Source organism: Pleurodeles waltl, chromosome 7 (genome assembly GCF_031143425.1).
Source record: "Pleurodeles waltl isolate 20211129_DDA chromosome 7, aPleWal1.hap1.20221129, whole genome shotgun sequence".
NCBI classification, from domain to species: Eukaryota; Metazoa; Chordata; class Amphibia; order Caudata; family Salamandridae; genus Pleurodeles; species Pleurodeles waltl.
In genome coordinates this window covers 1,003,659,255-1,003,803,433 of record NC_090446.1, presented here as the reverse complement: position 1 = coordinate 1,003,803,433, position 144,179 = coordinate 1,003,659,255, and positions in this window count along the sequence as shown.

Here is a 144,179-nt window from a genome sequence, read left to right as displayed (position 1 = left end):
GTTGGGCTGCAGAAGGCTCTCCAAGCAGGGTTTTGGATAATGATTATTTGGACTCACATTTGATAGGCATGGCTCTGGAGTTCTTTGAACTGTATGAAAAAATGTTTTGGACACATGTTTGCAAAAGGCAACAGTGAAGTGTTTCAGAATAGACTAGCCATGCTATACTCTGAGGTTGATGATCATGACATTTTACCAAGTAGTAATCGTTCCCATGCTTTCTATTAATGGTGTAGTGTGAAGGTGAATTGCAAAATGAATTAAAATATTCCTCAAGTCTTTGCATGGAAAGTGGGAGCTTGTCAAACATTCAGATGCATCAATCTGAAGAGGTACAACATTAATGCAAATGTTAGACTCCAGACTTGGTGAGAGGCAGTGCATGGTGGGGACATGTGAGAATAAAGGAATATCTAAAACAAACAAGAGAGGGCTAACGCATCGGGAGTGTTTAGAAAATAGCTGGTCCTGTGTATGGTACTCCCATCAAACTTCAAAAAGCCAAAGGTACACAGTTCCAAACAGTGGGTTCTGTACAGGTTCCAAGAATAAACAATGGATCCAGTGGATCTGCTTGTTTTTTTGTTTTTTGTTTTGCTGTTTCTCCATTTTCGTTCCAGTTTTCTTCAGGTGTGTTTAGACTCTTGGAGTTCTGTCCTGAACCAGCTTGGATTCTTGTGGTGCTGGCTTATGGTGCGTTTTCTGAGGGGGGCTATGCTGTTAGCGCATTCTGTGATCCAGCGGTGCAGTTTGCATGCTGTGTCATTTTCATTTGTGGCGTCCATTGGGGGGGAGTGACGGAGTGTGTTGATGAGCTGTGCTTTGGTGAGTTTGCCTTAGCTTCTGCCAGGGGGATGTGGGCATCATGGTATGTGGTGGTCTTCATGAAGGCAAAATGGACGCATCAGTGCGTGGTCGACTGGTATTTGGAGGTGTGAGAGATGGTGATGTTGTTTCCAGCCGAGAAAACGGGATTGAGGATGTGACCTGCTGCGTGAGTGAGGAGGTTGACTAGTTGCTTGAGACCAAGGGTTGAGAGGTTGTCTTAGAGGGTCATCACTTGAGTCAATGTGGTTGTCGAGGTGGAAGTTGAGGTCGCCGAGTAGGATGTAGTCGTGGAGGCAAGCACTTGGGGGGGTGAAGAGATCAGCCATTGTTTTGCTGAAATGGAGTCGGGGCCTAGGCAGTCTGTATGTGAGTGTGCCAGGGAGGAAGGTGTTCGGGTCAGTCTGGTTCTGTAAGTTTAGGTGTTCCAGAGTTGCTGGTAGGTTTTGTGTCTCAATGGTGGTTCCTGTATACTATGACAATGCCTCCTCATGGTCAAATAGCTCGACCAGGTCAAATAGTTCGGTCTCTGTGGGCGATTTTGTAGCTGTCGGGAATGGCAGTGGAGATATCTGGGGCTTAGGTGGGTGTGACCAAGGTCTCTGTGAGGAAGGAGATGTCAGGGGCAGTCGAGTCAAGGAGGTTCCAAACCTCTACTGCAGGTTTGACGAGAGAGCAGGCATTGAGGAGTATGCACTTGAGGTGTCTGTCTGGGCTTCGTGCAAGGTAGTGTGTCGGGTGGAGGCAGGTGCATGAGAGAAGTGGCAGGAGAATGGTCATGAGTGTTTTTTGGGTCAGCTAGGTGGCAGGCTGAGGATCTTCCAGGGTTGAGGGCGTGCAGAGTTTTGGCATTGTACCAACGGGTAGCGTGGGAACTAGGGTCTGTGGAGCTGGGTGTAGTCCAGGTGTGGACAGGCACAAACGGGCTTGCCTTAGGCATGCCATCGGTGAACAATCAGTGCACCCGCTAGACGCCCGTGCAGCGGTCACCATTAAGAAGGGGAGAGAGGGGCTGGTCAGCTGGGAGATGAGAGGTGAGAGGTTGGAAAAGCTCTTTGCAGAGGGTGCAGCAGTGCCACAGGGGCAGTAGCAGCAGAGAAGGAGCACTTGGAAAGGTGCAGCATGAGAGTGCAAAAGAGAGGGGAGAAAAAACAGACAAGCAGGCAAAAAGAGTGAAAAAGAGAAAAAAGCTGAAAAGTCAGAGACAGACAGAAGCAGATGGCCACTAGTTCACCAGGGATGAGGCACAGGTGGCTGCCTGCGGATGAAGGTGGGCCTCGATCTCAGAGTCGGCAGGCTCTTGAGAAGATTGAACCCAGAGGACGCAGCAGGTGGAGCTGGACAGGAAGGAGTGAACAGACACTAACCAGAAGGTCAGTGGAGCTTCCACTCACATTTGAAAAGCATGAATGCTCAAAATGTAGCATAGAAGTCAGGACAGACCACCAGAGGCTTCACAGAGCCTCTTAGAAGATCACACATGCTTGTTGCATACAAAGATCACAAGGAATTTCATGAGAGCAATATGTGTTCAGAAGGGCAGACCCATGTCCAATAACATAAAGGCATCACTCATTTGTTTTATTTGTTGGAGGCTGAAACTCCAAAGGGGTCATGGCCGATAGTCACACCAGGCTTCAATCAAGGAGGGCGTACAAGGTCGTCAGATCCGAGAGAGGCATCAGAAGGCTGGCATTCAGAAATCTTGGCATAAATAATCAGCTGCATAGCAGGGCACCTCCACTGATGACACATGAAGCAGAAAGTTGGATTACAGATGACTCTAGACCCTTTTTAACATTTTGGGGGCATTAAGACTGACAGGACACACAAGACTCAGCTGTCCAATGTGTTGGAATATGCTCATTCTGCTCCTTTGCCCTGGGGCTGGCACAACATGATCACACTAGGGAAGGGCAAAACAGTTTCTACAGCAGGTGAAGGCACAGGGTAGGTCCCAATGTAAATGAAAAATCTTTGGATCAAAAAGTGTTTGTACTGACCATTCACCTTTATTGTAACAAGGGTATTATCACACATTGTGATGCAAGTCAGATGAAAGAGGCAAGCTCTAAATCAGCCCCCACTATTGTTAGGCCCAGAAAAACTGACAGGAGACAAGAGAGATAAAGCTGAAGCAGACAGTTGGATGTGTATGCCTGATATGTCTACTAGGCAGTGGAAAGTCATTTTCCACAGCTGTGACACCATACAAATAAAATCAACATAGAAAAACCTGGCTAATGGGGGAGGACATGAGCAGTGCAGTGCCATACAGATGTTCAGCGGAGCCATCGGTCTCAACGTTTAACCTGCCCTCCAATATTTTAGGGCTGCACATATCTTGGATGCCTCCAGAGTGTTTACCAAACACATAATGCATGAAACAATATGCTACTCACCCACATCTCATATGCTGAAGGGTGGGAGGGCTCTTAGTTATCACAGATCATGCAGGTGCACCATGCAGAGGTAGAAGAAAACCTCTCCAACTTGTGGTGTCAGCAAAAATGCGTGCATCTTATAACTGTTAACAAGGTGCCACCTGCTATTAGCAGTATCTGGAAATGCACATGACAATGGTAGTCACTCATGTTAAATGATGGTCAACTTTGCATAAACCCTATCTCCAACATAGTCAAGTACTTCGCTGTTTTACACAGTTTTATTTATAAAGTTTCATTGAGCTTGGAAAGTAAAAAACCTTTAGAACAACAAAACAACAAACAAAGAACAAGAGCTTCGTCCTCCTCCTAAAGGCCCAGTTGTCCTCTAATTTCCTGTGCAGGGAGATTACCCCGCAGTTTGCTTGACAAGTAGCAGAAAGACTGCCCTTCACCCCTCACTCTGTTTCTTTTAGTGACAGCCAACCACAAATATGGAGAGAAGCATATGTGTTGCACAGGAGTGTAGTTTCAAAAGGTCTCTAAATGGTTTTATGACATAGGGATGTATTTAAAATGTAGCCTTTGTTCAATGCCCAACAGTCACCATTCTTGTAGGCTGCAGACACATGGTCAAATTCCTGAAAGTTACTACCTACTTCCATGGGAGAGTTTTCAACTGTTGGAGAGAGGGCAGAGAATAGCGTGTAAAACCCAGCTATAGATTATGATAGTACTAACTGGAGTTGATCTATTCAGCCGCATGAGAAGCAGGGTCTGCTTTAGGTAGAAAAGGCAGTGTATTAAGTAGCAAATGTAATAAATAATGACATGCACACAACAAATTGATGCTCAAAAAATTACATTATTTTCAATAACCAGTAGCCTGGTGTGTTGCCTCAAACAATGTCATTTAGACTACCACAGTGCTCTCAATTTGGAGTATCTTAAAAATGAGAGTCTAATTTGTGCTTAATATAGGATTGGGATACTCTATGGAGCCACCATTTCCTACAGCCATGCTACTTTTGTTTGCATCTGGTTTTCTAGAATTGTTGTAGAGTTGTGTTTACTTGGTTGCCAAAGCAATGTGCTACAACGTCATCTAAATCTAACTAGTGCAGGGCACTGAAAAGCTAAGTAGCAATCACATTTGGCATTGGGTGTTTTATCATTTTCTTTCATTGCAATCATTTGTTTGCCTTGAATACAAGCTGTGGAAAATATTCATATAGAAGGATGGTAATATTACCCAAGTTACTTTCAGAAACAAATACAGTTGCAACATTGGGGATTAGCTAGGATATGATGGAATTGGCATCTGCATTAAATTTGATCACCTTCCCGATTTGGATGTTAGATGTAGGGAAACTGCTGAGATTGGAAGAGTGGAGACTTAGTTAACTAAACCATCAGAAACCATTGACTGAGTGGCCTATCTGCCACATGGGCTCTGTGCTACCGGTGGACTCCTGCCACTGATGTTTAGGCATTGTGTACAGGCAGTATTTAGATGTCTGTTGTCAGAAGACTTACTGTATATTCAATAATGAAACTTAGAGATGGCCTCCCATGCTCATGATGGTTGACTTTCTTATCAATGTCCTTTCCTTGCTTCTCATTCAATGACTTTCCTTCCTCCTATTGTGTTTGTTCCTCCCTTGGAGCTTAGCTTCTTTATCATTCATTTGGATGACTTTTTTCTTTCCACTGTTTACATTTGTTGTTTTTTTTTCTTTCAGCACTCCATGCAGTGGTATGTGTTTTCTTCCTCTCTCATAGAGAAGCTGCTTCTCCATCTTATCCTCAATCTCCAAGTTGCTTTTCCTCCTCTGGCCTCAGACCATTGTTTCCCCCACCCCTCCTTATCTGACTAGGCTTTTTTATTGATTTTTATTTTTCAAAAGATTCCACTCCCATCAAGCTCCTTTATTTCTACCTCACACCCCCTGCTCAGTCATGCTGCTCCTCGCTACTTACAGATTTCTGATGCTCACTCAGACTTGCTCCTGCTTTACTGCCCCATCACTTCAAGTCATATTTTTAAATATATTTTTGTAACCTTGTTCTTTGAGGACTACAATGTGTTACTGGGCTACTAATTTTTTTGTATTGCACTTTTGCACAACTTTGCTTAAAAAAAAAAAGAGAGAATGGGTGCCATAGCATTATGTTATCTGTATATACATGCAAGGTAAATCATACACGTTCATACATCATCACACTGTGAGAGGCTCGCTCTTTGCTGTTGAACCTATTAGTTTTACCAAAACTTTTTTCTACCAGGGACAGCCATCTGGACATTTCCAGAAAAATAGAGAAACGTTGATGATCAGTGAGACTACTCCCTGCACATTATTAAAGATATCAATGTTTCATCTGTCTTTTCTATTTTTAAAACAACCCTTCTCCACAACAAAATGGCTGCCCACTTGGCATTCAGTTATTGCAACAAAGCATCCACTGTACTGGCAGATGTACATTTAGCAAAGAGAATCCCATGATGAAGATCGTTATCTCTAAATGTGGAAGGAGGAACTCCAACTGGGGCTATGGGGCAAGGCCTCCTACAACCCTGTCTGCTGGCAGCCTGCCACCCACCGGCTCTAAATGAGGCCCTTTGTTACTTGACGTTTGATAGTCGAAGGCTTATATGTTTCTGAGCTAGATATCTGGATCAATTTCCTAATCGAGATCAGCATAGTTTTCTGAATTTCAGGTGGTGAAGTACAATTTAACTCGGCAAGTTTGTGTTTCCTGAATACATTTTTGTTTGTTTGGCACAGCATACCACCGTCTAAGGGAGTCTGGAGTAACCCGACAGGCACCTATGTGTCACAAACACAACTGCTCACCGTGTCCAATTCCCCTGTACACAAAACAAGCTCTAAAATGTGTATTGCTTCAACATTCCATTAGTCATGCAGCTCTTTACAGACATTTGTAACCTGCCCCCATGACAACCATCATGTCCCAGAACTCCCACCAGGACTACAACGACAAGTTACACTGGTTATCTATCCATGGTGGTTAGAAAAGACTTGTGCAAACCCACATCGACTCACTGCCAAAGCAAGTATTTTTTTTTTATTTGCCTGCTTGGTGTCTTGTTTCAGACTTAGGTAATTATCAGACTAGGGACCAAAGTGCTGCAAAGTATCTTGCTCCAAAGGACCAATTTGCACATCTGTTTCTCTATTTCTGCTCATGATAACGTGATCATCAGGAAACGTGTGGCTTTCAGGAACTTGCTTTTAAGTGAAGAAGTTTTCATTCAATTCTGGTCCCTTTGATGTAATTTTTTCGGGCTGAAAACGACCTTTCCACTAAGAACATGAAAACTCCACGTTATGTAGTATAAGGAAACGGTATCAGAATCGGCTAAATACTTAGGAAAAGATTATACTGATTTTCAGTAGTTCATATAGCCATACAAAATGTATAATGGTTTGAACACTGGCTACAAGACTTTAATATTATTTACATTTTAAATTTAAACGTTTACTGTTTTTTTTTCTCAACTGCTGAACAACATTGATATTTCTCATTAAAGAGGTGACACAGCGACAAGCATACATGCAACAGAAGGGTTTGTTTCCAGTTCTGGGATGTCAACGCTAGCGTCTTGCCGAAAATACCTTTCCTGGGACTCAGCTCTTTCTTTTTCCCACTGAAGGCCTGGAGATTGGGGCCGAAGCCTACAGGACACAGGATACTGGAGGGCGGTGGCGGCGACGGTCAGAGGTGGCTGTCAGGCTACCAGAGCGGTGGTGGCAGAGGTGGTCGTCGGGTTGCCAGCAGCCGGAAACCGAGGTAGCCGGAGTGGGACAACGATGCAACGTGGAGGCAATGTGCAACATAGTGGTGAGCTTTAGATTCTCGGGTCCCTATGGAGCAGAGGTCTTCAAACTGGGGGGCGGGCCCCCCTAGGGGGGCCTGAAGTGATGTAATATTATACAGATAACAGGCCTTTGTTTTAAGCAGAAGCATGTTATTGCAGTTTTAAAAAGCTAACAGTACTTAACTGCAATGTTTAAATAGGTTTAGACATATTTAAACATTGCCATGTTTATAAAATAATTGTGAAAAATTCTAAGGGGGGGCCCAATGATTTTTATTTTTCAACTGGGGGGGCGCGCCATTAAAAAGTTTGGAGACCTCTGCTATAGAGTGTCGTGGAAGCAGCTGGCATCAGGCTAGTGCGGCTTGCTCCCTTGAAGGGCCCGTATTTTGCTCCTTCTGTCCTCCCTCGTCAGGCTAGCCAGGCTCTCTGCCTCCTTGTTGTAGACTTTGTCTAATGCTCCCTGGGGGAGGAACCACTCAGTTTCTATTCTTTTTCCATACTCTGCTGGATTCTGTGTATCTTGCAAATTCTGCTGGGAAACTGTCTCAACCATGTGACGCTACAGTCATTGTCGAAACCTAACTACCTGACTTGGATTTGTCATAGCTTACAGTGACACTGATTTTGGGGTTGATTGTTCGACACAGAGCACTGATGTGTTGTGCTGTGTACAATGTACCGTACTGTATTTGTGTGCTCGTGCCCACCCTTTCTTTTGAACATAGGAATAAGAGAGGAGAAATGAAATACAAGGAGCACACATAAGGGAATGTGGTGGCACATGAAGTGGAACTAAAGTGGAAAAAAATGAATTGTAATTGTTCTCTAGTTCTCTAGAAGTGGAAGTGATGTAGTGCATCTGTGAGTGGAGCATTTCGGAGTAGGGAAAGCAGGCGAAAGCCTCGGCCATGGCAGGATTTCATATGGCACACTGCACATCCTAGTCCGCACACTGGGGAAAGCTGCGGGAAAGGCGGGTTGCTGGACACGTTAGTAGAGGCGTAGTTGAGGCAGAATCGCAGCAGGACTGTGGACAGTGGAAAAGTCGGGTCAGCTGGTTGGAATCAGCTGAACGCTTCTATTGCTGGTGAGGCCCCCACCTCTTTCTCTTTCTTGGTGAAGTAGTGGTGGTTGTGTGAGTTAGGCAGGATGCTGGAGCTGCCTGAGGCCAGAGACCTGAGGCATGCAGCGGTAAACAGCAGACAACAGCAGCAGCATCAGGAGATGTGCTATGGTGAGAGCGAGTGATGTGAGCGAGTGGCACGGTTTAGAGCAGTGGATATAGGCGTGTTGAGTGGAGGCGGCCAGCAGTAGACTGGTGCGCTTTCTCCCTCGGCAGGCCCCGTTTGCCAACATCCCACTCTACCAGCTGAATCTCATCCTCTGGAGGTGAAATACTTAGCCTTCATCTAACTTTGGCATAACATTTTAGCACCCCGTATTTGAAGGTCTTAAACCAAACTTTTTTATTTCAGGAAGCGGCTCAAGACCTGGCTATTCGAGCAGTAGCAGCACCCCCGCAGCGCCTTGAGACCCTCGCGGGTGGTAGTGCACTTTACAAATACACAGATTGATTGATGGTCAAGAAAGCTTTGTTTTGAAGTGAATTTGGCTACCGTTCCCACCCCCCCACCCACATGCTGGACTGTCTCAAAATATCAAAGCCACAGAGGGAGTTTTGTCGATAGATGGGATAAGTCCACCTTCATGTATATTGCCTCCTGGGGCTTTGCCTATGTTATTGCCAAATGCACAAGAGGGGAATTGCCTTTTTGTAGTAGCTACTGGTCAGACAGATGTGATCTCTTCTTATGCTCTGAATCTTCAAGCTGACCTATTTGTTTCTAAAGTGAGAGATAATGCTACTTATGGTACAAATTAGAAGGGGTATGCAAGGGATGTTTCCCTTTGCTATCAGGCTCCAATTCCCAGGTCTTTAGAACTTTTGAATATTTTTAATTAGGAAACTCTGAATAGGTCATTCTTATTGGGTTGTTTGCTGATATCCCTGACCTAAAAAAGATACAAAGTAGTGCCCTCTCTCTGTTATAAATAATAAACCATGGTCGGTATGGAGGGGCAAAAGTTATTTTTAATTCAAAAATAATATTTAACTTAGTACTTTTGAATGGTGACAAGTTTTGTAGCTGTGGTATTTATGTTCTCCCTGACCGCTGAGGAAAAGGCGTTTGAAGCTTTTTCATATAACCCTCATAAACAGGTTGTTAATCTGATGGTCTTTCACCTTCCAGTTAGTCCCGCAGTTAGTTTGTCGCCTGAAAGGGAAAGCAAATTGCCAAAGAGAGGGATGAAGGAAGTTTTGTACTCATCCTGAGAGGAAGTTGAGAGTTGTAGTTGGGTGGCACCTGTGCTTAATTAGGGACATCCAACAGGCTTAAAGGTGAACAATCATTCCTAGTGATGGCCTTCAACTGATCTCATGGATTGCAGTTGGTTTAATGTCTGATAATAACAAACTACTATTTCTGAAAGGCTTAGATGACAATATACTATGTATACAAGGAACATGGTGTGTACATAATTGGTCAACAAAAGGTTATTTTGTGTTAAGCATGCCAGCTTGTCAAGTTAGGAGAGGTTACACAAAACAGGGTATAGCAATGCTGCTTAGTACCAATGTTAGTTGGGATTATAAATATTTCCTGCACACCTCTAATTTAATTCAGGTAGTTAAAATAGATTCAGATAGAGGTCAGAATAGTATGGATTCCATTTTTATTCTCATTATACCCCCTTATTGAAGGATATGTTTATTTTTATTAGCTCTTCAATTATGGTTGCAGAAGATTGTGAAATTCTAATTTATGGTAGGTGATCTTAATGCTAAAGTCTCCAACCATACTTTATGCATTTTTACAAATGATTCCAAAGAAGAAGCTTTTAAAATTACCAAATTACACCATGTTTGGATCAGGTGACAAGTTTAAATAGAGAAATAAACAAATTGGTAAGGGCTCAATTTCTACATAAATCTCTTGAGAAAAGTAAATTAGTTGCTCTCCTTTAGTGGAGAAGAAATAGGCTTAAATATGCCTTACGAAAGGAGAAGGAAGATAGCAATAGGGTCCAGTTAAAGGCGGCAGCCTCCAATAGAAATGTAAAAACATTCTGGGAAATTATAGCGGACTGTTGTGGCACTAGAATTATATCTTTGCCAGTTCGCATCCTGGAAAAGCTATGGCGATTGTATCTTGAGGATTTATATTCTGCCAACATCGATTCACACTGGGTGCCGCTCTCGTCTTTCATTGTCACTGATTCTCCAACTGTTGGTTATGCCCCCTCTAAGACTGAGATTGTAGGGTCCATTAAGAGAATGAGATCCTCAGGAGCTATGGGCCTTGATGAAATCCTGATGACGCTCCTTAATTTTATGGGCTACTTACTTATCTCCTCTTTTACCTATTGTTATCAACATAGGGTTACTCCCCTTTCTTGGTCTGGTAGTATATTAATCCCTCTTTATAAAAACGGTCCTGTACATCTTCCTCGTAACTACTGACAAATTGCTTTACCTGATGCGATTCAGAATGTCTTTGCTAGGAGTTTATTGGAGCATCTTACAGATTGTGGGGCGGAAGGAAGTATTCTCTCTATGAGCAGAAGGAAAATTTCTCTCCGTGGAGTAAGCCAGCTTTAGAGAAAGATATTGCACCTTGGATAATATCTGTATGTTGAAACTTATTGTGGAAAAGTAGATGGTGATTAGGGAGATCAATGTTTATGTGGCATTCATTGATTTCTCTACCACCTTCGATAAGGTGGACCGGCCATTGCTATGGAAAAAAAATGCAGAAAGTGTGCATTCCTGACACCCTTCTTTCATTAATAATTTCGCTGTATTCTGCTACTTGGTGTGGGGTGTTGTTAGGAGGTGACTGTGGTCTAGATGAGGTGGTTCCAAAACAAAATGGGTTGAAGCAAGGGTGCCTGCTGGCCCCATTACTTTTTTCCCTGTATGTTTCAGATATCCCTTGCTGTCAGGCAGCCGGTAGTGGAGATGCTCTTTGCCTTGTTTGATTTATGCTGATGATGTTATAATTATGGATTTAACACCTCTGGGGCTGAAGAAAAGATTGCTGTTCCCTCAACAGTATACGACTTTATACTTTATGAAAATTAATTTTTCAAAGGATAAGATTTTAATAATGAAAAGTAAGAAGTCTGGGAAGCTCTTCAATTTTGCATGGGGGCATAGACACAAAAAAAACAGAAATTGTAAAATCCTACTGCTTTTTACGGGAAGTGGTTTCAGGTAGCATACTGGATAAGGCCCATATTGATATTTGCTCATATAAGGCTTCCTCACATGCAATTGGTCTATGTGCTTTTTAAAAAGCAATAGGACAAAGGCATTTTTGCATTTGCTTGCCGTCTTTAAGGCGAAAGTCCCCCCAACCTTATTGTACTTTATATAATCCGTTAATCTGTTAGGATGGGGCTTTCTAGATCAAATGGAGTGGCAAATACTACATAAAATTTTTAGTTTTATTTCAGTAGTTCCGACATCAGCAATTAGGCTGGAATTCAGACTGACAAGCTCCTATGTACAATGCCTGATCAGGGTTAATCATTGGGGCTACCAGTTGAATAATAGTGAAAAGGATTCCACTAGAAGCCTCAGGAATCAAGAGATTTTTGGATTTGAGGTTGGGGAATATTTGTTCTCTCAAGATTTTGTCCGGGCCTTGAGTTATTTATGCCTGCAGGAAGAAACTACGTCCTCTCTTTCCTTTTCAGAAATGAAATCTTTATTAAAAAGCATTACAAGGTCTGTCAGTCCCCAGAGAGATATTATGGCCCTCATTATGACATTGGCAGTAAATCCCACTTACCACCATGCCGACTGCCGCCAACATAACGTCACTGTGGCAGACAACTGCCAACCATATTATGACACACACACACCAATCCGTCACTATACAGACACCCACATAAGTCTGCCAGCCCAAAGGTCAGTGATGAACTTGCAGTATCCAAACCCACACTGTTATGCAAACAGAACTATGCCCACAGCATTATGACTGACGAATCACCTCTGCGAATATTCAATGGCGGTAAACCATTGGCGCTACATACCGCAGCGCTCAAAATACACACACTCAAACAAAACAACACCACATTGGACAATTCAAACTACACAGACCTGACACACATACACACACCACACCCACACACCCACACCACTATAAAACAAACACCCACAGTACCCACAACCCTTTACGACTAGAAATAATTGACACCAGAGAGAGATACAGCAAGAGCACCCACACATCCAGAGCCACAAAACATCATCACCTTACATCACACACCCCAACACATCACCCCACACACCCTCACCCACACCACTCACACTACACCCATGGCACCACAACGACACCCCAGATTCTCTGAGGAGGAGCTAAGGGTCATGCTAGAGGAAATCATCCGGGTAGAGCCACAGCTATTTGGATCACAGGTGCAGCAGACATCCATTGCTTGGAAGATGGAGCTATGGTGGAGAATCGTGGAAACGGTCAATGCCATGGGATAGCACCCAAGAACCAGGGATGTCATCAGTAAGAGGTGGAACGACCTACGGGGGAAGGTGCATTCCACAGCAGCAAGACACCAACTAGCTGTACAGAGGACTGGTGGTGGACTCCCACCTCCTACCCCACAAATAACAACATAGGAGGAGCAAGTCTTAGCATTCATGCATCCTGAGGGCCTGGCAGGAGTAGGAGGACTGGATTCTGGTAAGTCAAATCTCTATTACTATCAACCCCCCACCTGCATGCCATCACAAACCCCCACCCGTACCCTCACTTCCATCACTTCACCACCTCCCACATACCCCTCCAGAACAACCCACTCATCCCAATATCAAGCCCTGCATTGAACACTAATGCATGGACAGCCCTCACAAACCTGCATGGACACCTATCACCACTTCATGCACACTGGAGAGAATCACCAGACCCCACCAAATAGCAACTCACACAAAGGCAAATCTGCCAGGGCAACAACAACCATAGAGGGCAACCCACCCATACATGTGATGTCACACACAGAAACAGTAACACTGCATTTACATCCCCACAGGTCCCCCAGCCAATGTCACCGGAGAAGAGGTGCCAGCAAAAACCAGTCCCCCCACAGAAGAGGCCCACAGTGATGACAGCAGCTCTGCTCGCCTGGATCTGGATGACCAGCCTGGCCCATCAGGGATCGCCGAACAGTCAGTTCCCCTGCACACTCTCACACCACCACAGAGCGTCCCCCCTCAGGAAACACCACCACAGCACCCACCCAGTGGGCCTATACCTCTATCACCAGGACACGTCAATCAGCAGTGTGTCCAACACTACAAGGACCCCAGGCCACCCCACAAACACAGGACAATCAGGGACCTGGCATCAGTGGCAGTGGGCACACAGTTCAGGGGACAGAGACCCAGGACAAGAGGGAAGCTGGGAGGACTGCTGTGCGACAGGGGGAGGACAGGCCCACGGAACCAACTCTCCAGGAGGCACTCTCCGTGATCCTGGGAGCATACCAACATTCCCAGGATACACTGGGCCAGATGCTGGACAAGTTGCAGGAGAACATGCGGCTGAAGGAGGGACAATACCTGGGGATCAGGGAGGACTTAAAGGACATCAACACCACCCTGGTCTCCTTTGCAGGGGTGCTGGCAGACATGGCCAACACTATGAGGGAGGTAGTGGCACACCAGCTGGGCCCCTGACACTAGCCAAACCAATGAACAGCCCTTCACCTCCCCTGCCGCTAGTGGACAGGAGGCCCCGCCACAGGACTTACAGCCACCAGTACCCCTCCCCTGCAGAAGGAGAACCACCCCACAGTCCAGGCAGAAGCCAGAAACTATTGCCAAGACCCCCACAAGGAAATTAGACTCTCCTGTTTGCCATCCTTGTGTCCAACTCTGTCACCCTGTCCACCTTGAACTGCCATTGCTCCCCTTCCTATGCCCCCTTGGACAATGCACCTGTGATACAAATAGACTGGACTCTATCCTCGACTTTCCTCCACCATCACCCCAGCCCATTGCACATCCCCCACTACCTCTTAGCACTAAAATAAACACCCTTTGAAAAAATACAATTATGGAGTATGTCAAATGATTTATATATTTGTTTAACAAGGTTTAAACATTAAAAATCAGCTATACAGAAATGTATACATAGGAATGACCTGTAGTTGGCTGCAATCAACACACCAGGAGCAATAGTGGGGCACAAATATCGGCAAATAGTGATGCCAAAGTCTACGATGAGTGGCGATAGAAGTGGGAAAATCAGCCTGCCAGTGACAATGTCAAACACAAAACTGTCAATTAAATGTGAAGTTACACTGTCTTACCTTTGTGTCATTGGAAGTATTGACACATTATTGCACTTCTGTTGTCCTCATTCTCATCACCTGCCTCCTCATCTTCACTGTCCACAGGGTCCACTGCTGCTACACGGCCATCTCTAGCCTCATCCTCCTGCAGAAAAGGCACCTGGTGACGTAAGGCAAGGATGTGCAATATACAAAATGCCACGATGATCTGGCAGACCTTCTTGGGTGAGTAGTACAGGGATCCACCTGTTAGATGGAGGCAACGAAACCTGGCCTTCAGGAGGCCAAAGATCATCTCTATAATTCTTCTTGCTTGCCTATGTGCCTCATTGTAACGTTCCTCTGCCCTCGTCCTGGGATTCCTCACAGGGGTCAGTAGCCATGGGAGGTTGGGATAACCAGTCACCTGGAAATATTGAGGCACAACTGTTAGCCACACACCAACCCTTAGGGCCCACACCATACCCACACACCAACATATACTGGGTGTGAACCAGGGCTCACCTATTAGCCACACCCTCTGCCTCTGGAGTTAAGGCATCACATATGGATGCTGCTATTCCTCAGGATAAAGGTATCATGCACAGACACAGAATATTTTACATTGATGTGGGAGATGTACTGGTCCGCCAGGCACACCATCTGCACATTCATGGAGTGAGAGCTCTTTCGATTTCTGAACACCTGCTCATTTCACCCAGGGGGGGACAAATGCAATGTGTGTACCGTTAATCGCCCCAATAATTTTGGGTATTTTTCCCATTGCATAGTGTGGTATTCTAGGTTAGAATGGGGTTTAGAATGTGAAGGTCTCCCAGGAGACAACGACAGTTGGTGGACTAGAGAAGGAGAAAGAGAACAGGGAGAGAAACTGTCTGTGGGCCGTGGTGTTTCTGTATTACGAATATCTTCTAAAATAAACGTACTTTACCTTAAGAAAGATCCGTGTACTGACGAATCTTTCACTGGCGACGACGTGGGATCAATTCGTTTTGAGACGTGCTCGAAGAAACATGAAGAAACACCTCAACCAGGACTACGTAATCGCTTGCGTCTTTGGCTTCATTGCTTTTGGGCACTTGGAGCGGCTCAGCGCACCTCCGGAGCTGCTGTATTTGAAGTCCCTGGGTACTTTTGTTGTTTTCTGTTGTGGGTGTGCCGCGAGCGTGTGGAGCAGACAAACAGACTCTCGTGCCATGCTCAGGTAACGAGCGCACGCGCTGTTTTTTTTTTCTCCCTTCTACTTTCTGTTTTAACGCACAAAGCGTGTCAAGCCTCGCTTTCACCCAGACATTGTGGCAGCCATCTGTTTCGAGTGGTTTCAAAGCTTACAATTGCATTTAAGTAATCATCCTGGCAGACATATTAGAACGATTTTTTTTAGGATCAGTTTCACAATTACTGTGACTGTTTCTTCTATTTTATAGAGTTTTTTACATCTAACTCTGTAAAGATTTTACAAAATGCAGAATGTTACCTGCCCACCGTTTTTTTTGTCTTCACCTGGTGAACCACTGATTCCATGGAGAAAATGGAAAAGTGTTTTTGCACACTATGCTCGAGTTTGTGGCACATCCTTAAGTGCAGAAAGAAAAATGTCTCTTCTGATGCATTGCTTAGGTCCTGAAGGACAGGAAGTTTTTGAAAATCTACCTGAACTTACAATTGACGTTGCTGGTGACCTCAATGATTTCGAAATTTGCATAAAAAAGCTTGACTTACACTACCTACCCAAAATTTCAACAGTCTTAGAGAGATATCATTTTGGGAAAAGACTGCAAAGATCTGGAGAATCTGTTGAAGAGTACATTACAGTACTCAGAAAACTAGCTTCCACATGTGGTTTTGGCAGTAGTAAGGATGAGCGTCTGAGAGATCAATTCATGTTGGGCTGTAACATCGACAAAGCAAAAGAATCCTTTTGGACTAAAGACAATCCGTCACTTCATGAAGTTGTATCTATTGCAAAAACACATGAACATAGTTTAGCTTGCCTTGATGAAATCAAGAAGACAAATTCTCAAACAAGGGATGATGAAGTCCATTATGTCAGTCAAGGATGTAGTCTACGAGATAAAATGGGCTCTCAAAAAGGAGTAAAAGATAATTTTAGTGACCCAAGAGTTAAGAAAAATGTACAGGGAAAATGTTATAGGTGTGGGGAGTTTGGTCACTATGCCAATTTCAAAGGTTGTTTAGGTTGGAAGGTTGTCTGTAAAATTTGTGGCAAAAAGGGTCATTTTGCTTCATGTTGTAAGAATATTAATTTAAAAAAGAAAAATGTTCAAGAAATAACTTTGGAAGATGAAGATTCTCCAAAAGAGTTTGTTTTACAAATAAAAAATGGAATTAGTGGGCCAGTAGAAGTTGTGTATATTGAGGGAGTTTCTATACCTATGATGTTTGATTCTGGAGCTAAGATCACTCTAATTCCTTTGAGTATTTTTGAAAAACATTTGAGAACTGGTGTTAAGTTGTTCAGACCAGATATGTCTCCAAAAGGATATGGGGGTGAACCCATTAAGCTGTTGGGTTATTTCATAGGTTCCATTCAGTACATGGATAGATTCACAGCTGGTAAAATTTACATCTCAGTAAGAGGAGATTCTCTTATTAGTTGGTCTCATCAGAGAGATTTAAGGGTTTATCTTGATCCAAATGAGTCTCCTTCAGTTAGGTTGAAAGATTTAAACTGCATTAATACTGTGGATAAAGGTAGACCATTTTATGAACAAGAATTCTCTGGTCTTTTTCATCCTGAACTAGGCTGTTTGAAGGGATATGTTCATGAGATCAAGTTGAGGAAGGGTGTAATTCCAGTTGTTAGCAAAGTGAGAGGTGTTCCCTTGATGGTGAGAGAGAAGATGAAAAAAGAATTAGAAAAACTGGAACAAGAGGGAATAATTGAATAAGTGGAAGCCACTGAGTGGTTGGCTCCAGTGGTGATGGCAGTAAAGGCTAATGGTGAGCCAAGACTATGTATTGACTTGAGGGAGCTGAATAAATGTGTGATAACAGATCACTATCCCTTACCTAATATTAACGAAATGTTAGCTCTTCTTAGTAGTGCTAAATGTTTTTCATCCATTGACTTGACCTCCGCGTACCATCAGATTAAACTTCATCAGGATTCTCAAGACTTGACTGCTTTCATAACGCCTTTTGGTACTTACAAGTTTCTTCGGATGCCTTTTGGTTTAGTTTCTGCGGCTGCAGTTTTTCAACGAGCTATGGAGAAAGTTCTTGAAGGAATCCAAGGAGTCAAAATATATCAAGATGACATATTAGTGTATGGTGAGAACATTTCTGAACACAACATGCGAGTTCGCCAAGTTCTTCTGCGATTAAGGGAAAGTGGCCTAACGTTGAAAGCAGAGAAATGCAAGTTTAATCTGGAAGAAATTGATTATTTAGGTCACAAGATCTCTGCTCTTGGTATTGAACCAAGAAAGGGTTTAGTGGATACAATTGAGAATCTTGCAAGTCCTACGTCAAAAGAGGTAGTAATGAAGTTCTTAGGGATGGCCGAATTCTACAGTAAATTTGTAGACATCTTTGCGGAAAAGACCAAAACCATTAGGGAATTAGTAAGGAAGGGTGTTACGTTTCAGTGGGATAAAACATGTGAAGATGAATTTAAGAATGTGAAACATCTCTTGAGGTGTGCTCCGTGCTTGCAAAGCTTTGATCCAAGTCATCAAACCATCATCATGGCTGATGCTAGTGCAAAAGGTCTTGGTGCTGTGTTACTTCAAACCCATAATGGTGTAGAAAAAACCATATTGTTCATCTCAAGGTGTTTAAGGGGAGCAGAATCAAATTATTCGGTAATTGAGAGGGAAGCGCTGGCTGTATTTTGGGCTGTGAACAAACTAAGGAAGTTTGTTTGGGGTAACAAATTTCTTGTGAAAACTGACCACAAACCACTGAAGGAAATTTTTGAGAAAAAAGGGCTAGATATCATTTCGGGTAGGATCAGGAACTGGGTAGTGGCTCTTCAGGAATTTTCTTTTGAGGTACAATATATACCAGGTGCGCAGAATCTTGTTGCTGATTGTTTTTCTAGACTTGTGAATGAAGTCTCAGAATCTGAGGATCAATATGTTGAGAATCTTGATGAATTTGATGTTTGTCTGATTAGGGAAGGAATAATTAGAGAGAGTGAATGGAGGAGTAATTTATGTAATGATGCAGTGGTACAAAAGGTTCTTAAAAAAATCAAATATGGTTGGGATGGCACTGAAAAACAAGATCAGCATTTATGCGGTTTTTGGAGGGTCAAAGACGAGTTGTCCTCTCAAGAAGGTTTATTACTGAGAGGTACTAAACTTATTCCTCCAGAGAAATTAAGGGATGAGCTAATATCCTTAGCACATGAGAGTCATCCAGGGATCTCGAAGACAAAGGAAAGATTGAGACTTGCATATTGGTGGCCGGGTATGGATGTTCAAATTGAGCGGTGTGTTAGGAAGTGTGTGGAATGTTCCAAGGCTGACAAAACCTTGATGTGTAGAGTTCAACCCATGGTGGTGAGGGAGCTACCCAGTAAACCGTGGCAGGAGGTTTCTTTAGACATCCTGGGACCTATTAGATATTCCAGCGTTGACAAGTATGTTTTGGTGTTGATAGACATGTATTCTAGATGGCCTGAGATTGGGATCACCTCTTCAGTAGAAACTCAGGTTGTCATAGACTTTCTAAATCAGATCTTTGATAGGGAGGGGATTCCTTCTTCCATTCTCACTGACAATGGTGTGCAACTTGTTTCTCAAAACATGGAGAGATTCCTTAGTAACAAGGGAATTATACATAAGAAGGCTTCTCTCTATCATCCTGAGACTAATGGCATGGTGGAGAGATTTAACAGGGTGTTAAAGGAAACCATTCAATTGGCCCTGGCTAATAACAAATGTTGGAGAGAGGAGATTTTAAACAAAATCAAGAATTACAGACTAACTCCACATACAAGTAAAGGTCTTACACCTTTTGAATTGTTTAGACACAGAAAACCTAATACGCAGATGTGTCCATCTTGGGTTAACGACAAGGTGGGGTTAGAGCAAAACCTGGGGTGTAGCTTAGAACATAAAATAGACAGGGAAATTAGGAAAACTCTTGAAAGAAAGGCGGACTTTGACAGACGGAAGGCGGTAAAGAAAATTGTGATTTCAGTTGGTGATGTTGTTAAAGTGAGAAGTCCGCGATTTGGTTTATCTAACACTCATTCTAAATTCTCTTCTCCTCTCAAAGTGATAAAAGTCATGAAGAATGCTGTAAAGACAGAGGATCATAGGATTTGGAACATTGGGAGAATTGTAAAAATCTCTGGGGATGGTGATGGAAAATCTGGGAAAGTGAATGAAGAGAAATGTGAGCAAGGGGATAGCCATACTGCACTAAGAAGAAGCTCAAGGGTCTCTAGACATCCTAAAGCTCTAGATGATTTTGTTTTCTCAATGTAAATAATATGTGCAAAAGAGTTATTTCATTACTCTAGGGAGAGTTGCATTTATTCTTTTCTTACTTTATATGTGTTCTAATGAATGCACTGTATTTAGTATTATTTAATGTTTCTATTTTCAATTTCAATTTCTATAATTGTACTGTATGTTGCGGGTTTTTGTAGCATTGTGTTAAGAATACATATTTGATTTTTTTTTAATTTTGTTAATGAGGGGAAGATGTGTGGTATTCTAGGTTAGAATGGGGTTTAGAATGTGAAGGTCTCCCAGGAGACAACGACAGTTGGTGGACTAGAGAAGGAGAAAGAGAACAGGGAGAGAAACTGTCTGTGGGCTGTGGTGTTTCTGTATTATGAATATCTTCTAAAATAAACGTACTTTACCTTAAGAAAGATCCGTGTACTGACGAATCTTTCACATAGAAATCAGCTTTCACTGTGGCTTAATCCTCTACCTGGGGGAAAACGATATAGCTGCGCATGTGTTTAATCAGGGCATACAACACTCTGGTCAGCACTACTGAGAACATTGGTTGGGACATTCCTGCTGCCAAGCCCACTGTCCCATGTAAGGAGTCAGTTGCAGGAAATGGATCACTGATAGCGCTTGCACAAGAGGGGGAATCCCGGTGGGGTGACGGATAGCAGAGATTAGGTCAGGCTCCAATTGGGCACACAGCTCTGTGATTGTGGCACTGTCCAGTCTATAGGTGAGGATAATGTGCCTGTCCTCCATTGTTGCCAAGTCCACCAGGGGTCTGTACACAGGGGCATGTCTCCATCTCCTATTCATCCATAGTGGTTGCAATCTATGGGGTAAAATGGTGAGCAGCTGGTCAGTATCCCTTATTTCCTACCACTCCACTTCAATGCATGTTGTGGTTGTAACAGTATTTTGTTGGAGAAGTCCAAATGGTGCATATGTGTACTGTGACACAGTTAGGAGCCATGACCTGTCTCCCTTCCCCGAAAAGGCGTCTGCCTGTCCTGTTTGGAGGGACAGGAGGAAATGAGGTAATTCCGCTGACATTGTGCGGTGTTGCGGGAGGCGGTCGAAAACCTATGTGCAACTCCTCATTGGTTACCATAGGGCCCGATAGGTACAGTGGCCAATGGTGATGTATGCCAGTGGTGACGGTAGGCACCGCCGTAGACGTGACTGCCATTTTCTATCTGTTCACTCGCTTGGTACCTGACCTTCAACAGGAGAGGACCTACACTGTATGTGCTGCTGTGACCTGTGTCTGGAACTGCCCATGGCTCGTCTCACTGGGGAAAGGGCCCCTGCCTTCACCTCGGTGGAGTTGGAGAGACTGGTGGATGGGGTCCTAACCCAGTACTGAATGCTGTATGGGCCTCCAGACCAACAGGGGAGTACACCGTGAGCATGATGCATGGGGTGTGAACACATGGAGTGCTATGTGTGAGGGCCTCGTGCAGGGGATGGGTGGTGGATGGGCCCTGGGCAATGTGCTGCATGTATGGCGGGCCATGTATTTGCTAATGGGGATTGGAAGGGGCATGGTGGGCCATGAGTGTAACAGGCAGGACAGTAAGACTAATATCTTTCCATTTCCCTACAGGTCAGTGCCCATCAGAAAAAGGGTATATGGCGTACCATTGCCAAGGACATATGGACTCTGGGGGTCTACGGCAGGAAGAGCACCCACTGTTGCAAACAGTGGGAGGACCTGAGACGCTGCAAACTGAAGTCAGCGGAGGCCCATCTAGGGATTGCCTCCAAACGAGGAAGGGGTACCCGTCGAACCCTGATGCCCCGATAGCCCACGTACTGGCGGGGGCCTATCCAGAGCTGGATGGGCGCTTGGGGGCATCACAACAGCCACAAGGGGGTGAGTACAGTACCCCAATATACAATTTGCGCCTGGTGAGGTGGTATCAGGGTGGGGGATGTGGGCCTGTGGGTGCCCATAGGCCAGACCTGACATTGCGGATGGTTGGGCAGGGTTCTGATGTAAAATACCTTCAACCAGGATAGTAGGCATCCACTACTGGGCAGGGGTCTGTGGGTCTCAGGTATGCTGCAATTGGTGTTAGGTGTCCCTATCCATGGGCTGGTGACTAGCATTGTGACTTGGAGTGCATTGCTTAGTGCGTAGGGCTGTTCCCTGTGTGTTGTGTACACCAACGGTGGTGTTGGTGGCGCCACTGACCAAGTGTATTCTTTGTCTCTTCCCCCATCTTTTTTTTTGTCACCTTGTCCTTATGTGCAATAGCATCATCTGGCGGAGGAGCTGAGGCACTGGCGAGGGAGGGAGCTGCATCCCACAGGGCTTAGGAGGCCGAATCCACCGACGGTGAGGGCACCAGTGGGACGGAGAGCGAGGGGATCACCACGGCAGAGACAGGAGGGGAGAGTTCACACATGGATTCCTCCTCCGATGGAAGCTCCCTGGTGGTCGCAGACACCTTTTTGCCCACCCCAGCTACAGGTACAGCCGGCACCCCTGTACCAGCACCACCCTCCCAGCAGCCCCTCAGCGAGTTTTCCATGCCCGCCCACCCAGGAGGGTGGGCATCTCCTTCGCCCCAGGCACCTCCGGCCCTGCCCCATTGAGCCCTGCTGCTCTGAGTGAGGAGGCTATTGACCTCCTGCAAATCCCTCTCTGTTGGGCAGACAACCATTGTGAATGGCATCCAGGGGCTGACAGCCCAAATTCAACAGACAAATGCATTCCTGGAGGGTATTCACACTGGCATGGCAGCCCAACATAGATCAATCCAGGCTCTGACCTCCTCACTGATGGCAGCCAATGTCCCTGTTTCTAGCCTCTCCGCTCCAACTTCCTCTACCCAATCCCATTCCCCTCAGCCCCAACCTATCCCAAGCACACAGTCAGACAAGCATGCACCCAGGACAACACACAAGAGTGGACATGGCAACGCAAGCACCACACTACATCCCACAGGCACTCACACAAACACCATCCATATGCAGACATACCAACATCCACTGCCTCTACGGAGGTCCCCTCCTCCTCGTCCTCCACCACCCTCCCAGTTGTGTATACACTCACACCTGCATGCACTACATCCTCATCCACAACCCCCATCACCAGCACGCCTATCAGCACACGCCCCTCACTGGCAGTCACCACCCCCACTTCTATGCACACGTCCCTTGTGTCCTCTCCTACTGTGTCTGTGCCCCCTCCTCCCAAAGTAAACAAACGCCAGCACTCAGACACCCAACAGCCATCCACCTCACAACAGCATCCAGCCCATGCACCTGCACCCAAACACAGCAGACTGACACCTCCTACAACTCTCCCTTTTCGTCCACTCCCAAACCATCTCTCTCTTCCTGCCCCAATATCCCTAAGAAGCTTTTCCTCGCCAACATTGACCTCTTCCCTAGCCCACCATCCATCACGTCAGGCCAGGGTGGTCAAAACCCAGCCAAGGACCTCAGCCACCCAGTTCGGGGACACCGTAGTGTCCACAGCTACACCAGGTGGGAGAGGATCCCGGGCACCAGGCAGCCACACTGATAGGGTCCCTGCACCAAGTGCTGCAAGAAAGGGCAAGGAGGCACCCCCGGCTGCAAAAAGTAAGGGCATGGAGGCACCCTCAGCTGGTTAAATGAAGGGCAAGGGGCAATCCCCGGTTGCTGAGAGGAAGGGCAAGGAGCAGTCCCCAGCTGCTGCCAAAAGGAGCAATGAGCCATCCCCAGCTGCTGGCAGTAAGGGCAAGGGGCCTGCACCAACAGGCAAAAAGGACATGAGGCCTTGTGCTGGGACTCAGTCAGAGCCCCCACCACCAACCATGGTGGTTCAGCTGTCGGAGGCTGCAGGGGAAGGGCTGGAGCCTCCCCCCACCACTACTAGCACCTACACCAGCACCGCCACCTGCACCGCCACCAGCACCACTGCCAGCACTGCCACCAGCACCACTGCCAGCAGCAGCAGCCCCAGTGGGCACCCATTTGAGGCTGTGGGGGAATGGCTGGAGCCTCTCCCCACCACTGCTAGCACTGCCACCAGAACTGCCACCAGCACCGCTACCTGCACCGCCACCAGCACCACTGCCAGCAGCAGCAGCCCCAGTGGGCAGCCATCCGAGGCTGCAGGGGAAGGGCTGGAGCCTCCCCCCACCATTGCCAGCACCACCGCTGCCACCACTGAGCAGTCATCACCACCAGCGGACAATGTGTAGTCCTGCGTCCATGGGCTGTTGTGCGGCCTGGCCCCAGCAAATCCTGTGGGACTGACACCCAGGTGAGAGACTGTGACCTTGCACTCCCCAAGATCTGCATCACAGGGCATGTTGCCCCCTCCAGAACCAGTGGAGAAGCCATCCACTCACCCCATCCTTCCCAGGATGAATCTCACTGGGCACAATGCCCCCTCCAGAACCAGTGGAGAAGCCATCCACTCACCCCACCCTGCCCAGGATGAAGCTCACTGGGCACAATGCCCCCTCCAGAATCAGTGGGCAAATCACCCACTTGAGAGACTGTTGTGGCCTTGAAACCCCAGGACCAAGCAGTGGGCAAATCACCCACTTGAGAGACTGTGGCCTTGCACTCCCTAGGACCAAGCACAGGGCATGTTACCCCCTCCAGGACCAGTGGCGTTGTACCATCTTCCGGGTGAGGTGCCCCCCATTCCCCGTCCCCTGAGGTGCCTGTCTATTTTTGACCGGATGCCCCTGCAGTGTTCTCTCCATGTTGTTGCAGGAGTGAGGTTGGGCCTTGGACTTTGTGATGTTACCCTGTGGTCCACGGGCATTGAGGACTGGGCAGGGTCCCTTGCATTGTAAATATGTATATACTTTTTGATTTGGATGCACAAATGTCACCTATATTTTTCTTATTACAGCCTTTTTACACTATAGTAGTTGTCCTTGCATTATTCCTGAGGGTTACGGGGTGTATATGTAATGTTAGTGCATATGGATGCGTGTGTGGTGTTTGGGGTGGGGGTGTTTTGTGTTGCGTGTGTGTTTCACTCTCTTTCCCCCCCCTCCCCTGTGTGCTAGGCGGCAGTACTCACCGTGGTCGTCTTCGCCAGCGTTGGTGTTCCTAATAGAGCAGAAGGTAGAAGATCATGGGACATGCAACTCGGGCTCCATGGCGGTGTGGTTCTTCCCTGAGTCTCCAGAGGTGAGTCGTTTCACTTCTGTGCAGTGTTTCCGCCAGGCTTTTGATGTCGTTGGTACCGGCCCGAAAAAGGTTGCGGATAGGTGTGTCACATTACTGTGGGCGGTACATTGTCTTCCTCCTGGCTGTTGGCGGTTACCGCCGTGGTGCCTGTTGGTTTCGCCCTGGTGGTCGGTGTGTTTTAAGTGGCTGTCTGTCTGAGCCGTTGCCGCCGTGGTCATAATTTCATATTTATTACCACCAGCCTGTTGGCGGTATTACCGCTGCTTTATCACCGACCACCAGTGTTGTAATGAGGGCCTATGTACCCAAAGAGTAAACAAACATTACAGTTCATAACCAGGGATAGTGGTCCAATGGTAGCCCAGAAGTATCTGTGTTGGAATTTGGACCATGGCATTCACTGCTTTATGGCCTGATTTCAAATGAATTTTCTTCCATTTAATGATTTATTTGCAAATTGGTCTTCTTCTAGAGAAATGGGAAAAGAATGTCATTTCTGTGATTGGTGGTGTCAAGATCTTAATCATGTACTCTTTGTCTGTTCTAGTCTATTGCCTTTATGAGGTTGTTATTTGCTTCCAGTGTTTTTACAGAATAGGATAACATCTGTTGTGATGGCATGAGAGCTTCTCCTTTTTCCCAAGAATGCTTTAATTTGCGCAAGAACTTTTAAAAACTTTAAGGGATTTATGAATTTATATTAATGGATTTTTGATTTCTGTTAGAAGGGATGTTTTTCTATGTTTATAGCTATGGTGTGTTGCCAGTTTAGGGAAAGTTTTTTACGGGAAGATCATCAGAGAGTGTATAGTATATATTATCTACTATGTTGCTCTTTAATTGTTTTATGTCCCATGTTCTTATTTTATCTAGGACATGGATTGCTCTAATGTTTAGTTAGGAATTTAAAAATGGCAGATAGTTATGGGATACTGGATAATTAATGGGTGATTGATTTTATGAAATATTATTATGATGTTTTATAGTGGGGGTTGGTGAATTTTATGAGTATGATTATGATAGTGAGAATTAAATTGTTTGGATCATGTGGACCTTATTCAGTTCTAAATCATGGATAAAGGATGAATTTAATTGAATTGAACTGAATTATTAAACAGATGACTCCAATGTTGCCTGAAGTGAAATAGTTAAAATTGACCTAATTTCTCCATTCTGTTCTGATGTCCTTCTCAGATGCGTCACTGGACACCACAGCTCACTTGGCACAAAAGGCCCCAGGTTGTCCCACCCAAAAGGTGGCATGTCACCCCTCCACTCGTCTCTGCAGAATGCTTGCTGTTACAGTTAAATGTGCAGAAAATAGTGCAGTATTTTAAAAGGCACCATGCACAAAAAAAGGAAAGAGAGATAGGGAGAGGGAGAAAGGGAGAGGAAAAGGGAGGGGGAGAACCTACTCGAGCAGCAGCAAAATCAAGTAAAAATGTTGTGCCCTCTGGCACACCACATGGTGCAGTTTGAGCCCGATTCTTCAGCATGGAACGAGTTCCCGGCGCTAAACCACAGAGTGAGCAGCATGACATGCCTATTTCCCCTGTCAGTTGAATTCCCCAATCAGAGCCGTTATGGCCATAGAGGGCTCAGGCATTTTCCCAGTAGGCTGGAAGGGTGGGGGTGGGGGTTTTGAGCATTGGTAACGAAAGAATAAAAGTACCAGTGCTTCATTCCCCAACCACCTCCACCACTTACCCCTTCACCTCCAGACCAGGGGCTGGTCTATCAAAATTGCCAGGGCTGCTTTTGGTTCCCAGACCATCTCTGTCCGCGATGTAATACTCTGCACGTCCTGCCGAAGCCTAGTGTAGAGCTGAGTCATGGGTTTAACAAACACCCTGCAGACCCAGATGGGAGGTGGGCACTAGCTCTTTACTGGGTCCTAGGTTGTAAAGCACATTTTAAAAGAATGCAGCACTTAAGCAGCTTGGAGGAGCCTATCAAGGAGTCAGGGCTGGAGGGTGCCCTTCACAGCTGCTTGTAACTTATCATGGGAACTAAGAGCCTGGAGGTAGGGCGGTGTCCAGTACCTACCAGCAGGAATACCCTCTGCAGAATTACTGCAGTTTGTATCTTGTTTGCATATGTTCATTTAGAGCCTCATTCCTGAAGACTGATGGAGAATAGGGGAAACCAGAGACGGAGTGCCTGTTCCAGGGTGACAGAGTGCTAGTGACCCTAAACCCTCCAACAAGTGACCCTGTAGCTCCTAGCGATCTCATTCCGATAGTAGTGTCTATGCTTTAAAAAGGATATATTTACAGTTTCCTTCAGTTTAATACTGTGGCCGCCTGGAGAGAGATGTTACAACAGCTTTCCTTTTGGAGTTACACAGTTCCTGCTCACACTTCGATGTTAGTTGAAAGCTTATGTTGTACTGTAATATTTGCTCAGCTGGTTCCTAACTTTGAAAAGACATTCACGAATTTTAATGAAAAAAAATAAAAGCATAGTGTTAGACCTGACATGCATAGGGTGGTCACCCCTAACTTTTTGCCTGCCTCCCTCCATTTTTTGGACTCTGTTTTTGCTGGCTTTTAGACTCTGCGCACTTTACCACTGCTAACCAGTGCTAAAGTGCATATGCTGTCTCCCTTTAAACATGGTAACTTTGGATCATACCCAATTGGACTATTTAATCTACTTATAAATTCCTAGTAATGTGCACTGTATGTGCCTAGGGCCTGTAGATTAAATGCTACTAGTGGGCGTGCAGCACTGGTTGTGCCACTCACTCAAGTAGCCCCTTTACTTTGTCCCAGGCCTGCCATTGCAAGGCCTGGGTGTGCAGTTTCACTGCCAATTCGACTTGGCATTTAAAAGTAATTGCCAAGCATAAAACTCCCCTTTTTCTACACATAAGTCACCTCTAATGTGTGCCCTAGGTAACCCTTAGAGCAGGGTGCTGTGTGGGTAAAAGGCAGGACATGTACCTGTGTAGTTTACATGTCCTGGTAGTGTAAAACTCCTAAATTCGTTTTTACACTACTATGAGGCCTGCTCCCTTCACAGGCTAACATTGGGGCTGCCCTCACACATTATTGAAGTGGTAGCTGCTGATCTGAAAGGAGCAGGGAGGTCATATTTAGTATGGCCAGAATGGTAATACAAAATCCTGCTGACTGGTGAGGTTGGATTTAATATTACTATTCTAGAAATGCCACTTTTAGAAAGTGAGCATTTCTTTGCACTTAAATCTTTCTGTGCCTTACAACCCACGTGTGGCTGGGTTTAGTTGACAGCTCCTTGTGCATTCACTCAGACACACCCCAAACACAGGGTACTCAACCTCACTTGCATACATCTGCATTTTGAATGGGTCTTTCTGGGCTGGGAGGGTGGAGGGCCTGCTCTGACACAAAGGACTGCCACACCCCCTACTGGGACCCTGGCAGTCAGGATTGAACTGAAAGGGGACCTGGTGCACTTCTAAGCCACTCTTTGAAGTATCCCCCACTTCAAAGGCACATTTGGGTATAAAACAGGGCCTATGCCCTACCACCTCAGACACTTGCTGGAGAAGAAACCTGAACCAGAACCTGCATCGTGCCAAGAAGAACTGCCTGGCTGCTCAAAGGACTCACCTGACTGCTTTCTACAAAGGACTGCTGCCTTGCTGTTGGCCTGCGGCCTTGCTGAACTCTTGCCTTGCTGCAGAAGTGCTCTCCAAGGGCTTAGATAAAGCTTGTCTCCTGTTTTCTGAAGTCTCAGGACCAAAAAGACTTCTTTGTTTCAACTGGACTCCTCGTGTGCCAAGAAATTCGATGCACTGCTTGCTCCGCGGTGAAAATTCACCACACGCCGATCCGGAAAGACGCCTCTCGACCCTGCAAGGAAAAGATCGATGCGACGCCTGCGGTGCAACCGGAACTTCGACGCACAGTCCGCCTGGACAATGCTGCCCGACTTCCAGAGAGGAAATCGACGCAACACCTGCCGTGAGGGAGAAAATTCCACGCACAGCCCACCGGAAAAACGCGCAGCCGGATTACAAGCCCAGGATCCCACGCACAGACCCAGGGACATCTGGTAATCCCACGACCCACAGAAGGAGACTGTCCACACGCCAGAAAACTGGACCGCGCAAGTCCGTATGTGAAGGGGCGAAACCGACACACACACCATTTTTCCACGCATCTTCTCCTCTGCGGCCCTTTGCGGAGATTTTCCACTCCAAACCAGGTACTTTGTGCTTGAAAGAGACTTTGTTTTCTTTGCAAAGACTTAAGACACTTCATATCACTTTTCAGTGATTTCTCTACAATTTCCTATTGCATCTTTTATCGTTTTGACCTGCAAATACCCAGATAAATATTATATATTTTTCTAAACACTGTGCGGTGTATTTTTGTGGTGCTATATTTTGTTATTGTATGATTAATTGCACAAATACTTTACACACTTTTCCTTTTAATTTAAGCCTCACTGCTCAGTGCCAAGCTATCAGAGGGTGGGCACAGGATAATTTGGATTGTGTGTGACTTACCCTGACTAGAATGAGGGTCCTTGCTTGGACAGGGGGTAACCTGACTGCCAACCTAAGACCCCATTTCTAACACATAGGATTTTTTAAGTGCATACAATCATGTTTATTGTTGTGAAATCAATATTTAAATATCTCAAAAGCCACCACCCAGGTTTTAAAATCATGTAAGGAATCCACGTGCATCTGGTTCAATTTTGACACTTACTGGACCCATGATTGCAGGTCAATGAGCACATTGAAGGATGACTGCCTAGAAGGTATTGACAGAATTTCGTGAATATACACATATTTGTTAAATGGTGCAGTGCCACATGCAAAAACACATTTTATAAAAAAAATGTTCATGCAGCACATTGAACACTCATACAGCCAGATTTACAAGGCCCTAGCGTCTCTTAGTGCCACATTAGCGTCATTTGTTTTACACTAATGCAGCGTTAAGGAGGCCATTCTCCTTCCCCATATTTGCATGCTTGCATTGCTCCACTTTGCACCCCTTGCACCACATTATGCCTGAGCCAGGCATAATGTATGTAAGGAGGGCATTCCCCCGTAGGGAGTCCCGTAAAAATGGCACAGTGAAATCTATAATATTTCGCTGTACCATTTTTAGCATCATTTTTAACGCCTGCTCAGAGCAGGCGTTAAAATGGCATGCTCATTACTTTCAATGGGCCTCCCTATAGTTTGCAGGATTAGTGCCATAATTTATGGTCATACATTTTTATGCTATTGTCCTAATGTGAGCCAGGGTGCACTATTGTAAATATAGCGCACACATGGTGTTGTTAGCGGGGCGCAAAGGGTGCAAGAAAAGTGGCACATCACAGCTGATGTGCCACTTTTTTGTAAATCTGGCCCATAGGCTTACCTTTATCTTTATAGGCATGGGATTGGATGTCAATTGGCAACTGTGCAACCCTGTCCTCCACAGCTGTACTTATACCTTTTGTGAGATAGGCTTACATTTCATATACCTTTCCCCTACCTATTTTTATGAGGGAGAAGAGCACAGTTGTTGCCATCTAATCCTTTTTTTCTGAGGGAGGTTTGCCCTGCTACCTGCTTACCATGGTGTACTATTCAGTTAGGGATGCTTACACAGCTGCTACGCATGATTTTGCTATTGTGTGCGAGGTACGCCTGCACAACTCCTTTCAAGTCCATACCTGTTTTGTTAGGAAGGATTCCACTGCTGGTTCTGTTTACTATAAGGAGACTGTACAGGTGGTTCCAGTTCTGCATGTGATTGAGCACCAGTGGTTTCCATAGGAGATGCTGTTCCTTTTGTGTGTTTGGAAAGCTTGCACTGTTGCTGCCCATGGTGTGTCTTCTGTGTGTGCGAAGGAAGCCTGTACAGGTCCTGGCCATTTTTTTTCTTATTTGTGTCTGAAAGGATTGTTGTGTGGTATTCCAGTTCTATGTGATGAAAACTTGTGCTGCTTCTGCCCCCACATGTAGCAAGGGTGCCATGCGCCTTAGTTAAAGCAGCGAAAATGGGCTTACTCCTGGGAGAGTAGGAAAATACTGCAACAATTTGGGGTTAAGTGTACCCCTTAAATCCTTGGTCCCCAATGCCACTGCACCTGGTGTACCATTGACATACCCCAACTTCTTCCCAGTTTGAGAGGAGCTTACACAGCTGCTGCTTGTGCTAATTTGTGAATTCATAATAACATATTTGATATTTAGCATATGCAGCCAATTTGTATGCCTATGTCAAACCAAGCCTCTTGGGCCTTCTTTTATTGGGGTACACAGCCTTTTTTTCATGCCTGGCACAGCAAAGCAATAATTCCTTATTAAGCTAGCTCAGCATGTGTTCTATCTTTTTCAACGTATTTCTGCTCTCTTTGTGTGGGAAAGCCATGCACATGCTATCACCACAATCTAAAGTTTTGATTTGTGTCACATTTATCATCCTTCGATTGCTTAAATCAAGAAAATATATAGTTGTTAGGTAAAGGTGAGGAGGAGTCAGCATTAGATGCTTTCTCCTTTAGCAGTAACTGTTCCTTGTGTATATGAAACTTGCAATTAGGCTAACTTTGCAGCACCTTTAGTGAATTAGAAGTGAGGAATGTATCTCTTTGCGACTTACTGCAACCTCTTACAAATATCGAAGTGACATCTATGACCTCCTTTAACTTAATGTTACCTTATCAGGATGAATTAGAACAAATAACTCACCATGGCAATAAAGATCAAACAAAAACAATGGAGTGTTGAGGCAAAGGAAGAAAGAACATGCAGCAATTGAGGGTTGAGAAAGTTAAATGGTGAGATCAAGGAAGTGGAGACACAATGCCCAAGAAGTAAAAGTGAAACGAGAGGGAAATAAATATAATGGTAGAAAACTTTTAGTTGTAGGATGATATGGATGGGACTAATTAGTAGGGAAATGGAAAAGAAAGGAAGTGCTTCATAGAATGAAAACTATGAGGCGTATTTATCCTTTGGCAGATGGAGTAGGTACAATTGCCATAGCAGAGTACTTTATTTTAACCACGGCAAGGACACTCTGCCTGACACATTTACAGAAGTTCGCCATCCCAGAGGACATCTCCTGCTTTAACAGGAACTGCCATCACAGTGGTTCCTGTAAATGCATTAAAAAGTTTGACAGATGGCTTTGTCAACATGACACGTTAAACTTTCAATTTATTTTTATTTTCAAAAACAAAATCCAGAAGCAGGATTTTGTTTTTGAAAATAAAATAGAAGCAATGACTCCCCTCATCGTGGGAGTCATTTTAAAGTTATCACTGTCCCTTACCTAGTTTTACCTGGTGGTGACAGAAGGTGAAAACTGGCCATTTGACTACTCACCCTAAATCAGGTGTGTGGCCAAGTTGCCAAACCTCCAACATCCCTTAGTCTGTCGGGTTGCCGGACATGTATATCAGTGACAGACGGAGTCGTCTCCACTGCTGACACGCTGTAGATCTGCCCATCTCTAAATGAAGTGGACAAACCTTCAGTTTGGTGAGAGGGTAGTCTGTCACAATTGTGACAGACTACCCTCTCAGCTGAACTATAAGTCATCACTAATTAACAGCAAGGGTGAAAGAGAGGGATAAAGGAATGAAGGAACACAAGGTATAGAACAAGCAAAAAGAACTGGGAAAAACTATGGCGCTATATCACTAGAAAAGGAGTAACAAAATGAGAGGGATGTAACTGTTCAGTGCAAGGTGGGTAAGAAGGTGAGACAAGGTGGACAGGGACTTTACAGAATGAGGCAAGAGATGAAAAGGGAAAGAAAGGTAGGAGACGGATAGGAAAGAGGCTAAATCTCTGAAATAAAAAGGGAGGAAAGTGTGACAGCTAAATAAACTTGGGTGAACTGAAAAGACAACTGGGAAAGATACAGGTAAGAAGAAAGTGAAGAGAATTCAAAGTTGCAGCTTGACTGAAGAAGCTAGAGGATGAATGCTAGAGAAAGTGATGTGGAGCTACGAAAGTCATGTACAGTACTTACTAACAGGTAAAACAGTAGAAGGGACACCAGGGCCTACAGCTTTGGGGCCCATTGCTCCCCAATTATAGGTGTTTTAACTACTGTATAGAGAGCTACTGGGGCTCACTTCACATACTTGCATTACAACCCATTGCATTCTTGCTCTGCCATGCCTTACTATCATTTTTAAGGTTCTGCAATGCTTCTGGAATCTGTGCACTGTTCCCAGTTGTGGGTAATTGTTCATCATATATGAAGTGCTTTGGTGAAACTGTATTTGAGTGTTTTTAAAAATGTTTGGATGCGAGTTGCGTATGCTAGTGCTAGTGTTCTATGAGTTTAGAATAGTGTAAGTTATGTTGATTGGGAATGGATTGCTTTATGAATTTACATGGACTTATGCATGGCTTTTTGTGGGTGTAACTTGTATGACATGCTGCTGATACATACGTGATTGTGGTTGGGCTTAGTTGCCCTTCCCAGAACTGAACACATGGGTCTAGACAGTGGACAGAGAAGTCTAGGTAGTGACAAGATGTCAAGGTAGAACTCATGACAGATTAACCTTCAGTTCTTGTTAAACGGATTCCATCTGACTCTTCAATTCCTTTTCTTTGTGTTGTAGTTTTTAATTGAAGGGATTTAACAGTACATGAATACAGAGCATTTTGTACCTCCACACTGTACAGAGAAAGAATAAATAAACATAGGTGGTCATCGTCTAATGGCCTTAAAGATAGGAAAGAAGGAAAAGAGAGAGAAGGAAGACAAGAGGGTGTAGTACACCAGGGGATGGGGGATGAGAGTGCCTGAGTGGATCAGTAACACACGGGAGAGGAGGTACTATGACAAATGACAGTGACAAGTTACTGCAGGTGTTCCCTGGTCTCTGGATGAGTCCTACATCCAATTGCTGGGGGGGGGGACTGATTTCCCGCCTATCGGGCTGAGCTCCATGATGGTCAGTAGGGGAGGCCAGCTAGGCCAGAGTAGAGAGAGGACACAGAAAGTGATACCATGCAGTGTGTTGAGATGTCGGGCAATTGCTCGTCAGATACCCAGTTCGAGTAACACGTCTTAGAGGAAAGGAAGGTAGGAGCGGGAGCAAGGGAGTGGGAAGGAGCACTTTTACAAGGGCACTGATACTAGGGTGAAGGCCACAGTGTATTGTAGAGTGGAAGAGAGTGGAATAGAATAAAGTGAGGTGGAGGCGAGTAGAGTGAAGTAGAGTAGAATAAGGTGCAGCAGAGTAGAGTATAGTAATGTAGATAAGGCAAAATAAAGTAGTATGAGATAGGGTAGGGTGGAGAAGAGTGAAGTGAAGTAGAATAGGATAAGATAGAGTAGGCTACCCAACTCCTGGCTTTGTCTGGGGGGAGGAGAGAAGAGAAGAAGAGGGAGATAGGGATGGTGGGGGAAGGAATGGGGCGCAGGAGGACCATAGGAGTACTTATCAATAGATGGAGCTGGAGGAAATAAGGTAGGGGAGATGGTGGAGGGGAAGGGCCGTGAGGAAGGGATGAGAGCAACCATAACATTAATGACAACAGCTGGGACTGGAGTGGGTGCATGGGGATGCACTATGAATCACCAGGAAGGAAGGGCACCCATATCTGTATGAACAGGGCAGTCTGGTCTTGTAATTGATAGATGACACGTTCGTAGGCAGTGGTCCAAACCATCACCACTGACCTCTCCTCCGGAGTAGGTGAAGTAGGGGATCCCCAGTGGCAGAGGATGCAGATCTCGGCTGTCGCAAACGCTGTGTGCAATAGAGGGCGCTGCGGTTGGGACAGATAGGGGCGGTCTCCCATGTTATGAAGGAGGATAGAAGAGGAGAAGAATGGCTGCCTGAGGTCCATAGACTCGCTAAGAGTGGATCCCAGGAGACTACATTTTTTCATTTCACATAGTGGGTCAGGCTAGTGAGGTTCCAGGAGATAACATGGAGCAGGCGGGAGGGGATAGTAGACTGACCTACCATGGCATCAGTGTGGGTATGTAGGGAGCAAGAGGGGATGAAGGGAGGTCAGAGAAGAGGTGGTGTGGTGCTGAGTAGGGTGAAAAAGGGGGAGGGTATTAATCGATGAGAGAGGTGGAAGTGGGGCTATGAGCTGGGTCGAAAGGGAGGACTCCCTCGGTTCCAGGCCAATGGAGGGTAGGGGGTGCTGGGTACCCACCTGAGGTGGCTGTAGGAATTTAGAGTAGGGCAAGGTAAAGGGAGAATGAATTGAGGTATGAGAGGAAAAACAGAAGGAGAGCGAGGGAAGAGAAAGAGCTGAGCTAAGAAAAAGGGAAGAGGAAAGGTAATGTAGGAAGCCAGTTAGGAATGCAGAGGATCTGTAGACTGCGGGTCCAGACCTGCGGAGCCTATGTGCCCGGGGCAGGGAGCCCTGCAAGAGGTGGGGGCAAGGAAAATGCTCTGTAATGGGAGAGAAGAGCTGATGTTAGATGGGATAAGTCGGAGTGCCTTATGGTCTCTGGAGGCCAGCAGGTCAGAGGGCGCCTGGGCCCGGGGTATCCCTCCGGAGTCCCCAACATCTTGGGGGGAGTTATGCATGCTTATAATGACCATGGTGGCGGCCCAGATGCCATGGCAGGTAGTAGCAATGAGAGTGAGAGCTGGCAGTCTAGGGTACTTTAATAGCATGGCAGCGACAACAGAAACAGTTTCGCTTCATAAATCATATGATACCTTCAACTTGGAATCTGTGAATAACAGCATAGGATGAAGCAGCAACAGTACATTGGAACGTATATAACTTCGCCCCGCCATCACTATATAACCCACTGAGTAAAGGAGGGGTTAGAAAGAGGGGAACGAAAGAGAACTGGCCATTAAGCATTAACAGCAGGCAGTGAGATTGGACGCGGCCTTCTATTATGCCACATTGTTGGCCTTAAATCTACACAGCTGACACAAAACACATATAAGCATGCAACAAAGTACTCAGCTTCCAGCAGGGTAGGCGTGCAATTCTCACAGCCACATTACAGTCCTGTTTTCACGCCTGACCCATGATTCAGCCAAAAGTTTATTTGGAAGCGAGGACAGGCTTCATGGGGAAATGGGACTGGTTCCTGTCTGATTGCTGGGTATAGTGTGCCACTGCTTGAAGCAACTGGTCTTGGTTGCCATGGGGTCTCGAAAGTCTCTCCTGGTCCCTGTCTCTGTGTTCAGTCTCACAGTTCTGTCCTTCCAGTGAGAAATGTGGAGGAATTGCACACGGGGAGTGCTTGGACAGTCCTGATGGCGTTGGTGGAGTCATGTCCATGGTAGGGGCCGGTAGACCATCCAAGAAGAGACGCAGATCTTCCGGATCATAGAAGTCTTTTGACTGGCCGTTTTGGCGGTCCACATTTGTGCCAGTTCAAATAAACTGTATTTTACTTCCATTTGAAGTAGACAGGGTCGGAGCAATAGGAATTAGTTGCGGCGGTCGTTGGTCTCCTTTGAAAAGTCCACAGTAAAGTGGATCTCATATCATTCAGTTCTGAAAGGACCATGAGAGTGAGCCTCCATGAGGATCTGACAGAACTGGCAGTGGCACAGGAGACAGGCAATGAAAGGATGTGGGCGGGATGATTCATTTGGCCGTTTCAGGCCTAGGTGGTGTGCTCTTTGAAACTCCAGTGGGTGGGGTCGAAGGATAGACCGCTGATGGCAGGGAGGGAGGGTACTCCGGAGGAAGGCTTATGTGTTCGACCCCTCTTTGTTTTCCGGGAAACCAGAAAAAATGGACATTGTCTCTCCGGCTTCTGTCTTCTAGGTCGATGAGCTTGCTGCGGAGGAAGAGAAGTTCTTGGTCCTGCTCCAGTATGGTGTTAGGATGGTCCTCCATTGCCATTACGCATTGCTCCAACCCCGTCACTCGGGACTGAAAGCTCGCAATGTCCAGACCTATCGATTTAGTTTTAGCTGCTGGTGTAGAAATAGTGGAGTTCATACCTTCCAGTCTGCAACCCACTGCTGTGACTTCTGGGAGAATGCGCTCAATGGTGTTGTCCTGCCCTGGAAACACTGTGGAAAAGGGAGAGTCTGCAGACTGTATCTCTTTTCTTGAGGGATTCGGTCGTGAGTGTTGAAAACCTTCAAAGAAGAGAAGTTATCTTGCTGGCTTCCCAGAGGATTTACCAGCTAGTTTGCTTTTGGGCATCTCCGGGCTGAGCTCCCAGGGCCAAAACCATGGGGCGGCGTGCCAAGGGCCCATAGGCCTAGTAAATACACAGGTTACAAGAGGTTAAAGAAGAAAGGGGGGCTGGGGGCCGTCTATAATAAGTCATCTATCAAGGGCTCTGGGGACGTGTTCCTTGCCACGTCCAATGAGTCCCCTGGAGGTCAGGGTCTCTCGTCTCCCGCTTCTTCTAGTGTGTTGAGGGTGGAGGGGAAGGAGAGCATGTCCAGGATGGATCCCCTGAGAAGTCAGACACCCTGGTGCTAGCAAGAGGCAGCTGGTTCTGAGGCGTGCCTCCCACGTGGCAGAGTCGGAGAGACTCGGCAGGTCGTGCCTCAGCCGCTACGCAAGGCTACCGACTCATGTCGGAGCTAGGCCCCTCATCCGCATCCGTGGCATGCTGCTAGTTCCGGCGGCCAGGGCCCCCATCTTCAGCCCACCAGCAGGAGCACGCCACCAATGCTGTCCCCCAGGTCACCGCCCTCAAGGCGCTCCCGCCCCTGTCCAGGGCCCGCCGGTGCACAGGGCTCCTCGATCAGGTGGCCATCACCGTCCATGGCCAGCCCACGCTCCCTGTAATGCCCTTTCAAAGTTTCCTCCTTTTCTTAAGAGCTACATTGGTTTAGCATCTATTGTCAACAAACTCAGTGATCCCATCACCTTCCATTTTTTAACTCAACAGCAGCCAAAACAGCTATCCGAATGTCCTGCCTTCATTCATACTGCAAATTATGTTGATCGTATTCAACTGAAATACCTTTCATATCTTGAGAATCAGGTGCAGTGGTTAGGTACCTAAACACCATGGGAGATGGGCTGGGTGGGAGGAAGGTGAGTGAATGAGCCAACCCACCCCACTCCTCAGAATACCTTGTAGGGGTCCTTTAAGTATTTGTTATGCCATTGATCCTTCTCAACATGGATGGAACATTAGCCTAGGGTAGTCGCTCTTAACCTGTGGTTCGTGGATAGTTGGGAGTCTTCGATACCGGCTCATGGGGGCTGCAGCTGTTTATAAACTAAAATATAATTCATAGAATAATACATTATATGCACATAATAAAGCAAAATGTGAAAACTGAAACTTTGAAATGCTCTGTAAATGAGAAGGAATTTGAAAATGGAAGCTAAATCTTGCATTCTTCACCTGATTCATCGGAGCAGTGCAAGTACAGCAAACGCTGGTAAGGATGTTTTGTGGACTCAATTGAAGCATTAGTACGCTCTAAAAAAGAGGGAATGCATGAGGAGTAAAAAAGGACAAAGTTATGTTCAAGAGTTTAGCATATTGCTTTGTCTTTTAGAAACAAAACCCAACTTTGAAAAGCTTCAAACACCACTTTAAAATTAACTTTTGATTTTTGAAATATTTTTTGCTTGTGAATTAAAGAAGGTATACTTGCGTATTTTCTTGCATGTTGTTTCTGTAGTTTTGTATATTATATGGGGTTCAATTCCAAGAAATTGCCCAGGTGGGGGCCTTGGTTCCAAAATTTATTCAGTGGGGTCAACAAAAGTCAAAAAGTTAAGAACCGCTGGCCTAAAGGGATTCATTTTTTCAGGTGTTGCTTTCCTTTTCCTGTCATTAATCCTGAGTTTTCAGGGTGCAACGTCTGAAATCTGGAAAAGCAAATTACACTCGTGGGTGGCTGCATCATGGTCCCTGATTGTGGAAGTCATGGAAGGTGGGAATTGCAAGCCCAGAGACTGAAACAGCAGAAGGCTGCCAGAAATAAGGTAATTGGCTGATGCTTTTTTTCGTGAGTGACATATTGAACTTACTTACTGGTGTGAGATATGAAGTCTTTTAGGGGTCGCCAGGGGTCGCACCTGGGACCCCTGGCTTGTCGCCTCAAACCCCAGCACTCTGCTTACGATCCCCTGACCTCAGAGGACCGTAGCTAACTTGAAAAAGAATAATTTATTGTTGCATTGGTGTGGGTCATCCCCGTGCCTCCTCCTACCCCTGAGATTGTGGCGGGAGTAAGAAAGAAATACAGGAGGGAAGAGGGAGTAAAGGTAATAGGCTTTGAGGTGAAGTGATGGTAGAATAACGAAAGGAAAAATAAAGTTCAGTGAAAAGAGTGAGAGGTCAAGAGACAAAGCCAGGAGAATGAGTGTTTTAGAAAGACAAAGAGGGATGAAAGACACCAATATTACCGTGACAGAGACAAGTGAGGAAGGACAGATAGCGGGATAGGAGAGGTGGGAAAAAGGTGAAATAGAGTGGAAAAAATGCAGAACAGATGAGAAAGTCAGGTGAGAGAGGGGAAGACATGTAGTATAAGGAGATCTGGGAGAAAGACGCATTTAAGATAGACAGGAAGGATGAGAAAGTGGCAGCTAAGGTGAGAAATACGTTACAGATAATACAAAAGTTACCCAGTTCACAAACACTGAGGGGAGAGAGTCAGCTTGTCAAAAGTCATATGACATCAGTTCCAGTGATGTAATTGAGGTTAAAACATGTGATGTCTCTTTCGCCACGCCTAGCATTTTGATGAATTGACGCCCATGATGTGCAGGACCCTGTTTTTTACAAACTAGTTTTTATAACATTGTCACCTTTTCAGTGAATTCATCTCGGAAATGTTTTTTAAAAAAAATCTAAGTTGTGAGTTGTCAGTCTTTGCAACTTCACTTTGTGCAGCCCTATTAATGCATTGATCACAGCTAACCTGCTTAATATGAGAGTGGATGGTGCTTTAATAAGCATTTTGTCCAGTGGCATTCTAAATGTCATGTACTCGTACTCATCATACATGTCTGTCGGCTTACACATCCAAAATCTATCTAGCTATCTATCTATCTATGGTTTACCTCCTTATATCTCTCCGTCGATCTCTCTCTGTACTAGAGTTTCACACACAATGCTCTAGATAGGCAAAATAAATAAGTCGACTATGAAATATCAATTTAACAGGCATTACACCCAATATTTTTAATATATGTCAACTTTTGAATCGATATTGCCTCAATTTCTGTATGTATGTGCCTTTCTGTATGACTTACTATACCTCCCTCTCTGCGGTGGTGGTTACCCTGAACTATATGAGCTGGTGGCCAGGTGCTGCATGGCTATATTGGCTAGTGTATATCATTTTCCCCACCTTTCAGGCATGATGCTTATATTTTTACAATGCTTATTTGCTTATCTATTTACTTTAGCTTTCATAGACAAGACTCTGCTCCATAGTCACTCTGATGCCATTGGTGAACCAGTCTTCTGATGCAGCCACACGACTTGCATCAGTACTTACTGCCTGTCGGGCGGATTCACTTGAGTAGGAGCTGAAAACGTGTATGTGATAATTACGAAATGCATGAAATAGCATTGCTATTTTTCACTTCGAGTAAATACCAAAAGCGATACTTAACATTTACGATATGTATGGCACAGAGTAAATACTACATCTGGTAAAAAAAACATACAGTTCCATGTCAGATAAGCCAGGGTGAAAAACAACCAAACCTCTAACCAAGTAGTTCATTTGAACATTTCTATCCCAATTTCCTAATTTGGTGATCATATCAGAAGGTAGTGCACACCAACAAAGTACACAACAATTATACCATCAATCATTATAGAAGGAGGATATAACACGAAGCAGACCCGGTGCTTAAAGTGTGCTTGTTGTTTCCGGTGCTGAGCACAGGCACTTATTTTTGAGGGCCGGGCTTATTCTTCTGCTTCAAGCATTTGCTGCCAGCAAAAGACACATATGGGAAAGACGGAGGAAGAGAAAACGAAAAAGCGTCACAAAGGGAGAAAGTAGAAAGCTGCAAGAGTGAGCTGAAGGGGTAGGCAGTGGCTTTACATGGATTGAAGAGTCCAGAGATGGCTTCAGGATTACGCCGCCTCAGTATTCCGTGTTCACACATTTAATTGCAGCGGCCACGTGTTTCAGAGGAGGGCTTTGGGCACAGGCACCTTTTTATTGACAAATTAAGCACTGAGCAGACCCAATATAGATAAGGTAGTTAAAGGCCCAAAAAGAGACACATCTGGACACATTCCATATTCAGTGAAAGTAAGAAGATAGACGTAGACATTATCACTCATATCAGGGACAGTATCATCATGAACATCCTCTAATTAGGGAGACAGAAATGTAACACTATGCAAGAAGAGAACATATTGTACATAAAACATTTCAATTTACTTTTGATTGTGCAACACGCAAGTACCCTATAAACTGTAACAAGTGAATCCTTTGCAGAAGATAGTCCTGCAAGGGCAGCACGACATATGCCTAATCCTAGTCGTTTAGTATTGGGCTCAGCAGCAGCCCAAGGGAGTTGTGCTGTAAGATATGATCGTCTGCTTGCCCTTTGTGAGGAGACCTTTGAGGAGGTGAAAATAAGTCATGAGAGACAATGTTATTTCTTGTCATTCAAGATGCGGGGGCAGGTCTGCCCAGTGCAAGGCCATTGGGCCCATGGCCTTCTGCTGTCTGGAGCCTTAGAGTGAGTTTGGACGTTGTCAGGTGATTGGGAGCAGATGTATTTGAGTGGTGTAATTGCCTCTGTTCCATCTGCTGATGCTGTGATGGCTTTACCGTCTGTCCCATGTTCAGCAACTGCTCCTTCAAAGTGTCCCAGATGTCAATGAGCGCAGAAAAGCAATGGGGGCGAATTTGAGAAAAGTGGTTCTGCATTCAATTTTCTTGCGTCCCTTAGCGCCCCCTAACGCCACCATTTTACGTCATATTTAACATTCGGCACACCATGGCGGTAGTAGGCAATCTATCATCAACATTTTTTATTCTAGTTTGGCGCTTTGCAGGATTAGCACCAAAAATGTTGATACTAATCCAGCAAAGTACATTGATGCCCACTGAAAACAATGGTGTGCCTCCTTTTAAAGCCAGCGCTATGCAGGGGTTAAAAATCCCGCTAAAAATGGCACAAAGAAATCTTTAAGGTTTCATTGTGCCATTTTTTTGGCCCCCCCGTAATGGGGGATCGCCTCCCTTGCATACATTATGCCTGGCGCAGGCATAAGTTGACGCAAGGGGTTACAAAGTGGTGCAATGGATGCATTTAGCCACTTTGTAAATATGGCGCAGCAATTTTGGCCTTGTTGGGCCACATTGGAGTCATAAAAAATGACACTAATGTGGTACAAGGAGGCTCTAGGCCCTCTTAAATCTGGGCCATAATGTTTCTTTTCCTTATGATACTGGTTTTAGGTCTGCAGACTCCTCTACTGCAGTTTCAGACCTTTGGGAGCTATTCATAAAGGTAACTTACACTTGTGACTAACATACACATGTCATTTACTCTTACACTGTGTGTAACATTACAACTTTGTGCTGTTCACAAAATCTGATTGTAAAGTTACTACAAATTCTAGACTTACATGCTTCCACCCCTAAATTCACAGGGTGAACTCTGAAAAACATAAATCATGACAGTATACTTAGTCATGGTGACGTTCCAACCTTATTGTACACCCCACACACTTTACAGAACCTCCACTATCTGAGCAGAGATATCCTCATTCACGTCCACCAATATATCCAATATATATATATATATATATATATATATATATATATATATATATATATATATAAATATATATATATATATATATATATATATATATATATACTGGTCCAACCAGAAGATCTGTTTTTCCCTCTTCAAGTTCTTCAACCTGCACAGAACCACCCCCAACAAGTAGCATGCACACCGATTTTATGAATAGGAAAATATGTTTTACTGAGGTGGAGACAGCCCTTGTATTCAAGTTTGTTGTAACGTACTACAAACATCTGAGTGGTTTGTCAAGTTCACCCTCAGTGGGACACAGAAGGTGGCCTTCACAGACATTTTCAATTCATTGGGTGAAAAGGCCTGTTCCAAAGGGGACATGACGAAAATGGGAGGATGAGAGGAAAAGGGTGTGAGAGACATTCTTCAGGACTCAGCAATTACACCACAGACAGTAGGGCCAACTGGATCCCATATTCATTTCAACCCTCTCAGGGAGGCTTTCCTTTCTAAAATTCACCCCCACCTGGTATATGGGCTGCCTGTTTCTGACAACAGTTATGTGGTGTCAAATAAGGTTTTATTTCCCTTCTCTTTTTCTCTCAATAAAACCTACATTCACTCACCCATATCTTTCCTTCACTCATTCTTGGATTGTGTGTCAAACATCACATAGGTACTACCCTAGAACACCCTAAAACACAAGCCTTATAATGTTCTCCTACTTTTATGAATAGCTGTGATATCTTTTATCATTTTCTATACAGCTACTCATTCAAGCAGCTTAGTAGCTACAACTGGGGCAGAAGTCATTATGGGAGCAGCATGGCAAAATACACAACAGATCTTGTAATGCATCCCATTTGCACAGATGTTAATCCTTCAACCTCCAATATTACTAGCACATTATAGGGTACTTGTATCATGTATTTCATTAAATCCTAATAGTATATTTAATATTTTTTATTTTATGCTTTCCATTGTACTGTAATCTAACCATGACAAATATGCTGTTACATTGTTATATTCTCACATTTTTCTTTTAATCCTTTTAAGGCCACGTGGCATTGTCCAGTCCACAGCCTGAAACAATCATTTTTGCTTCCAGCAGTGCCTCAAAACCAAGGCTGGCATCACACAACAAACGGATAGTAAGTTACTTGTCTGCTCTCTTTTCTTTGGACCTAACCACTTCCTTTATTGTTGACAGGGTACCTTTATGTCTTGTATTACACCTTGGCAACATGTTCCATGTTTCATGAGTTTCTGTTATTATCTACTATCTTATGAAATAGCCCTTAGACTTAATATTGTAAAGGTAGTAAGACATAAATTATTCATTATTTTACCTTGCTTGAAGGCAAACTTTATAGGTCTCCAAAATAGCATTTGAAAAATTTATATATAATCTTATTGTATGTTTTTGATGCTTGCTCCCTTGTATGTTTCTCTATTTACTGTCACATTCTGTTACACAGCACCACTGGTTGTCCACCATCAGAATATCAATGATATCACCAGGGGACATCTTTGCAGCAGCTATTAGGGCCTCTTTATCTGTCAGTCAGATAAATATTGGAACCTATGTTTTTTTCTTATTGCATTTCATCATTAGTCCTTTCAATAACTTATTTCCTCCAATTGTGTCATTTTATAAAATGACAAAAGTCTGTTTATTGGTGTGGTTTGTTTTATTTTCTTGTATGTATGTCTAACGTGTCAGGATTGGTGCTCCTGATTAATTTTATAACGGGGAGATATTTATTGAACCAAGTGCACATCTGTGTAGCTGCTGGGTCTAGAGATGCTTTGAAAACAACAAATACAATGACCCACATTCATCATCTGACCTCAGGGTGGATCTCCAAAGGTCAAACTATGGCTGAAGCTGATGGGTTAACAATTTAGAGGTTTTAGATTTGATTCAAAATGTTTTCTTTTTTGGACTGTAGGCTAACATCTTACTATCTTGTTTTAATTTATTTGCAGAATAATGTGTCACATCTGAATGCAACCTACCTACAGATGAATAGTTGTGTTTAAATCTTGTTGGAGAGACATGAGTTTCCATAAGCTAACTTTCTGTGTCTGCCAAGCCCTGCTTTAACCTAGAGGATATATGACACTCTAAATCACAACAGCCCTTAAGGGGAAAGGGTAATTGGAGAGGAGAAAAGACACATATGAAAAATCCTGGACTATGAAGGGTGTCCAGCAACCCTGAATAGATTTACCATCTTTGAGCGTCAGTGAGCTAAAAAAATATAAGTTAACATTATTATTGTTCCTTTTTATACCTGACATCAGCTATCAAATGATTCACACATGATTTTTCATTCTTACCCATAATACCCTCAATACTCGCTGGCACATAGTGCACCCAACAATAACATGTCTGGGTATTCAAGAGGGAGTACCCTGAGGGACAAAAATGGAGTTCAGTGTTAATATATACATACCTACATACAGAATTCACATACCCTTATCACTAACCAGCCCCTTCCAAACTACAATGGTGTGAAGAGTCTCAATTCAAAAAGAAGAATACACATAATACTAGTTCATTGAAATATCCAAAAAGTCCATATGTAACTTCTCTTTGCATTAGTCCATTTTCACTGTTTCAGTATTTACATAAAGTCTCTTTCTTTGTGTTGGTTTTCTATAAGTTTTCAAGTACACATGATATCACCCTAGAGTTAAATGAGTCACCAAAGAATTCCAAACAAAGCTCCACAATGGACAGTAAGCACATTTTGATAGTGATAGGTAAATTTGCACTTTAACAGGATTGGTGGAATAGTTTGCTGTTGGTGAATATTTTCTCTTTCTTTGATCCAGGAGGAAAGCAGTTAGGTCTAGCCACCTTCAAATGCAGGTAGGTTCAGTGACACAGAAATGAGCATCAAGGACTGAAGAATTAAAATAAGCAAAGAGACTTCAAAATAAAATTATGTCTGAAAAAGAGTACATGCACAGCAGAATGCCCTGACTAGTTTTCGATTTCAGGCAAAGGCATGGACTTTAAAGTGTGCATTTTATCCTGCTCTTCAGAAGCCTGTAATGCGCCTGACTCAGCATTCAGGAAAGGGAGTAGCTGACAGGGAAGGTCAAGGAGTATTAGAGCACGTCCTCAGCCTCCTAGTGTTGCACACTGGGAGCCATGTCAATTGCGCCACATGTGGAGACATGCAGCAACAGCCACTATACAATGTTTATTAAAGTATTGTGTTGAAATATAAACATAACTTTTTTGAAATATGTTGGTGTTAAAGTCTTCTTTTTGAAGGTCATGGGGAGTCCTGGAATGGAAGGAATACCCCTTCTTCAGTTGTGGACATCCCAGAATCCTGATTTTGTACCTCCTGCCCAAACTACACAAGAACCCTTATAAGCTTCCAGAGAGACCCATAGTGTCTTCTATTGGGTCATTGTTAGAAAATACCTCAAAATACATCAACAGCTATTTAAGATAATTTGTGGCAGCACCACCTGCTTAAATAAAGGATACCACTAATTTCCACACAATATAGATGGCATTCACCAGGAGGATGGGTTCACATTGGTTACCTTGGATTTCAGTAGCCTATGCACCAGTATCAGGCATTATCAAGGCATTCAAGCATTTAGGCACTTTATGAGAGCCAATCCATTTCCCTCCTTCTACATTCAGAGAAGTTACTCAACAGGATTCAATATTGTTAAACAACAGCTTTTTCATTTTTGATAATCAACTGTACAGGCAGTCACAGAGCACCTCAATGGGCACCTGCTTCGCTCCTACCTACACATACCCTGCTCATGGGCTGGTAGGAGGCGCAGGTGGGCAGTAATCTGACAAACGTAAATGAACAAGTGGTGCTCTGGATCAGATTATAATAGATGATGTGTCTGGATGAGAATTTTGCTGATAAATTCATCTCTGATTTGAATGAGAATGACTACAACCTACATTTCACTGGTCAGAGTACAAAAAACAGGTTTGAGTTTCTAGCTGTTGAAATCTCTGTACATGATGGAAAATAAGACATTAGATTGTTTCGTAAGCAAACTGCAGGTAACAAGTTTTTTATTTGCAACCAGCGCACACCCATCCAGTTTGATTTGCAGCATCCCGTATGGAGAACTTCTGCCAGCCAAACACAATTGCAGTACTAGTGAAGCATTTGAAATAGAAAGAGAAATCATGAAGTGCAGATTCATGAAAAGGTGTTGTAGTCAAAAGGTCATCACAGAGGACAATGAAAGTGTAGATCAAATCTCCAGGAATCAGCCTTTGCACCCTAGTGACACACGGAAGGACAACCAGAGGGATAATGTGTGATTCATCACCACATTCTCTAACCAAGCATTTAACATCAGGAGAAGTTTTAAGAAGTGTTGGCACATACTCAAGACTGATGAAATATTGGCCAAATATGTGCCCATTACTCCTCCAATCACATTCAGAAAGAGTTGCTTTTTAAGAGAAAATCTCAGTCACAACCAGATCAAACACACTGCCAGCAGCTACAAACAGCAGGAAAGTGTTTTTTTGTTGTTGCATGAAATATAAGATATGCAGTAGCAGTTCCAACTGCTCTTGACTCTTGATTCCAAACACCTCTAGAGAATATATTATTAGGAAAAGTTCCAACATGCAACTCTGAATTTTATGTATACTGTCTCATATGCCCTTGTGGCAAAATTTAAATTGGTAGCACTATACACAAAGCTAAGAAACATGTCTTGAAACACATGCAGCAGGTACTTCACAGTGATAAGCAATATCCTGCGTCATGCCATTTTGCTGAAGCACACTTTCAAAATGAGAAACTCCTCAGATTTGTAGTGATTGATACAATTGAATCAGATATTAGGGGTGGCAACAAGGAACAGGAACTCTGCATCCTTGAATCTAGATTGACTTTGACACCATGACTCCTTATTGCCTCAATTCTAGTGAGGAAATGTCAGTTCACTTGAGCTAAAAGTTATGCTTTATGTTTTAACATTGTTCCTTCTCTCTGACTTTTGTGAGTGTAGTTCTGATTTTAATCAAGTTTTCTTGTTCTTTCCTCACTCAGGTATCCGCACAGGTCAGAAGTGAGAGTAGTCAGCCATGCACTATTTGCTTCACTTTTGATAAAGCAGCTCTCTATCAAGAATTGCCATTAGGCAAATTATAAGACACATGCCCACTTGGGCAGGATTGGTAGTTTTCAGTTTATAGCTTGAGTTTCCATTTTTTTTATTTTCAGCCATATCATAGGTATATATTTGCAGTTATACCAAGAGAATATTTTCATTCAAGTTGGTTGGCAGTAGTGTTAACACTGCAGATGATATCTTTATATATTTGAACATGCGTTGAAGTAGGCAGCATCATGGAGTTTAGGCCATTGTATTATAAATTTGCACACAGTTTTGCATTTCCATGAGGCACTCTCCGGGTGGCTTAACAACCTTTTTTGGACCACCAAAATTATACCACTAACCATGTGGCATAACTTCCCCGCAGACAACATAACCCTTACAATACAGGTTGTGGAGCGTAGTTACATAGGATGCATCAAGTGGCGCATGCGTAAGAGGAAACACACAACAAACTGTGGTGCATATTTATACTCTGTTTTCCCCGGATTTGCATAATTTTTTTTACACAAATCTGGCACAAACTTAACTCCATAATAATAATATTTTGGTGCGAGACATTTCTAGCGCCAAAATATTGGAGTTAAAGCCATTTTCTGCCTGTGGAAAACTACCTTGCATCAATGAGGTGCAAGGTAGGCATTCCCGGGCAAAAAATGACTCTAAGGCCCTAACACCTTGTAGCGAATCCTAGTTTGTTTTAATGAGATAGCAGGAGTTAGCTTAGCATTTAGCTTTCACACTCTTGCCCCCGTCACCTAGTGACTTTTAACATACTTTATTTAAATAATTCTTCTATGATGGCTGCCTTGTTTACAGTTAGGCCCTGTTGTTTAGAGTTACCAGTGTCACAGCGCTAAGGCGTCAACTCATGCGACAAAGACAAACAAACTGTAGGTGCTCACATTAGAATTTCCCTCCCAAGCACGCAGTGTTATCTATTGTTTTGGAACAACCTATGTCAGGGGTCCAAGTAGATCTGTATAAATACATCACACTCTAGACAGATAATCAGAGGGATTCCGACCAGATACCATCGCTGCTATCGATTCTGCACATCGCCTTGACGCTGATCTGGAATTCGTGTTCTTCCGAAGTCTGAGCTCGAGACCTCATTTCAAGGTAACCAGGATTGGGGGCTCCTTCCAGGGACATGGCTTTGACAGATTAGGTTTAACATACCCAGCTCTCCTCTAGGTAGAAGGTTAGGCCTATCGCGATAGGGTACGAGGACATATTATACTCTTTATGTCTTTTCATGCTAACGCAAGATGGTGGGGGTCTTCATAATTATGACTCTCGTCTTTACAATTCTATTTCTTGCACTGTTCATTATCCTAATCATTGCAGCCCATGTGATTTACCGTATTGTATTAAATAAATACTATTGAAACATTACTGCATCTTCGTCATTGCCTGTGTTTGGTTGACACATGATATATCTGTGCGAAAGGGGTAATCACCGTATAACCACGATAATCCCTGAGATGTCATACTTCTGGGTCCATGCGTAACGACTGCCACAAATCACCTTTAACTGTTTTGGTTTTTGGTGAGGTACTGCTAGTGAGTTGGAGGGTTTTGGATTACAGTTGTGACTTGTTGTAGGATGGGCATAGCCGCCTACAAACATAAGTACTTTCATCCTTGAACCAGCAGTCTTGCCCAGAGCAAGAGTCCAAACTACGACAACCTTATTTAACCTCCCATGCAAAAGTCACGCACGGGGCAGTAGGGGTCAAAAAAACGCAAAGCTTGCCTTCCAACTTTTTTTAACGCATAGGTCAGGGCAGGCGTTGGGGGACCTGTGGGCCTATTTCCATAGTTGAACACCATGGAATAATCCTACATGTGCCCTCCCCAGTCCCCAGTGACACCCACACGAAACACAACTGAGAATGGGGGACCCCATTCCAGGTAAGTATAGATAAGTAGAGGTAAGTATTTTTGTACGTGCCATTGGGGGCCCTGAAATGGGCCCTCCTACATGGCACTGGGTGCAATGGCCATGCCCAGGGGGCCCTGGACCCCTGTCTGGCCATTGGAGTGGTGGGCATGACTCCTGTTTTTTCTAAGACAGGAGTCATGTGGTATGGATGGTTTTGCGTCCGAAAATGGCTCTAGGTAGGTTAGAGTCATTTTTTTTACTCTAACCTGGCTAATGTAATTTTTTGGGGCAAAACCCCCTTCTTCCATACCACCAGCCCCACCCGACTAACGTCATTTATTTTTATTCTAGCCTCCCCTTTGCACCGGCTGCACCATTCCATAAATATTGTGCCCACCTGGTGCACAGAAATAGTGCGAGCCGGTGCTAAAGTGTTTGGTACAGAACTGTGTTAGTGCAGTCTTGCACCAAAAAGCATAAATCAGGGCCTGTGTGTCACAAGTATTTGTGGGCCGTGACCCAATAAGGGGGCAGCGATTTACCTATGAATCAATTTCATTGACTGTATGCAATATGCTTTCTCTAAGTAATGCACTGTTGCTTTGCTTATTACTACTGAATGTGTATTCAACAGCTAATACTCATTTACTGTGGACCATATTTTCAATGTTACATTGGTCCCTGATGTCAAATAGATGCATCAGAAAAACAGGCATCTAACATCAGCATTAATTGTAAAGAATCCTAAATATATTTGTTCATGTATGGCTGATTCATTATCATGTTTTTGTTTATCATTAATTTAATGTTTATTGCAATGACAAGGCACCATTAATTGCATTTTGTGATTTCATGCTTACAACAGTGATGCTTGTTTAGAGGTTTTATTCAAAGATGGCACCCACACTCCAAGCCATACATTGTAACCTCTTGAGATTAGTCAATTTTCACTGTCTATACGTGCACACACTATTTGTATTTGATGCTTTTTTGCTTCACTCATAACCCGTGGCCAAGGCTACGGCTGAAATGCGTGGGGGAAGCTGTTTCATTAAAAGTTAGTTTTACAGCCCAGGAGCGTCTGAGTTGTCCTTGTGATCTCGAAGAGTGTATTCTTTCTATTTATTAATCTATCAATCTATCTTTTTATTTATCTATCTATCTACATACAGTATATCTCTCTTGCTCTCTCTCTCTCTCTTTATATATATATATATATATATATATATATATATATATATATATATTACCTACTGGCCGTCACCACTGGGTAGTTATAGTACGACCATGTTTCCATAGAAAAAGCCTTTTTTGACTTGCCTATATCCCTAGCGTCATTTGACGAATCGTCATGAAATGTGTGGATGACTCTTCTTGCATACGGAAAGTTTTGGGGTGATCTTTCAAACGAGGGATGAGAAAAGGGGGGTCAAAAGGCGTGTGTTTCTCATGGTAATTCCCTTAGGAGTTTTGAACATGATTGCAGCCCGAACTACTAGACGGAATTACACCAAATTTGGCAGAAAGGTAGCTTTCAGTACACAGATTATGCTTTCCGTTATTTGGTGTGAATCCATTCAGTAGTTATTGAGAAATTTAAGGAAATCTAAATTTGTATATCTCTAGCTGTGACAACTTTGAGAATAATGATGAGCCCATGCAGGGAAATGCAGAGCTCTGATTGGCTGCCAACACTTCAACCAGGAAATTTGGGCAGCCATCTTGGGATTTAACTTCAGCCAAGTCCCCCAAAAAAAGAAAAGGGGCCATGGTACGGACACCCTAACCCCTTAGCGATAGTGCTGAGGTCCCAGAGGGACCCTACCAGGGCAACAAAAAAAAATATATAATAACTTATGGCAAATTCGCAACTTTGCAAATTCACAGTAAAACTTTTTTTTAAAACTAGTGTGGGCTCCCCCACTTGTTTGATTAAAGCCCCCGGGTGGGCCAGGTCCCAGGGGCATGTTTAAAATAAAGGAGGGGGTGCATGGGGCCCGCTCCTATGCTTGTTCCTGCCCCGGGGACCGCTACATCCCTGGGGCTTTATTTTCATATTATGCGAGGGGGTACACGCAGCTCCCTGTTCCCCGGGGACCACCACCTCCCCATGGCAAAATATATTTATTGTACTAGGGGAGTGTTGTGGACCCCACTGAAGCCTGGGGACCATCACCTCCTGGGGCAAACATTAAATCATACGGAGGGGCCATGTGGCTGCCCAACAGCCTCAGGTACCTCCACCTCCTCGGGTCAACTAGTGAAAAAAATGCGGGGCCACTCTGTCGCTACCTTCCCGGGGCTGGCTCCTGCTATGCCCCTGGCTGCCCAGCTCCCTGACATAGCTGTTTTCTGTGACTTGGCGAGAACTTTGACTGTCAAACAGCTCTCACTTGCTGCAAGTGGATGTTTTCTCTGTTTCCCACATCATGCATGGCTAAAGACTGTGTGGGTGTGTGGTTGGCAAAGGTATGCATTTTAATAAAATATTGCTTTAGGCTTAAAAACCCTAGGATTTACCTCTTACATTTAAAAAAAAACTTAGAAATTCAATGAAAAAACAAAGGTTAAAGTGATGTGAGGTACTGTTACTTCATTTTACTATAACTGTTGAATTTCAGTGTACATTTAGTATAAAATGTTATGCTATAATTGGCATTGTGACCTAACTATAACATCACTGTGTATTGTATACACATCTATATTTGCCAGAGAGAGATTTTGTTTTGTACCTTTGCACCCTTTTAAGGACCATCCTTGAAACTTTGCAGCTCTGCTGCCCCCATTTCATTGTCGGAGTGCTGAAAGTTTCACTCTGTTTGGTCAAGGGGGTGCAAAGAAAAAAAGACTTGAAATCCAATGCATTTTACATAGACGTTTGTATTTCGTCTAATTTGAAAATGGCGAGCCGGATTTTGCTGAAATTGGGTACAATTAGGTAGTAGGGTGTGCTGATGGATATTTTGGGTACTACAGGAAAGCAGCATAACTATTTCTTAATAGAATACATCAGGCGCTACATACCTTTTCTTTGCATGCTCTCTTGCTCACAAAATAAAACTGTGACCAACAAGCCAAACAAAAACCATCTTTCTTATAGACTCCTGTGAAACAAAATGAAAAAGTGACTAAGCAGTGAGCTACACAAACTACTTTATGGAAGACATGTTAATTAGCCATTAGGAAACAAAACATCTTAATCTTTATAACAGTGATTGGTGCAATCCTACTAAAAGTAGCAAGAAAGCCCAAAAAATAAGCTAGACTTCATAAGTAAATTTTCAGAATTACTACATGAACAACTTAAATACATATTTATGATCACATGATTATGTAAACCAATAAGCAAATAGATAGCAAATATAATAGGTAAAAAAATAAACACATTAAATCCGATTGCCAGCCTGTAGTTTTAGCTAGTATTACCAAAGATAGGAATTCCTTCGACATTAGCTCCCTAATAGCTTTCCACCCATTTGTTGAATCAACACCAAACTTTCCAGACCTGTAGCATTTTCTACATTTTGAGAGGATGTAAGTTTTTGTGGTGCATCCTTAAGGGAGTGCAAAGATAAAAAGGGTTCCATGATGCATTTTTCCACCAATGTATTTTCTATAGACTACTGTAATCGACATAGCATGCAAACGGCTGAATAGATTTAGATGACATTTGGCAGGATTATACATTATTGTGCAGAGATTATGCTTTTTAGGTAATGCAGTTAAGTAGGGTAAGTATTTTTCAAGTTGTAAGGCATTTAAACTTAGTGATGTCTGCCACTGTGGTACTTTCACAGAAGTTTACAAACTTTTGTGAAACTACTGTGGTACATGACCATAAACTTATTTAAAAATATATAAAATATATGAATACATTTCTTTACATATCACCATTTAAATAAGGTGGTAATAGGCAGGGATCTACTAATTCCACATTTCTAAGTTTTAACGCTAAACACATCTAAATTTAATAAAAACAATACACCTGCCTTCTCATTTTCTATAAACAGCCATTACCCAATAAAATACTGGCTTGTCATCATCATGTGCCATGGTGTACTGCAAAGTTATCACGGTACACCATGCCCCAAAATATACCTGAGGCCTAGCTGTGTTGTTGGATTGTGGTAGCCTTGCATCAGTCATGATGTCACATGGGCAATGCAGTACTCAGTCAAGTTCACAAGGAATGCAAGGCCTCCATGCGTGCCCTGCTTTGATTGCTAAATATAGAGAAATGTTTTTTGTTACGCTGCACACCCTAATCTAAATTATTGCTACATTTCACATACATCCATATGCCCGACACTCTAGCCACTCCACTATATGCTACTCCACTCTACACCACTTCACTCTATGCCTTTCCATTATACAAGATTCCACTCGCCACTTCATTCCATACTATTTAACTGTACACAACGTCATTCTGTACCATTCCAATCTATGTCACTTCACTCTTCTCCACTCCACTGGATGCTACTCAACTACCCAAATCAACTACACGCTATTCCACTCTACTTCATTTCTACTGTATGCCACTCAACTCTACAACACTCCCCTTTATTTTATTCCACTATACGTCACTCCACTGTACGCTACTCCACTCTACACCACTCCAGTGTATGGCACTCCACTCTACTTCACTTCATTCTACCCTATTCGATTTGACCTAACTCCAATGTATGCCACTTTACTCTATGCTATTACACTCTACCCCATGCCACTGTAAACCACTCCAGTCTACACCACTGCCTTATGGCCCTCATTACATCCCTGGTGGTCGGTGACAAAGCGGCGGTAGTACTGCCAACAGGCCGGCAGTAAAAAAAATGGAATTATGACCATGGCGGAAACCACTCAGACAGACAGCCACTTTAACACACTGACTGCCCTGGCGGTATCAACAAACACCTCAGCGGTAACTGCCAACAGCCAGGTGGAAGACAATGTACCGCCCACACACTATTATGACAGGCCTATCCACCACCTTTTCCAGGGTGGTAACAACGACATCAAAAGCACGGGGGAAACAAAACACAGAAGTCAAAGGACTCACCTCTGGAGACTCAGGGAACAACCACGACGCCATGGAGCCGGAGCTGCACATATTTCCGATGCTCGTCTACCTTTTCCTGCATTGTGAACACCAACGCCGGTGAAGACGACCACGGTGAGATCTGCCGCCTAGCACACAAGGGAGGGGGAGGAAAAAGAGCGTGACACACACCTACAACACCCAACACCCAAACACCATACACACAATCAGATGCACAAACATTACATATCCACCCCGTACCACTTAGGAATAATGCAAGGACAAAATGAATGGAAGAAAGTCAGTGTAATACGATAAAATAACATGAATAAGTGCATCAAAATACAAACATATATACATATTTACAAATGTAGGGACACTGCCCAGTCCTCAATATCCGTGGGCCACAGGGCCACATCACATAGGCCAAGGCCCCACCTCACTCCTGCAACGACACGGAGAGAACACTGCAGGGGCATCAGGTCAGAAATACACAGGCACCTCAGGGGGACGGGAAATGGGGGGCACCTCAGCGGGAAGATGGTACAACACCACTGGTCCTGGAGGGGGCTACATGCCCTGTTCCACGTCCTGGGGACTGCAAGGCCACAGTCTCTCAAGTGGGTGGTTTGCCCACTGTCTGGTCCTGTAGAGTGCAAGGCCACAGTCTTTCAAGTGGGTGGTTTGCCCAATGCTTGGTCTTTGGGAGTGCAAGGCCACAGTCTCTCTAGTGGGTGGCTTCTCCACTGGTTCTGGAGGGGGCCTTGTGCACAGTGTGCTTCATCCTGGGAAGGATGGGGTAAGTGGATAGCTTCTTCCACTGGTTCTGGAGGGGGCTTTGTGCCCAGTGTGCTTCATCCTGGGAAGGATGGGGTGAGTGGATGGCTTCTTCCACTAGTTCTGGAGGGGGCATTGTGTCCTGTGATGCAGATCTTGGGGAGTGCAAGGTCACAGTCTCTCACCTGGGTGTCAGACCCACATGCTTTGCAGGGGCCAGGACGCACAACAGCCCATGGAGGCAGGACTACACACTGTCTGCCGGCGGTGACGGCTACTCAGGGGTGGCAGTGCTGGTGTCGGTGCTGGTAGTGCTGGGGGGAGGCTCCACCCCATCCCCTGCAGCCTCAGTCGGCTGCCCACTGGGGCTGCTGCTGCTGCCAGTGGTGCTGGTGGTGGTGCTGGCAGTGTTGGGGGAGGCTCCAGTCCATCCCCTGCAGCATCAGACGGCTGCCCACTGGGACTGCTGTTGCTGGCAGTGGTGCTGGTGGCGGTGCTGGCAGTGGTTGGGGCAGGCTCCAGCCCATCCCCTGCAGCCTCGGATGCCTGCCCACTGGGGCTGCTGTCAGTGGTGCTGGTGGCAGTGCTGGCAGTGGTGGGCGAAGGCACCAGCCCTTCCCCTGCAGCCTCGGATGGCTGAACCACTATGTTTGGTGGTGGGGGCTCTGAATGAGTCTCCTGTCCTTCCTGCCTGCTGGTGCAGGCACCTTGCCCTTCCTGTCAGCAGCCGGGGATTGCCCCTTGCCCTTCCCTCCTGCAGCCGGTGGTGCCTCCTTCCCCTTTCTAGGCGCTGCTGGTGGTGCCTCCTTGCCCTTTCCTGTCACAGCTGGTGGTGCCTCCTTGCCCTTCCCTGTCACAGCTGGTGGTGCCTCCTTGTCCTTCCCTGTCACGGCCCTTCCTTGATGCACCTGGTGCAGGCACCCTGTCGGTATTGCTGCCCGGTGTCCTGGATCCTCTCCCACCTGCAGTAGCTGTCGACACTACTGTGGCCGTGGACTGGGTGGCTGAGGTGCTTGCTTGGGTTCTGACCACCCTGGTCCGATGAGAAGGACGGGGGCAAGTGGGAGGGAAGAGGTCAACAGTGGAGAAGAAAATCTTCTTAGGGACATTGGAATGAGTAGAGGGTAAAGGTTTGGGAGTGGAGGAAGAGGAAGTGGTTGTAGGAGGTGTCTGTCTGCTGTGTTTGGGTACAAGTGCATGGGCTGGATGCTGTTGTGAGGTGGATGGTGTAGGAGGCTGGCCTGGCTTATAGTGGGTACCTGATTGTACTTACACCTTGTGCCAGGTCCAGTTATCCCTTATTAGTAGATTAGTAGTGTTCTAGCAGCTTAGGCTGATAGAGGTAGCTATAGCAGAGCAGCTTAGGCTGAACTAGGAGACATGCAAAGCTCCTACTATACCATTTATATCATATAGCACTATATCAGAAGAATCACAATACTCAGAGTTACTAAAAATAAAGGTACTTTATTTTAGTGACAATGTGCCCAAAATATCTCAGAGGATATACCCCCTTAGGAGGTAAGCAAAATACACAAAATATACACACAAACCAAAATCAGGTAAGTAAACAGTTGGAAAAGTAGTGCAAACACTGTAGAATACAATAGGATGCAATTGGCCTGGGGGCAAGACAAACCATATACTAAGAAAGTGGAATGCAAACCACTTAGGGACCCCAGGTCTAGTGTAGTGTGTAGAGGGTCGCTGGGAGTGTTAGAAAACACTAAGGGTGTCCAAGATACCCCACCCCAAGACCCTGAAAAGTAGGAGTAAGGTTACCCTAATACCCCAGAAACACATTAAAGTTGTGATAGGAGATTCTGCAAAGACCACAACTGACTGCAAAGCACTGAAGATGGATTCCTGGACCTGAGGACCTGTAAAGGAAGGGGACCAAGTCCAAGAGTCACGAACGTGTCCGGGGGGGAAGGAGCCCCCTAAACTCCAGATGAAGGTGCAAAATGTCTGCCTCCGGGTGGAAGAAGCTGAAGATTCTGCAACAACAGAAGATGACAGGAACTTCTCCTTTGCACAGAAGATGTCCCACAGCGTGCTGGAGGATGCAGAGTTGTTTCCACATGTAAATACTGCAAACAAGCCTTGCTAGCTGCAAAGGTTGCAATAAAAAAAAATGGGTGCTGTCCGGGCCCAGGAAGGACCAGGAGGTCGTGCCTTGCAGGAGGAGACAGAAGGGGCGTTCAGCAATACAGGGAGCCCAGGCAAAAGCAGGCAGCACCTGCACAAGCACTTGAACAGGGGTTCAAGAAAACTGAGCATGGCAGTCATCTCAACACTACACAGGAGGGTCCCAGGAAGCTGGTGGTCAACTCAGCGAGTAGAGCAATTCAGGACGGAGTGCTGAGGACCTGGGCTGTGCTGTGCATGAAGGATTCCTTGCAAAAGTGCACAAAAGCCCAAGCAGCTGCAGTTCACGCAGTACAAAGGATTACTGTCTGGCGTGATGAGGCAAGGACTTACCTCCACCAAATTTGGACAGATGGACCACTGGACTGTCGGGGTCACTTGAATCCAGCTCCTGTGTTGCAGGGACCAGGCTTGTCAAGATGAGAGGAGACCCAGAGGACCGGAGAAGCAGATGTTTGGTGCCTGCGTTAGCAGGGGGATGATTCCGTTGACCCACAGGAGATTTCTTCTTGGCCTCCAGTGCGGGGTGAAGTCAGACAGCCCTCACAGCATACACCACCAGGAAACAGTCAAGAAAGCCGGCAGGATTAGGTGCTACAATGTTGCTGGTAGTCTTCTTGCTACTTTGTTGTGGTTTTGTAGGCGTCCTGGAGCAGTCAGCTATCGATCCTTGGCAGAAGTCGAAGAGAGAGATGCAGAGGAACTCTGGTGAGCTCTTGCATTCGTTATCTGGTGAGAAACCCACAGGAGGGACTCTAAATAGCCCTCAGAGGAGGATTGGCCACCTAGCCAGGTAAGCACCTATCAGGAGTAGTCTCTGGCGTCACCTGCTGGCACTGGCCACTCAGAAGCCTCCATTGTGCCGTCACACCTCTGCATTCACGATAGCAGAGGTCTGAGACACACTGGAGGAGCTCTGGGCACCACCCCTGGGGTGGTGATGGACAGGGGAGTGGTCACTCCTCTTTCCTTTGTCCATTTTCGTGCCAGAGCAGGGGCTGGGGGATCCCTGAACCGGTGTAGACTGGCCTAAGCAGGGAGGGCACCATCTGTGCCCTTCGAAGCATTTCCAGAGGCTGGGGGAGGCTACACGTAGGAAAAGGTATCAGTCAGACCGTCCTGCCTGTTACCCTCATGGCCCACCATATCCCTCACATCCCCTTGCGCACAGCCATTGCCCACCATACATGCAGCACGCTGCCCAGGGCCCTTCCACCAACCCCCCCCACACGAGGCCCTCCCACACTGCACTCCATGCATTCATGCACCATGTATCCTGCTCACAGTGTACTCACCTGTTGGTATTTCCAAAGGGAGAGGGTGTAACACCCTCTCTCAGAGGAAATTCTTTGTTCTGCCTTCCTGGGACTGGGCTGCCCAGACCCCAGGAGGACAGAAGCCTGTCTGTGGGTTGGCAGCAGTGGGAGCTGCAGTGAAAACCCCAGAGAGCTGGTTTGGCAGTACCCGGGGTCCATGCTGGAGCCCCGGGGATGCATGGGATTGGCACCCCAGTACCAGATTTGGCATGGGGAGGACAATTCCATGATCTTAGACATGTCACATGGCCAAATTCAGAGTTACCATTGTGAAGCTACATATAGGTATAGACCTATATATAGTGCACGCGTGTAATGGTGTCCCCGCACTCACAAAGTCTGGGGAAATTGCCCTGAGCTATGTGGGGCACCTTGACTAGTGCCAGGGTACCCTCACACTTAGTAACTTTGCACCTAACCTTCACTAAGTGAGTGTTAGACATATAGGTGACTTATAAGTTACTTAAGTGCAGTGTAAAATGGCTGTGAAATGACGCGGACGTTATTTCACTCAGGCTGCAGTGGCAGTCCTGTGTAAGAATTGTCTGAGCTCCCTATGGGTGGCAAAAGAAATGCTGCAGCCCATAAGGATCTCCTGGAACCCCAATACCCTGGGTACCTAGGTACCATATACTAGGGAATTATAAGGGTGTTCCAGTGTGCCAATCAGAATTGGAAAAAATGGTCACTAGCCTGCAGTGACAATTTTAAAAGCAGAGAGAGAATAAGCACTGAGGTTCTGGTTAGCAGAGCATCAGTGACACAGTTAGGCACCACACAGGGAACACATTTAGGCCACAAACTACGAGCACCGGGGTCCTGGCTAGCAGGATCCCAGTGAGACAGGCAAAAAGAAACTGATACACAAGTTAAAATGGGGGTAGCATGCCAGGCAGGATGGTACATTCCTACAGATGGCTGTTGGGTGTCTGAGTGCTTGCGTTTGTGTACTTTGGGATGAGGGGGCACAGACACAGGGAAAGTGTGCAAGGATTTGGGGGTGGTGACTGCCAATGAGGGCCGTGTAGTGATAGGCGTGATGGTGGTAGTGGATGAGGATGTAGTGCATGCAGGTGTGAGTGTAGATGCTACTGGGAGGGAGGTGGACAATGAGGAGGAGGGGGACACAGTGGAGGCAGTGGATTTTGGTATGTCTGCATCTGGATGGTGGTTGTGTGAGTGTCTGTGGGATGATGTGTGGTGCTTGTGTTTGCCTGAACCACTCCTGTGTGTTGTCTTGGGTGCACGCTGGTCTGCCTGTGTGCTTGGGATAGGTTGGGCTTGAGGGGAGTGGGATTGGGCAAAGGAAGTTGGAGGGGGAACGGTAGAAACAGGGACAATGGCTGCCATCAGGGAGGAGGCCAGAGCCTCGATTGATCTCTGTTGGGCCACCATGCCAGAGTGAATGCCCTCCAGGAATGCATTTGTTTGTCGCAAATGGGCTGCAGGCAGCTGGATGGTTGACTGCCCAACAGAGAGCGATTGCAGAAGGTCAATAGCCTCCTCACTCAGGGCAGCAGGGCTAACCGGGGCAGGGCCTAAGGTGCCTGGGGCGAAGGAGATGCCTACCCTCCTGGGTGAGCGGGCAAGGGAAACACACTGAGTGGCTTCTGAGAGGGCGGTACTGGTATGGAGGTGGCAGCTATACCTGTAGTTTGGGTGGGCACAGAGGTGTCCACCAGCAGCATGGAGCTTCCATCGGAGGAGGTATCACTGTCAGAACTGTCCTCTCCAGTCTCCGCCGTGGTGCTCACCTCGCCCTCCGTCCCACTGGTGCCCTCACCATTGGTGGATTCAGCCTCCTGGGCCCTGTGGGATGCAGCTCTCCCCTTCGCCGGTGCCTCTGCCCCCTCCACCAGATGATGCTAATGCACATAAGAACAGGGTGACAAAACAAAAAGGGGGAGGAGAGACAAAGGATACCCTGGGTCAGTTGAGGCAACCAATACCACCATTGGCATACATGACACACACACACACAGGGAACATCCCTACACACTAGACAATGCCCTACTAGTCACAATGCTAGTCACCAGCCCATGGACAGCGATACCTAATGCCAATTGCAGCATACCTGAGACCCACAGACCCCTGCCCAGTAGTGGATGCTTAGTAGCTTGGTTGGATAAGGTGTACATCAGACCCTGCCCAACATGGGCCCTACCCGACAATGTCCGGCCAGGCCTAGTGGCACCCACAGGCCCACATCCCCCACCCGGATGCCACCCCACCACGTGCAAGTAGTATATTGGGGCACTATACTCACCCCCTTGTGGCTGCTGTGATGCCCCCAAGAGCCCATCCAGCTCCAGATAGGCCATCACCAGTATGCGGGCCATCAGGGGGGTAAGGGTTCGACGGGCACCCCTTCCTCGTTGGGAGGCCATCCCCAGCTGGGCCTCCGCTGTCTTCCGTGCCCAGCGTCTCAGGTCCTCCCACCATTTGCGACAGTGGGTGCTCCGCCTGCCGTAGACCCCCAGTATCCGCACGTCCTTGGCGATGGCGCGCCATATACCCTTTTGTAATGGGCACTGACCTGCAGAGAAATGCACATAGGAAAAGGTATCAGTCAGACCGTCCTGCTTGTTACACTCATGGCCCACCATATCCCTCACATCCCCTTAAGCACAGACATTGCCCACCATACATGCAGCACGCTGCCCAGGGCCCTTCCACCAACCCCCCCCACACGAGGCCCTCCCACACAGCACTCCATACATTCATGCACCATGCATCCTGCTCACAGTGTACTCCCCTGTTGGTCTGGAGGCCCATACAGCATTTGGTACTGGGATAAGACCCCATCCACCAGTCTCTCCAATTCTGCAGCGGTGAAGGCAGGGGCCCTTTCCCCAGTGACACGAGCCATGGTCGGTTCCAGACACTGGTCACAGCAGCACTTACAGTGTAGGTCCTCTCCTGTTGAAGGTCAGGTAGCAAGTGAGTGAACAGATAGAAAATGACGGTCACGTCCACAGCGGTGCGTACAGTCACTGTAGGCGTAAATCACCATTGGCCACTGTGACCCAAAGGGCCCAATGGTATCCAATGAGGAGTTGCATGGCGGTTCTCGACCACCTCCGGCAATAGCGCACAACGTCAGCGGAATTACCTCATTTCCACCTGTTCCTCCATACAGGGACAGGTGGAAATGAGATTCTCTTTAGTGTGCATGGGTGTCCATGCAGGTCTGAGATGGAGGTCTGTGAATTGGTGTTACATGCATGGCTTGGTATTGGAAGGGGTGGGTTGTGATAGTGGGGTGTGTGTGAGGTGATGAAGTGATGGGAGTGAGGGTAAGGGTGGGGGTTTGTGATGGCATGCAGGCATGGGGGTGATAGTAATAGAGAGTTGACTTACCAGACTCCAGTCCTCCTCCTACTCCTGCCAGGCCCTCGAGATGCATGATTGCCAAGACTTGCTCCTCCCTTGTTAGTTGTGGGGGAGGAGGTGGGGGTCCACCGCCAGTCCTCTGTACAGCTATTTGGTGTCTTGCTGCTGTGGAACGCACCTTCCCCTGTAGGTCATTCCACCTTTTCCTGATGTCATCCCTTGTTCTGGGGTGTTGTCCCAAGGTGTTGACCCTGTCCACGATTCTCCACCATAGCTCCATCTTCCTTGCAATGGACGTTTGCTACACCTGTGATCCGAATAGCTGTGGCTCTACCCGGATGATTTCCACTACCATGATCCTTAGCTCCTCCTCTGAAAACCTGGGATGTCATTGTGGTGCCATGGGTGTAGTGTTAGTGTTGTGGGTTTGTGGGGTGATGTGTTGGGGTGTGTGATGTAAGATGCCTGAATTGGTGTATATGTGAAGGTAGTGTGTGGCTGTGGTCTTATTTAGTGCAATGAGTAGGTGTGTCGGGTGAGTGGATGTGTGTCAGGTGTGGGGTTCCCAATATTGTTTGTGTTTGTAGAGGGTTGTGGGTAATATGTGTGTGTGTTTTATAGTGGTGTGGGTGTGTTTTGTGTATGTGTGTCAGGTGAGTGTTATTCAAATTGTCCAAAGTGGTGTTGTTTTGTTAGGTTGTGTGTATTTTGAGCACGGCGGTATGTACCGTCAATGGTTTAGCGCCAGTGAATGTCCACTGCGGTGATTCGTGGGTCATAATGCTGTAGGCGTAGTTCTGTTGGCGTAACAGTGTGGGTTCTGCTACTGCCAGTTTATCACTGACCTTTGGGCTGGCGGACTTGTGTGTGTGGCTGTATAGTGACAGATTGCTATGTGTGGGTCATAATATGGGTGGCAGTAATCTGCTGCGGCGGCGGTATGTGCGCTGCAGTCAGCATGGCGGTAAGCAATACTTACCGCCAATGTCATAATGATGGCCTATATGCCACTCTACTGTACACTAGCCCACTATGCACTATTAAATGCTATGCCACTCCATTGTACAACACTCCACTCTATGCCACTCCACTCTACGCCATTACACTTTACACAACTCCACTCTATGCCAGTCTACCCTATGCATTACACTGTATACAGCTCCACTTTTAGCTAATCCACTCTATGGTATGACACTGTATGCAACTCCATCCAACTCATCTTCAGTGTATGACACTCCACAGTATGCCACTTTGCTATATGCTACTTCAGTACATGCTGTTCCACTCTATGCCATTCCAAAGTATGTCCCTCCACTCTATGCTATTCCACTGTATGACACTCCACCGTTATCTACTCCAGTCTATGCCACTCCAGTGTTTGGCACTCCACTCTATGCCACTTCATTCTACACTATTTAATTGGCCCTCATTCCAATGTATGCCACTCCACTACATACTGTTATACTCTACCCCATACAACTGCATGCCACTCCAGTTTATACGACTCCGCTGGTCTGCTTACCGCCATATTTGGAGTCATTGGAGGACTTCCACCTATTTAGTCCTACTCCTGAAGAGGCGGTTGCATGGCAAGCACTGCCACAGCAGCAAGGCTCCACCCACCGTATTACGAGCCGTAATACGGCTTGCCGGAGTCTTGCGGGCGTGCTGGTGCCTGCTGTGCAAGACAGGCAGGACCCATCCCCTCCTGGACGACTTCCTCGATGGAGAAGGTAAGTGATCGTCCAAAATGGGGGGAGTGTTGGGTACATGTGTGTGGTGTGTGCGTTAAGTGTGCGAATGTGGGTGCATGTGGGTGCATGTGTCCAAGTCTGCAAGTGAGTGGGGATGCATTTGTGTAAGTGTGCGTATGCAGAGGGGGAGTGTGTGAATGTATGCATGCTTGGAAGTGGTGGGGGTGTGAATAATTGTGGATGGGGGATGTGGGAAATGTTTGTGGGTGCATGTGTGTGTGTGCATGTGTTTGGGTGAGTGAATGGGGAGAACGAGTGAGTGAATGAATGCAGTGCAGGCAGGAGGGGGAAGGAGTGTTAGCATAGGGGGTGAGAATATGTGAGTGGGGGTGTCCGTTTGTTAGTCTGAGTGCAGGTGTGGGTGTTTGGATGGATGTGTACGGTTGGGGGTTGTTTGAAAGTGTGTGGAGGGGTTGTAAGTGTGCTAGTCAGGGGGTGCATGGAGGTGTGCATACATGTGTGCATGTGTGTGCTGGCGACAGGAATGGGGCTTCCTATCACCGGGTGCGTTACCAGCGTGGCGGTCTGCAGCCTTATAATCAGCTGAGGCCGAGGCCTGAGGCCTGCCGCAAGTTGGAGGTGCTCACCGTCGGTCACGTCGGTGCGACCACACCGGCGGGTCAGACGGCATTGTGGAGGTTTGGCTTCTGCCAAACCCTACTGCTTGTGATGTGGCAGTCTTAACCGCCGGCTCTGCGGCAGTAAGACCGCCACGGCGAGGCTGGAAGTCTGATGACCGCCAGCCTAGTAATGAGGCCCTTAATCTTTAAAAATTCATATCTCCGGTTCCCTTAATTGGATTTTTGTAATTTTTGTGTCATTTTAAACATAAAAAATCAAATCTAGTTCTATACATTGGAAGTGTATTTTGTTTGTGTGTTGTGTTTTACTTATTTACTGTTTTGTGATTTTTAAATGCTTTACACACCTGTCTCCTAAATTAAGCTTAATTTCTCATTGCCAAGCTACTGAGGGTTGATCTGGGGTTAATTTATTGAGACTAACTGGACCAAGTGGGGGTTAGTGGCCTATTGCTAAGTGTAGGTACTTATCTGTCCTTATCAATAATCCACTTTCCAACACCATCTCCTCCACTGTACTCTACAACACAACGCTTGATGATACTCCACTCTATGACAGACTGCGACACCCTACTCTACTGTTCAACATGCCATCCCACTTTACAACTCGCTGCTCCAGTCTACGATACTTGACTCCACTATATGAAACACCATGCCATTACTTTATAGAAACTTCACTACACTGTACGATATGCTACTGTGTCCTACACTACTCCTCTAAATTCAAAATTTACAGCACTCCAGTCTAAAACAATAGAATTTACAACAGTCGTCTCCACTGTACTGTGCAATGCTCCCCATACTAACTCTCCACCTATAACACAGTAATCTACAATCCAAAACACATTTTGTTAAATTTTTAAACAACATTGAAATTCGATGAAAAAAAAACAAAGATTACAGCTCAGTTATAGTTAAGAAAAATGATTTGCCATATACAAACCAAGTTTAAACTACACAAACTTTAAAGATTCTAAACTTATATTTCTACCTTTCATTTACAATTTACTCACCACCTTAAAATTGTTATAAATAACAGACCAGTTGAGGTTGTATTTCTGAGACAACGTGCTCTGCCTCTGTGTCCCTAGAGGCTAGTTTCATTTGATCTTCATGAAGAAGTCCAAATTCAAAATGGATCTATTCAATGCAAGATTCAACAGATATGTGTGATGATTAAATGGCATTTAATATGGCATCTGGTTTAGTGTCAGAATCCTGTGGTTGAAGGGCTGCTCGTTCTCCTCGCTCCTGTCAGTCCAGGGATCTGGTTGTCGGTGAAAGCAGTAGTAAGGGCCCTTACTCACCTTCTGTCTGCACATGTTGTTTAATGCAAGGGATGTTTTGTATCCTTGAAGGTTGAGAGCCACTTCTGCACTTATCGCAAGGCGTTGGGGCATGCCTGGAGAGAGTTACTGTTGAACACACTGGTGTCAATCCACTCTGGGGCCCTGGAGGGTTTCAAGTTGCACATGAGTGTCGGGCTGTTATTGTCCTCAATTACTGGGGGCTGCTGGGTTTGTGGCTTAATCTGCAATCTTATTGTAGTCCACTCAGTGGGAATGTTATGGCATGCAGTGGGTTTCTTGCAGCTGCAGGCCTGGAGCCGGGTTATCTAACAGGAATTTTGGAGGGTCTCCCTTCATCCCAGCATTGTCTCTGGCAAACACAGTGAGTACCTTATGTGAAATGCAATTCAGGGCTCATCAACTGTGTTCTCATGGTCTTCGTGAAGCAGAGCAGCTGATATGGGTTAGCCCTCTCACCTAGGATGTACTGGGGGTCCTCCTTCATCAGGTGCTACTCTTGGAGACTGCCCATAGTGTGCAGGGCAGAGGCTGGTGATTCGGTGTTGGAGAGTGCTGGGTGGAGGGTACACTGATTGCAGACGGGTCTGTGAACTCTCCCGCATGTGGGCATGTTGCTGTGTGTCCGGCCCCTAGTGCTATGGGCTGATAGTCAGATCGGATGGATTGAGGCGGTATGCATTTTTCAGAGCTGAACCCTTGTTTGGTGACCCCCCCTTTCTCAATATCCGACCGCAGACTTGGCCTTTTGGGTATGAGGACAAGGGGAAAAAGTGTCTTAAGGAGGTTTTTGTTTTTGATAGTCCTGCCAGGTTGCTGGGGTCTGCAGTGCAGCAGGCTGACCAGGGGAGCAGACAGTCATGTGAGTCCGTGGAAAATAATAAGGGACTCTGGCCTGTGAAGGACCTCTAGCGGCCCAGGTGGTGGTAGTCCAGAGGGTGGGAGAGTTGCTCTGACCTCCCCCCTCACGTCCGATGCAATTTCAGCAGGGCCCTTGGTCATAAACCCTCCCACCCAGGCCCGCGCACCCACCGTGCAACGATTAGGGCCAGTCCACTATTCGTGGGGCAGTCTTCCTTCCTTAACCCGGCTCTGAAGTGTAGTTTGGTGGAGAAAGACAGCAATTAAATTCCTTTGGGAGGTGTGGGGTTGAAGGAACTGTGGTGTGCCACTCTCAGCAGAGGCTGGCTGGCCGTGTCGCCCCTCCATGGGGAGTAGTTGGTTCAAGGACCAGTAATAGGGACAAAACAGCTCAATTAGTGGGGGTGATTAACTACTTAGAGGAATGTGTTGAAGACTCACTTGAAAGTTGCAGCCTGGCCCGGGAGGTGGAGTCTAGAGGTGGAGGGTTGCAGATGGCCGGCTCCCTCTGGGTTCTCCAACAGGGCCCACTCTGGTGCAGGCTGGGTCAGGCAGAGCATGCCTCCTCATCAGTAGGTGGACAGAATTGCAGTGCAGAATATCTGTGGAATTAGCCATTTGAAAGTGGAGAAAGAGTTGTAGTAAGAACTGAATTATGTGAGTTATCCCAATTACATTGATGAAAATGTTTATTTCCAACTTTTTTCACACATTGTTAATATGAGTAACATGGCGAAAGATAGAGTTTCTAAACATGGCAAAAAATCATCGTAAAGAACACTGACCCGAACTCCATGTCTTGAAAAAATATTTCACACATTAATAATTAATTGTGCAAAATATGAGGGTAAAAAGTAATAGTTTCATAATGTATAGGAAATAAGATAAAAGTACACAATGTAAGCATCTCATTATTCCAAATTGGGCAAGTGGAAATGATACTGAATTGCAAATCAAAGTTTTTTAAAATGTTTTTCTGTTATACAGAGATCAAATGATTAGTCAAAACACACTTAGCAAGCAATGAACATGCAAGTTAGCAAAGTTTTAATCTCAAAAGTTTCAAATCAGAAAAAAAAAACTTGTTAAATATAACATGGAACATTATACGGAAGCTCATAGTGAACACGTGACTGGACACCACTATCAAGAAATGCATGGAGCAGCAGGATAGAGTAGAATGCTAATGTGGCAAATAAATTATGGCTCAAACTTATTAAAAATGGCCAATTTCCTGTACATAATTTCCTGTTTATTGTAGTAGGCACTATCTCTGGTCTGTGTTTGGAGTCTCCATCCCACCTGCAAGTTGGAAACTCCATACTCAGGATAGAGAACTCCACATGCAGGAGCACACCCTCTGCATTCGTATCAGAGACTCTCCGTGCAGAAGGAAATCCTCTGCATGTGGAGGAAATATCACCGCATGCAGGAGGAAGTGCCCTACAGGTAACAAAGTTACTAATTTGTTCAAATCAGAAATAAAGTGTGTGCCTAATGTGTGTCTGAGACACATTAGGTGAAAAGCAGCATCTGGCAATTGCATTTTCCCTAGTCATGTCAAAGATGTCAATCCTTTGCCTACAACCCTCTCTGTCCTCCTCCTGGTCCTCCTCCATAGAGCTGGACATCTCTGTATGTTAAAGTATATGTTCCCTCTACCTTAACATACAGAGATCTTCACCTTGACTACAGAGTCTCATTATGATGATAGTGATAGGTAAAAATGTTTATTAAACTTGAAAATATTGGTAAAAATATTTTTGTGTTCAATATCAATGTAATTTATTTTTATATATTTATTTATTTAAAATGTAGAACAAAATGAAAAACTGCTACAGCTTTCATAACTTACTTAAAACTAAAAAAATAATTATTTGAACTTATTGAAAGAAAATTAAAAATATGTTTCTGATTCCTTTAAAATACAAACATTAAATTGAGATATTACTTGTTAATAAGTATTAAGAGTGATGTATAGAATAATCAAAACTAATTTTATTCAATGATAATAAAAAATAATGTTACATAAATTGTTAAATTAAAAAAGGTTATTAAAATATATTTTGTAGTAGGTTTGAGCACTACTGTAGTTCTCCCACAGGTACTACAAAATTCAGTTGGTGAATAGGCCCTTGAGTTTGTAGGTAGCCTGTGTACCATCAGGGTTCCAATCATATTGGTCGTCTGATGACCTCATCACCACAATAATCTATTCATCCTTGCTCAGAACTTGAAAGGAATGATGTTCTTTGCCATGATGTTGCCAAACCTGCTTCACTCACATCAATGTAATTAGCAATATAGTTGTAGGCGCAGAGAGGCCCATACTGGAATCTGATTGGATAAGACTCTCCTGATTGTCACCCTTTTGTCCCACTCTGTCACCCTGTCCACCTTGAACTGCCATTTCTCCCCTTCCTATGCCCCATTGGATAATGCACCAGTGATACAAATAGACTGGACTCTATCCTCGACTTTCCTCCATCATCAACCAGCCCATTCCACTACCCCCTCTACTTCTTAGCACTTAATAAAACACCATTTGAAAAAATACAAGTATGGAGTATGTCAAATGATTTAAGTATGTATTCATTTGTCAAGGTTTAAACATTGCAATTCAAAAGTGCAGCAGTGTATACATAGGAAAGACCTGTAGTTGGCTGCAGTCAACACACCAGGAGCGATAGTGGGGCACAAATATCTGAAAATAGAGATGCCAAAGGGTACAGTGAGTGGCCACAGAAGTGGGAAAAACTGCCTGCCAGTGACAATGTCATACACAAAACTGTCAATTCATTGTGAATTTACACTGTCTTACCTGTGTGTCATTGACAAATTATTGCACTTCTGTTGTTCTCATCCTCATCCTCATTCTCTGCCTCTTCATCTTCACTGTCCACAGGGTCCACTGCTGCCCCACGGCCATCTCCAGCCTCCTCCTCCTGGTGATGCAAGGCAAGGTTGTGCAACATACAACATGCCACGATGGTCTGGCAGACCTTCTTGGGTGAGTCGCACAGGGATCCACCTGTTAGATGGAGGCAACGAAACCTGGCCCTAATGAGGCCAAAGGTCCTCTCTATAATTCTTCTTGTTCGCCCATGTACCTCATTGTAACGCTCCTCTGCCCTTGTCCTGGGACTCCTCACAAGGGTCAGTAGCCATGAGAATTTGGGGTAACCAGAGTCACCTGCAAATATCGAGGGACAACTGTTAGCCACACACTAACCTTTAGTGCACATTGCATAGAAATCAGATTTCACTGTGGACAAATCCTCCACCTGGGGGAAAACGATATAGGTGCACATGTGTTTAATCAGGTCAGACAACACTCTGGTCAGCACTATTGAGAACATTGGCTGAGACATTCCTGCTGCCAAGACCACTGTCACTTGGAAGGAATCAGTTGCCAGGAAATGGAGCACTGATAGCACTTGCACAAGAAGGGGGACCCTGGTGGGGTGACAGATAGCAGAGATTAGGTCAGGCTCCAATTGGGCACACAGATCTGTGATTATGGCCCTGTCTAGTCTATAGGTGAGGATAATATGCCTGTCCTCCTACTTTGTTGCCAAGTCCATTACGGGTCTGTACACAGGTGGATGTCTCCATCTCCTATTCATCTGCAGCAGTTGCAGTCTATGAGGCAAAATAGTGAGCAGCTGGTCATTATCTCTTAATTCCAACCACTACAGTTCAATGCATGTTGTGATTGTAACAGTATCTTGTTGGAGATGTTCAAATGGTGCATTTGTGTACTGTGATGCAGTTAGGATCCATGGTCTGCCCCCCTCCTGAAATGGCAACCGCCTGTCCTGTATGGAGGGACAGGTGGAAATGAGGTAATTCCGCTGACGTTGTGCGCCGTTGCGGGAGGCGGTCGAAAACCACTGTGGAACTCCTCATTGGTTAACATTGGGCCCTATGGGGTACAGTGGCCAATGGTGATGTACGCCGGTGGTGACGGTATGCACCGCCTCAGATGTCACCACCATTTTCTATCTGTTCACTCACTTGCTACCTGACCTTCTACAGGAGAGGACCTACACTGCATGTGCTGCTGTGACCTGTGTCTGGAACTGACCATGACTCGTGTGACTGGGGAAAGGGCCCCTGCCTTCACCTCGGCGAAGTTGGAGAGACTGGTGGATGGGGTCCTACTCCAGTACCGAATGCTGTATGGGCCTCCACACCAACAGGTGAGTACACTGTGAGTACGATGCATGGTGCGTGAATGCATGGAGTGCTGTGTCTGAAGGCCTCATGTAGGGTGTGTGTGGTAGATGGGCCCTGGGCAGCATGCAGCATCTATGGTGGGCCTTGTCTGTGTGCTAATGGGGATGGGAAAGGGCATGGTGGGCCATAAGTGTAACAGGCAGGTCGGTCGGACTAACACCTTTCCCTGTGTCCATTTCCCTGCAGGTCAGTGCCCATCAAAAGAAGGGTATATGGCGTGCCATCACCAAGGACGTGCGGATCCTGGGGGTCTATGGCAGGCGGAGCACCCACTGTCGGAAACGGTGGGAGAACCTGAGATGCTGGGCACAGAAGACCGCGGAGGCCCAGCTGGGGATGGCCGCCCAATGCGGAAGGGGTGGAAGTCAAACCCTGACCCCCCTTATGGCCCGCATACTGGTGGTTGCCTATCCGGAGCTGGATGGGTGCTTGGCGGCATCACAGCAGCCTCAAGAGGGTGAGTACAGTGCCCCAATATACAACTTGCGCCTGTTGGGGTGGGATCCGGGTGGGGGGTGTGGGCCCTGTGGGCGTCCCTAGGCCAAAGCAGTGGGCAAATCACCCACTTGAAAGACTGTGGCCTTGCACTCCCCAGGACAGAGCACAGGGCATGTAGCCCCCTCCAGGACCAGTGGCATTGTACCATCTTCCGGCTGAGGTGCCCCCTCCATTCCCCGTCCCCATGAGGTGCCTGTCTATTTTCAACCTGATGCCCCTGCAGTGTTCTCTCTGTGTTGTTGCAGGAGTAAGGTGGGGCCTTGGACTATGTGATGTGGCCCTGTGGCCCACTGACAATGAGGACTGGGTAGTGTCCCTACATTTGTAAATATGTATATACTTTTTGATTTTCATGCACATATTTATACTATTTTATCTTATTACACTCACTTTAATCAATTCCTTTTGTCCTTGCGTCCTGAGAGGTACGGGGTGTATATGTAATGTTAGTGCATCTGGTTATGTGGATGGTTTTGGGGGTCGGGGTGTTGCGTGTGTGTGTCACTTTCTCCCCCCCCCCATGTGTGCTAGGCAGTAGTACTCACCGTGGTCGTCTTCACCGGCATTGGTGTTCCTAATGGAGCAGAAGGTAGAAGAGCATGGGGAAGACATGCAACTCGGGTTCCATGGCGGTGTGGTTCTTCTCTGAGTCTCCACAGGTGAGTCCTTTGACTTCTGAAATCTGTTTCGGCCAGGCTTTGGATGTCGTTGGTACCGCCCCGGAAAAGATGGCGGATTGGTGTCTCATAATACAGTGGGGGTAACATTGTCTTCCGCCTGGCTGTAGGCGGTTACCGCCGTGGTGCCTGTTGGTTTTGCCCTGGCGGTCGGTGTGTTAAAGTGGCTGTCTGTCTGAGCGGTTTCCGCCGTGGTCATAATTTCATATTTATTACCACCAGCCTGTTGGCGGTATTACCATCACTTTATCACCGACCAGCAGGGTCGTAATAAGGTCCAGTGCGGTGGTTATATGCACTCTATTTGAAGCAATCAACATCAGCCTAATGAAAGTCCATTGCTCTCTGTAGGAAATAGGTTTCCTGATCGAGGAGGGAGAAAACTGACTCAAGCAACAACCACATTTCTTGTCACAGTGAAAAACAAGCAAACTTCAAATTACCTTGTGCTTCTCCCACTTGTGGCTTGGCACAAAAGCTGTCAGGCTTAACTCAGAGACCATGTGTAAAGTATTTATGCAACACTTGGACAGAAATAAAGAGAAAACAAAACAGAAGAAAAATCCCACACCAATTTAGAAAATTAGAGTAAATGTTAATAAATGATTTGGGGCCAGATAAAGGTAGAAATGATTTTGCGACTCGTAAATTGTGAGTCGGAGCGACTTGCAATTTGTGAGTTGCAAAATCATATGCAGAATGGTGTCAATGACACCATCTACGAATCGCAAGGGGGTAGCAAAGACCCACCTCATTAATATTAATGAGGTGGGTCGCAACTTGCGACCCCCTCGCGATTCCCTGCATTCACAGGGATGGTGACCTGCTGGAGACAGCAGACCTCCATGTCTGTGACTGCTTTTTTAATAAAGCAGGTTTATTTTTTATTTTTTTTGTATTGCAGCCCGTTTTCCTCAAAGGAAAACGAGTTGCAATATAAAAGAAAAAATGAAACCATTTGGTTTCATTTTTTCAGAGCAGGCAGTGGTCCATTGGACCACTGCCTGCTCTGAAAAAATAGTTTTGGCGACATTCACAAAGGGGAAGGGTCCCATGGGGACCCCTTCCCTTTTGCGAATGAGTTAGCACCCACTTGACATGGGTGCTAACTGCGAATTGCTTTGTGACTGCGTTCACGGTCACAAAGCAATTCCGCATCGTGGTCCGAATCGCAAATGGGAAGGGAACACCCCTTCCTATTTGCGAGTCGCATTCACATTTTGCGAGTCGGTACCGACTTGCAAAATAGGAATGTGCATCGCGATGCCCGTTTTGCATGGCGCAAACTGCAAAATTCGCAAATGACAAAAATCCATAGAACTGGAAATATACAAGTTTAAATATCTAGACAAAAATAGTGCCTACAAGCACAGAGTGCAAAATGTGGTTATCTGGTCCCACCAGACCGTGAAACAGTCACAGGTTCAGGCTCACTGCGATTGAGTGTGGGCTGGATACAGGGTCCATCTTAGGCCAGCTGAACAAACTACATTAAATCCTAGTTTCAGTCAAGGATGCATTGCACAGCATAAATTCCGAAGAGCTAAGAGCTAGGATACCAGGTCCAGCGTCCAGTAAGTATCATGAAGCAATGATACTGAGGAGCTGCGGTGTCTTGTTTTGGGGATGCATCTCACAGCGGCAATTCTGATTTGAGGCTGTGAGATGATGCATTGATTCTGCTATGACCACAGATGGAATGGCAGAGCACCTTCAGGCCCACTTCCAAGAGTAAAGGACTGGGGTGGCACCATTTGGGGGTAGGACTCCCAGCAGGCAGAGTTCAAGAGCAGGATTGAAGGTAGTTGGAGTCTTTTCCGTCCCTGAGGCTCTGATCAGGAGGCCAGCCAAATTGGCCTTGGGGTCACTCTAGTAGTTTTGGGTTCAAGATGCATGTTCAGTCCCCTCTCTTGCAGCAGGGCAGGACAGCAGGGTTTTATTGTTTGAAGATTCCACTAGGGGTTTTCATTACACTTCATTTTCCACATTTCGGCTATGGTGATTCATGAGCCCCAATTACAAATGTAGTAGAAGAATTTAGGCTTGTGTCTGGGCTGGAAAAAAATTGGTGCCTTAATCACTCAAACCAACATTTGCAATGAAGAGGGTACAATGAGGGTACTTTTCACAATGATAATTGAATAACAAAACTGAAAAAAGTGCTTGCAATATTAATAACTTAAGCAGTAAAAGGAACAATAGGCTAATACCAGGGGGCCAGGGTAATCAAAAAAAGATACTCCTCCCCCTTGTAAAACACCCCTCAAATCCCAGGGTAGATTAGAAAAACACCAAGAGAGGAGTAGCACAAGTCTCAATCACACCAGTGGCCTGCCAAGAGGGTACAGCAACTGCCCCCCAAGTCCTGTGGTGCAGAGGACCAATGAAATTCCCCTAGAGAAGAAGTTGAGACAGCGCAGGTGTGTAGAACTCATTTACAGACAATTGTCCCTGGCTCCTCCCGCTGACTGATAAGTACAGGACCACGGGTTATGACTCAGTAGGCTTCAATAGACAGGCAAAGGATTACAAGAAGTCTGTTTATACAACAGGTTCGAGAGAAAGGGGTCTTACCTCAAGCAATAATTGCCCGACCACAGAAACTGGGGGGGGAGGCAAACCTGGCCTGCCTTTTCCTTGCGCTAATGGGTGCATGAAGAGCCCGACCTTGGCTCTGCCCTGGTGCATCCCGCACTGCGGGACCTGACCTGACACTTTTTACTGCTTGTGGTGCAGCAGCAGAGTGGCAGCAGCTGTGCCAGGTGTCTGGGGCCACCAGCTTGTTTTTGCTGCACCGAGGCCAATATTTATGAAATGTTTGCACTACCTTAGCATCATTTTTTTTACACTAAAGTGGCACAAACCTAACTTCGTAGTTATATTTTGACACTAGACTTGTCTAGTGTCAAAATATTTTCGTTAGCCCCATTTTTAGGGAGTGCCAATCCACCTTGTTTCTCACTGTGACAATGAGATGCAAGGTAGGCCTTCCCTTCCTAAAAATGATACAAGCCCTCTAGTGCCATAATTATCTACCTTTGTAAAAACAACGCATACAAAGGAAGTGGACCTAAAAAATGGCACTAAGTCCGATTAGCTTCAAGATTTAACGCCTGGTCAGACCTGGTGTTAAAAAAAGGGCCACACACCACCACTCAAGGAAAGTACAGAAGGAACATTTGAAACCTCCAAGAGAACATGGAAGTGGTACTGCTTCCGCTTGGCACACACTAAAGACATCAGCGAAGAAAGCAGGTCCCTCCACCTCCACTGCAGCGACCCCAGACACCACCACAGCAGCCACAAAGTCAGTCCAGAAGGCAGTAGAGGATCTTCAGACAGCGCACAACCATCCTTGAACAATAATTTATCAGGATGTATCGACTGAACTGGGAGTCCATTGTACACCTGCTGCATGACATTCTGGCACACATCACAGCAAGGGTGCAAACTCCCACTACAATTCCACCATTGACCAACCTCCTCACTGTCCTCCATATGGTGGCATCTGGATCTTTTCAAATAACGAGTGCATAAATGGCTGGCATGTCCCAGCCATCCTTCTCAGACCTCCTACCCAAGGTCCTGGATGCTATCATACGCCTCACACCCCACCACATCTGCTTCCCAAACACCCAGCATCTGCAGCAGGAGAATAGGCAAATTGCTGGGTTCCCACGTGTACTGGGTGCAATGGACTGCATCCATGTGCACTTTGTGCCACCTGCAGCAATGGAACACCTATATAGGAACCGCAATCACACCCATTCAATCAATGTGCAGGCCATTGTTGACCACCATGGGCTCTTCACTAACATCGTAGCAAAATATCCCAGCAGCGTCCATGATGCATACATATTCCACCATTGCACTATCAATGAGCAGTTCCAGGGTGGGCAATACTGCAATCGTCTAACTCATAGATAAACCACCATACCAATCATTAAACACACAACACACCAACCATGTAGGGCAAACAAGACAAACACCATACTAAATACACATGGGCAGGGGTAGATAGGTGCACAGGCAACAACACATATGCAATATGCCACACTACACCACATTCATTGGACTTCACAAACACATACACCCACATAACACAGCCACACCCTGACTGGCACACGGTGTGGGCAGGTGGAGCCAAGTCGCCTTTGCATACAGAAGCTGCTCACAAACAACTACAAGTGTCCACAGGTTGACAACTAAATACAGATCACACACACATTACACCAAACAAAGAATAGCTCAGCCATGCCATTGGCATAGGCCATGGCCATTTAAAGAAAGTCACACATAGGCACAGTCCCATGATAATCATGGTGTGCACGCTTCTGGCATCACCAAAATCAAATACCACCCAAGGGGTGCCATAAACAACTACATATCATTTACATATACCTGACATACTCTTAGGATGCACATACACCTGTCTGCTGCATTGTGTCGCACACATACGAATACAAATTAACCTTCCATTAAGGACTATGGGGCTGAATCATGAGAAATGGGTCAGCACCTTCTCCAGTGCCAGCTCACATGCACCCATAGTGTCCCCTAATATCACCATGTCTGTTCCGTATACCAGAAACAGTCCACCATGGTGCAGAGTTTGTGAAAAAAACTGTAAAAATCATAGATGCCGTAGTAGAACTCGATAGGAGAATAAAGGTCATACCTGACCTTACATGCACCGTACTAAGGGACCCATTTGAGAAATAGCTGTTCCCCCTCCTAAAGCCTGCACTCTGCATGTGTTGAAAGTATCTGTGAGAAATAATGTATTGTAAGCTAGGAGATACTACTGCTTCAAATTGGATCTTCCTAAAACCGTGTGATACACACTCTTGTACACTTGATGGCTGGCACAACCATCATCTGCCACAAAGGGTCACTAAGTGTCGCAATGCATGCATAGTGCCACATGGTAACATGGACCACACAGTCTGGCTTTGTAGGGCTACTATGGTGTCTCTACATCTGACACTATTGGGGTGCAAGGAGGTAGTAGGTTCCATGCACAAATAGGACACTGCTTCAAATATGGACTACACAACACATTTTTGCTAAATTATAACCATCATTTTGAAATCAATATGAAAATTCCCAGGTCCTTGAGCCACTAACCAAGATTGTCACGTCCATCAACACAGTCCAATGAAACCATACACTACACCACAAGCAAGTCTGAGTCACCACCCCAGCTACAACTAACAGTTGCCATGGTATATTCCAAACCACTACCTAGCTTTAAGAACACATCTTCTCTCTTTCCTTTGCAGCTGATCAAGGTTACAGCATACAGCCATGGATAATAACTCCATTTGCCACTCCCACAATGGTGAAAGAGCGTGTCTACAATGAAGGGCACAGAAGAACATGTAATATGTTGGAGAGGACATTTGTCCTTCTGAAATCAATGTTCAGGTGCCTGACCCTGACAGGAGGAAGCCATTTTTATGCTCCACCACTCGTATGCAAAATCATACTGTCATGTGCAATCCTCCACAACATCTGTGTCAAAACATATGGCCCCTGGGATGACCAGGTTGATGTCCCCAACGAGGGGGATGGTGATGATGGAGCAGATAATTTGAAGGGGGAACAACAGAACACTGCTGCAGGAATTCGCAGGAGACTCCACATTGTAGACATCTTCTATACATAGTGACTGAACTAACAACATCACCTTCTAAATAGCACAAATAAAATACTTTGCACTTGATTCTCCTTGGTCTACTCATTCTCCATTACATAAACCATTGGAATGTGACTCAAACCTTAGGGAGCAGGTGAGAAACACAAAAGTTACAAGTCTGGTAGCAACATCATTTGTGATGTAAGAGGGTCTACTGCCTCCATCTCACATATCAGTGAAACGTAATTCACGGGCATGTGACTGCTGAAGGCCTTGATCCATGCAGCACTACATATATTGTGCCATCAAGTGGCCAAGGTGCTACTACCTAGTCCATTCCCCACAACAGCACCATCCCTAACAGGATGTATGCAACGAGAGCACACATAAGGTAGGGGCTGTCAACAAATTCAGTTTAAGTAATGTGGGAACTGAACACTGCCACAACTCAGGGTGATTGCTGATTTGCCTGCACGCAACAGGTATGACAAGGGGAGGCATCGTAGGTAACTATGGGTCTTCAGTAATTGTCCAGGGATTGTAACCAATGTCAGATGCACAGCCTGCACAGTGTATCCATAGTATTATGGATACTGGCACTGCCATTTGGCACAACCCTGAAACATGGTGGACTGTACCTCAAATATGGCACACACATTGGCTGTGGAGTGCGTAATAGGTTTCCAGGCAAATTAAGCAGCTATGGGTGCAGAATCACTATTCAAACATATGGCCCATTGTCAGGATCTAAGAATTAAATGTGGCAATGCACCACCAAATAATAGGGTGGAATGTAGGCAGAGTGTGTTACACTCCCTATGCTCATAAAATGCACACTTGTCACACAAATCTGCTGTCTTGACACATGCCTACAGCAAATCTAGATAAACATGTGAAGACTGATGTACGGGTGTATGTCCTAGGTAGCAACAGATTTGCCAGTATCAATAATGCTTGGCATGTGTCAGCATGTTTTCCTAGAATGCTCTGTGTAGCAACATCACACAGCACATAACAATACACACCACTCATTGTCACTCACATGACAGAACAAGTGCATGGTAGCAACAGTATCAGATTATCCCATACATGTGTTGGACTCCAAGATCAGAATCAGTTATGGGATGTGCAATTATGTCCAGTATCGTTCAATAATGTCAGAGACCCAACATTAAACTGAGTGGGAGTAGACCTAGCCATATATGTTGCATTTGGCTAATGAAAAGTATATTATTCACACCTCAACATCATTCAGTCATGGTAAGAGTTACCTAGGTTGTGGCATACTGGAAGAAATGCATACCCATGCAAATACCCATGTTCAACGGAGGATGTGGATGGACAACTTAGAGACACCCACAGATACTTGCAAATACAACACAGGAGGTCACTTAGAGACAAAACAAGTGCTGTGGCAGGTGTAATGTCATGTTTGCATGGCACTCATTACATCTCACAAATACCGTCAATGGGACAGTAATTATCAAGTAGCCAGTAGTAGGAGATGTGTACATCTACAAATTACACAAGTCACATTTTGCATCCTGTACATGTATGACCAGACAATGTTGCAAAACAGATATACAATCCCTAAACAAGCTGCCCATGGAAATGACTAAGGACATCAAATAATGAGAAATGTCCTAAACATGCAAGCACCCAGTCCTCTGTATATGAGAGAGGAAGGCTGACATCAAGTACCACAAAGGAAAATGTGATATCCTGGTCTGTTTGATCACAATTGTGCATGTTTCTGTCTGCAGGGGAGTGAGCATAGTTCTACTGAGTAGCAATCATGAAGATTCTAGATCCCCACTCAATAAACCCACAAACCACTGCTCTGGCTACATAAACGTAAGACATTGTCAGGGGCCTGATGCATGTGCACTGAGGGCTGAGTAAACTGGAGCTCCATTAACCTGCCCCTTCACATGCAACAATGGGTTTGTGTTCCCATAGAAACTCACACAGTTGTGATGATCAGTAGGCTGGCATCTATGCCAGACTGCAACACTGCTACACAACATGCATGTGACAGTCATAACAAATATGATGTGGACAAATGTGAGTGCCTATTTGGAGGCATGCACACATATAATACAAATCTTAGCACACATGTACCACTATAATGGCTCAGGCATGGTACTGTGTATGAATTCTGAGCACAAAAGTAAGGGCATAGGTATCACAAGATCAGTGACTGTAAGAAATGCCCTCACATGTGTTCCAACATATGGAAACATAGGTGGCACTAATGTGACTACACATGCATTTGTCAAATGCCAACATGTGTCCATGCAGGAAGATAGTAATGTGAGGTTTCACATACCATGAATACACCACTGTGGTCATATGTTACGGAAATGACACTACGCATCTTTACAAACACACAGCATATACCAATCTTCGGTAACACATGTGCATATACCATCTCTTGTAACTAAGATGCATGGGGAACCATATGTCACACGTGTAGCAGAGCATCATGAAGTAAAATCCAACAACACACCACAGAGTGGGCCCACATGAACACACAAATTGCTGGGGATAACGTAATGCCAACCCAGTCCTAGTCCTCTGAATACTCTGAATACAAATTGTCATGGTTGTCAAATGCCTTACCATGTGTTGGACATAGGCCATCATATATATTGTGTTGTTGGTATGTGTACAGTTTTATATCAGACATAACAATGTAGTCCTCCCACAAATTAGTATTAAAACACATATGTACACACATAGCACACATGTGCCAACATGCAATTGGATACAGTGTACCTACACAGATGCACAAGGTCTGAGTAATGGCATGCAGCAGACTCAATCACAAACCTATGGATTCAACATGACAATGTCACCGTTATGACATTACTGGATAGTTACGCACAAGCACCCATACCCTGTATAGTTTAGTTTAGTTTAGTTTAAAAGATTTAGAATGCGCGTAGCTACCCAAAGGCCTCCCAGCCCTAAAAAGGGAAGTAACAGCTTCTGATGCAAAAAAACAATTGAGTGACTAGGGTAAGAGAGTTAGACCGAATAAAGGAAAGTTTTTTATTTTTTCCGGAAAGGAAGTTCTAAAGGTTCTTGCCGGAGTTCTAGGGGTAGGGTATACCAAAGGCGCCCTGCCTTAATTGAAAATGAGTTGCCTCCCAATGAAGACCTCTTAAACTGTGTTAAGTGCACTTGCTGGGTGGTGAAGGATCTCAGAGATCTAGTGGGGGGTGAATAAAAATGTTTTGTCTAAGATAGTGGGATCCCTTATCGTGCAGGGCCTTGTGTATCATGCATAAGGCTTTGAAATGAATACGCTGTTTTATTGGCAGCCAATGAAGCGCGGCTAAGGCTGGCTCGGCTGAATGATGCCTCGGGAAATTCATAAGTAATCTTGCAGCCGCATTCTGTACAACCTGGAGTTTCTTCACTACATAATCAGAAGAGCTGAGAAAACAGAGTTGCCATAGTCAAGTCGCGAGAGTATCATGGCCTGAATGAGAATTCTTCTGGCCAGGGGAGATAGCAGCTTGAACATTTTCCTTAGGGGTCTAATGAGACCAAAACAGGAAGAAGAAATCTTTTTGGCTTGTTGTTCCATTGTTAGGCGACAGTCCAGCCAAAAGCCAAGGCTCTTTATATGATCCTTAGGGGGAAAAAATTACTGAAAGCCTCTAGATACAGTGCCAAAAAGTTGGAAGGAGCGCCACTGCCTACGATCATCACCTTTGATTTACCATTATTATGTTTCAGTTTGGACAGATTCATCCATTTACCAATGTCCATTAAACAGAGGGAAAGATTAGTTAGAGAAGGATCCTTAGTATTGGAAAGAGATACTATTAATCGAGTATCGTCAGCATAGGTGACCACTGAAGGGTCATATGGTTTAACTATTTTAGCTAAAGAGGAAAGATAGATATTAAAAAGGGTAGGGCTTACAGAAGAGCCCTGAGGGACTCCTCAGGTCAAGGGAAAGATATTGGACAAGAAAGAGCGATCTAAAACTTGAAAGGTTCTTCCTGAAGGAAGGAGGAGAACTAAGCTAATGCTGCACCTTCTATCCCTATACTGGAGAGCCTATGGCAAAGGGTGCTGTGGTCTATGGTGTCAAAAGCGGCACTGAGATCTAATAGAATAATGGCTGCGTGACCTCTCTGATCTAAAAGTTGCAGAGTAGACTCAGTGACTGACAGGAGGGCCGACTCAGTACTGTATTGGGGTCTAAATCCAATTTGTGTGGGGTCTAGGAGTTCATAATCCTCAAGAAAGCACATCAGTTGCTTATTGACATGCTTTTCCATGATTTTTGCTCAAATTGGAAGAAGGCCGATGGGCCTGTAGTTACTGAGCAAAGTGGGGTCGAGTTTAGGCTTTTTTAGAAGTGGTTTGATGATTGCATGTTGAAGGGATTGTGGCAGAGTTCTTGAGATTATAGAGTGATCAAGAATCTTTGTCAATAGTGGAACAATAATGGCAGAAGCCAATGCCATAATGGCGGGAGGGGCGGGATCAAGAGAAGATCCTGACTTAATATTGTGGAGGAGGTCTGTAACCACGGATTCTGTCAGGGGCCGGAAAGCTGCAAGTGAAATCCCTGAAGACTGGAGGTTAGCACACTGCTCACTCATGAGTTCCTGGTTGGTAGTAGTTGGAAAGGAAGAGTATATATCAGTGATTTTCTCCTGAAAGTAGGCTGCCAACTCATTGCTGTGTTCAGTAGAGGCCTCTATTGGTGAGTCATCAGGAGGTAAGTGGGTAGGTTCTTTAAATATATGAAAGATCTCTTCCTCAGAGTTTGCCAATTGCTCTATTTTGGTGCTATAAAATAGGGATTGGGCTAATTTAATGTTTTCATGGTAATTTCTAATGACTTCTCTGTAGAGTTTCTTGGAAGAAATACTATAGTCTTTCCTCCAAATTCTTTCCAACTTCTTACAGTTCTTTTTTTGTTCTAACAATTGAGGAGAAAACCAGGAATTGAGCTTATATATAGACTTTTTTAATCTCATCTCAATTGGCAAGATAGAATCTAGAGAAATGGAAATCCAGTTGTTAAAAGACTCTACAGTTGTGAGATGAGGATCGTTGTAACTATGGGATGAAGAATAGAGAATGTTATGCCATTCTTTGGAGTCAAGTTTTGACCATTGAAGACCAATAGTTTTTGTAAAGATTTGATGACCAGAGAGAATATCATAAAGAGAGGTAAATGACAGAAAATAGTGGTCTGTCCAAGTAAGAGGCAGAGGAGTGTGGAAAGAAAGATCAAATAGATTACTAAATATAAGGTCAATGGTATGGCCTTTATAGTGGGTAGGCCCAATAGTGTACTGAGTAAGATTTATTGGTGCCAGCGAGAATAAAAGTAATATTGCAGGGGGCAGTCCATATTATCAATCTGGATGTTAAAATCTCCAAGTATGGTTAAGTTATGAGTTCTGCAAAGAAGACTTGCTACAGAGTCGGGTAGAGCTTGTAGGAAGCTCGCATATGGACCCGGAGGGCGGAAAATAAGAATCCCAGAGAAGGTAAATGTAGCAGAAAGATATAGCGAAAAGGCCATACTTTCGCATCCTGGAATGTCAAGCGTGGTGGTAACACATTTAATTGTTTTCTTATAGATAATGGCGATACCACCATCAAATATTTAGGAAGAAGTGCCTTAAGAATTTCAGAGGAGGTGTCTTCCTTAAGCCATGTTTCTGTCAGAAATAGGATGTCAGGGTGGTGGTCATCTAGAAGAGTGAAGATGTGCAGACAGTGTGCAGGCAAGGAGCAACAATTAAGCAGGAACAGTCTGCCTAGATGACTGGAGCTGCTCTCAGAAAGGGATGGCAGGACGGGTGATGGAGTCCAGGAGCAGCTGTGGCAAGACCAAATTACAGGGTCTGGAAGGGCAGTTAAGGGTGCTAAGCAAAGAGGGGTGTTTTTGTAGGCTAATAATTGCTGAGAGGAGTAGACCAACATTTCAATGGAGGGAGCAAAGGCATTCCTAGGCTCTCCTGGGCGTAGACAGGTGCAGACAGGCACAGACGGGCGCAGACGGGCGCAGACGGGCTTGCCTTTGGTGCACCTCTAGCGCAGCCAGCGGGTGGGGAAGTTTAAATAGAGCATCTAATTGGATGCTTGCAGTTCTAACAAGTGCAGCAACTAGAGTGCTGACCCAAAATTGTGGCCGATACTGGCCCAATGGGTAGAAATGTCAAGAAAAAAGAGGAAGGACTGTTGGATGCGTCTAAACACGGGCGCCGGCAGGTAAAGAAATAGAAAGAAATAGGAATTTCAGCACAAACAGCTCATTTAGCACATATAGCTACAATCAGGCACCAGTAATGAAAGATTCAAATATAAAGGGTCAAATGAATAGTAGAAATCAATTTAAAACAGTAATTTAAAACAGTAAAATACGTAATAAAGCATTGTAGCACAGCAGATGCGACACGGTAATTAAATCAGGGTGCACTCAAGGTCCAAATACAAAATTCCAAGCAATCCTGTCTTGCATCAAAACAATGACACAAACGCATCAAATCTACACTCTGCAATGTCAGTAAAATGACACCTGGGCCCTGAGCATTCATCACACTTCCACACGCCTTTTAATGCATCATGGTGAAAAACTGACGCATGGCCCTCTTGCATCAATACTTTTCACACATCTGCATATACCACACAATTCTCCTAAGCTAAAAGGCGCCAAGCCCCTGAATGTCTATTGCACGTTATAGACAATTTCATGCACCATGGTAAAAAATCGAAGCATGACGGTCATGTGTCAAAAATGTTCACGTATATGCATATACCAAAACTATTCTCCTAAGTTAAAAGATGCAAAGCCCCTGAATGTCTATTGCATGTCCACAGGCAATTTCATGCTAAATGGGAAAAGCCTACCCCACAGAGGCAAGGAAGCTGGGGTGGTGCAAAGTGCTCCACCACCTTACAAGAGTGTTTGCAACAGGAAGGAACAGACACCAACTGAAGCACCTCTGGCCAGACCTCATTACAAGGGAGCAAGATCTGCTGGATCATTTGGGCATTGAGAGTGGTGCAGCAGTTGGTAAGAATCCTTTTTCTATACAAAGTCCATTTTTTGCATGTGCATGACAGTTGCAGAATACGGTTGAGTGCTGCATATCATTGTTATGGATCTGGACATGTCAAATGCTATCTGTATGAAGAGCCCCAGCACCACCTTAGGCCTGCAAATCAAATGTACAATAATGAAGCTGAGACAGGGCAGATGTACCATTTTCCCTGCACAACCATAACAAAGTGTTGTGATGATTGCATAGGGCAACTCGGATATGAGAAGCACAAAATGAAGCCTGTGCCATGCATCATGAATGGGAGGCAAATGTATAAGCCACTGAGAAAAATGAGAAATATCTAAATGCCATATTTCATGTACTCTAATGGCTGCTGAGAGCAGGTGTGATATGGGGACATGTACATGTATATGATGGGCCCCCATGTACTCAGCAGAAGTCGTGATGATCTGTTGTGTTGCAACTACTGCTGATTACATCATTTACCTACACATAAATAGGTGGGGTTGGACCCTAAGTGCATCATGCTGTGCCTTAATTCTCATTAGGCGCACACATCGCGGGGGTAAGGGATGCACTGACTGCCACAAGGACTGTATTGATGCTATTGGTACTGCACCACTGTTGTTCTATCGGCCCCTTTGTGTCATTGGCCAAGGACATGTAAAGTAGATTGACCATGGACTGGGTCCAGACTACTAGCACTTCCCTTTTCCTGTGCATTGTGCATCACATATACCCTAAACTATGTCTATTACCACACCCACAGGTGTTGAGTTAGTTCCACAGGCCTGCCACTTCTCAATAATAGTATGGGGCTGCCCTGCATCTGCTCCATCACTGGCACATTACTCAGTAACCTGCACAAACAAATTCATGATTGGGCCACAGAGCAAGTGTGTCTGTGTTGAGGCATACATCTAAGCTCACTTTCTTATTGTCTCCTGGACAAATAATGGTATACCGTGCAAACAATGGCTGGCCACACACTACTGGCAATACAACCAATATTTCAATCAGTCAATGTGCAGGTGGGTACAACTATTTTCACATGAGTAAACTCCCATAGCATTATAGATCTTGTGTGTGCCTTGTGTTGGCATACACATATTACTTACTACACACAAGGATGTATCACCTCATTCCTCAACACTTTGGAATACACACACAACCCCTGGGCAGTTGTTTGTCAGTTTGCTGTGACAATGAGGTAGATGTCTACAACATCTGGGGCAGGATCAACTGCTATGGGTGTCACAATGGGATAGCCACTGCAACAACATCACATGCCCCTCAGATGCAGTATATAGTGTCATGCAGTCCCATATGGTCATGGAGGGGTAGAGATAACAAACACCTGCATGACAATGCCATGTATAAGTGGTGCAGTGGGAAGTCCCACAGGAGTGTCAGGAACAGTGATGGTTTGTAGGTGCGTGGCTCTACATTATCTGAAACTATGGCCCTTATTATGACATTGGTGATAAATCCCACTTACTGTCACTCTGACTGCCGCCAATTTACCACCGCTGCAGCGGATATTCTTTCACCATATTAAGACACACACACCAATCCATCAGTATTCAGCCACATACACAAATCCGCCAGCCCAAAGGTCAGTGATAAACTGGTGGAATCAAAACACACACCATTAAGCAAACAGAACAACGCCCATCACATTATGACCCACTAATCACCACAGTGGATATGCAACGGCGGTAAACCATAGGCGGTACATTCTGCCGTGCTCAAAATGGACACACACAAACAAAACAACACCACATTGGACAATTCAAACAACACACACCTGACACCCATACACACACCACCACCCCCACCACTATAAAACACACACCCACATTACCCACAACCCTTTACTGGCGGGAGATTGACACCAAAATAACTGACACAACCAGAGCCACACACTATACACACCCCACAGCACACATTACCCAACACACCCTCACCTACACACCTCACACAACACCCATGGCACCACAAAGTCACCCCCGCTTCACAGAGAAGGAGTTACCGGTCATGGTTGAGGAAATCATCAGGGTTGAGTCACAGTTACTTGGAGCACAGGTGCAGCAGATATCGATAACTAAGAATATGGAGCTATGGCAGTGAATCGTGGACAGGGTCAATGCTGTGGGACAGCACCCAAGAATTAAGGATGACATCAGGAAGAGGTGGTACTACCTACAGGGGAAGGTACTTTCCATTGCAGCAAGACAACAGCTCGCTGTACAGAGGACAGGCGGTGGACCCCACCTCCCCCCCCACAACTCACAGCATGGGAGGAGCAAGTCTTGGCAATCCTGCATCCTGAGGGCCCGGCCATAGTAGGAGGAGGAGGACTGGACTCTGGTAAGTGATTTCTCTACTACTACTACCCTCCTACCTGCATGCCATCACATACCCCCACCCTCACCCTCACTCCCATCACGCTACCACTTCCCACACACTCCACCATCACATCTCACTTATCACAATGCCAAGCCATGCATGCTCTACCAATGCATGGACACCACTCACAGCCCTGCATGGACACTCATCACTAAAGCATGCACACCATAGAGAACTAACAATCCCACCGTACACCAACATTTGCAAGTGCAAGCTGCCAGGGCAAATTCAACCAAAGAAGGCAAGCCATGGATACACAGTATGTCAGCCACAGAAACCATAACACATCATTTACATCCCCACAGGTACCCCAGCCAATGTCAGCGGAGAGGAGATGTCAGAACTATCCAGTGCCCCAACTGAAGAGGCCCACAGTGATGACAGCAACTCTAGTCTTCAGGATCTGGATGACCAGACTGGCCCATCAGGGACCTCTGGACAGCCGGTGACCCAGGCCCAGTCACACATCACCACAGACCCTCCCCCATCAGGAAACACCACCACAGCACCCACCCAGCGCACCCCTACCTCTGTCCCCAGGAGGCATCAATCGGCAGTGCATTCACCTCTACAGGGACCCCAGGCCACACCACATACTCAAGACAGTTAGGGACCTGGGGTCAGTGGGCACACAATTCAAGGGACCGACGCACAGGCCACTAGGGACACTGGGAAGATCGCTGTGCGCCGGGTGGGACAGGCCCAGGGAACTGACTCTCCAAGAGGCACTTGCAGAGATCCTGGGAGCCTATCAACATTCCCAGGACACGATAGGCCAGATCGTGGACAATGTACAGGAGAAAAGAAGCTGCAGGAGGGACAGTACCAGGGGATCAGGGAGGACATGCAGGCCATCAACAACACCCTGATATCTATAGCAGGGGGTGCTGGCCGACATGGCCCCTGCCACTAGCCAGACATCTGAACAACCTTCCACCTCCACTGCCGCTAGTGGTCAGGGGGCCCCACCACAGAACTCACAGGCCACCAGCACACCTCCCCCTGCAGAAGGAGAACCACCCCACCCCTGCGATCCAGACAGAAGCCAGAGACACATGCCAAGACCCTGCCAGGAAATTAGACTCTCCTGGTTGTCACCCTTGTGGCCCAGTCAGTCACCCTGTCCACCTTGAACTGCCATTGCTCCCCTTCCTATGTCTCCTTGGACAATGCATCTGTACTACAAACGGACAGGAACAATACCCTGGACTTTCCTCCATCATCACCCCATTCCCCTGCAATTGACTCTCAATATTTTAGCACTTCAATAAACACCATTGGAAAAAAACCAGGATTGGAGTATGTCATATTTTTCAATTATGCATTCATTGAAACAAGTACAAACATTGCAATTCAACTGTACAGAAAATGAACATAGATTAATCTATGGCAGGCGGAGCACCCACTGCAGGAAACGGTGGGAGGACCTGAGAAGCTGGACACGGAACACCGCGGAGGCCCAGCTGGGGAGGGCCTCCCAATGAGTAAGGGTGCCCATTGAACCCTGACCCCCCCTGATGGCCCGAATACTAGCTGTGGCCTATCCTGAGCTGGATGGGTGCTTGAGGGCATCACAGCAGCCACAAGGTATGCATGGTAGGGTGGTATCTGGGTGGTGGGTGCCCCTAGGCCAGGCCTAGGCCTAGGCCTGACATCGCAGTGTAGGTCCCCTGGTGGCTCCAGCTCCAAAGGGAAATACTTGCTACCTAGCTCCTAGACACCCACTACTGGTCAGGGCTGCTTGGGTCCCAGGCGTGCTGCATTTGGCGGTGTGTGCCCCTCCCCATGCCTTGCCTGCTAACTATTTCTCTGGTAGTGCTATGGCATATTGTGTAGGCCTGTTCCCTGTGTGTGAGGGTGCTGTGTATGCCAACAGTGGTGTTTGTGCAGCCATTGACCAAGTGTATCCTTTGTCTCTTCCCCCTCCCTTTTTGTTTTGCAAACCTATCCTTATGTGCATTAGCATCATCTGGCGGAGGAGCAGAGGCACTGGTGATGGAGAGAGCTGCATCCCACAGGACCCAGGAGGCATAGTCCACCAACAGTGAGGGAACTAGACACTTTTGTGACCACCCTAGCTACACGTAGAGCCACCGCCCCTGTACTAGCACCGCCCTCCCAGCAGCCCCTCATTGAGCTGCCGTGCCTGCTCGCCAAGGAGGGTGGGCATCTCCTTCACCCCAGGCACCTCAGGCCCTGCACCAGTGAACCCTGCTGCCCTGATTGACGAGGCTATTGACCTCCTGAGATCCATCTCTGTAGGGCAGTCAACCATTGTGAATGCCATCCATGGGCTGGCAGCCCAGATGCAACAGACTAATGCATTCCTGGAAGGCATTCACACTGGACTGGCGGCCCAATGGAGATCGATCCAGGCTCTGGCCTCCTCTCTGATGGCAGCCATTGTCCCTGTTTCTACCATCCCTCCTCAAACCTCCATTGCCCAGTCCCATTCTCCTCAACCCCAACCCATCCCAAGCACACAGACAGACGAGCATGCACACAAGACAACACACAAGAGTGGTACAGGCAAAAACAAGCACGACACTTCATCCCACAAACACAATCCAGATGTAGACACACCAACATCCACTATTTCCACTCTCTCCCCTCCTCCTCCTCCTCCTCCACCTCCCTCACAGTTAGGTCTACACTCAAACCTGTATGCACTACATCATCATCCACTACCATCATCATCACCACAACAAGCATAACACACACCTCACTGGCAGACACCTCCACAACAGCCACGCACACGTCCCCTGTGTCCTCTCCCACTGTGTCTGTCCCCCTCTCCTAAGGTACAGAAACGCAAGCACTCAGACACTCAACAGCCATCCACCTCACAATGGCATACAGCCCATGCACCTGCACCCGAAAGCAGCAGACAGACACCCCCAACAACCACCCCCTCTGCGTCCACTCCCGCTCCTTCTCCCTCTTCCCGCCCCAATGTCCCTAAAAAAACTGTTCCTATCCACCATTGACCTCTTCCCTACCCCCCGTCCTGCAGGTATGGGCAGTTTTGGAAGAACCCAGCCAAGTACCTCAGCCACCCAGTCCATGGGCCCAGTTGTCACCACATCCACTCATGGTGGAAAAGGATCCAGGCCGTATTGCCTGAAGGTGAAGGAGCATGCACCAGGCAGCCTCCAAGGAAAGAAGCCTGCCCAACTGCCAGAAAGACCAAGGAGCCTGCCCCAGCAGGCAAAAAAGGGAAAGGAGCCTGGCCCAGCTGCCAGAAAGAGCAAGGAGCCTGCCCCAGCAGGAAAGAAGGGAAAGGAGCCTGTCCCAGCTGCCAGAAAGAGCAAGGAGCCTGCCCCAGCAGGCAAGGAGGGAAAGGAGCCTGCCCCAGCTGCCAGGAAGACAAAGGAGCCTGTAGCAGCTGCTAAGAAGAGAAAGGAGCCTACCCCAGCTGCCAGGAAGAGCACAGAGCCTGCACCAGCAGGTAGGAAGAGGAAGGGGCCTGGGGCAAGAACTGTGACGGAGGCCCCCCCTCCAACCATGGTTGTGCAACCGTACGAGGTTGCAGGGAATGGGCAGGAGCCTCCCCACCGGCAGCAACACCACATCCACTGATCAGCCGCCTGTGGTTGCAGGGGATGGGCAGGAGCCTCCCCCCAGCAGCACCACCACCTCCACTGAGCAGCCATCCGGAGTTACAGGGGATGGGCAGGAGCCACCCCCAGCAGCACTAGCACCTCCACTGAGCAGCCGTCCGAGGTTGCAGGAGATGGGCAGGAGACTCCCTCCCCCAGCAGCACCACCACCTCCACTGGGCAGCCATCCAAGGTTTCTGGGGATGGGCAGGAGCCTCCCCCCATCAGCAGCACCACCACCTCCACTGAGCAGTCGTCCAAAGTTGCAGGGGATGGGCAGGAGCCTACCCCAATCAGCAGCTCCACCACTTCCACTGAGCAGCCATCACCACCGACGGATGGCATGTAATCCTGCCTCCATGGTCTGCTGTGCGGCCTGCCCCCTGCAAATCCAGTGGGTACGACACCCACCTGAGAGACTGTGACCTTGCACTCCCCAGGATCAAGAGCACAGGGCACGAGGCCCCCTCCAGAACCAGTGGGTAAGACACCCACATGCCCAACACTCCCCGGGATCAAGAGCACAGGGCACGAGGCCCCCTCCAGAACCAGGGGGTAAGACACCCACATGCCTAACACTAACCAGGATCAACAGCACAGGAAACAAGGCCCCCTTCGGAACCTGTGGGCAGATCACCCACTCGAGAGACTGTTGCCCTCTCCAGAGCAAGTGGGCAAGTCACCCACTTGAGAGACTGTGACCTTGCACTCCCCAGGACCAAGCACAAGGCACATTGCCCCCTCCAGAACCAGTGGTCTTGTTCAATCTCCCAGCTGAGGTGGCCCCCATCCCCCGTCCCCCTGAGGTGCCTGCCTATTTACCAACTGATGCCCCTGCAGTTTTCTCTTAGTGTTGATGCAGGTGACATGTGTGGCCGTGGATTTTGGCCTGTTGCCATGTGGCCTACGAACATTGTGGACTGGGCTGAGACCTTTTTTCTGTACATATGTATATATCAATTAACATTCCTAACTTATTTTTCAGACTGGGTTGATCTCATTACATTCACTTTTTCAAAATCGTTTTGTCCTTGCATTATTCATCCAAGTTACGGGGAAAAATTGTTTTTGTAGTGCAGCTGATTGTGTGCGTGGTGTTGAATGGGGGTGGTGGTGCGTGTGTGTTTCACTCTCTTTTTTCTCCCTCCCTCCCTTGTGTGCTACACAGCTGTACTCACCGTCGTCGTCTTCGCTGGTGTTGGTGTTCGTGGTGGAGCAGAGCGTAGAAGATCATGGGGAAGACATAATGTTCGGGCTCCATGGCAGTGTGGTTGTTCCCTGTGTCTCCAATGCTGAGTCCTTTCCCTTCTGAGCTCTGTTCCCACCAGGCTTTTGATGTCGTTGGTACCGCCCCGGAAAAGGTGGCAGTTTCCAGGGTCTTAATATGGTGGGTGGAACATTGACGTCCGCCTTGCTGTAGGCGGCTTCCGCCGTAGAGACTGTTGTTTCCACCCTGGTGGTCGGTGTTGTACATTGGAAGTCTATCGGAGATCTTTCTGCCATGGTCATACTTTGGCAGTAGTTACCGCCAGCCTGTTGGTGGTATTACCGTCACTTTAACACCAACCGCCAAGGTTGTAATGAGAGCCTATGCGTGATTGACTGATCAGAGATGTTTGTCAGTTACTCTGATCTACAACTAGGATTACTTGCTCACTCAGCCTAACAAGCTGACAGTGAACAATATTGTCCATTAACTGATATGTACAAATTACACTAAGCAATGTTTTCCATACATGTCTTGCAGGTGGACCTCCGCCCTACACTATTGGTGATGTGGCCCGATTTGAAGACCCCAATGCAGCCAGTTAGTATCATCTTGTGCATTATGTGTGCCAATCCAGGGTTTGGTGTGAGTCAGTCTGAACTGTGGAATGCTATGAAATATGGTTTTGCCTGACCAATGATGTGATATCATTGGAGAATGGATGGTGACATCATGTATGATGGAATGTTGTGCAATAAGAATGACTTGCTTGTAGTTCAAGGGGCAACATGTGTTGTCATGGAATTGTCTGTAATAGGAATTCTAATGGCTGGCCACGTAATCATTGATGTCTACCATGAAAGGTGTCAGGGCAGCTGTTAGCGTACATAGCATGCCTGTTGACAACCACTTTGTCCCAGCAATATTGTCAGCACTGTGTGCCACTCATAGCTACACTTACTGACAAGACAGTTCAGATGTGGGTTATATCTTCAGAGGTCTCTAAGGGGCTTATGTAGGAGACACATGCACCACAGACGCCTCAGTACCCTTCAGATATAATGAGTCTGTAGTACTGCAAGGACCCATATTGTGCTGCACAACAGTCAGTAGTGTACACAATTAGTAGACAACTCAGCTCCAGATGTTTGTGGGAAAAGTCTATGATTCTTCCTACGCCAGATCTCAACAGATTTCACAACATCTTACTGCCACCATGATATGTGTGAGTGAAGTAGGTCACATCACACATGCATATGATGTGAATGCTGTGTGCATATCTGGTACTTTGATGATGTCTGACATGCATGTCCAAATGATGTACAATGTATCAAGAGACTGTTGCAGCACCCAGTGCAGTGCCAAACTCACTGTGGGCACCCATACAGCCACCATGTGTGTGCTGTTTAACACATGCAGCACAACATAGCACAGTGTAGGGGGCTTCAGTTCTGTAATGTGTTGACAACTTTGATTTGCAGACCATTCTTTGCCCAAACTTTCTGCGGACATTGCATCAGCTGTACGTGTGGGCACATCGTGGTCAATGGGTGGCTCCCTTGTAATGTATGCTCAAGGCAGGTCCTACACCAGGACACATGAATGATGATTTACCAAACCTTGGAATAGCCGGTGGGAAGTTACCAGACCCCCTATCATATGGCCCCCACCTGGCATCCATGATGGCTGGGCAAGCCTTGATGTTTCACCAGGGGTGTTGAGATGGTGGATTGCGTACACACACCCCCACCCCCCTTTGGACAGGGACAAAGGAAATTCAGACTTTTTGAGGCAATTGACCTCACAAGCTTGATGACACAAATGTTGATCATGGACAATTTTGTCCAATAAGCTCTGGGCTCTATTGTTTAACAGTGGATAGCTGTCACCCCAGTAACATGTGCATGATACTGTAGATGGATGGTAGGAACTAGTCATAGATGAGGAGTATGTCATTGTTCATGAATGTGTGTTGGACTTTATGTGTTATCAGCAGTTGCAGTGTACATAATATGTCTGCACATCCTCCACCCAATGTTGTAACTGATGCTTGTTTCTCCTCATATTTCAGTTGCCTATATGATACCAGACCAGAGGCACACTTTTCATAAGAGGGCTGAATGCTAGGGCACATATGGAGGTGAAAGCAGGATACCACTGAATGGGAAGGAGGATCCACATTGAGAAGGCATCTGGGGAATGCCGTGCATTTGCACATGGGGCCACAGTCCCACAAGGGCACTGTAGGAAAAACATCAGGGGTGCAGGGGCCCCTCAGCTGGTCCAAGGCCCTCCATGTCAGCTGCACCAGTCAGGAGCCAGGCACCCATTCAGCCACGGGGGTAAGCCGGGTCAAAATACCGCTGGAGGTATAGTGACAGTCGCCGGGCTGGAGACTCAGGTCTCCAGCCCGGCGGTCGTCTCTGCCCTGGCAGGAGGAACGGAGAACCGGCAGATGACCAGGGCAGGGCTTCAAGGTCCCCTCCTCATGGGTTTTTGCATGGCGGTTTCACTTGCATACAAAGGCTGGTGGAGACAAGGTGCTAGGGGCTTCATGGACACTGCACTTGGCACTTGGCACGGGCAGTGCAGGGGCCCCCATGGATAGCTCCATCTCACTTTTTACTGCCTGAATTACAGGCAGTGAAAAGCACGACGGGTGCTGTCGCACTCGATGCACCGCAATGTTGCCATCGGCTCGATTACGAGCCAGCGTCAATGTTGTGACTTGTTTCATGCTGGGCCAGCGGGAAATTCATAAGAGAGCCAGCAGGCAGAATACCAGAGTGGCACTTTTCCGTTTTAAAGAGTTTGGCAGGCGGCAGCCTGAGTTCTTACAACAAACTTCCTGTGCCTCAGGACCTGACGTGGCACTTGTGGTGCTGGAGCAAAGTGGCAGCAGTTGTACTGAGTGTCCGGGACTTCATCCTTGTCCACTCTGGATCCTAGTATACCAACTCCCTACAACAGATTTCCCATGCTGCAGGCCCAACATGATGGGGAGCAAATCTGAAGCTTTTTTGTCCAAATATTCCCCTATGAGTTTTTCATTACATTTCCTTTTTCCCATATCGGCTATGGTAATTCACGAGCTCCAATTACAAAAATAGTAGGAGAAGTTAAGTGAGTGCCCGAGCTGGGGAACAATTTGGGTGAACACGTGCCCTTAATGGCTCAAACTGGCATCTGCAACGTAGAGAGCACAAATGAGGGTGCTTTTCAAAATGATAATTGAACAACAAAATCAAGAAAAGTACTTGCAATATTAATAACTCAATCAGAAAAGGTTCTAATAGGCTAACACCAGTGGTCCAGTCTAATCAAAAAAAGAGAGAAGAAACCCTCCCCCTAGTAAAACACACCTCAAAGCCCAATGAAGGTTAGGAAAACAGCAACACAGGAGCAGCACAGGTCTCGAGTCCTGACTCAGTAGGGCTCAATAAACAAGCAAAGGATAACCAAAAGTCTGTTAATAATATTAATACTGCAAGAGCAGGGGAAAAGGGTCTTAACCTTAAGGAATAATTATCTGACAGCAAGAAACAGGGGGGTGGCCTCGTCCCCGCCTTTTCCCTGCACTGATGGGTGCAGGATGGGCCTGCCCTTGGTCTGGGCTTTGCCCGGGTGCACCCTTCACTGAGGGACCTGCTGTAGCACTTTATAGCACTTGTGGTGCAGCAGCGAGGTGACAGCAGCTGTGTTGGGTGTCCGGGGCCGCCTCATTGTCCCTCGCTGGATCCTAGGTAACCGAGTCCCCACAACAAACTTCTCACACTGTGGGATCAGACGTGGCATGTTATAGCACCTGGGATACTGCAGCAGAGTGGCAGCAGCTGTGCTGGGTGTCGGAGGCCGTCTGCTTGTCCCCGCTGAATCCTTGAACACCTTGACCCCTGTACTGCAGTGACCCTGCTCCGACCCTGCTCAGGGTTGATTTTTCCTCCTCTCCCCTTCTTGTGGTGGTTCCTTGCAACATCCAGCACTACCCTTTCCACATTTCCAATAAAGTTCAGTGTAATTGTGCTATCATGACAACATGAGTGTATGTCTTCTAATTGAAACCCTGTTACAAGAGTGACTTTACCTGTGCACACAACAGTCTTCTTAGTGCTCCATTTCTTGCATAGTATACCTCTGGCATGTTAGCCATTGACATTGAACTTTCCCAAGTTATGGATCCCCTGAATGGGAATGTGCATAGCTTACGGCCAGATCTTTGTGGATGGCAGTGTATGTGGCTTTCTCACAATACTATCTGTTGTGCATTAATCCTGTGCATTCAAATTAGTATCAAATGGGGTGACAGCCAGTCATAGTTCTTCATGAGCATCGCTGCCAATACTTTGCTGCCATTTTGGCATACCCCGGCCTGAGTGCACCTGATCTCAGAAGCACTAAGCAGGGTCAGGCCTGGTTGGCACTAATAACCAGGCCCGAACCTGCTTAGCGCTTCTGAGATCAGGCACCTTCAGCAACAGGGTGGTAGGGCAGGCGGCATTCTGCCACACATGGAACTCCATGGAATTCCACTGAGTTTTCACCCAACTGCACAGAATTGCGTGGAGTAGAACTCCGTGAGCTCTGCCCACCATAGTAAGGATGGGACTGTCTCCAAGCAAAAGTACCCATGACATGAGCACAATACGTGTGACTCTTGTCACACAATAAGTGTGACTAAATGTGTCTCTTCCCTGATAGACCTCTAAAGGGACAGACAAAGGACCACACTGTGCCCAGAAGCTTCTCTCCTTCTCACAACTTAATCTGCTTAACACTCCCCATCATCAACCAAATGGCAAGGCACAGGAAGACTATTCAGCAAGTCTCAAATAAAAAAGGCACTTTCTCCCATCCCTCCACACTTCAATATCTTGAACTTTGCCCTAGAGCACTGGTGTACAGGCTATACACATCAACTGTCATGGGAAGCTGTATCACAACCTCCATCTTGTGCCATGTCAAACCACAGGTAATCCAAAATGGATCATACTGGCTCCAGCATTCACAGAATTTTACATGGGCTAGCTTCAAACTCTCACTTTGAAAAGGTAAACGGATCTGTCCCTTACTACAGATTGAAATATGGTATGATGTCACTGCCCCTCACAGTACATGTTTCATTGACACAGACAGTAGTGTTGTGTCCAGTACAGAGCACACTTTTAGCATCAGTTCTGACCTCAGAACAGGGACTTGGGTCTCATGGTCAATTTCTCTCCTAAGCCTCAGTGCATATCAAGAATGTTGAGATTTTTGTGGCAAAAGAAAATCAGGATAACAGTTTCACACACAGTGAGTTTGCTCAGGGTAGGGGTGCACGTCAGTTTAACTTGCATGGGACACTCGATCCAACATATGACTCTGCAGGGGCACAACTAGATCCGAACTTTGTGGGGGTAAAACTTACAGCAAGTGGTACAGATCATTCATTTAAAGCAATGCAGGCAGAGCTATATTTATTTACTGTATGAGGGGGGAAGTGACAAACTGCAGTTTAAATGTAGTGGACAAACCCAATCTGAATATGACTGAAAGATTGCAGTCTGTGATTACTCTGGTTTCTCACTTGACTGAGTTGTTTGGTGGCCGGCCAGGTTGCTGGGGTCAGTTTGTGGTGTTTGATCCATTTGCTGCAAATGAATATTGTGATTTGTGACATGTTTATTTTGCTGTGATTAGGGATCTTCCATTACTTGACCACTTGAGGCATTGCCTATTTAAGTATGAGTATGAGTCAGATGGATTTTCATACTTAAATGTGATTTGTGTATTTTCTGTATAACAGTTATACCTAAAATTGAATAAGGAGATTAGGTCTGGTGGGGAGCGAAGGTAAGTGCTATAGAGGAAGTAGAACTGTTAGGTATATTAGTTGTGAATTGAATGGAACTGAGCTGAAGGAACAAAGTGAACTGATGATCTGTCTGATAGAAAAGATGCAATCTGCTTCAATTCGCCCCTGTTTGTTCTGATGTCTCTGTAAAAAGGCAGTGGTGATTAATAGAACCAAAGGCAATGAAGAGGTCATGTAATAAGCCTGCTAGTAATCCAATGCAGATATTGATGTTAAAGAAGATCTTTTTTTTACTAAAGCAGCCTGTCATTGGCCAGAAATAAAAAGGGTCTCTTGTCTCAAGGCATGTTTGTTTTATGAAGGGTTTCTGTAAGACATTTAGGAAGATACCTGTATTCAAGGAGTTGTTGACAGTTCTGGCTGGATTGGCTACAGAGCTATTTAAGAGGATATTGGTCTGTGGGGACGTAGCTTAGTTGGTGAGATTCAGGCATGTGCATCTTATATTCCCCAGCCAAACAAGTGGGAAAAAACAACACAGGGGTAGCAGAGCTAATTGTGGGCCCACAGAACCATCTGCCAAGCCAAGAATACATTTACTTAGGGAAGGTGTAATACCCCATATCTCTCCCTGAAGCTATGTTTCTGTTGGTATGCTGGTGATTCTGCTGGCCTACAAATGTTCATAGCACTGATGAAGTCTTCTGTGTTCAGGAGGCTAAAGGTGTTAACTGTAGTTGTTTTCATGTTTTGTTATATGGTGAACTGAGTCGGGCTGCTTGAATTGTGGTTGAGCAGTGGGAAGGCAAGGAGGGACACTGACTCTGGCAGGTAGAAAGTAATTCAGATGTGACACGCGATCTGCAAGGGTCAGTGATGAGGAGTCCTTTTTGCCAAGGAACCAAGATGTCTTAAGGTACTATTACTTCAGGTATTGCAGTTGAGTGATCCTTTTTCCTCTGAACTCTTCTAGAGGGGTTGTTGTTTGTGAAGGTTAGGTCCCTCATCAGGTCTACAGATCGCTCAACAGCTCTCCCTAGTCAGATCTCCTTTCCTGTGGTATGTGCCCTTGGCGACTGTCAGCTCACCAGGACATTAGGCAGGTCTCCCTGAAGCAAAGGAGACCTCAGGCTTTGTGGTTTGTTAACTTTATTTGCTCCAGTCAGTTTTCCTCACTACCCTCTCCAGAAGAAAAAAAATGAAACGTCCACCTAGCTCACCATATAAATGCTGTGGAGTGACTATTACAGTATGTGTGCATTGAAATAATGTATTTTTAGACCAAGGACTACACATTGAGATGCACACATAAACTTGTTTAGTATCCACAAAACATTAGATTTATAGGAGTCACCTAAACATGTACAGAGTGAAAATACTATAAGAGTAGCCATGTTCATTTAGGAAAACATTATGGGCCTGATTCTGACCCTGGCGGCCGGTGACCGCCAGGGTCACCGGCCACGGGAGCACCGCCGACAGACTGGCGGTGCTCCGAATGGCATTCTGACCACGGCGGTTCAGCCGCGGTCAGAAAGGGTAAACCGGCGGTCATCCGCCGGTTTACCGCTGCCCTTCTGAATCCTCGGGATTCAGACACCCCCTACCGCCATCCTGTTCATGGCGGGAAACCCGCCATGAACAGGATGGCGGTAGGGGGTGCCGCGGGGCCCCTGGGGGCCCCTGCAGTGCCCATGCCAATGGCATGGGCACTGCAGGGGCCCCTGTAAGAGGGCCCTGCAAAGTATTTCAGTGTCTGCTATGCAGACACTGAAATACGCGACGGGTGCCACTGCACCCGTCGCATCTTCCCACTACGCCAGCTCAATTCTGAGCCGGCGTCCTCGTGGGAAGGTTGATTTGCCCTGGGCTGCCGGGCGGCCTTTTGGCGGCCGCCCGCCAGCCCAGGGCAAATCTCAGAATCACCGCAGCGGTCTTTCGACCGCGGTGCGGTGTTCTGACGGGGTTACTTTGGCGGGCGGCCTCCGCCGCCCGCCAAAGTAAGAATGACCCCCTATATTGCCTGAGCATGGTATTGAGATGGTAATATCCCATGGGAGATATACAGTCATGTTGCCCTATCCTGAATTCAAAACTTTAAATATCTAGGGCCAGATTTACTAAAACGTGGCGCAGTGCAGTGCTGCACCAAAATTTGCAGTGCTGCGCTGCATCACTTTAGAAATGCAGGGATGCACCATATTTATTAGAATACAAAGCACCCCTGCATTTCCCCCTGCACTGGTGCTAAATTGAGCTGCCTAGCACCAACGCAGGCATCCTTGCAACACTTTGCAAGGATGTCTGTGTTGAGGGTTTTGATTGTTTATGTGAGTTAAGGTGTCCCTTCATGCACATAAACAATCACTAATGGCGATTTTGCACTTCTGTGTGTGCTACAGAATGTGACATTTTGAAATGATTGTTTATGTGCAGGAAGAGACACCTTCCCACACATAAACAATAATTTCTGGCATTTGCTCTTTCTGTGCCTGCTGCAGAATGCAGCACACATAGAAAAAGCAAAAAATTAGGAGGAATATAAGCATCCTTCCTTGTTGCGCCTTGCTAAGGCCCCCCCCCCCCCCCAGGGTGGTGTTACATTTTGGCGCTGCCTCGGGTTTACAAAAACACGTAAATCTGGGGCAGCATCAAAATGCAATGGGTGTTGCTGTGGCATGCCCACAGCAACACCCATTGCACGCCCCTTACACGCAAAGTGCTGCGTGTGAAGGGGCCATAATTACAAGGTGGTGTTAAGTCACAAAAAATGGCTTAATGCCAACTTGTAGGTACAGTGCAGGGCATAGTGCCACCATAGCATCACGTAAAGTGACGCTCCATGGCACTAGTGGCTCATCGATATGCCCGCTAGTTTCCCAGATTATGGGCCTGTGCGACCTGAACACCGCCAGCCCCATTAAGAGTTTACTGCAGGGTCGGTGGGCAGAAACAGCGTTTCCTCCCACGGGCTCTGCGGTGAACAGGGCCTTAACATTGACACCGGCTCCTAATGGAGCCGGGGCCAATGTGGCGGTGCGGCGGGTACAGCAGCACCCGTCGTGCATTCCACTGCCTGTAATTCTGGCAGTGGAATGTCCGACGGGGCTGTGCATTGGGGCCCCTGCACTGCCCATGCCAAGTGAATGGGAAGTGCAGGGCCCCCAAGGGCCCCCTGATCCACCCATTCTGTCAGCCTTTCCATGGCGGTGTAACCACTGTGGAAAGGCTGGCAGTATGGGGACTCGTAAACCCCCCAGGGCAGTGCTGCTTTCAGCTCCGCCCTGGCAGATTGTAACCTCTAATAGAAAGGGTATGCATTCAAACTGATCAACTTTGCACTGTGTGCCTCCTAACCCTATAAAGTCACTCCAATTAACTTAATACTAAATTTTCAGTGGGAGTCCAGGGGAGAATGGGTGCAGAAAGATTCTCTGCACTAAATGTATTATGGCACAGGAGTGAAAACAGGGTGAGTATGAATAAAGCTAATAGTGTTATTGGAAACAGTTCACTGATTCTGAATACTACGATGCAGGCCAATGGGCATACATGGTAGCCTACATTGTGGCTTCAGAAGCAGCAAAAGAGGTCTGGCCACTGGTGACCTACCACCGCCGTCATTCACAGCAGCCAGTATGAAGGGCAAGAGGGCTAAAGTGTAGGACCAACAAATAGATCTACAACCTTTGCCCACACACACACTTAGCCTGCAGTCCTCAATCAATTTTCACAGCAGCCCATGGCCTCATATGCAGTGCTTTACTCTTAGACTGTTGTGCTTGCTCCCCCTCCAGCAACTTTTGCCTGCATTCCCCTCTTGTACCACAATCCCACCTCCTCTCGACTCATCCCCACAGACTGAGACTGATCTCTTCCCACAGACTGTGGAAGGGACTAAATAGGCATCTAGTACTACGGGAAGAACAAATAGCCTGTAAGTGCATTTGTGAACATATGTGCATGTTTATGAGTGTTGGGTAATTTTAATGTGTGCTGTGTGAGAGGTGTTCCCATGTAGGGGGTGAGTGACTGTGAGAGGTGTGAATGCATAGTTAGCATTGTGAGTGCTGAGTGAAAGTGTGGCTATATGAGTGTTGAGTTAGAGGCATGCCCATGTGACACCTGGATGACCATTGTGTGTATGTGTGTATATGAGAGGAGAATGAGCAGTGTGAGTAATGGGTAAGCGGACAGCCCTTATGAGTGCAAGACGATGTATCTCAAGACGCTTCTGAGAAACTCACCATGTCATTGACGGTTGACAAATTGGGTTTCAGGTGTAATTTATACTAGGATTATCATTATGTCAATCATGGACTTAGGGTGGAGAAAATACATTATCAGTTGATCCTGCAGTAAAATGTCAGCTTTTTGGACAAATTCACTTTTCTAGAATTGTCTGAGCTATTGAAGACCTGAGCCAAATCTAGAACTCTGACTCAGGAAGATGTATTTTTGGAACCTTGAGCCAAGACTTCATGTGGCCTCTGCCACACACCTCCCTATGTCAATAACCAAGCCCCCTGCCCCTTCATCTAGTGGCTAAATTGTGCAACATGAAACAAGGATTATAGGATCAAATGGTTTACCTGCTTGACTAATTTGTAGGATCCAAGGCAATTACCGTATATCAATATGCCTCCTTTTCCTTTGACCTCTCATTTGAGTGTATCTTTAAAAAAACGTATTTTAGTTTGTGTGCTCTACAAAAACCTCACGTGTAGATGTTTAATAGATGTGAATGTTGCTCCATATAGTATTAAAATTCTTGCAGGTTTAACATTTTAATTTACTTATATATTGTTTCACCAATAACAAAATCATTAGAGGCATTAATATATATAGGTTTATGTTAGAAGTTATGAGGTAGATTTACTTAAAACCCATGCAACACAGCACAGCAACCAATTTTGCAGCACTCCATTGCGTGAGAGTAGAGAGCAGGACAGCACCATATCTGTTAAGTTAACGCTGATGGACAATCCGTGCAATACACACATCTTTTCATGACAGTGCAAGGCTGTGTGAGCGATGTGTGGCATAGGATTAGGCACAGTGCACAAGATACTATATCTAGGCTAAATTTAAAAATGTACAACTTTTCCCACTTTCGATGCATGCTGTACACTGTAGCACAGATGCTAAGTAAGAAACATTTGGAGAAATAAAAATATTTTCTCCTTCTTAACATCTGCCTCAAAGAGTCAATATCTTTTTCACAAAAGCCTCTTTACTATAGTTAGTTGACAGGACTGTGCATTAAAAACTATGGAAACATAGAACATTCATTCAATGCCCTTGGAACAGCCCTTTGGTGTAAAGTCAAGCAGAAGAAAGTCTGCTTTGCATTACTTTCAGGCTGTTTGCCCCGCAAAACAAGTTTTGCAATCAAACATAAATTCCAAATAAACATTTACAATTCTAGTGAATAAAGTTAGTAAATCTGATCTAAGACTGCTGATAAATGTCACTTAATACAGAAGTGCATTCTAGTGTTCAGAAGTGATAGGCTTTCTTTTAAATAAATACACTTTTTGAAGAGTCTTTAGCACATTTTTACATGAGCATTTACATACCATGCTGAGGGCTTTGTTTGCATTTTAGCACTTAAAGTCAATCCTGATAATTTGCTGACCTATGGCTTGGAACTCCCGATTAATAGTCTGCTTGCCCACCTCTTTATTGCCCCTGAAATATAATCAGGGTCAATGGAATTATGAGATTGTGCGGACTCAGTGACTTTCGCAAAATTGTAGATTTGCCACCTAATCCATCATCTGCCACATAATATGCAGATTTTAACCAAAAAATGATGTTTCTAGCTCAAACGGTTCAAAGGTTACTAAAAACGCAGTGGCACGAATTGTTGCACAGTGGAAGGCTCATTGCAAAGGTTGATTGGTCACTTTTCTGTAGCTTATTGATATATTTAGATATTGAACTGGTACTAATGAGGTGCAACTAATTCCCAAACAGTGTTAATAAGTTTAAAAATGACAAATTAATGAAGTAATACTAACACAAAACTTGCAGCATAATTTGCCTGTTCTTGCTGCACAATTTACTTAACACTTACGCATAATTTGGCTCTCTCCTGCCTCATAATTCCAGTGGACTTTAATACACTCCCCCACTGTGGCAGCAATAGCCCTTACAACAACAGGGATGGCAGGGAGCACAGGATGAAATTAAAGCAGACACGAGACTGGTTCACAACTAAATGGCCTTTTGAAGACCTGCAAAATACTACAAATGCGTCTCGGGCGGGGGGCATGGCTTGACGGCCTAAGAAGGCGGCCGCTTAAACTCAGATCTCCGAGCCTGCCCAAATTTATCCTGTTGCCATCGGAGGCTGAGGGGACCCCTGAGTTCTCCTGAGCGGATGGGGATTCCCCCCGGGGCGAGCAGCGCCGAATGAGGGGACCCCGAGCTCTGGGGGCCCCCAACGAAAGCAGATACAGGCTGTACGGCCGGAATGCCTCAGCGACCGCGTGACCTGCAGGGGCTGCGGACGACCAATAGGGCAGAGCCGGCCAGGCCCCAGCCCCACGGAAAACCAACAACCACATGAAGGGTGGGGTAAGCACTGCCCCACTCACGGAACGGAGCGGAGCCGCGGAGGCTTGGGGGACGAAAGACCTGTGGCGAGGCCGTAGTGGCGCGGCCCGGGCGGACGGTGGAGCCGACGCCCTTGACGGCCCCAGAGGCGGTTTGCGGCCTGCTTGTGCGGTGCATCGGTGCGGCTAGGCTGGTGGAGGGGCTGCTGCCGACACCCGCGATCTCCTTCCCTCCTTGAAACAAGGCTGAGGACTATGGGGTATGACCCCTCTTTGGACATTGAAATTGGAACCATGAACATCCACCGACGCCCGGGGCCTAGCTGTGAGCTGAAGGATGCTGAGGGCGCCTCCTGAAGCGCCACAGCCAGAGGGGGGGACTCTGCCGAGGGAGCCCCTTTGGTGACTGGGGAGCACAGAGGACCGACCATACGGCGGCGCTTGGGCACGGTTCAACGTGGGAGGCCCCTATCGAAGCGTGAGTCACGGGCACACTTCACCACGGCCAGGGGCACTGACGAGGGAGGCCCTGACTATGAGTGGCGGCACCTGGGGCACCTCAAACGCCTCGAAGAGGTAGCTGGAATATTGAATCAGCCGGGCACGGCGTGGTGCACCGCCGCAGGCCTGCCGCTCCTCTTCACAGAACTCCTGGGAAGATACCAGTGGCATAGCGCCTTACACAGAGTGACGGCGGGGATGCACCCACCTGGTAGGTGTACCGGCAATCGAGGGGAACAGTTTTTCACAAGTGGGCACCTCCTACTCTCCCAGTCCCTAGAGTGCAGAACGAGTGGTGCTAACTCAGGAGCTTTGAAGCCGCGAACTGGCACACCAGCAAACTGAAATTGATTTAAGGGCCCCAGGACAGCTAAGAGAGTGGTGATTACGTGTCTCTTGAGAGCGGGCCTATCCCCAGGGCATCCCTGATCAGCAGAGACACATAAAGGTGTGGATCTGCTGATACCCAGAGCGGTGGGGCTCCGACGGCCTCCTCCTTCCTCAGACCCAGACGAGAGTCGACCTACGTCCACTTTATACTCCAGCTGCAATGGGGAAGATCAAACATCGAGCCCAAGAACTGGCGGAGAAAGGGCTTGAACGACTGCTACCTAGCGGAACACCGGAGGACGAGGCGACGCCCAATACGTTACAGGACACTCTAAATAAGATCCTGGGAGCGATTGAAGATACTAAGTTGACCCTTAGTCAGGAGATAGGGAAGGTCTCCTCTGAGCTCACTCATTTGCGGGCGGACCATCGCAAGCTGGTGGATAGGGTGGCTGCCACAGAGACTTCCTTGGAGGAGCTGCAGCCCGCACACGAAACCCTCCAGGCCCAGGTCGTGGGGCTATCTGCTCAAGTGCAAGTCCTGGAGAGACGAGCGGAGGACGCGGAGGGCCGTAGCCGATGAAACAACATACGGATAATCGGAATGCCGGAAGGAGTGGAAGTCTCAGATGCAATGACCTATCTGGAGGCCTGGTTGCACACTCTTATCGATGACAGACCCCTCACACCCTTCTTTGCGCTGGAGAGAGCCCACTGTGTCCCAGCCCAGAGACCTGAGCCAGGTCGACGGCCCAGACCCATAGTGGCGAAACTCCTACACTATCGAGACCGGGACCTGCTGCTCCAGTTGGCTCGCGAGAAGGGCCCCTTCCAGGTTGATGGGGGAAAAGCCACCTTCTTCCCGGACTTTACACTGGCGGTCCAGTTTCGAAGGGCCACTTTCCTGGAGGTGAAACGCGCTCTACGCGAGGAAGGTATCCGATATTCGCTACTGTTTCCCTCTAAGCTGAAAGTCATGTTGGATGGAGTCGTACATTTCTTCCACGGACCGGATGATGTCTGGTCCTGGCTTGAATCTTATCACAAAGAACAAGCTATTGCTAAGCCAGTAGCTCCTGAACAGCCACGACGCCGGGTTAAACGGAGGCATACCCGAAACTCGCTGCAGGACCGCCCAGTGACGAAACCAACGACCCAACAGGCGCGCCAGGGCAAAAGGGCGGCGTTGCAGGCCGCGGCCTCCCTGACTGAGACGAGAAGCTCTGAAGAGGGTCCGGGATCGGAGCCAGGGTCACAAAACGAAGGATAATCCACAGACACGGAATTCCGAATCAGTGGGGTGGAGGCTCCCCCACACGTGACACCCCAGTCTTCAGAGGACATCATTTGATCTCGGGGGGGTCCATACCCCCTGGCCTCCCTGTTTCTTACCAAGGGGAGAGAGGCCGACGAGGACACCGACGGATCAGGCCAGTGCTTTCTGTCTGCCCCACATCGTCTGCCGGAAGTCCTGTTAGATGACCACAGTAACTATTCAGATATCAATTGTCTGGGTTTGGGCGGGAAGCGGTTGTTGGCCTGCTCTTGGGGTTGGGAGTTGGGAAATGTTTAAACTGTTGAATTTGTTTATGTTTGCCTGTGATTCCTCCTACAAACGTGTCATGCTGCAGCGGCTGTCACTGACCAGACTTGGAAAGGGAAGACACATGACCCCTAGGGGGCTCACGTGTGGGCAAGACCATGATGCAGACGACAGTTAAAATAGTGTCCTGGAACATTAGGGGTATGGGTTCCTTGACTAAAAGTCATAAAATTCTTGAATACATGAAGCGTAGGGGAGTGCAGATTGCCATGTTACAAGAGTCACATCTCACACAGACGGAGTCAGACCACTTACATAGACGCTGGCGGGGGCAACTATTTGCCACCACATACTCAGCATATGCGAGAGAGGCGGCGGTGTGGGTGAGAGCAGGAACCCCATTCGAACCCACACACATAGACGCGGACAAAGAGGGATGATACATTCTGGTAGAGGGGCGGCTCTCTGGTAGGCCCCTGGTTCTGGGGAGTGTTTATGCCCCCAACCAGGACCAACTACAATTCCTACATGCACTGTCTGCCCAACTGACGCACTTTACGGATGTCCCATTACTGCTGGGGGGAGACTTCAATGGAGTGCTAGACCCAGATTTGGACTGCTCCACAGCCCCACTATCTGGTTCGAGCGCCCTTAGAATTGCTAGGGGCTTGAGGGACTGGATTGCGCATTGGAACCTAGTAGATGTTTGGCGCCTCCAACACCCCCTGGAAAGAGATTACTCTTACTACTCCCACCTTTACCAGGTACACACCAGGATAGATAGACTGCTCTGCTCGACTCCCCTTAGTGGACTGGTACAATATTCCAAAAATCTAGGTCGGACTGTTTCAGACCACAGCCCAGCTCTGATCCACCTGTCTGTCATAGAAGCCAGACAGCCTATTCCGACTTGGCGCCTGAATGTGACAGCACTGGAGGACGAGCTCTTCCGCACAGAGTTACTCACTGAAATTACAAATTACTGGACGAAGAATTCAGGGTCCACGATGAGTAGGGGGATTGAATGGGAATCCCTTAAAGTAGTGGTGAGAGGCCACTGCCTGGGACAATCTGTGGGTATTCGTCGTACACTCGAACGAGACATCACGCAGTTGGAGGACAACAACCTAGGCGAGTCACCTGACGCACACGACAGCCTACTCAAGCTGCGGGGGACATATGCAACGGCACTGTAATGTCTTAGATGCCATGACTTTCGGACATTCCTGACTAAAACTCAAGACGAAGACGGTAAAGCGGGGAGGCTATTGGCATGGCTTATCCGCCCAGACGGCAGAGGTGATCAGATCACCCGCCTGGTCAACAAGATGTGTGAGGTAATATATGTCCCCTCCCAGATTAACTCTGAGTTCAGAGACTATTATCAATCTCTCTACACTCATATGCCAGTAGACTCCGGCCGCCTGCGGGAAGATTTTTTGACGGCTCTACCTAGACACGTGCTGTCTGATGAGGACACCGAGAAACTGGGGGATCGGGTCACAATAGGGGAAATCAGGGAAGCAATTAAGTCTCTGGCGACGGGCAAAACCCCAGGCGCAGATGGTCTGCCCCCCGGAGTTCTACAGTTTGGGATGCAACATTCTCGCCCCTAGACTGGCGGAGGTATACGCTGAAGTGTTTCAGACCAAACTAGTGCCAGCCTCCACTAGAGAGGCCATAGTGATCCCTTTGCCCAAGACTAAACAACCTGACCGACGGGTTACGGACTTTCGACCCCTGTCCATGCTAAACACGGATTTTAAAATTCTCAGCAAAACTTTAGCGGTGCGGCTATTACCACATATGAGTGCTCTTATCCACCGAGACCAGAATGGATTCATCCCGGCCCGCAGCACCTCTCATAATCTGCGACGGCTATACTCTCTGATATATGACAATTCGTCTCCCCCACTCCCAACAGAAATGGTTGTGTCTGTGGACTTTGAAAAGGCCTTTGATACCATCAGCTGGGACTTCCTAGACGCCACAATGGCACGTCTCGGATTGGGTGAAAACTGGAGGGTATGGGTCTGACTATTATACACAAAGCCCACTCCCAGAGTTAAATCAGGCAGAATGATTTCCGATAGCTACTATATACACAGGGGCACCCGTCAGGGCTGCCCGCTATCCCCCCTGCTGTTTGTCATTGCCATAGAACCTCTTGCGGCAAGGCTCAGGGACAGAGCCTCGGAGTGGGGTCTCCACCGCCAGGGTGCCTTTCATGTGGTGTCCCTGTACGCAGATGATCTCGTTATCTATCTTCGTGATGGCTCACGATCTCTGCCTCGAGTGTTTCAACTATTGGAGGACTTCGGAGCTTGCTCTGGCCTCCGCAACAACAAACATAAGACCCATGTTTTCCCGGTAGTGTACGGATCGAGCAGACCCTCTTCTTGCCCAGAGGGGGTGGCTTGGTCCCCGCGTACCTTCCGCTACCTGGGAATTCAGGTGTACCATGAATCCCTGGACCTTCGGGAGGGCAACCTGGGCCCAGCGATAAGGGCCTTGCGGACGAGTGTTGCCTTCTGGCGCTCACTACGACTACTGTTCATGGCACGAGTGACTCTTATTAAGATGGTGGCCCTACCTAGATTGCTATACTATTTTGTCAATCTACCTATCACCCTTTCCCCCTCCTGGTTTCGGCAGCTTGACACGCTGCTTCAAGACCTGCTCTGGGATGGTGGTCGCCAACGAGTGGCACTGAACACCTTAAGATTGCACAAAAATGCGGGAGGGCTAGGGGTCCCGGACTTTGAATTTTACTTTTTGGCTGCCCAGCTGCAATGGCTGACAAGATGGCTTAAAGGAGTGGGAACGGAGAACTTGGAGACAGACGCAGGCGCACCCAGAGACACCAGGTTGGTAGCGGGACTGCTCCTACCTGCACCACGTGATACTAAAAGAGGTGTGTTACTACGGGTGACCCTTGCTAATTGGCGAAGGGCCCTCTGGAGAACACAAACGAAGATACCCTATGCCCTGCTTATTCCTCTGGTGGGACTGCCTGGCAGAGATCCCCTCACTAGCATTACACAGGGATGGCTACGATCCTGGATGGCGGCTGACCTGAATACACTCGGGGCACTGTACTGTCAGGGATCGCTAACTCCATTTACAGACCTGGCGGAGCGAACTGGGTTGCCTCGGGGTCAGTTCTTGACTCACCGGGAAATACTGGGCGCGGTACGGGCACTGTGGCCTGGTGTGGACGGTGAGCCTCACACGCATGGGGTGTTGCAGACCATGCTCTCTATCGGGGAGGCTCTCACCTAGTCTCCTGGCTATACAGGTCACTGCTGACGACGGTACAGAACCCGATGGATAACCTACGAGGCAGATGGGAAGGGGACTTGGGCAGACAACTTACTGATGACGACTGGGGAAAAGTCCTTGCATATGCATCTCTGGTCTCCAGAAATACCCGACTTAAATACATTCAGTACAATTATACACACAGGACCTACCTCAACCCACGACGACTGTCACTCATCTACAAAGGGGCTGCAATAGGCTGTCCGCGATGTCACCTACTGAACGCAAGATTTGGACATATGACATAGGAATGCCCACGGTTGCGGCCATTCTGGGGAGAGGTCATCTGTCGACTTAATAATACACTGCACCGACATTTAGACACCAACATGGAAACATGTCTTTTAGGACTGTTTGGCCGACCACGACCCAAGAAAGCCGGCAATGGCTTTATAGACTTGGCACTGACCTTGCCCAAACGCAGAATCTCCATGTCGTGGAAAAGTGCTGAGGGCCCTTGCATACAAGGCTGGACGCAAGATGTTACGAGATGGGGAAGGGCGGAGGTCACTGTCTTAAAGAGAGAAGAGTGTAGAGGAATGTGGCGCAAACCATTAGCACCATTGTGGGCTGAGGTTATGGATGCCTGGGAAGATGGGGCCATGGGAACGGTGTCAGACACTGAGAGCGGCACAGATGACTCTGGGCTAAGCCTATAGGGGGATGAGTAGAAGTGGCCCCTCAGAGATACTCCGGATGTTTGGGCACGATATTGTAGACGTGCAGGTTCCCTCCTAGCCCTACTGCTGACTGACACGCAACCCTGTAAGAAATACGTGAGGATGGCCGGGTAGCAGCGGTAGCACTATTCATTCATACATCCTAATTACCCATGTGGAGAGAGGGACCGTAGACAGGTTATTTGTTTGTTTTGTTCTAGATTGTTGTATGGTTTGATTATATTAATGGCTTTGATCCTGAATAACCTATTAACACAGTGGGACGAGACTGGCCTAAGCAGACAGCCCCCACCTGGGAGGTGGGAATACTCTAGTAGATGCAGAAATGCCACATGCTACCACGAGCTCGACCACCACCTGCGACAGACTCCCGCCTTGCCTAATGAGCCACATAAGGAAGTACACTGCATATTTTAGAACAGTGAATACACCTACACAGGGGTAACAGGGGTACAGCATTTGTATAAAGGCTGATATAGCCAAGGGTACAATTAATAAACAGCGGATTTCTATATATGTGCCACTCACCTCTACACAATGTGAAATGTGATACCTGTACCACATGCCTCAATATTGCATTTGACTGTGTATTGATTTAATCGAAAAGCCAGCAAAATAAAGTTTATTAAAAAAAAACAAATGCGTCTGGGGCGTCAGCCGCATCCCAGCCGGGACCACAACAGCTCAAGAACTGCCTGTGTCCTTGAAGCTAAGGCTGTACAACTCGGGCTACGGCATGACGGGGGGCGAGGGGGAGGCTAAGGCCCTTTCAGCCCAATGGGTGTTACACGCCTGCGTCTATGTGCATTCCAACAGAGACCTTTCACTGACATGCGGTCTGGAACTTGAGATTGCCTATCCACTCAGCAAACGGCAGAGCTTGTACGATTTTGGCCTCCAAGAACGTGTACTCACCACTTTACCGCAGAGTGCGCCTGCATTTGCTGGAGCTACCATTCCATGGTCCTCCACCTTTTCATGCCAAATAATCTTCTACGGATCAATCAGATTTTAATACATGTACTCTGGTACTCTGATAAATACATACATTAAAGAAACAGTGGTTGTGTCAATAGGTCTGGGTTGCGTTATGATTCCTGATTAAAATATTTTAAAAACATTTTTTTGCAGTGAAAGAAAACAAAAAAAAATGTGTTTATGAGAAAAATTATTTACATTTGATGAAAGTAAAATTGTGAGTTATTAAACTGCAGCTCGTGCATTGTAGCACAAGCACTCTAAAGAGGAGAGAATGTTAGAAAAGTGTCTGTTAGCACTAGGTGGTAGGGAAATACTCCTCTGGGACGAGCAAAGTCGACTTTATGTATATTTAAAAACAATGGTAGCAATAGGTCCAGCTAGTCGCACAGGCAAGCCATACCCTAAAAGAACCCTTCAAAGAGAATCATTGTCATTCTGAATGTCCCTGTTAATGGTTACATTACAGCAATAATGAAAATATGAAGCTGGCTAGCTGCTGCTGAGAGTTTAATATAGGGCTCTGTCTCCTCGTACAGTGTCAGCTGAAGGAACTGCGCTGAAAAGAAAGAGCTAGTAAACTGAAGGGAACACAAGCACCCCGCACACGCTCCCTTTCTGCGTCTCCTGTTCCTGTCAAGTTACGGATTCCCTCTCTCAAGCTCTCGGCAGAGCAGCCCATCCTTTACGCCTCGCCCAGGCCAAGTACAACCCAAAGCGCTCACAAGCGCAGAACTGTTCCTCCCCGGCTCGTGGCGGCAGCGAAGGACGGCCTTGTTAGCATAGGGCTCAGGTTTGTTTATTTTTCTGCCCACCGCAACATGCTCCCCTCTTAGGGGATCACCTCCAGCGCCCATGGTTTAGCTTGGAGTGGCACGTCAAGCCGTAGCCAGTGGGATCAACCTCGCGCAATGAATTGAGACCTTGTGGAGAACCTATTTTTTATTTTTTTAAATCAAGGCAGGGTTTCTATCAAATCAAATACCTGCACACTAAACTATGTTTCTGGTGCCAGCCTGGCTCTGCTGCTCCCGTCCCCTCGTGTTACTACGATACGATCCTCTGTGTCGCCCGAGCAGCGAAATGTCGGCTAACTTGGAAGTGGTATTTGAATCACAGCCATGGCTTTTGGGTCTTTTGTAAACAGCGCCGTGGAGTAGCCGCAATTGTATAAGCGGGTAAGGAAGAGAGCAGGCAATCATTGAAGGAAAAAGTCTCCGTTGAGAGGACCAATGACACTTTTTTTCACTCTGAGGGATTTAGGTTCTGGCTCTGGAACAGTCAGAAGTTAAATGAGCCTGGTGCCGTGAGCTGGAACATGTGGGTGACCTAATCTGCCCAAACAGTGACTCTAATGCTAAACTGTAATTGTGCAGTTAATGCTGAAAAACAACGTTTTGGTAATGTCGACAAGGATCATAATCCAGATGCAACTACAGAGAGAACCAGCCTTATGTCACGCTGGGGGACCACGAGAATTGTACAAAACCTGCTTCTTCATTCAGGCCGTTTCTCATTCGAGGAGATGTCGGGCCGGTTTAATAAATGTTACCTTTTGTTATTCATTAATACATTGTTGAATTAAAGATGTTCATCTTTTAGTGTAGTTCTTCAGCTTTTGATAACAAGAGTTAGAAGGAAACGCCGTGTTAGTAGATGGTTTGAACGTAGGCATTTCCTGTTTTTAACTTACGCGCTAATTTGTCAAATATATTTCCATTATAGTTCAATTCAATTGAAGAATTCCGAAATGTGCTATCAAAGAAAAAAGTGCATATACGTGGTGGACTAAAGGTCAGATGTATCAAAGGATTGTACTCATTCTGTATCTTTGGGTAAATGTGTTCGCAAATATGGCCCTAGGCGCATTGTCGCCAGATAATGCAGTAGCTCATAATATATAAGCAGATATCAGAAATATTAGTGGCCTGATTAGTGCCAAGGAGAATTTGGTGTTATTTAGACAGGAATTGTGGGTGTTTGATGACCTGGAACTGCGGGTTTTGAAACTCATCTCGTCTCCTGGTGAAAGACACCAGACCCAGGGCATTACCAAAGAGTAACTATAAATCTCATAATTCTGATGGAGACTATAACTCTAGTGTACAGCCCCAATGGAATTAAGAATCTCTTTGTAATGAGACCTAAGGCACCCTTTTAATGTCGGGGGACATCCATTTAAGAGGCCTTTTGAAAAATATTACACAGAAGGCCAATGAAGAATTGATACATTCAGCTCTTATCATATTGCCACTTTATTCACAGAACTTCTGTATCTCTGAGGATATTTCTTTAGACGTGAAATGTCCACTTTCTCCCCCTAAAAACTTAATGGTTTATGGTGAGAAATGGTCTCTGTTTCACCTCAAATTTTCCAAAGTAAAATACGAAACGTTTTGAAAATCAGAATGATCTGTTTCTCTCGAGCCCCCAATGAAGTAAGGTAGAAAATTTCAAATTCCACTTATTCTGCCCATTGTTAAAAATCCATTCCAGGCTCATCTACCAATACCCTATCAGATGCTCTACATTTCTATTAATAATGACTTTATCTGGCCTTACCAATATGCAAAGCATAGTAGTGCCAGGCAAGGAAAACAATGGTTCCATGAGCGGGCAGCCAGGCCGTAAATGGGTCAGTAAAACGGGGGGGCAGGTGATCTTCGGATTACCTAACAAATATGCAGGAATATAATTTTAAAATACATTATAAAACAAGGAGTGTGCATAAGAGAGGCTTAAGAGGCAGTGGAAAGGGACAGGAATGAAGACTGGTAGGAGTACTAAGGGAGAGAAACACAATATTTTGTAAAATAATCAACATTTTTAGAGCTTTCAAAACAGAGATGAGAAAGAGTGTGTGTTTTTGTCAGTGTGCACATCCAAAAATACCAGGTGAAATCAGAAAGACATCTCAAAAACCCAACTAAATGCACAGATACCCAACTATTTATCAGAAGATACATTTATTAAGATGGGTATAACACCCCAAATACCCCTTAAAGCAATGCCCTAGGAAGGCAGATAACTCTTTAATTCCCAGGACCATTGATTTATTGTTCTTCAAAATGAACTACCACTTTGCAGGTTTTTTGGGAAAAAGAAAAAAAAAAATACTGAGTGAGCCCAAAAATCATTGCACTGTCTCATTATTCACGTCTGGTGAAAGTGTTCCATCTGCTGAAGCAGTCAACTAAAAATAGGGTGGGCAGTCTGCTGGGGGGTGAGAACAAGTGAGGACTTGCCACATCAATGGCCTTGGTGGCCACTATGTTCGATTTACATTAGGCCTGGGTGAAACTTAAATTACACCTTGTAATGAGCATGATTCTAGAAATTATTACTTTTCTCCATATGGCATAATGTGCAATTCACAGTAAAATTTTACCACAAGTGTGTGGGACAAATGTGAAAAAACACGACATAAGCAGATGCTGCTCACAGCACTTATGTTTTTTATGCATTTAGTTAGCACAAAATGCATCCTTGTATGAAACATTAGTGGGAGGATACATTGAAAATATAGGGCTAGTTGACTGATTTGCTTTGCACATATTTACAAATAATTTCACATAATTTTCCTCAGCATTGTGCATAACTATGCAAATACAAATTATGTGAATTTCATACACCCCTAATCTAAATTTCCCCCTATGTTATTCCTCTTGAAACATCTCATCTAGACAAAAATCCATCATCTCAGTTGTCACCTCTCAGACTAACATGACTGCTTCCCATTGTTAGCGGTAATCCAGTCATATAAGGTATTTGTTGCACTTTTGGCTGGTCCTTGACAGTCCAAAGCCAACAACTCTTATAGTCTATCTGGGTCTTTAACTGGTGATGAAGATTTCGCCAACAAAACAAAGTTGTAATTGGCCATTCAGTATGAACCGTGCCATGTGAGTGGTGCAATATGATCACTGCGGGTTCTAATGAAAAATTAATCTCAAGTCACTACAAAGATTGTGCTATGATTGTCTGTGTCCACCTGGGATTCAAGTTGTTTTCATGAGCCAACATTATATTTTAATTCTGAAAATCACCAAAAAGTCAATTAAAAACCCCCAATAAACCTTTTGCTGGATAAATCATTTCTTCCTTGTGAACCTTCAGCACCTCTTGGTCCCACCCATTTAAATGAAGTCATGCACACTCTTAATACCATGGCTATAATAAAGAATATCCTTTTTTCTGTTTGCCTCGAAACTCTTCTCAAATAAAGCTTCTTCCCTATCTATAAAGATGATTTTTTCATGTACAGCTTTGCAACTTCCTGGCACAGCTGACTTAATAGCGGCCTTAATGAAGAATATAGCATCACACTTCCTGGCACCCTAAATACTAGACGCTGAAATAGAAATCTTGGTTACAATTCATAGAGAGTTATTTCTTCCTTCACCAAATCACATCAACTGCCAATTTATGGACTATTCTGGCTATCAGAAGCAGCCATACAAATGAAACCTACATTAGCCAGCTCAACAACATGTTACACAATCTTTTTTGACCACTGACTCTGTGCCATCTACCCCTACAGAGTCTTAGAGTCAAATGCCACAATCAATAATTCAGCATAAGCTATCTGAATTTGAGAAAGTGAAGTACTCTGGCATGTGTTGATTACTTTAGTAGTTAGACTAGGCCCATAACTTACATCAAAAAAATTTGGAGCCCAATTAATGAACCAATAACTTGCTGAGCATACTAGAAAATGAGATAAAAGAACCAGGAATGTGAATCATTAGGAAATAATGTGCTATTGGCACCATACAAGAATGGCCTTAGCACCATCGAGAAAAGTGGTGTATCCTGTGGCACAAATCAGGTGTCTTTGCAGCACGAATGACAGTTCGGTTTTGCCCAATGATTATGATGATGGGCCACATTATAGTGGGATAGTGGAGATTACGACTGAGATTGATGAATATGTAATAGATCTCGCTCTGAGTAAAAGTTGAAATGAGACGTTTGAGGAGGATTTGGCTGGTAAAAAGTAATCAAAGGGAACAATGAAGGACTCATCCGGGCACTTGATGTTTAAGCTGTCTTATACCCTGGACGTACTGACTGGAGGTTTTTGGCCCCTCGGTACTAATTTAGGTTACTGGATGAGAAAGATTATTGAAAAAGAGAAAAAAGGGCATTCGTAAGAGTCCTTAGTGCCATTCCAATTCCACATTAGAGTCATTTTTTAATCTGTTGCTAAGAGCAGGCATTAAAAGGAATCTTCCATTGGTTACAATGGGCCTCTGGGTGCTTTGCAGGATTATCGTCAACATTTTTTACGCTATTCCTGTCTCACTTTGGCACCTTGGTGGTTCACGAAAGCGATAAGGGAGTGGCTGTATTTCTAAGAGAAAGACAGGGGTATTGTTTATTATGTACATAGATGATTTTTTGTTAACGCTCCACAATACCGTGGTGTTTGAAAGTCAGTTGCAGTTGAATGTGATTCTGTCGGCAAGTCTGGGATTCTTGACAAATCAGAAGACGTTTGCTTTGCTTTCAAGCAGACAGCTGGAGTTTCTAGTGGTTCAAGTGAACACACTGACAACAATGCTGTTTCTTCCCAGCAAAAAGGTAAAACTGATTAAAATTGACTAGCATTTATTGAGTTGAGAACAGTTAACACTGAGAATGTTGACAAGGTTGTTAGGCCTTTTGTCTTCCTCTGTCCAGGCAGTTTGCCCAGGGGTGCTTCTTCAGCAGTTGAAGCTAGAGCATTTGCTCAAAGGGGCTTGTATGGAGATTTCCTGTCCTTGACAAAGATAGCCAGTGAGGCACTGAGTTGGTGGTTAGACAACATGGAACCTTGGTTGGTTGGACTACTTTTGGTGTAAACCCAGAATACTTAGTAGCGTCAGATGCAAGTCTGCTTAGTTGTGGTATGAGGCTAGGCATCTTATAGACTAGGAGCAGATGATTTGAGAAATATAGTCCCATCTAAGTTGTTTAGAATGCAAAGCAGGTCTGTTTACTCTTTGGGCCAGTTAGGCAGGGTATCTTGTAGGTAGCTGATCTGGTAGGTGTTTCAGTAATTGCACATTTGTATTTGAAACATGCTTGCTATAAAATGTAGATTCTTCCAGTGAGATTCTAGATTTTATTTAGCTCTTGAGGCTAATATTATCTACTCTACCTGGGAGTGGAGGTGTTGCTGAATAAAAAGTAATAAAATAGATTATTGAGACCACGTTTGACTGTTACTTTGTGCACTAGTCATGTAAGTAAATATGTTTTTTTCTTTCAGAAGTAACAGTTCCATTAGTTGTTTTTCTGTCAAATGAACACTAAAACACTGGAAAAAGGCTGCTATTTTTCATCACTGGGATTTTAGAGCAAGCGTTTCTTCAAGTCTGGATGTAAAGAAGTCTAATTCTTTGCCACAGAGAGGATTCAAAGAGGAAGGGTTGTTTTTGGTCAAGGATTTTACGTACTGCTGTGTTCTAATTCTGAAATGTTGTTTGTGGTTATTGATTCTTTTGAAGGAATTGCTTGGATTAGCGATAAACAGGCTAATGCACAGTTATCTTCCGTGTCTTGAATAAACCCCAGATTCTCTCAACATAACACTTGAAGATTCTACATTCTTCTTGTTTAATGAATTCCTTGTACAAGTATTTTTTTATCCTAGTTTTTTTAAGCTGTTTTTGCTATCATACTGTCGTTATGACCCTTTCTCATCCCAATGTCTTGTCTTTCTATTTCAGTGTCCATATCACCATATTTTGTTGGCCCTATTACAGATCTCCTATGTCAATGTGTCTCTATCTCTTTCTTGATTCCCCAAGAGGGTGTTGCTAAACACCTTTTCTATTTCTTTTTGTCCAGTGTTAGGTTCTCCCTCTGCTAGTGATTTTCTTTTCTTATGTCATTATATTTATGCCATAGAATTCACAAGTGCCTAACTCAGTAGCACTGTCATCCTCTCCCCTTCCCAAAGTCTCTCTGTCCTGTGCCAGTGTTAGGTTGTTCATTTATCAATAGATCACCATCTAATTTTTATGCCTGCCATTCCTGTCCTAGTGTCAGTGTGTATCTTTCCATCTTAGTTTCCATGTCTCCCTGTTCAGGTAGTTATGGGATTTCTGCATTAGTGGATCTCTATCATCGTGTGTTCATAGATGCCATGAGTTTATCTCTGCCACCTTGTCCCCAGATACTCCCCATGTTTGTGAATACTTGTCTCAGTGTTGGTGTACAGATATATGTGTCCCCCTCTCTTTCTATTAGTGGTTCAATAGCCATACATTGGTCTCTGCTTATCGAGTGGCAGTGTGACACTCTCCCAGTGGCAGTTTGTCCCACCAGCAGTATGACCTTCTTCCAGTATGTTCCTCTGTTAGCGATGCTTGACCTTGTTCCAATATTTGTATGTCTTTAAGACCCAATGGCAGTGTTTCCCCAGTTTGTGTCAGTGTTCTAAGATCAATATCTGTGTCTTCTTTGTACCATGCCACCTTTTCACCGTCCCAAAGTTAATGTATTCCTATATCTGTGTTAATGTGTCTCTGTCCAGTGTCAGTATTCGTTCCTACCTTATTCATTGTCATTGTGTCCTCCTCCTTCTTAGGTGAAAATTGTAAACATGGAACTAAACAATCATACTGTGGCCCTGCATCCTTTGGGGAAGCTGCATAATTTACTGATGACACTCAAAAATGATAATTTTATATAGTATTCTTAAAGCTGATATTCTACATATAATATTTTTGTGACACAATATTTCATACTGAATATTCGAGAAGTATACCCCAATTTTGTTTCTCAAACTGTTGAATTATAACATTGAGCTTGCAAGTAGACCTGGGTGAAATAGTCATTACAGCAGCGTAATGGCATAATTTTGGTAATTTTACATAATACATTTTACACAAAATTACTGAGATTACGCCATCACTCACCATTACTTAATTTCGAGGGCAGTTTTAAGAATTTTCGCGCATGAACCTACAAATTCAAATGTGAGTAGCAGTTCCTTTAACGTGGATGGTCAACAAACATTTCAAGTAGATACTTTTACCCAAGCAGACCATTCAGGTAATTCTTAAGCACCAAACTACAAATCTGAACGTGATCGACAGTGTTTTGAATGTGTGCAACTAGAAATCGACATAAAATTACATTTTCTAGTTAAACTGTTCAGTAATTTGTTTGAGTACAAAGTGCATTTTGCATAATTATGCATACATCTGTGTAATTATGACATATCTTCACGCAATGACACTATAAAATGGAGCTCCTTAATTGAACTCACAGACACTAGAGTCGATTTGTAGAAAGCATAAGGCAGGCCATGAAAAGGAAAACATGGGGACAGCTAGGCAGCCTTTTTAACCTGTTGAGGACTCTTATTCATAAAACTTCACATAACATGCCCATAATCTCTTTATGTAGCTTTTGAATGAAGATACGATTTGAAACAATGGATCATGTCACTTTAAATTTTTTATTTCAATATTGTCCACCTCTGCAATCTGCTCTTGCTAGAGCAAAAGCACAAATTGCGAGTCTTCAACTTCTTTAACAATGGAAAGAGAACTTAAGTCAAAGAAAAGTGGTAAAATCATGAGGTTTACTCAACACCACCAGCTGCCATTCAATTGTTAATTGATATAGAAAAGGTTATTGTTATAAAAAAATAATTCAAATATACAAAACATGAATCTCTGAAATAAGTGATGGAACTCAAAAGCTAAGAACAATAAAAATGCAAAAGGACCTTTTTTTCTTTGGTATTGAAGGGATTCACTTGCAGCTTTAGTGTCCAACTGAAGATTTCAATCAAGAAAGATACTTTTATAAACAATGTGACTAAACTGCATATTACCTTTTGTAGAGGAGTGCTTCTAAGAGCAATTGTTCATCCAGAATCAGCATCACTATTACTGCTGCTAGAACAGTAGGCCTGAGTGAAATTTAAAGTACGCCACAATAATTTTTGGAATTTTGCATTACGCTTATTATGTGAAATTTCTAAAATTATGCCATATTGTGTAATACACTCCATTTTTGCCACAAAATGTATCTTTGCATCCAAAATTTACTAAGAAGGCACATTTCTAGCTAAAATATAGTGAAAATGATGAATTTCCGGTTTGGATAATTGTGCATAATTTCAAAATGTGCATAATTACGCACAAGCAAAACGTGAATTTCACAGACCCTTATAGAGCAGTGATGCTATTTCCACAAAAGTAAGCATTCTTCTATTGTTGGTTGTTAGACCTGTCAGCCAAAGGCTAGCCTTTCCCAAACACTTTGCCTTGCTTCTTCATTTTTGCTGATATTGTTTTTGTTGACCTTAAGACTCTGTGCACTTTACCACTGCTTACTAGTGTTAGAGTACATGTGCTCACTCCCTAAAACATGTAACTTTGGCTTACACCTAATTGGAACATTTTATTTACTTGGAAGATGGTAGTATACTGTAGTGGTACTACATGTATCCAGGGCCTGTAACTTAAATGATACTATTGAGCCTGCAGCACTTATTGCATCCACCAACTAGAGTAGCCTTTTAAACATGCCTCAGGCAGCCTGTGTGCACAAGTTTTAAACTGCCAATTTGACCAAGCAAAATAAACCTTTTGCCAGACCTGAGCTTTCCCTTTTTATACTTCTAAGACATCCCTATGGGAGGCCCTAAATAGCCCAGGGGGCAGACTGTAGTGAATTTAAAAAGTTGGTAATGTACTTTTAAGTTTTACCTGTCCTGGTAGTGAAAACCTTTTAAATTTGTTTTTCACTACTGCAAAGCTTACTTCTCCTGTAGGATAATATTAGGTTACCCTATTTCATTTAATAAGTGCTAACATTCCATTGGGAGCAAGTAGGAATATTGAGTTTGTGTCCAAAGAACTGTAATTTAACATCTTCTTTAATGGTAGAGGTGGATTTCTAAGTCACAGTTTCGAAAATGCCACTTTTAGAAAGTTAAGATTTTCTCGTCCTAACACTTTGGTGGCTGCAGAGTATATCCCACACCCCTTGACTAGGTGTACCTATAGTTAGTCTTTGTGTATAACTCCCAGACATTGAGACTGGAATAGGTGTTGCCAGTATGGGCCATCTCCTACCACTCTTGCACATCACAAAGCCTCTGTCTATGCACTATCACAAAGTTTGTGACTAGTCTTTTGTGCCCCCATGGAAGTTGGGCCCAGGGTTGGGAAGCAGGAACTTCGAAACACCTCTGAAGGTAGAAATCTTCAGAACCGTCTCTTACTTCAAAGCTGGCCCCAGGTATACATATGGATCATCAGACCCAACTCTTCAGTACACCTCTGGACCTGTGGAAAACTCAAAAGGACTGCTGTGCTGCTCTGAATAAAAGACTGCTACTTTGCTGCCCTGCTGCCTGAGTAAAAAGGACTAGACCTGTATCTTGAACACAGGAGTACCCGAGAGAGTCCAAGGGCTAGTTAGATGGTCATAATCATAGCCTCAGGGACAGAAAAAGATTGAATCATTTAGAACCAAGCACTTGGTCTCAGTCTACTATGAGTCTTGGCCTCGAAGTGGTGACACCATAGTCCTGGGCCCTATGGAAGTGGCCTAGGGCTGCTCTTCCAGCCCAGTTGTAGTCCTTTCAGCAGAACCAATACACTGTAATATGTAATGCATCTCCTTTACCAGTATTGGAACCTCCGTTGCAGGATGCATGACCGTGCATCGCAGCCTCCAGCTTTATCAGAACTGCCACTGAATGGTGCATCCTTGATGCAGGACTTAGCAACACAGCCCTGCAATTACCTTGGAACTGTCACTGCATGACGCATCTTTGATATGGGATTTCAAAATACCTTGCAACCAGGGCTTAAGGTACTTTGTTCACTGGACCTAACGTGATCCCTGTATCCAGCCCATGCTTCATCGTAGTCGGCCTGAACTTGTGACGTTGTCCCGGTCCGGAAGAAGGCAAATTACTACCTTGTGCTTCTAGGAATTATTTTGACTTAAATCTTTAAACTTGCATTTCTTTGATTATACTAATTGGATTTTTGTCATTTTGGTCTCTCTATTTGTTCTAAGTTAGAATGGGACTTTTCTTGTGTTGTTGTTTCACTTTATTACTGTCTGAAGTGCTGCATAAGTAGTTTACCCATATCCTCTGCGTTAAGCATGACTGTTTTTTTGCCAAGCTACCTGAAGGTTAAGCACAGGTTAATTTGGCATTTGCTTATGACTTCACCCAAACAATAATTATGGTTGCTGCTTCAGTAGGGTTTCACCCCCCTCAACCAGTAAGCCCATTTCCCATATTGGCTCAAACTGCTTATCAATTAATGTCTTCCAGCAAAATTCATTATTGTGTGGCCACGATAACAACATATTTTTGTTCTCAATGGACATTTTCCTTCAGAAGGCTGGAAGAGTACCCCACAGTCGCTTAGACTTTCAGTTACTCAAAACAATCATATTGTTATACCTTGGCAGTGCTTTGCTCTCTGAATTTATTTTGGGCCACAAAGTTATTAGAATAACATAATAGGCATATGAATGCTATGAGTTTTATTAGAAGAGTTTGGAGGTATGTAAAAACTGTCCCAGTTCTAGAAAAAAATCTAGATACAAAAAGAACACACAATTGGATGAACTTACTACATCATAAACAGTGTATTGGTAAGGAAATATAGCTGAAGGTTTCTATTCCATATTTAAAAAATGTAATTTCCTTCAGAAATTAGTGTATCTTCAATTCCTTCGAAACCTCAAAAAAGGCCCATAGTGTGCAATAACATAAACTAGGTTTGAAGAAATGTTTACACAGAAGCAATTCATTCTGAGGTGTTTGTAGTAATCAACATAGACTTATTAATAACTATGGGAGATTTCACTTACAATAATTGATTCTAGTCTGCCATGCTAAGGTAACTCTTATTCTTAGCTACCTGGTAAGGTCTGGCTCTGTCATTTTGGCCAGCGGCCAAAAGTAAATGACCTCAAGGAATTACTCCCCTATTCAGCTGATAACATTAAAAATGTTTGCCACAATAAAGCTAGGTCAGCTATTTGGCACAGGTTTGCTGAGCTGTTTCCCAATCAGAAGGGCTCCATGAGAACTTTATCAAATTGGCTCTGGGGTGTTGGTAAAGGAAAATATAGCTACTATTATGGTATTTTCATGAACTGGATTAATTGCCTCTCCCTTAATTCAACATTTATCAATCATTTGATTTTGCCTTAAACATTCTGTGTGTCCATATAAATAAAACATTACAACTATTTATTGTAATGATAATGCAATCGTGAATACTACTGTGCTTTCAGGTGCTTTCTGCAGCACACCTAGAAAGAGGAGAATGCATCTGAGATTTGTGTTTGTGCAGGAATGGGTCCCTTTCTGCCTTGCACAAAAACAATACTGCCTTCAACACAGGCACCCTAGCACCATAATGCAAGGGTACCTGTGTTGGCCATAGGCAGCCAAAAGTGTGCCAGCACAAGGAAAGGAAAGGAGAGGAATGTACTGGATAATGTTAAGTACAATACATTCCTGCCCATTCCTTTTTAAGCACCACAGCGAGGAAAGGTGGCTGGCTGCATTGCACTGCATGAAAGATTTACAACTATGCCCCAATGTGTCTGCAAATTTCATGCACATTCATTAAGTGGTACCAGTGTTATAAGTAAATCAAGAAATTATTCATCAACTAACAAGATCTACAAATGTTGTAACCCTATGAGGCATCCTTGGCAATATGCTGTAGTTGAAGCCATAACTTTGACAACTATGCCCAGACTCAATGCTGTGCTCCTTGTGCCATACTACTCAAGCTGCATCCTACTGTTGGAGCTTAGTTAGGATGAAAACTGTCTGAAATTGTTTGTGATCCCTTCTGGAGAGGGCCTGACCTGGCTGTTCGGGGTGGTCTGTTCCCTTGAGCAGCAGGATCAATACTGATATGTACAAATTAGGCTTCTGTCTAGTCTAGCATGGTGAACAAATAATGAAATGGAATGATGTCTGAGCAACTGCCAGTTGTTGAGACTATCTTGGGCATTCTATCTATTGTCTTGTTGCACCTCGTGCCTTAAGGTTGGTGGCTGTGAGATGAAGTGGGTATCATAGGATTTAACCTGACAAGGCTCAAATAGGCTGACTACTTAGGCTGATATTCAAGTGGCCCCTATGCCTATCATTTTGGAGTGGACTGCTCTCCGGAGGAGAGGTGTCAGTACTGATTAGCAGAAGGGGGGCCTCTGTCTAAAGTGCCAGAGTGGATGGAAAATAATCATCTGGAATGAGGCCTCAGTAATCGCCAGTGGCTGAGATTAATTCATGCATTTCATTCATCACTGTTTTATTTTTTGTCGTTGACAACATAAGTGCAAGGAGTATGTCCAGACATGGTGCCCGTGTTCACTGTGCCATAAGTCTGAGGTTGCGCCAGATAAGCAGAAACTGGTCTGGGGTTGCTTGTGCTCCCGTTCGTGAAAGTATAATCATGGTCCCATTGGAGTCAATCAGCTAATTATCATTTGGTTCGATATTAGACAATGGAGTGAATCATTTCAAATCAAACATTTGACAATTTTTCATTATAAAAACTGAAAATAACCAGATATATTGTCAACTTTTCAGCCTGATTGTCAATTGGTGGGGCTCATCAGGACTAAGGTTATCTGTCTAAGCACCTCTACTTCACAATAGTAGGGTTTTTGACTATGCTGTTAACTCATATATTAATCATGTGAATGTCATCAGCCATAATGGATAAAATAATGTATACCAAGATGAGTAAAAGGGAATACATCGCTGGTGGAATACGAGTTGCGTGTTGCTTGTTCCTGCAGAAAAGCAGATGTTTCCAATACACATTCTCTATTGAAAGACATTAACTTTTACACAAATACAGTAAAAATTATACATTAAATGTAAAACAGACATTATGAAATAGTGTGTTTAATTCACACAAAAAATGTGCAAAGGTTAAATTTTAAATTATAATGTAAAGGTTGGAGCTTTTCAAAATATGGTGTCATTTTGAAAAGACGAAGTCAGATGCTAGACTTTTTTGCTTCTTTGCTTCTAATGCATGCTTCCATTTTTGTCAGCACTTACCACTACTTGAATCGAGCCCTGAAATTGTACACATAAGATCTACCCCATGAATAGATCTTCCGATAGCAACTTAGGAGCTCCCCTGCCCAGCACCCTCGTAAATGTGCACTGTCTGCTACAGCAGACAGTGCACATTCTGAGGGTCCTGGGGGCCCCCTCTGTGCAGTGGCATTGGTCTCGGCTCCAGGAGGAGCAGAGGCCCAAGCCGCCACACTGTTTCCACTGGGATGACCGGCAGAAACCTTCTAATATGGTGGCTATACCCGGTCAGCCCAGTGAAAACACCGTCATAGGGCTAGGGTGGAGAATGCTGCAGCCCGCTAACCTCGTAATGAGGCCCTTAATTTTTAGCCTTCAACTTCAAATTCTTTCACATATAGAGTTTTAAAATATTCCGTTTAAATGGTGCATTTATATGAATGCATGTTTAGAAATCTGCTAATATTACTAAATTTTCTAAACAGTTTCAACCCCCTAAGTAGGTGTTGCAGGTCAGAGATAAGAATTGCTGCTCTTTGTGCTTCTCTGCCTTTATGAAAAGAAAGCACATGTGATTTAAACAAAATTTGATATGTTCTCCATAATATATAACAGGTTTTCATATCATCACTGTAACAGGAAATGAAACATCAAACACACGAAAGATCACCTAAGGTATACATGCCCAAATAAAGAGAGTGGCAATAAACAAATATAGGAACTTTGTCCACTGCGGAGGCTCTTGTATGAATATCACACACCAATAGTTTGATACATTTTTCTGATTACATTTAGTAGAACTTATTTGCAACTCCGACAGAAGAATCAAAATAATCATAAATAATCATCAATTTGCCTATCACCAGCAAAATAGTATTCAGAAAATATTCCCAACATTGGCCGATTCACAAATGGTTTTCCAAAACCATGGGTCATTGCCTTTTGTAGAGGTCCAAAATTATAAATGAATATTTTCAGCTGAAAGAAACCCAAGCCCTCTAATAAATTCTAAAAGGTACTTCAAGTCTACAGTCAATGCCAATGTACAGATTGTAAAAAACAATGTACATGGCAAAGAATACATGAACTCTGTACACACTTCGTAGATTGAAAATCAGCAATGATTCATAAGAAATGTGACTAGCCTCTAGTTTCCTATTGTACCCACGGCGATTTGGTGTCAGGGATAATAAATTTCCGTGTCCAAGAAGTCTTGAAGATAGAAACTACTCAATTTCGTCGGTGACATCACTACCCACATACTGCAACCCAGCTGAAGAATGCCTTAATTCAGTGTTTCAAATGAAGCAGTATCATCTGAGCCTTGACTTATGAATCACTTTTTATACTTGAGTATGGTGGAAATAACGTTTTATTTTGCTTTCTTCTTTGATAATTGATCTGCATCATTTATTTATTCAATTTTCAGTTTAATTGTTTCTATTTGTATGCATTAAGACACAGATGTGGGCTGCATTTTTTGGCCATTAGTCATGCTCAGAAGGACTGGGAAAAAAAGATATAACACCTTTTTGCCCAATAACATAAAACATATTTAGTCATTTTCGGTTGCTTTTCCAGGAAAGGCTGTGTTTTCAAATTCTATATTTTCAAAATGATAATATTATGCCCATGATAAGCTTTTTATAATTTACAACGACATGCATTGCGAGGCTTCTGTTAACATTTCGCTTATTAACATGTAATTATCCCACACGAATGACTACTAGTTTGTATAATTGAAATATTAAAACAAACGTTCTGCAGATCTTAATTATTGTCTTTCTAAAATAGTCATTCTTTTTCTGGACAATAGAGAAAACCTGAATGTTACACAAGCAATCCATGTCCATTAAGCATGATTACAGTATCTGAAATAATATTTTCAGTAAACGTTTACAAAAATAGTACCTATTTCATGCCACGTGGACCAAAATAACAGGCAATACAAAAGAAATAAGAATTTTCTGATACGCAAAATGAGTGAATCTTTGCCATTGCACATAATACAAAATGTCACTGGAGGCATGTTCTTAGTGAACTAGCGTCCTGTCCATATCTTGCACGACTATTGTATGCAAGGTAGGCCCTTGCAAGCTATTTTCAAGTAAGAAACTCTCTAGCAATAGTCTGCATACTTTTGCATAATTTTTGCAAAATTGTGTGTATCCCTTGAAAAAAATAGTACATTTCACATAATCCTTACATTATGGACCAGCAAAGCCATTCTGGTGTACTGGTGAGTTCTGCAGTCTCTTTGACCCCCCCGACTTTGTGTTTTATCATATCACTAAAAAGACATTAGTGGACATAATACACAGCTAACATTACATATTCTCTATGTATTATATAGAACAGTTATTCGTGGCTCATGCAATTTGCTTGTGACACTAATAATTTCAGCATCTGGAATTAATAGATTTTTACGCACGACACAGTAATGAAATATGGCAAGGTGCTCACTTGGTTTTGTTTACCTATATTTAATAGTTCTGCTCTGCGAGATGACAACCTTGACATTAACCACCTGGGTTCCAGCGATGTCCCTTGGGGATGGCCCGTCTAATATGAGTTGCGTGGAAGGCCTCCTTGTTATTTTTGCATTAGGGCCCTTGGTGTTCCATCGTTTAGGGAACATGTCAGCTTGCTGACACGTCGTTAATACACCGGTCATTTCGCGCGTACCTGACTTCCCCGAGTCAGAAAGACAAACACCTGGGCGTCAGATTTCATCTTTATAAGACGCAAGCTGAGAGATGGTTGTAATTATTTTCAGGACTGGATAGGCTAATTGGAATCATCGTTGGCGGGAGGAAGGGTCTTGGCAGTTAGCATTACAGCCATTTTTTCCAAGAGCTCAGACGACTTTGAGGCCAAACCTAAACGTTGCCTTACACTTCTTTTTTTGCTTTAACTCTTTGGAATTCCCGAAAAGAAATAGGTATTGTGACTATCTAAAAAATCATTTTAATTTGAACCTTATGACACTTCTAGATACAAAACAGAAGCAATCTTTTGAAAAGATCTCCTCTAAGTGCCTAAACTATGTTTACATTATGAAAAGTCATGACAACAAATAGTGCTCGCCTGTTTCCTAAAAAAATGCATTTGAAGTCAAACTTAGAGAGTGCAACAGAAATGAAGATATAATAGAGGCACACAAATAAACACACACATACACTGGTGTCTGTGCTGCAAAGCTATTTTAAAGGAAGATTTATTAGATGTCTCAAAAGATTGGTTGAAAAGAGTGGTCACAAAAAGCTCAACAATGTTTCATGACCAGTTTTTGGTTTTCCGACATGCCTTTGCACTAATAAGTCATTCTGCAAATTGTTCAGTTACATATTGTTGTAGAATGACCTATGTAATACATATTGATGTGGCAGGTCGCAGTGTCATCGCTTTGAAAAGTCTGCAGTCTTTAGTATTGCAATATAATTGATACGATTTAAGTCCACCTTCTAATAGTATTTTGCAATATGATAGATCTTTTCTATAAGTATCTTTTTTAATTTATGAAGACAAAATGAGGTGAGGAATTAGAGGCCCAAATCCTTTTAAATTGTATCACATCAAAAGACCCTTACTCCGAATTAAAGAAGGTTCATTGCTATTTCTTGTAGGCTGACGTTAACATATGTCTATCAGTCTAAAATAATCTTCAAACCCACAAATCTATAAGATGTTGTGTGAGTTTTCCCTGGTATCGAAATGTGCAAAGAATGTTGTATGTATAGAGCCAGATTACAAAACATTTTTCTGTAGTGTCTTTCACATTGCTCCCAGACCTATTTAAGATACCACTGCAAGAAATATTTTACATTTAGAGAAAATTTTGACAAGCATTGTTCCTATTTACACCGACTATTTCTGGACTGTAAAGGATGCTGACATTGTAAATACAGCTAAAATCAGCAAGCAAAGATCTTGTGTCTGTTTATTGTAGTTTTCATGTTACAGTAATGAATGTTATATTACTCCCTAAAATGAATGATTTTTACCAAATGATAGGACAATAATTTAAAAAGTTGTTGAGGTTTACACAGCTTAATCTCTAAGCACAAAACCACTTGTTTGCATTTGCATACTGTTCCTGGGGACAATACAGAATAACTTTAACCCCTTAGGTGCCCTGTACGTAACGGTTAAGTCTTGGGCAACACCGCTCGGGTGCCCAGGACGTAACCGTTACATCCTGCACCAGGCCCATGGGGGGAGTGCTAGCGCTCCCCCCATGGGCCTCCCACCCCTACCATGGGCAGAAGGGGTATCGCTTTCCCTTCCACCCCGCCCCCAACTAATGATGTCAGAATGCAATCGCGCGCTTACATCATTAGAGGCCGCTGGTCGTGCTGGAAGACATTTGCTTCCAGCGCGATCTTGGAGGAACAGGTAAGTTTTTCCTCTGGCCGGGGGTGGGGTGGGGATTCCTCTAAAGGTGCCATTGGTGGAAAGTAAAAGGGTTTTCCTTTCCCTCGATGTCTCTTTCAGCATTCCTGCTGCCTGATCGTGATGCAATTGGGCAGCAGGAATGCCCACTAGACACCAGGGATTTTTGGTTTTGGTGTGTTTTTGTTTGTTTTATGTTGCGGGGAGCATCCCCTTAGGCAAGGGTCGCTCCCTTAAGGGGGCATAATGTTTAATGCCGTTTCTGGCCTCTGGCCTCTTATTTTTAGGCTGATCTGCCCCCAGGGGGCGCAGAAGCCACCGGAACTCCAGGGATTGTTTTTGCACCTATTTTTGTAAGGGTAAGGGTCACCCCCCAAAGGGGGCAAAGTACTGTTGGGCAGTTCTAGTTCTGCCACCCTTGGGGGCAGATCGGCCTATTTATTTTAGTTCTATCTGTCCCCAAGGGGGACAGAATCCACCTAGCACCAGGGATCTTAGTTGTGTTTTGTGTTGTGGGGAAGCCCCTTCGGCAAGGGTCGACCCCAAAGGAGGCAATATATTTTATGGCATTTCTGCTCCCCTTGGGGGCAGATCGGCCTATTTTTTTTAGACCCATTTGCCCCCAAGGGGTGCAGAAGCCACTTGAAGCCAGGGATTGTTTTTGTGTGTGTTTTTTTGTGTGTGGGGTGGCCCCTTGGGCAAAAGTCACCCCCAAAAGGGGGCAAAGCACTGTTGGGCAGTTCGCCTATTTCTTTAGGCACATCTTCCCCGAGGGGGGCAGAAACCACTTTGCACCAGGGATCTTGTGTATGTGTGTTTTGTGTGGTGTGGTGGCCTCTTGAGCAAGGGTCACACCCCAAGGTGGGCCAATATTATTTAAACCATTTCTGCTCCTCTTGGGGGCAGGTTGGACTATTATTTCTAGGCCCATCTGCCACCAACGGGGGCAGAAGCCACTAAGGCACCAGGATTTTTTTTTGTTTTGTTGTGGGGCGGCCAATTGGGCAAGGGTCACCCCCAAAGGAGGCACAGTACTGATAGCCATTCCTGCCCCCCTTGGGGGCAGATAGGCCTAGTTTCTTTAAGCCCATCTGCCCCGAGGGGGGCAAAGACCACTAGATACCAGGGAAAATGTCTAAATGTTTGGTGATGGGGTGTTTGTCAACTGGCGAAGTATTTGCATTTGTGATTATAACAGTTTATTTCTCCTTTTTTTCTAGTTCAAAGCTTTTGCTTCCTTTACTGTGACTCCTCACGATTTTAGAAGTGGTTGACCTTAAGTTGCATGTTTTAGGTAAGGAAGAACAATTGACCCTAAAGGAGTATCATTGCCATGCATGAATTACATTTTTGTAAATGGTGTACTAAATGCAGGATTTTGTGTGAATTGTCCTTAGATTTGTGCACAATTATATTTGTTTTGTCTTATGTCTAATTTTCTTTTCTTTTTTTCTTTTCAGTGGGATATCATTGGTGATTGCTGTGTCTGTGCACAGTAGTTGCTGGTGAGTCTAGCTTTTTCAGGCAAGTGAGTGGTATAGTTTTTGAGTACATAACTCTTGTGATAAAGCCACACTTTGTTTATTACATATTTTAGATAGTGCTGGTTGTTGTTGGCAATCTATTTGTTGTTAGAAAGCATCATGGCTAGCCGCAGGTTGACCGCTCAGCAGGTTGATATTATGCTTTTTGAGTCGTCTTCTATCAGATTATGAGACTCACTCTGCATCTGAGGCAGAGGAGGAACAGTGAGATTCTGGCAGTGAATTTTCTGCCCGAGAGGAACCTTCTGATGAGGAAGCCACTCTCAGTGCAGATGAAGGGCCTGTTTTAGAGGATGACACTGATGTGCCAATAGTGCAGCAGCCCAGGGCTGAAAGTTTTCTCATTAGAAGACCTTAACTATGGGTTGCCCCAAACATGAGGCAGCCACAATTGCCTGCATTTACTGGTCTCCCAGGGTGTAGAGTGAATACGGAAAACTTTTTGCCTGTCAATTTCTTTGAGTTGTATATGGACGATGTATTTTTGGAAAAGATTGTTGAGCAGACTAATTTGAATGCGGAGCAATATTTGAGGGACAACGCTGCCAGACTTAGGCCACAGTCTAGAGCTACCCAGTAGATTCCCACAAATCTGAAGAGATAAAATAGTTCTTGGGTTTGACTTTTTTGATGGGGTTGATAAGGAAGCCGTCACTGGCTTCTTATTGGTCTACTAGTCCCTTGATGGCAACGGCTATATTTCCTGCAACTATGACTCGTAATTGGTATTTGCTTCTTCTTTGGATGCTGCATTTTTTTGACAATGCTTTAGCCTTGCCACAAGATCACTCTGACTATGACCATCTTTTTAAGATTAGAATTATCCTTGATCACTTTGTAGATTGTTTTTCAAAGGTCTATGTTCCAGGCAAAGAAATAAGTGTGGATGAGTCTTTGGTACTGTTCAAGGGTCGTTTGGTTTTTAGGCAGTACATTCTTAGCAAGAGGGCACGGTATGGAACTAAATTGCAAATGCTGCCTGAACGTAGTACAGGATATGTTTATAATTTCCGGGTCTACACTGGTTGGGATTCCAATATTGACCCCCCTGGGTGTCCACCCACTTTTGTAGTTAACAAGAAAATTGTGTGGGAACTTGATAGACAACTGTTTAGCAAAGGTCACCATTTGTAGGTATATAACTTCTACAATGGAGTGCAGTTGTTCAAAGAATTGTTCAGAGTGAACACTGTTGCTTGTGGCACAATCCGCTCTAAACAGAAAGGCTATCCAAGCTAGCTTGTCTGTAAAAAACCTGAAAATGGACAGAGAGTTCCTTGCGGAATGATGAGCTACTAGCTCTGAAATTTGCAGACAGGAGGGATGTCTACATGCTAACTACCACCCATGATGGAAGTACTTCACCTGTGGCTGCTTGGGGTCAAGTTGCTAAAGTGTGCAACCCTGTGTTCATTTTAGACTACAATAAGCACATGGGTGGTGTTGATAGAGTAGATCAGAGGTTGGAACCTTACAGTGCTATTCCTAAGTCTTACGTTTGGTATATAAAGTTGGCGATCCATTTGTTTATTTAGCAACTTTTAATGCTTTTATTGCGTTCAAGGATTGTTCTCCTGAGCCAATGATAAAATTTGTTAAATTTCAGGAGTCAGAGATAGAGAGCTTTGTTGTGGTGGAACATGCAAAAGCTCCTAGAGTAGCAGTGGTGGAGGATGTGGCTAGATTGAAAGATTGCCACTTTCCTGAACAGATTCCTCCCACTCCCAAAAAAGACTTTCCCGCTAAGAAACGTCTGGGCCCAAAGAGGTATCCAGAAGGAGACACAGATGTGCTCCCCCGATTGACCTTCAAAGCCTGGGCTGTGTGTGGCTGGCTGTTTCAGGAGTTACAACACCAAAAAGAACTTTTGGGATATACTGTGAGTGTAAACTGCCTGTTTTATATTTTCATATGTTCAGTTTTATGGTCGGCATTACTGTCATGTTTAGTTAGAGCTTTTGTGTTTGCAGTTTTGTACTTCTTTATAATTAGTTAGTGGTTTCTTTGTTGTTTAAAAAAAAGTGATGGCGGTGTGTGTAGAGTGGCACTTGGCTGGCGGTGTAAATAGTGACTTGATGTTGGCCACTGCAATACACTGCTAGCCAAACGCCAGTCCACGCACGCCCATCAGCTGGTGTTATTGCTGTGTCAGGCATGTGGGCGTATGAAAGTGATGGGCCCTTGAATGGCACTGTCTGTTAATGCGGGTGCTGTAATGTGCTGGGCTCGCGGCTGGCGACGTGAATGGTCTTGTGCATGTCATGTATGGAAGGTGTGTGAATGTTGTGGCTTTACAGCTCACGAACTGTGAGTCATTGATTCAGTTTTTTGGCCTTTCAGTTATTAACAGTGCATTTAATTTTTTGTGAAGTCTCTTGTTAATAAAATTTGATCTACTGAACCATTACTCACCCTCGTACCAAATCCAACTGGTATGTGTGGTAAAAATATGAAAAAACTTGCTCCGCTCTAATCAGGCGTCAAAGCACACCTGTGACATGCTAGATGTCTCGGGTGGGACCCCGATGATGAAGCATGCCACCAACCTGGTTGATGGGTGAGAGTTTTTTATACATAACCTAAGCGCATTTGTTTTCACAATTTTAGTGTTTGGAACATCACAGAAGGAAGAGGACACATCAAAATGATCTATTATAAAACTACCTGTTTTTGAAGGGGGGCACCTGCGTTTTTGGCCGTGGGTGCGGCTGTCATCTAGGGAAACCTACCAAAGTCAGACATTTTTTAAAACTAGACACCCAGAGGAGTCCAGGGAGGTGTGACTTGTATGGATCCCCCAACATTTTCTTACCCATACTCCCTGCAAACCACAAAATGTGCTTAAAAAACATATTTTCCTCACTTTTTTTTGTGGGGTCACCACGCTGGCACAAATTTCCTACCACCCAGTGTTCCCCTCAGTCTCCCAAGTAAAATAATACCTCACTTGTGTGGGTCCCCAAAGCAGAGCCAACCTAAAAATGTACAAAAGAAACAATTGTGCTTACCAACTCGCTGTGCTATCCCCTCAATCGCTACTCGTTTTGCCCTTTTCCTGTTGCAGGCACCTGGGCCACCCACACAAGTGAGGTATCATTTTTATCAGCAGACCAAGGGGAACATTGGGTGGTGGGAAATCTGTACCGGCACAGTGATCCTACAAAGAAAAGTGAGAAAAATATGATTTTTGTACCTATATTTGAGGTTTGCAGAGGAGTCTGGGTAAGAACAATTTCAGGGATCCACGCAAGACACCCCTCCCTGGACTCCTCCCGGTGTCTAGTTTGAAATTTATTTTGGGTTTGCTAGGCTTCCCTAGATGACCGCAGCACCTGGGACCAAAAACGCAGGTGCCTCCCACCTTGCAAAAACAGGTCATTTTGTAATAGATCATTTTGATGTGTCCACGTTGTGTTTTGGGGCGTTTCCTGTTGCGGGCACTAGGCCTACCCACACAAGTGACATACCATTTTTATCAGGAGACCTGGGGAAACGCTGATAAAAGGAAGTTTGTGGCTCCCCTCAGATTCCAGAACTATCCATCACCGAAATGTGAGGAAAAAGTAGTTTTTTTGTCAAATATTGAGGTTTGCAAAGGATTCTGGATAACAGAACCTGGTGAGAGCCAAACAAGTCACCCCATTCTGGATTCACCTATGTGTCTAGTTTTCAGAAATGTCCAGTTTTGTTAGGTTTTCCTAGGTGCCGGCTGAGCTAGAGGCCAAAATCCACAGCTAGGCACTTTGCAAAAAACAGGTCCATTTTCTTTGGGAAAATGTGATGTGTCCATGTTGTGTTTTGGGGCATTTCCTGTCATCGGCACTAGGCCTACTCACACAAGTGAGGTACCATTTTTATCAGCAGACTTGGGGGAACGCTGGGTAGAAGTAGGTTTGTGACTCCCCTTAGATTCCAAAACTTTGCAGCATCGAAATGTGAGGAAAAGTGTTTTTCTTGCCAGAGTTTAAGGTTTGCAAAGGATTCTGGGTAATAGAAGCTGGGGAGAGTCCCACAAGTCACCCCATCCTGGATTTTACTTGGTGTCTAGTTTAAAAATGCATAGTTTTGGTCGGTTCCCATAGGTGCCGGCTGAGCTGGAGGCCAAAATACACCAGTATACACTTTGCAAAAAACACGTCAGATTTCAATGTAAACATTTGATGTGTCCGTGTTGCATTTCCTGCTGTGGACATTAGGTATACACACACAAGTGAGGTGCCATTTTTATCGGGAGACTTGGGAGAACACAGAATAGAAGAACAAGTGTTATTGCCCCTTGCCTTTCTCTAGATTTTTTCCTTCCAAATGGAAGACAGTGTGTAAAAAAGACGTCTGTTTGAGAAATGCGCTGTAATTCACATGCTAGTATGGGGACCTTGGAGATCAGAGATGTGCAAATAACCACTGCTTCTCAACACTTTATCTATTGCCCATTGAGGAAATACAAAGGTTTCCTTGATACCTATTTTTGAATCTTTATATTTTACCAAGTAAATTGCTGAATACCAAGTATACAATGAAAACCCTTTGCAAGGTGCACCTCATTTATTGGCTCTGGGTACCTAGGGTTCTTGATAAACCTACAGACCCAATATATCCCGCAACCAGAAGAGTCCAGCAGACGTAACGGTATATTGCTTTTGAAAATCTGACATGGCAGGAAAAAGGTACAGAGTAAAACTTGGAGAGACATGGCTGTTTTTTTCTCAATTTCAATGTTTTTTATTTCACCTGTTATTTTCTGTAGGAAAACCTTTTAGGATCTACATAAATGACCTTTGCTGAATTCAGAGTTTTGTCTACTTTTCAGAAATGATTAGCTGTCTGGGATCCAGCAATGGTTTCACACCCATTTCTGTCACTAACTGGAAGGAGGCTAAAAGGATGAAAATAGTAAAAATTGGGTATGTCGCAGTCACATGCCAAAATTGTGCTGAAAAATGTGTTTTTCTGATTTAAGTCTGCCTGTTCCTGAAAGTTGAGAAGATGGTGATTTTAGCACCACAATCCCTTTGTTGATGCCATTTTCAGGGGAAAAAACACAAGCTTTCTTCTGCGGCCCTCTTTTCCCCTTTTGTTTTTAAACAAAAAAAAAGACTTTTCACTGTATTTTGGCCACTTTCTTGGTCTCCTTCAGGGTGACCCACAAACTCTGTGTACCTCTAGAATCCTTAGGATATTGGGAAAAAAGGACATAAATTTGGCAAGAGTAGCTTACGTGGACAAAATTTTATGAGGGCCTCAGGGCGAACTGCCCCAAATAGCCAAAAAAAGGCCTGGCATCTGAGGGGGAAAAGGCCTGGCAGCAAAGGGATTAAAGAACAGATGAAGAAAGCAGAATGTAATTTTATCAGTTTTAGTCTAAAACTGAGGGCACGATCTAAACAAAGATGGCTTTGGTAATGCATAATCCTCTACAAAAGGCAAGCTAAAATAAATAGCCAGTGGCCAAGCAATTTAATCACAGAGTAGTTGAATCTACCCCAGTCCTTGCACAATATAATTAATTCAACGGAAGACTGGTGAGACTGACTGAACAGTACAGGAAAAATAAGGGAATCTGTAGAAGCAAAGGATTAAAGTTATTTTTAAACTAGGCACTACTGAGTGGTAAAATCAATGTCATTCTTAATATTTTATATTTGGTAAATTTTGTAGTTTTGTGTATGATCAAAATCTAGGTGATGTTAGCCGTGTTAAGCATTAAGAGCCTGATTTAGATGTTGGAGGACGGGTTACTCCATCACAACTGTGCTGACAACCATCTGCTGAAATCTAAATTCCATAAAATATAATGGGATTTTAATTTTGGTGGACGGGATATCCGTCACCATTGTGATCTAGTAACCCGTCCCTCTATATTTAAATCAGGCCCTAAATTATCAACTTGAGGAAAAATTCAGCATTGCAAAATTCCAAATGGCAGTATCCAGAAATTTGGAATACCCACAGGCCCAGACTAAGGACCAGGGGTCTGATTTCCAGTTAAAACAAAAGTGGTCACAAACTTTTTTGGAATGGAAAGGAAATTTTAGAATCTGCCTATGAAATAATAGATCAGTTTTCAAAATTCCAAATCGCAGCGGATCGCAATCCAGTCTACCTCATCAATATTCATGGGCTAGGTTGTAAATTTTAATTCACTACCATTAGATGCCACCATAAGAATGGTGGCCTGCAGACTAACCTGTATGGGATTACATTTTAAATAAAATCAACTTTTTCTTTTTAAATACAGACCATTTTCTTTAAAGCAAACGGACTGCATTTTAAAATAATGAAGGTTTTATTTGTTTATTTATTTTGTGTTTGAAATTTGGCAGAGGTCTTGTGGACCAAACTTATTTTTTTTACCTTCACAAAGGGGAAGGGTGCCCCTTCCCATTTGCAAATGGCTTAACACCTCTTAAGAGGGGTCAGTAAAATATTGATGTTTTGACATCATATTTTTATTTCAAAGCATTGATACATACTACTACGAAGCATTATTTGCAAAGGATGCCCTAAACTTTTCTCTTACCCTGCCAAACAAAAATTTGTTATAGGTTTCTAAATCCACGTTGTGATTCAGTAATGTTACAGGATCAGAAAATGAGTTTAGTATATAACAAAAAGTCATAATGTAGTTGCAAACCCTACGAGTTTGCAATTTGCAGGATCTGAAACCACAAAGTGGCTTTGTAATTCAGGCCCCAAATGATTAATTAAGGTACACCATAAGTCGGTTTGGATTTGACTTTTTGAAAAGTTTCAAAGTTCAACCATAGAAAAATTAATTAGGACACAGTTGCCCAGACAATGTTAGGTGTTCATTGGTCAGTAGCTACAAGGAGCCAGAACTGAGAGGCATATTTATACTCTGCTTGCACCACATTTGCCTCATTTGTTTTACGCAAACCTGGTGCAAACTTTCTGTGGATACCTACCTTGCGTCAATGAGATGCAAGGTAGGCGTTACTGGGCAAAAAATTACTCTAAGGCCTTTGCGCCTTATTTATCCTCCCATGCAAAAATCATGCACAGAGAAGGAGGGCCTTAAATAATGTCGCTAAGCCTGTTTAGCACCATTGTTTAACGCCTGGATCAGGGCAGGCGTTAGGGGACCTGTGGGCTCATTTCCATGGTTGGAGACCATGGAAGCAGGCCACAGTTGCCCTTTCCTGCCTCCAGGGACACCCCCAGCCACTCCCACCCACACTTGGAGGACACCTAAGGATGGGGGACTCATCCAAGGTAAGTCCAGGTAACGTTTCTTTTTTTTAAGTGACATAGGGGGGCCTAATTTGGGCCCCCCTACTTGTCACTGGGCCCAATGGCCATGCCCAGGGTACATGTGTCCCCTGGGCATGGCCATTGGGCAGGGGTGCATGACTCATGTCTTTACTAAGACAGGAGTCATGTCCATGGGGGTTATGGGTCAAAAAATGATGCTAGTCAGGTTAACGTAATTTTTTCTGATTATAACCTGACTAGCGCCATTCTTCGATGCACAACCTCCAGTTTCCCCTAAGCCTACCCCACCCGGTTTGCATCAATAATTTTGACGCTAACTGGGCCTTACAGCCGGTTAGCGTCATAGCTTAAATATAACACCCAGCTGGCGTCCAGGAATGGCGCTGGCGGTATACCTTTCAATGCAAACCTGCGCTAACGCAGGTTTGCGTCAAAAAGTATAAATCAGGGCCTGAATTTTCCCAAAAGTAAACCTACATGAGGCAAGAATCCTTGGCTGTATTAGTTCATCATTGATATGAAGTTCCCAAATGAAGACCAAAATTCTGGAATGGTGTGACAACATAGAATGTAGTATAGAACAATTTGGTCAAATACCTAGGATGCAAGACATAGTCCAGCCATAATATTTTCAGAAAAGTAGATTTTTTATATTAAAACAAATCTCACATCACGGAAAGCACCCAAAGTGAAAACAAGAATTAAATTCCACAGCCATTAATATGTTTCCTAAAATGTTCGAAAAATTTGGATCACAGCCAATACTGGGCTTCAATTTATACAGTTATATTAAAATTTGTTTGCGACCCTCACAATTCTCTCTATGTTGTTTAAGCTTTCCTACAAACATGTATATGACTCCCATTACAGTTTGATAAAGCATAATTCTCTGGGAGAAATTGTCCTTAGTTGTGCTGAATTACAAACAAGGAAGGCTGTCTGGTTAATGGTGTTTGCTTGATTCAACTCCCATTTGAAGAACTAATGGGTCAAGAAGATAGCAGAACCCTAGGGCATGGCAGTCTGCAATTTCAGGATCCTCTTCAGAGAATCACTAGTGGTCACCTCACCTCAAGGAAACATTTAGGGCCATATTTATACTTTTTGACGCTAAACTGCGCTAACGCAGTTTAGCGTCAAAAAATTTTGCGCCGTCTAACGTCATTCTGAAGCGCCATGCGGGCGCCGTATTTATGGAATGGCGTTAGCCGGCGCAAGCAGACCGGCGCTGCCTGGTGTGCGTGGAAAAAAACCACGTAGACCAGGCAGCGCCGGCGTTGGGCAAAAATGACGTTAGGGCGTCTTAAAATGGGGCAAGTCAGGTTGAGGCAAAAAAATCGTCTTAACCCGACTTGCGCCATTTTTTAACGACGCCCATCCCCCATCAACATGACTCCTATCATTGTAAAGATAGGAGTCATGCCCCCTTGCCCAATGGCCATGCCCAGGGGACTTCTGTCCCCTGGGCATGGTCATTGGGCATAGTGGCATGTAGGGGGGCACAAATCAGGCCCCCCTATGCCAAAAAAAATTATTAAAAAAAAAAAAAAAAATACTTACCTGAACTTACCTGAATGTCCCTGGTGTGGGTCCCTCCGTCCTTGGGTGTCCTCCTGGGGTGGGCAAGGGTGGCAGGGGGGGTCCCTGGGGGCAGGGGAGGGCACTCTGGGCTCATTTTGAGCCCACTTGTCCCTTAACGCCATGCCTGACCCAGGCGTTAAAAAGCGGCGCAAATGCGCTGTTTTTGGCCACGCCCACTCCCGGGCGTCATTTTTGCCCGGGAGAATAAATACCACGTAAAGGCCTGGGAGTCATTTTTTAAGACGGGAACGCCTCCCTTGCATATCATTAACGCAAGGAAGGGGTTCACGCTAAAAAATGACGCCCACTCCGGGCACTTTGGCGCCCGAAGCGTCTAACGCCATAGTATAAATATGGCGTTAGTTTGCGTTAGTTTAGCGTTGAATTTGCGTCGAAAAAAACGACGCAAATTCGGCGCAACCAGAGTATAAATACGGCCCTTATATTGCGAGTTTACAGTGAGTTTACAGCCTACTCATAGCTTACTATTAGTTAGCTGTACTGACACTTTCATTTACTTGCTTCTTATTCTGTGGCTTGCCTTTCTCTTCTTGTGTTTATTGCTCCCCTGGAATACAACCTCAATATGACCATTTTGGTTAATTGACTTGCATCCCTCCACTCCTGACATTTAAGGATTTTTATTTTCCTTCAGCACTCCATTATGGTGCATGTGTTTTCTAGCCTTCCTCTCAAGTACCCACTCCTGCATTGTGTTGCTCCCAACCACTTCCAGCTTCTCTGTAAAAGCACAGCTAACAGGATATTTTTGCTGCAGTATGTTTAAAGAGCAGCATTTAAAGATTGTTTTTGGTTTATCTCCTGCATTCCACATATTTCATGAAAGAATAATCTTCAGCACATGAATGCTTTTATGGAGCTATGGGAGGGACCTTCTGCTAGCTGCATTCACTCAGATGGGGTCTGAGACGGAAGGTGTATTTACTATGACCCTTCTACTGGAGGCCCATGAACCTGCTCCCTGGGCAACTACTGATGACCAAATGCATGAATCCTGTGGAAAGTAAATTAACTATTCATAAGCATTTCCCTTCAAATTGTGATACATTATTTTTCTTTTTAAATTATGTTCAGAGTTTCCAGAGTGAAAATTATTTGAAAAATAAACTACACAATTTATAAAAACAAACTGAACACATTGAAGTCAATGGACACATTTGAGATTCCATAGGACATCTGTTGCTTTTCCGCAGGCTCTTTTTAAACAATACAGACAAACATTGGCAAGGTCAACATTTTCACATTTATGTTGTAAGGGTGAGACATATTGCCCTTGAATGATCTGTTACTGAAACAATACATACCCCCAACTATCTTCAGCACAGGTTCCCAGAAGAAACCAAGTCAGTCCAATAAAGAGTATAGTTTATTTTCTTATTCTTGGCTGGGCATTATCATGCACCAGCCTGCCAGTCTCAAGTAAAACTGTGTGAAATATTTTGTTGAAATGAAACATTAGTGAAGTCCCCCTTTTTTCAGTCTGTCTAGCTGTGGAATTCACTTTCAAAGAGCTCCAAAATCTGCTGTGCAAGCTACTGGAAATGCTATATTTTATGAAAAATTACAGAAAACTACCCGAGGAAACACCTTGCATACAAATAAACTTCAAAAAACAGCACAGGGACAGACTACCCAAAGCCATGGTGATAGACTACAGTCAATCACCATATCTACTTCATGACTACTATCACTGACTACAGTCAAAGGACTCAATAGAGTCTGATGTTAGGACCGTTTTGATTGCTTGCTGTCAGACAATCAGATATGAACTGCCTGCACCTTCCATGCAGTCTGGCAATCTAAAGGGAATCTGTGGACTCCTGCAAATTACTCCCTGCTGTTTATGTTTTCTTTGTTGCCTGGTAAGCGGAAGCAGATCCCAAGGAAAATGAAGTATTCTTTTCAACATTTCGAGTCCACTTTCCGTAGACTAAAAATATTTGCACAGTTCACTTTTCCTATACAGACATTTTTTAGGCTCAGTAGTAGGTGGTTCTGCCCTCTGCCATTACCCCCCATCTCTAATTCAATGTGATACACTTGCTAAAGAAACATATGTAACCACTCGTTTCAGACTACACCCAGGTGTGGGAGTTGAAAACGATTTTGTATATGCCACAGTGACCAGGATGCACCTCCAGGTGGCAACTCAGAGTTCATGTGAAACAACTCAATGAGGAAATGCAAGTGCTGGAAAGACTTGGTTTCAACTACATATTACAAAGTTGAGAATGTGTGTTTAGTTGCAGGTTACAAGGTACACTCCTAATAAGGGATGTAAGAGCCTCATCATAAGTTGCCCATTATTTGGTGCCAGTACACATAGGCCCTAATTATGACATTGGCAGTAAGTACTGCTTACCGCCATGCTGACTGCTGCCAACATACCACCGCCGCAGCGGATTACTGCCACCCTTATTATGACCCACACATAGCAATCCATCACTATACAGCCACACACACAAGTCTGCCAGACCAAAGGTCAGTGATAAACTGGCAGTAGCAAAATCCATACCGTCACACCAACAGAACTACGCCCACAGCATTATGACCCATGAATCATCACAGCGGACATTCAACGGCACTAAACCATTGGCAGTACATACCGCCGTGCTCAAAATGCACACAGCTAACAAAATGACACCACATTGGACAGTTCAAACTACACACAGCTGACACACATACACACATCACACCCACACCACTATAAAACACAAGTGACACAAGAGAGACAGCAAGACCACAGACAAGACCACAGACACACACCACCATCACCTATACACCATCCATGCACCCTACATCACACACCCCATCACAGCACACCACACACCCTCTCCCACACCATTCACAATACACCCATGACACTGCAATGCCACCTCAGGTTCTCTGAGGAAGAGCTTAGAGTCATGCTGAAGGAAATCATCTGGGTAGATCCCCAGCTATTTGGATCACAGGTGCAGCAGATGTCCATTGCTAGAAAGATGGAGCTATGGCAGAGAATCGTGGACAGGGTCAATGCCATGGAACAGCACCCAAGAACAAGGGATGACATCAGGAAGAGGTGGGGGGAAGGTACGTTCCACAGCAGCAAGACACCAAATAGCTGTGCAGAGGACTGGCAGTGGACCCCCACCTGCCCCCCACAACTAACAATATGGGAAGAGCAAGTCTTAGCAATCATGCATCCTGAGGGCCTGGCAGGAGTAGGAGGAGTAATGGACTCTGGTAAGTCAAATCTCTATTACTATCACCCCCCCTATCTGCATGCCATCACAAACTACCACCCTTATCCTCACTCCCATCACTTCACCACCTCCCACATACCCCACCATCACAGCCCACTCATCCCAATACCAAGCCCTGCATGCAACACCAATGCATGGACACCCCTCACATACCTGCATGGACACTCATCACTAAAGCATGCACATTAGAGAGAATCACCTAGCCCACAAAATCACTACTCACACAAGGCAAAGCTGCTATTACATCCCTATAGGTTCCCACCCAACGTTACCAGAGAGGAGGTGCCAGCAACTTCCAGTCCACCCCCAGAAGAGGCCCAC